Here is a 132,275-nt window from a genome sequence, read left to right on the forward strand (position 1 = left end):
CTGTGCGTAGTGTGCATTCATCTGATTGTGTTTGCATGCATGTATGGTCCTTGCATGTGTGTGTGGGGGGTGCATGTGGTATTTATGGGGTGGTGTGGTATTTGTGGGGTGGTGTTTGTGTTGTGTGTGTATAGAGTGGTCTGGTGTTTGTGTGGTGTTGTATTTGTGGATTGGTGTATGTGTGCTGTCTGTGTGATGTTTATATGGTGTTTGTGAGATGTTTGTGTGTTGTGGTGTGAGCTCTTTAGCAGCAACTCTTTAGCGCCGTCACTTTAATCTGTGCCTGTCAGTCACAACTGTTGTTTTTCCCTCAGCATTTTCACTTTTCCTCATTATATGTATAGTGCCTAACTTTGGAGGCCCCAATCTCATGACCGGGGAATGCTAGCGAGATGTAATGTGCGCAGTATTCTGCTCCTGTGCGTGGAGAAAGGGCGTGCCAAATTTCAACCAAATCAGGCAAGAACTGTGGATTTGTATAGAGCAGACTACTACAGATTTTGAGTTATATATATATATATATATATATATATATATATATATATGTATTTATAGGCTAGTATATTATATGCGTATGTATAGGCTAGTATATTATATCCGTATGTATAGCCTATGTGGGGAATCGCTCAAGCAGATGCTTGTAGCAGTGCAGGAAACAGGGACACAGACACTGGATTGCACACAAGTTCAGGCTTTATTCACTTGTAGTGCATACACTGCCTTTTTAAAGGCACAGAATAAATAAAACAAAACCCTTCTCGGCTGAGAACTCACTAAACATAGGAAAACTTTTCCCTGTCTATACAGAAGCCTGGCTACCAGCTGACCTCCCTGGTGTGGGTCTTTACCAAACACCCTTTAGGTGCCTGGCTGGAATATTTGTCCTCCCAGACCACACCCTTCACTCTGTCACAGCTAGTATATTTTATACGTATGTATAGGCTAGTATATTATATATGTATGTACTAGCATCTGCCCACAACTTCGTCTGCGGGTTTGCAGTTGCGCTGAGTCGGTAATATTTAGGCATGTGCCGTTGGCTTGGACCTGCCGTGCGCCACCACATCCACCCCTGCCACATATGCTCCTCGCCTGGCCCTGCAGCCTCTCTATCTACCAGCTGACAGCTTTGCAAGGCTCCCGGCTGTCCTAGCAACATGACGGCAGCCCCGGAGCTTAGTCCGGGTGGTGGCGATGAGAAGGAACATGGCGGCGTTGGGACACCTAAGATGTATGTGTTTCACAGTATTTAATCCGTTTTCTATGTGTTCTAGGGAAAGGGGTGGTGATTAGAATTTTTTTTTGTTGATGTTTTTATTTCTGGTAATTTTTTTGTAAATTTTGTTTGTGCATTTCTTACACCCTCTAGGGTTTTGAACCCCAGGGTGTGTGATGAGTAATTCAATGCATAACAATGCTAATACATTGTATGCATTGCATAATACCGGCGCTTCTATTGCAGGCTAAATAGCATAGGCTGCAATCGAAGCGAAAGACTGACAGGCCGGGGATGCCTGCGCAAGGCTCCTGGCTGTTATAGCAACGTGACGCCGGCCCCGGAGCTTACTCCGAGTACCGGTGATTAGAAGAAACATGCCAGCGCCCACGCGCCGCCGTTGGAAATGGCGCCTCGGTCAGCTTTGACTGAGGCGCCGGAAGGGTTAATATCGACAATCGGTGTGGCCAACGACCGGGGACATTACCGTGGGTTGGCTACTGTGTAAAACAGTAGACACCCGCCGGCTATGGCAGCCGGACGGCTTCTGGGCGGCTACCATAGTCAAACACTTGTGCTGTTCTACTATGGCGGATGTCGGGAAGGGGTTAACTGAGCATGAAGTGAGGTGATGTTTTGTCATGTGTGGAGGAGTAATTGAGGGACAGGCGAGTAAGGTACAGTAGGCAGACAGTAGCGAGCGTAAAGTGGCAGGTGTGTGTGGAAAGCATAGAGCAGAGGAGAGAGCACAGAAGTAGGAAGCTTGGATGTGGAGGCGGTGTCCCCATGCAAGTCTGGGTTGTGAACTTACCAGTGTCCTTGGTTGCGTCGAGAGCTCTGGAAGCTGGAGGGTCAGGAGGGCGGCAGAGTAGTAAGTTGACTGCGGCGTCGGGGACTCTGGCGGGTTGGTGAGTAGTTCAGGCGCTGCGGCCTAGGCTACAGCCGCAAACCCGTGGCGTTCTGGAAGACGTTGTGTACGTGGGCAATGTGCGCATGCTCCTGCAAATACAGTATATTTGCTGTGGGTGGCCGGGCGGAGTCGCAGATCCTGATTGCGCTGGTGTTCGGCAAAGATGCCGGGTCCAGACTGTGGAAGAGGTAGGCCTGGAGTAACGTTAACGCGAGCAGGCAAGTGTGAAAGTATATGTAAATGTTATTGCCTGGGTTTAGGGGCTAGTCCCGAGGCAGCAATAGTGAGTTTGTGGCTTGTGCTAAGAAGTGTGTAGGATTGCAGAGCTGCAAGCTGCTGTACATAAGACAAGACAGCGGGTAGTTGTCTTTTTAACCTTGTAATGTAAATTGTCTTGAGGGCCAACTATACAATAATCTGTGTACAATATGGTTATTTTTTTTCTGGTATATTTTATAATTTTGTCCGAATGAACACGCAAGCATTTGACCGGATGCTCCAGATATTGGTTGCACACCTTCTTCATCAGGACACCACCATGAGGGAGGCCATCAGTCCCACGGAAAGGCTGCTCATCACGTTGCGGTAAGTTATCAAATGTGTACTTTTATTTAAATTCCCTTTTTGTTTTTAATGTATGGCCAAATTAAATAAAATGTGTCACTACAGTTTTTATTGTAGTATAGAGGGAATCTGTATAGAGTAGGATAGAGGGATTCTGATGTGTAGACGTAGGGTCCCAACCCATAGCAATCATGCAGAAAGTCACTAGCTGTCACACTAGGATGTGCTAGTGAATAGCAGTAGAGTGTAGAGTACAGTTTTTATTGTGTGCTAATTTCCTTTTTTTCTCGCAACAGGGGAGAGTTTCGCATCCCTGTACCTCCAATTCCGGGTTGGAAAATCCAGCATATCCGGACGGTGAGGAGCACATGCCATCTGATCTGGCAGAACTTTCAACCCATAATGATGCCCAGTCCGACCCAGGAGATGTGGTTGCAGGCAGCAGCAGGCTTTCAGTCTGTGGCCAATTTCCCCAACTGCATAGGCTCCGTCGAAGGGAAGCATATACATGTGCAGAAGCCACCGCACTCAGGATCACTGTACTTCAACTAAAGAAGTACTTTTCAGTGGTCCTGATTGCGGTCGCTGATGCTATGTACCGTTTTATTGCCATCGAAGTCGGTGCCTATGGTAGTACTGGGGACTCCCGGGCGCTACTGACATCACTTTTGGGTCGCAGAGTACCGGGAGATCAGGTGACCCTACCTCCACCAAGACCGCTTCCGGGTACCACGCATCCAGTCCCCTTCGTCATAGTAGGGGATGAGGCATTTCCACTAAAAGAAAACCTGCTGCGCCCATACCCACGGAGGAGACTGGATGCCCGGAAGAGGGTCTTCAACATGAGGCTGAGCGAGGCATGACGCTTCGTGGAGTGCACCTTCGTGATCATGACTAGTAAGTGGAGAGTCCTCACCTCTGCAATGCAGTTGGCTCCCAACACCGTGGATGTGGTCGTCAAAGCTGTCTGCGTGCTTCATGACTTTGTTCAGGAGTATGAAAGCACGAACATTGGAGTGGAACCACAGGCAGCTTTGAATGACCCAATTTTGTCCACCAGTAGCCACGGTCGGGCAGCCGACGCAGCTGTACGAGTGAGAGATTCCTTCACGGACTATTTTATGAGTCCCAAAGATGCCTGCCTTGGCAGTTTTCTCGCCTCAGTGATGAGCAGCCTGACCAGGACTGAAGACCTTCCTCATCGTGGTGTACCTTTTATCCCCCTTTTGTTTTTTCCTCTTATTTTTTTTTTGTTTTTTTTAAACTTAAAAATTTATTTAAAAAAAGAAAACCGTAAAAATTTTCAAATTTAAATTTTTTTTCTTTAAAAAAATGTTTCAAAACTTTTCCTAAAAATGTTCAAAAATTAAAATGTGTTAAATTTATATCTGTGTCAGTGTCTTTTTTTTTTTTTTACTAAGGTATTGGTAGGGTTGTATATAAAGAAGACCTTTGCCCCTCTGGGGCACATGCGGTTAATACACCACTAGGAAGGAGACAGTGCGCTGAATTCAGCACACGGTCGGCTTCCTAGCAGTAAACCGCATGTGCCCCAAAGGGTCAGAGGTCCTCTTTATAAAGCGGACCTTTTCACACTGGGGGCACATCCTTCTGCAGAAAACCTTTGACCCTCTGGGACACATGCAGTTAATACACCACTAGGAAGGAGACAGTGCGTTGAATTCAGCACACGGTCGGCTTCCTAGCGGTAAACCGCATGTGCCCCAAGGGTCAAAGGTCCTCTTTAAAGTGAAATACCACCCCTTTTTAAAATAAATAAATAAATACAAACACATTTTTTCTTTTTCTAAAAAAATAGCTTTATTTAAAACCCTATAACTCTACATTTCAATCCTCGGGTGGCTCATAGTATGGGTCAAGGATACACCTTATCAGTCGGCCACCCGAGGATTGGGGGCCTTGGGCGGGCCCATATTGTGGTTAGCTTGTTGAAGGTTGTGGCCCATATTGGGCTCAGGTGGGTGTGAATTGTGGCCCATATTGGGCTTGGGTGAGTGGTTGGATTTGTGGGGGGCTGCCAAAGGGACATCAGGAAGCCCGATATCCTGCCGGAATTGGGTTATCAGATAACTGAATCCCGGCAGGCTAGGAGCAAACCGGAAGGCTGCCGCCACAGCATGGATTTAAAATTCTCTTGACGTTCGAGGGGCATCTGGTGGCAGGAATTTGCCACCTCTTGACCAAAATGGTCACAGTCATCTATGCTGTCCACCCTCTGGATAAGGGACAGAGCTAGATTCCAGCTGCCTGTCCATTACTCAGGGGTCCCTCCGGTCTGCTCCTGGGTGAAAGGTGTGGGGACAGAAGGGTCCTGACGTCTCCTTCTCTTCTGGGGGGGGCGCACCGGCTGGGTTACCTCTTCTTCCTCTGTCGACTTGTGAGCGGTGACCAAAGCTGGTGGATCCCCCGCCAAAAGAGTAGAACCAGGCAAGACATTGGGTCCCCTCTCCGGTTCGGAACAGGAAGGCAGGCTCAGTGGGGCTCTCTTCTTGATGTCTTTTTCTGGAATAGAAAAAACATAAAGATAAACGTGAAAAACAATTCATAATAAAAACTTTCACAACCTGAAGTTCCTAGCTAAATAAATTTATTTACTCGCCGATCCGATCTTTCACCTCTTGGGACAGAGTTGCCCAGTCTGGAAACAGTTCCTGGCAAGCTGTAATCCAGGAGGCGTCCCTGGCGTGGCAATCCAAGTAAAGGGGGTTGGATTTTTCATATAGGTTGGGATGATCCTGAACCTGCATAGGAAAAGGAAACCATAAAAAAATTACATTTTAAAAAAAAAGAAATTTAAAAAAAAATAAATTATTTTTTTTTAAAGTGAAAAAAAGAAAAAAGAGGAAAAAAATAAAAATTAAAAAAATATTTTTTTTTAAATGTTATTTTATTTTTTTTAAAGTGAAAAAAAAAAAAATTAAAAAAAAAATGGGGAAAAAAATCTAGCGGTCTCCATAGACCACCATTCTATGGAGGCGGATTTTGAGGTGAAATCCACTGTCCAAATCCGCCTCCTTGTCTCCATGTGAACTAGCCCTAAGTATTTCATGTCACTATTACACAGCTGAAAATTTGATTATTAGTAACCGATTCTTGGAGAGAAAGATTGACCTCAAACTCCTGACAGACGTGACAGGTTCTCTTTCAAGGAGTATTCCCATCTGAAGGATCATATCTAAAGTGATATTTTATGTAAATCAAGAGTTTTGCCTAAATGCAATGCCTTAGAAATTATGCGTGGTTTACCTGCTGTGTGACATTATTCCTCCCTATTGATTACATAAGATTGCTTAGGTCCCTTGCATGGTGTCTCTTCTAACATTGCATCTTATGCTGTGTTCACACATCAGTATGCCATGCGTCCGTTTGGATTCAGTTTGACACTTCAAAACGGACTGATGCACATAATGATTGCATACTGACACCTTTTTATGCTGATAGAAAACGTTCTAGTCCCCTAGAGGACAGATAAGGGGATTAAAAGTAGCAATTGTAAACAAAGTAAAGATAAGGAGATATAATAAATGTACTTATGTCCTCCTTATCTCTACTCTGTTTACAATTGCTACTTTTAATCCTCTTATCTCTCCTCTAGGGGACAGAGAACGTTTGCTATCAAAAGGTGTCAGTATGCAATCAGTATGTGTATCAGTCCGTTTTGAAGTGTCAAACTGAATTCAAACGGACAGATGGCATACTGATGTGTGAACCCCTTAGAAGGGGTGACTAACTGCTCTCTGGGTCCTCCACCTCCAATGGGTGAGAGAGATGTCCGGCCGTGAGCGGCGGTGAGCGTTTTAGGCTCTCCGCCGCGAAACTGGGTTTTATAATCCGGACACAGAGTCGGACATGCAGTACTCTGTGTCCGGATAAAAAAAAATCCGGTTTCGCGGCGGAGAGCATAAAACGCTCACCGCCGCTCATGGCCGGAACCGGTCTGAGCTTTCCGACTTCTGGCATGCAGGAGACGGAAAGCTCAAAACGGACAGATGAACGCAGGTGTGAACCTAGCGTAATAGAGTTGAGATTAGTGCAAACCTGCTGTCTGTTCTTGTAACATGTACGTTTTTTTCTCTCCAAACCTGTGTAATGGAATATACATTTACTGTGTACATTAATTGATCTAAATTTCTATTAGATTTCTAGTAATCATAATAAATAATCTTTGATGATAGTGATCATAGTGTCATGTCCAACAAACAGTGAAAGCCCGCCTACCAGCTTGTTAAAGGATACAGGAAGTCAGAAAAAGAAAGAGTAGACAAGATGGTAAGCAAGGAAGTTGGGGAAAACCCCTTTAAATATTTAATATTACTTAAATATTTGCAAATGTGTATAGAGCCTGAGCAGTTTTTTATAATGCATTCATTCCTTGCTCAATGATGGAAAGACGTATCAAGGGACATAACCTGAAGCTCCTAGGCTCCAATGTAAAATTGGTAATACTCTTTCTCCCCCCCCGGCCCCATCCCACCAAAGCCATCAACAATAAGCCTGGTTTACATGGCACGTTACCACTTAATTGGTCACCAATTTGTCAAATAACTTTCATAGAACATGCAACTCTGGATTAACATGTAATGCACTTTAAGGGCCAATTCACACGGAGTTAACACGCTCGCATTCTGGCACGTATACATGTGTCAGAATGTGAGTGCTCAAAACAGATCCCATTAATTTCAATGGGTCGTTACGGTCGTATGACGTGCGCACTTTTGCGCGCACAAAATTATGCGTGTTATACGCCCATAACGACCCATTGAAATGAATGGGATCTGTTTTGAGCGCTCACATTCTGACACGTGTATACGTGCCAGAATGCGAGCGCGTTAACTCCGCGTGAACTGGCCCTATTTGAAAATGTTGATGCTTTTTGCCTGAAAAACCTACCTAAAGTTCCTGCCACTAGGTGTCTCCCTTCTAGCCAATTAACAGTTGACTTCTTTGTTACTAGAGAAGTACGTCCCTAGCATCAAGACAAAAAAAAAAAAAAAAAAAAGCAGTGAGGTGAGGGGGGGGGGGGGGGAGAGGTATTTCTGTCTTCACACAGACCATGCAGATGGAGGGGCTGATTCTATTCACAGCCTCACATATACAGTCCTATGAAAAAGTTTGGGCACCCCCTATTAATCTTAATAATTTTTTGTTCTAAATATTTTGGTGTTTGCAACAGCCATTTCAGTTTGATATATCTAATAACAGATGGACACAGTAATATTTCAGGATTGAAATGAGGTTTATTGTACTAACAGAAAATGTGCAATATGCATTAAACCAAAATTTGACCGGTGCAAAAGTATGGGCACCCTTATCATTTTATTGATTTGAATTCCCCTAACTACTTTTTACTGACTTACTGAAGCACAAAATTGGTTTTGTAACCTCAGTGAGCTTTGAACTTCATAGCCAGATGTATCCAATCATAAGAAAAGGTATTTAAGGTGGCCAATTGCAAGTTGATCTCCTATTTGAATCTCCTCTGAAGAGTGGCATCATCAAAACAACTCTCAAATGATCTGAAAACAAAGATTGTTCAACATAGTTGTTCAGGGGAAGGATACAAAAAGTTGTCTCAGAGATTTAACCTGTCAGTTTCCACTGTGAGGAACATAGTAAGGAAATGGAAGACCACATGGACAGTTCTTGTTAAGCCCAGAAGTGGCAGGCCAAGAAAAATATCAGAAAGGCAGAGAAGAAGAATGGTGAGAACAGTCAAGGACAATCCACAGACCACCTCCAAAGAGCTGCAGCATCATCTTGCTGCAGATGGTGTCACTGTGCATCGGTCAACTATACAGCGCACTTTGCACAAATAGAAGCTGTATGGGAGAGTGATGAGAAAGAAGCCGTTTCTGCACGTACGCCACAAATAGAGTTGCCTGAGGTATGAAAAAGCACATTTGGACAAGGCAGCTTCATTTTGGAAACAAAAATTGAGTTGTTTGGTTATAAAAAAAGGCGTTATGCATGGCGTCCAAAAAGAAACAGCATTCCAAGAAAAACACATGCTACCCACTGTAAAATTTGGTGGAGGTTCCATCATGCTTTGGGGCTGTGTGGCCAATGCCGGCATCGGGACTCTTGTTAAAGTTGAGAGTCGCATGGATTCCACTCAGTATCAGCAGATTCTTGAGAATAATGTTCAAGAATCAGTGACGAAGTTGAAGTTACGCCGGGGATGGATATTTCAGCAAGACAATGATCCAAAACACCGCTCCAAATCCTCAGGCATTCATGCAGAGGAACAATTACAATGTTCTGGAATGGCCATCCCAGTCCCCAGACCTGAATATCATTGAACATCTGTGGGATGATTTGAAGCGGGCTGTCCATGCTCGGCGACCATCTAACTTAACTGAACTTGAATTGTTTGTCCAAAATGCCTTTATCCAGGATCCAGGAACTGATTAAAAGCTACAGGAAGCGACTAGAGGCTGTTATCTTTGCAAAAGGAGGATCTACTAAATATTAATGTCACTTTTCTGTTGAGGTGCCCATACTTTTGCACCGGTCAAATTTTGGTTTAATGCATATTGCACATTTTCTGTTAGTACAATAAACCTCATTTCAATCCTGAAATATTACTGTGTCCATCAGTTATTAGATATATCAAACTGAAATGGCTGTTATAAACACCAAAATATTTAGAACTAAAAATGATTAAGATTAATAGGGGTGCCCAAACTTTTTCATAGGACTGTACCTGCAAACCGCTATGACTGAAGATACATTGTAAGCTATGCAGAAATAAAAAGAAAAAATCTTCTACGTATGTGCTGCTGGATGCTTGTGTGGTTACAGGTGGGATATTATTCTCACACAGCAAGCAGCTTTACTGACTGCACTCATAGATTGCTCTTTTTCTGTGTCATGGTAGATGCTAAAATGTAGTGGGTTTATGCTCTATAGTTGATAGATTAGGATCAAATCAACCATCTCTTGGGTCAAAATGTCAAAATGCTCACTAGACCCCTTAAAAAAAATTCTGTGAGGGGTGAAGTTTCTGAAATGTCACTATTGGAGGTTTCCCTTGTATTGGTACTTTATGGTTCTGCAAATGCGACATAACACTAGAAAACTATTCTAGCAAAATCAGTGCCAAATAACTTTTAATCTTAAACCCTGCCATGTTATTATACAGCAGTTTATGTCCACATATGGGGTATTGCTGTGTTCATGAGAAATTGTGTAGCAAACTGTAAGGTACCTTCTCTTCTTTAACCACTGTAACAAAAAAAAAAAAATGTGATAAAAACTACATTTTAGTAATTTTTCAATTTCATGTCCCAATGTTAATAAAATCTGTTATGAAATCAGCTAAAAAATGCTCAATAAATTTGTTGAGGGATGTAGTTTCCAAATGGAATCACTTTTGGAGGTTTTCCATTGTACTGGTACATTAGGGGCTCTGCAAATGAGACTTGAAAATGTCACCAAAAAACTATTGCAGCAAAATCTGCTTTTCATACACCCAGTGGAGTTCCTTCCATTTAGCACACTGCCATGTTCCCAAACAGCAGTTTACATCCACATATGGGATATTTGTATGCTCAGAAAAAAATTAAGATTCATTTCTCCCTTTAACCCCTTGAGAATGTGAATTTTTAGGCTAAATGAATGTATTACTGATTATAAAATTACTTATTTAGGGGTGTTTACTACACGCCCACATAATGGCCACTTTTTTTTTACGGTTTCCAGCCTAATATTAAAAAAAAATTAAAAATATATATATATATATAATATATATATATATATATATATATATATATATATATATATATATATATATATATATTATATATATATATAAAAACACATATTCCAGTCCTGCTGCCACAGTGTTTTTTCACATGCCAATTTTGCCTCATGTTCATTGCACCTTTTTCATGCAAGTGTGTGCAGCAGAATTGTCTTGCAAACAGTGTTTTAATCTGGCGGAAGTCCTCCGACATGTGACCTCTGAGACCAATCAGCGGCCTCAGCAAAAGATACTGGTTAGGCCGCTGACTGGCAATAGCTGGCTGCATTAGTTACGTGACAACCAGCGGACTAAGCGGACGTCACAGTGCAGTGGAAACAGCCGGACCAGACCACACTGGAAGACATTGCTACAGAGGTTGCTACAGAGGGAGGCGAAGTGGATGTTTCTTTTAAAAATAGTGAAACCCAATGGTCTAAATGGTAACATCACCTATGGATGTTTTATTTAATAGGTGATTTGCCATCTTTCATATCCCCTTAATATTGTGCCATACGTTTGGGTTTAGTCCATACTGGATTGTGGCGAACCCACAGCATATAGTCGACTTAATTCGCATTATAGGCGGATCGGCTTGTAGTGTTCCTTCATATTGGGCGGTTTTTATGCGTTCAATTAATCTGGCTGACAATCAGTCTGCCTATCTATGTCAGGAGTGTATAATACGGGGGACGCTTCTTTGTGAGGGTCTCCTGATAGTGAAGAAACCATGGTATCTAGGCTACAGGATATGTATACAGACCTGCTTAGGATCGCTGTGGAATGATGTTTTGGTTCCGGAGAAGAGGCGGGACTGTAGGGAGAGAGTTTGCTCTCCATTGGTCTTTGTACACGCAGCAAGGACAGACATAGATAAACAAAATAAACAAAGGAGCGGTTTCCGATGGGCGGAGTGTGCGGGGGATCGTGCGACATCTGTCCCCCATTCGCTCCAACTTACGCATGCGCAGTGCAGTACCCACCTGCCTACAGATGGGATGATCACGAGTGGAGTCCTGTGATTGGCCATGCCCTAAGGATGGGGGCGTATCTTGTACTCTAAATAGACCGTATCCACAGCACGAACTCACGGGCGCTGGGGGTTGAAACTAAGAATAACGAAGTCTGCTCCTAAGGATACTGATGGGGAAATTTAGACAGAGGAAACTATGAGATAGACCCAGCCTTACCCTAGTTGATTCACTGATACTTATCTAAGGAGAGCTAAATGCAGTCATTGACCTACTGATACCTACCTAAGGAGAGCTAGATGAAGTGAAAGATGAGACAGCTCTAGCTGATTTTTCACCCACCTCCGATGAGATATCCCCTGACATCTGAATGGGGATGTCGAAACAGGTTAGGTAGTTTTTCATGTTTTAGGTAGTCTGTTAGTCATAGTAGGCAGTAGCTGATAAAGGTCTTTTGACAATCTATTGACCCTTGCCTTTTCAATACTCACCAAATAGAGCGGTATTTATATCTCAGGACTGCCGTTGGTGATAGTGGCCATAACTGACCCCTGTTTTTGGTCCTCTGAATATAAACGACATCTTGAGGCTACAGTTGAATATTGGCCACTTGAGGTGTTTATAGCCATTGACCTATTTCACACAAGCAATTCCCCAAAGCCATAGTCTATGGGGGACGTGTGTTGTTTTGTTTTTTTAAAGGATATTTATGGGGTTAATATATTTTTGTGTTGCTATGGGGTTTTAAACTATCCTTAATATAGATTTGTTTTTTATAAGTCAAACATCCTTTTCGGGTAGGTACATTCTCCTATCTGTTAGTTATTTATTCAATTTTGTGGCACGTTATATTAGATACAAGAGTGTTTATTCAATCACACTGGGAGACATTGAAGCACCAGGGACAGGCGAGTATGTTTTTTTTTTTTTTTAACCTTCCGGCCTATGAAAAACAAAAGTTTATCCTGGTCAACCTCTTTATGCCAGGGCCCCACATGGCGTAAACGCCACGGTTTATTCATGGCAGAAAAACTGCAGTGTTTTACAATCACTTTGTAGTGGATGGAATTCTAGAAAACCCCATGCACTAAAATACATGCAGCAGACATGCTACGAATCGCAGCATGTCAATTATACCTAGAGAAACGCCAGCAGTTTCCCTATAGGTATAATGAAAGCAGAAAGTCTGCAGACTTTGTGTGAAAAGCACTGCAGGAAAAACTATGATGCGCTGCTGCCACATTTTTTCTTGCATCGCTTTTTTGCTGCAGGACACTACTAGCTTCCAAGTCATTGTCAGTGAATGGGGGTTATTCACATAAACGTTATTTTGACGGTTAGTTTTCACAGAGCATTAAAACAATAGGTTATGACCTATATTTGTCTGTTTTCACAGATCCCCCTCGGGTGCAAGATGGTTGTTAAAAATGGACGTTTTCATGACTATTTTGCACCTCGACCGTTTGAATGTAGCCTTACACAGATTTCTGGCTTTCATCTCTGGCTTAGTGTCATAAGTACACATATGAATCGGAGACTCTGTTGTTGACTCTGGCACAGCGTCTGCCAAAATCAGCTTTCGGTTTAAAAACATCAAACCCCCAGTAATTGATTTATGCTCACTGTTTTGATTTGACTATGTGGCTCTGCTGCGTCAGAGCCTTTGTTTCCCTCTTTTCCCCATGTTTCCCTTCCGTTCTCCCCCCCCCCCCCTCACACACACACGCCGTTACTTGTTTTTCCCTTCGACTGCCCCATATCCTCCTTCATTGTGTATGCCCGTTAATGTTTTTCACTTGACTTATATCTTTCGTCTCGCATTTTAGGTGTAGTCAAATTTTATTGAAAGATTTTTTTTAACAAGAAATAAGAAACAAACAAATAAATCAAGCAAACAATGAGGATAGGAGAACCCCAAAAGGAAACGGGACCACACAGGGCCTCAGGGTAAAGTATACGTAAGGGGGACGTCCTATCAGGGAGGACACAGTCCTCCTAAAAATAACAAACCAAACAAAAACACGGGAAGAAGATGGAAAGAAGAAGCGTAGTAGAGAAAAAAGGAAAGAAGGAAGGAAACAAGAGAATGGCAAAGCTAAGTCCACGCACTAGGGACCAGCAGAGGGGGGGGGGGGGGGGGGGGGAATACCAGACAGCAAAGGGATGGGGAATGACAAAGACCAGGAACCACTACAGGAAGACAGACAGCAAAGACCGGAGAAGAGACACAGTAGGGAGAGTAGGCAAATAGGGCAGAGAAGTCTGAGGATTCCTGGAACACCACCCACGGCTGCCAGGGGGCATCAAACTTTGAGGAATCGGGTAGATCCATCGCCACTAAGTACTCCATTCAACGAATAAGGACAAATTCCTGCAACCATTCCAACAGAGAGGGAGGAGTGCCGCTACGCCAATGGCATGGGATAACCGTCCTGGCGGCCGTAAGGAAGTGGCGCAGGAGATCACCTTTAACACTGGAAAGTTTGCCTGGGATAAGTGAAAGGAGAGCCACCTGCGGGGAGGGTGTTAAAGAATGGCCAGAGACTTTCTCGTACAGGGAAAACACAGACATCCAAAAGGGTTGAATCTCCCCACATTCCCACCAAATATGTAAGAGAGAACCCTCCACAGTACCACAGCGCCAACACCGGTCAGAGAGCGTGGGGTAAATTTTATGGAGGAGGGTGGGGCACCTATACCATCCGGTCAGCAGTTTAAATTTTTTCTCTTAAGCGCTACAGGGTAAAGGCAGCTTGTGTGAGAATAGGAAACAGCGATCCCAATCAGCGGCAGATAGTCCCGCCCCTAAGTCAGAATCCCAAGCCCTAACATAAGGGGGTGGGCCCGGGGCAGCGGCAGTCAGCAGAATATCATAGAGGAGGGAGAGGGCCCGGGGAGGGGGAGTGGGTCCCTTTAACATCGTCTCGCATTTTATTTAAAAATTTTCAATAAAACTTTTAATGTTAAAAAAAAATTATAAACCCCGTTATAGTCACTGTAACCGTTTTAGTGGTCCAACTCTACGTTGTCCTGATAACCCGACAGACCTGAACAACAGAGAGTCAAAGCTAGTGTTAAATTGGAAGTCAGCTATGAAGCACATACAATCAGGGGTGAACCTACCTTTTTTGCCGCCCGAGGTGGACAACAGAAAGCCGCCCCCTGGGAGGAGGGGGCGGAGCGAAAGGGGGCAGGAAGAGCGAAGGGGGGCGGGGCAGAGCGAAGGGGGGTGGGGCAGAGCGGTGTAAGCAGGCAGAGAGCAGACATGGAGAATACCTGCTCTCTACCTGGGGAGGCCGCTGGAGCAGCGCAGGGTCCACAGAGCCTCCCCAATCCACCGCTCGATTCCCGTGCCGGGCTGCCGAGATGGTGATGCTAAGCCAGTCCAGGACAGCTTGTCCTGGACTGGCTTAGGTAAGCAAAAATGAGAAAAGTGCTGTTTGCAGACTCCCCAAATGCAGATCTGAACCAGGCCTAACTTATGACATACACTCGGAAGTCATCTGAGTTACTAAATCGGCCAAGACACTGCACAACGTAAATGGGATTTGTTTCAGAATTCAGACATGAGTCACGTATCAGCGTTGAAAATTTGTGTGAAACCTCCATTAATCTGATGTTTGACTCTGATACTTGAGGATCTCTTATATGCACATTGTACGTGTGAACCTAGCCTAATATGTATGACTGTGATGAAATTACTGAGGCCTGGTTCACATCTGCATCACTAATCTGTTCAGGGAGTCCGCATGGGGACCCCCCCTCCAACGGACTACCGAACGCAAAGTAGATCTACTTTTCTGTCTACATGACTCGTGCGGGAAGCACACGGACCCTATTAGGGTCAGTGCACACAGAGGTTTTTGGCGCTGTTTTTGATGCTGAATCCGCCTCAAAAAAAAAAAAAAAAAGCCTCCCAGTAGAGGCTGACCCTTAGGGCCAGTTCACACGGAGTTAACACGCTCGCATTCTGTCACGTATACATGTGTCAGAATGTGAGCGCTCAAAAAAGATCCCATTCATTTCAATGGGTTGCAATTTTGCGCACACAAAATTACGCGCGTTATACGCCCGTAACGACCCATTGAAATGAATGGGATCTGTTTTGAGCGCTCACATTCTGACACGTGTATACCTGCCAGAATGTGAGCGGGTTAACTCCGTGAGAACTGGCCCTATATTCTCTGAGGTCGGCCTGCTTTCACTGCACACTGCTTGCCTATTTGTTCGGTAGTCCATTGGGGGAGTCCACATCACCGACAGAGAAGTGAACCAGGCCTGATAAAGACATTTAGAGCTGGGAACCAACCTCACCACAGCTTTGTGTCAGTATAAACATCTAAGGATATAAAATAGCGTTCCTGCTTCGTAGGTGACAACAGACACAACCCTGTCTCAAATACCATGACCGCTAAAAGGATTACTCTCACCTGTTTATCAAGCCTTCATATCCCCGTACAACCTGTGTCGTCACTTCTGGTATGTGACGTCATAGAGACAACAGCGGCGACAGCTGCTTGGTCAGTGCGCTGGCGCAGTAGAGCGGTGAGTCGGTAAAACCTGCTATGGATCGAAGAGAGCTGAAGGAGGACTCAATGCAGCATGATGTGGCGCTCACCTCTACAGACGTGACCTAAACTGAAGACTTAACTATTGCTTCTTCTAGCGCGGACATGTTTCTAAGTGCACACTGCGGTTCTAGCTTTCTACTAGTTTACCTACGTACACTCAATGCCACTAGTTCCCATGCAGGCAGTTCTGCTGGGATTCTTAAGACCAGAAAGCACAGCTAGTTTTATATTATCAGTCCACGACTTATTCATGTTGCTTTCTGCAGAATTTCAGTTTTCCTTGGGAACTACGTTGGTTTTACAGATTGCTTGTACGGTGTGGAAGCGGCGCACCTGCTATGTGATTGGAAACTGCGCTGACCTGCAAGTCTGTGAGGATTTTACCCCGGAACTAAAGATCCCCATGTCACACTGTCTCATTCACTAATATTAGTTGAATGGAATTACTCTGCGTCCCTGAGAGTGCCGTGACTTCAAGTAGCAAAAAGCTCGGACTTTGCTCCTTTTTATAGGACTAGAAGTAACATCACTTGGGTCATAATAACATTAATGAATGAGCCACAGGGTAACATGGCGATCTTTGGTTGCGCAACAGGAATCGCAGCCAATATTGCTGTGTGGCAATCCCTAGCCTGCATCTAGAAGCAACTTTATTTTTTTTTTAGTTTTGTTCTCACCACTTTAACTTTCAAAGTTATAACTGTTTATATATTTCTGATTACATAGCTTATAAGACCTGTTTTCTGTGACAAGCTGTTTTTCCGCAACATGAGGCCTCAGCCTAAAAATGGTCCTGTGAATAGCCCCATTCACATGTATTGAATTTATTGCAGCCTTGTAATTTAAAAAAAAAACAACAAACCCTACCACATGACCATCAACATTGGTCGCATGATTTGGGCTTAATGCTTTAAAATACACTCAATGGGGAACATTCATTAAACCAATTGTGCTTTTTTTGGCATAAATTGCATCTTTTTGAGGTCTTTTTGTGCCCTACTATTTATTGATTAAGCATTTGCAACTTTTCTTCACGCTGCTATGCTCCTCTTGCCACTTTTACTTTTTAGTGAGAAATGGTGGTGTGGCTTAAAGAGGACCTTTCACCTCCTGGGGCACAGATTGTCAGAAATGCCCTTCTGACAGTAAAGAGCTACGGTACCAGCACCGATAGCTCTTCACCGGGGGCACAGAACGTGAAAGCTGAACTCAGTGCACTGTTGGCTTTCTAGTGGTATATTAAAACCGTATGTGCCCCAGGAGGTGAAAGGTCCTCTTTAAATACAGATCCCCTTTATGCTGCATTTATGACTTGCACCTTAAAGGGTCTCTATCATTGGGAAAAGTCATTTTTAACTAATCACATCCTTGCATAGCCTTTAGAAAGTCTATTCCAAACCTAACTTTAGTATGTAAATTGCCTCAGTATTTTTTGAATAAGTCCGTTTTTATTCATATGCTAATGACCTTCCAGCCAGCACAGGAAGTTAACAGCAGAGACGAGTGCTGCTGGGATCTCCTATGTGTGTGTGCAAACAGGAAGCTGAATCAGCAGCAGCAGTCTGTGCTGTATACACTCATAGGAAACAATAGCAAAGAGGGTGCACAATGGTGCACCGAGTCTAATTAGCATGTGAATAAAAACGGACTTATTCAAAAGCCACTGAGGCAATTTACATACTAAAGGTAGGTGTGGAATAGCATTTCTAAAGCCTATGCAAGGATGTTATTAGTTAAAAATGACTTTTCCCAATGATGGAGCCCCTTTAAATCAGCACAAATGCACTCTAGTCCATGGGCAGCGTAAAAGAGCCCGTCAGATTATAAACCATTAAAAAGGGGCAATTGCACCTTTTTGAACAAAAAAACCCCAAAAAACAATAAAGTGCACATAGCCTAAAAAGAAGCATCTACACTAACACGTGCACAACCTTTAACAAGAAGATGTGCCGAGATCGTAAATAAGTACCACAGTAAAACTAGTCTTTTAAAAAAGAAAAAAGTGCAGTCTAAAAGTATGACCAAAACAAAAAATCAGATAAATAATCCCCATTGACACAAAATAACATACCCACATAGAAATGCTGGATTGTTGCAAAACTGGGCATGCAGTTATGTTTCAGGCAGGTGTGGCCAAATTAGACACCTGCTCATGCACACCATTGTGTGTGAGCCATCGGCTATGATTGGCCACAAAACTGAACAGGACCTGTACTAAATTTTGCAGCATGGACTGTCAGCCCACAATCAGATCCATGGACATTACGGTCATGTGCATATGGCAATGAAATTTAATGGGTCAGTATACTACACAGGAAAAACTTTTATTTTTTTTTGCAAAAGAACTGCGTTTGTTTTTTAATTGAAGCAATGCCTTGCACAAGTAACTATCTATTTCACCTCTATGATAACAGCTATTGAATAGTATGTGCTACAAATTGCTGTGTGAACCCACCCTCAAGGTCTGTTAACACAGAGTTTTTTGCAGGCAGATTTTGACGCGGAAACCGCCTCCAAATTCCGTCTGCAAAAAAGGCTCCCATTCATTTGAATGCGAGCCACTCACTTTTTTTTCCTGCTAGCAGGAAAAAGAAGCAACATGCCCCTTCTTTCTGCGGATTCCGTGACTGAAACAACCACGGCTTCTGCGGCGCAAGACTCCCTCTTGATTAGGCCCATTCATTCAGGCCTAATCCGGAGCAGGATTCCGCCATATGAACATACCCTAACGTTAGCATTTTTATTTATTTTTTTTCCCTTTACCGTAGCTCTTTATAGTCAGAAGGGCGTTCCTGATAGTCTGATGCTTTAAAATGCATTTTAAAGAAGATAATCTCATCTTTAAAATGATACCAGGAATTTGATGATTGAACTTACAGTTTTGGAGCAATTCACTGTTGAAAACGCTATTTGGCAGATCTGAATTCCCGACAGCGTTTCAACAGTGAATCGCTCCAAAACTGTAAGTTCAATCATCAATTTTGTGGTATCATTTTAAAGATGAGATTCTCCTCTTTAAAATGCAATAGAAAGCATCAAGATATGTTGATGCAGTCAAGATATAGAGCTCTAAAGTGTCCCCCCCACCTCCTGTCTAAGTAAACAATTTGGGAACTGTAGCAGGAAAGGGAGAGGGGCACGAGCAGCCCAGCAGACAGAGAGAGACAGAGAAACAATCTGACTCTGTATATAACTTGTATGTGACACCAGGAGGGGGGTGGCAGGGACTCTTCTGTCCCTATTAACCCTTCTCCTGCCAATCAGAGCGTATACTATACATTTGTCTCTGATTGTCACATACGGGTATAATGTAATTTCCCCCCTGAGCTTTACTAGTGGGGTATTCTTATGTTATACCCCCTGAACATAACCAGGAAGTTTATTGGCGCTGTGACCCAGACGTTTACCATTGTCCAGGTCGCAGCGCCAAAAAAAAAAAAGTCGCACCAAACACTTACACAACATATACACAAAGTCGCAAATAAAGTTTACATTTCACCCAATCCCTGTCCTGTCTATACTTGAGCTTTCTACAGTAAAATACGCCTTTAGTGATATCCGTTACACACTAAAATAATAGTAATAACGATTATTACTAGAGATGAACGTATAGATTGCTAAAATTTTTATAGGGGGATGGAAAATAACATTTCCATGTAAAGTCCTATATAATTTGCATGCACAAAATGGGATGGCGCATTTCTGTGATTTTTGGCGATTCTTTAACACCCGCCCCTGTAAATATTTACATCTGTGGTATTTATGAACTCCTCACATATTGCAGTTTTATGTACAGTACATTGTTTGCAGAAAGGGATTGCTTGAGCCGCACTTTAGTGGCAAATTTGAATTTTTGTGCAATTTTTGCTAGCAATTTCTGTTTGCCGCAAGGTTGAATGGGGGTGGTTGTATATATAAACTATTAAACTGTGTTTTTATATACGGAATGCTGTGTACTCTGAAAAAAAGTTAGATTTTGGTATCACAGTCACTGTTAGGTAGGTGCAGTATTACTTTTTAACATATTAGTGAATAACAGCTAAATCCTGCTTGTCTTCTGTATTTGTGTTTTTGGGAGTCCGAGCTCTTGTTGTAGTTTATGTTTGCAGTACATATAGTATATATACACATTGTATACGCCTTAAGCTATTATTTTAAATGTATTTTGTATATTAATCTGAGATTGAACATGAGTTTTAGGTGCAAATATATGTTTTAGCGTATTTTTTCAAAAAATTATTTGTGTTGGTGGCAAAGTTGCATGAAGGTGGATGTGGCTATCGATGACCCATTAAGACATTTGTAATCTTCAGGTTGTCTACTTTCAAAAAAAAAAAAAAAAAATATATATATATATATATATATATATATATATATATATATATATAGGGGTTCACTCACTTTTCGTGGTGTGTAATCACTACATTTTATAGGATGATACTTTAACATTTCCAGCTTCAAAGCAGATTTTTGTTCCTTCCAATTCTAGCGATTTTCTGAAGACACGTGCATGCGGGTGCAGGCTATAGTGATATGTATGAACTCTGCACATATTGAACTCTTATTTTTAGGAGGTTTGGTGCATTTAAAGAGGACCTTTCACCACTTTTGGGCACATGCAGTGTTATATACTGCCAGAAAGCCGACAGTGCGCTGAGTTCAGCGCACTGTCGGCTTTCCCGATCTGTGCCCGGTGTAAAGAGCTTACGGTGTCGGTACCGTAGTGCTCTATGGTCAGAAGGGCGTTTCTGACCATTAGCCAGAGACGTCCTTCTGCCTCGCGGCGCCAATCGCGCTGTGCTGTGGAGCGGGGAGGAACGCCCCCTCCCTCTCCTCACAGCGCTCGTCCATAGACGAGCACTATCAGGAGCGGGAGGGGGGTGTCGGCTTTCTGGCAGTATATAACACTGCATGTGCCCAAAAGTGGTGAAAGGTCCTCTTTAATTTTTTGTTTGGTTTCCGCTTTTAACAACTAATATACATTTATTTGCATTTTTTCATAAAACATTCAATTTAAATCAAAATTGCATGAAGGTGCCTGTTCGTATACAGTACCAAGTGGCATTCTGACAATGCTGCAGGTGTCTACTTTAAGAAAATATATAGGTATGGGGGGGGGGGGTTGGATGATTTTTTTAATGTTGCAATTTAGGTTTGTTTTGCCCATCTCAAAACTGTGAAAATTGCTCTGGCTACTGGAGGTGCAAAATTTCCAGAGACCCTTGGCAGCGAAAAGGTTAATCTATCATTGTACTCCAGTCCACCCATTCGCCTAATCATTTTGGTTGTCTGTCTTTGCACTTTTTCATGTTCACTTATGTCTTTCTTGTATATCGGGGCCCAAAATTGCGCACAATATTCTAAGTGTGGCCGTACCAGTGATTTGTATAGAGGCGTAACTATGTCCTTGCCATGAGAATCTAGACCTCTTTTGATGTATTCCATAATTTTATTTGCCTTGGCAGCAGCTGCCTGACATTGGTCATTGAAGGTAAGTTTGCTGTCCACCAAAATCCCTAAGTCTTTTTCACTGGCAGTCTTACGCAGTAATTTACTATTAAGTACATAGTCATACATTTTATTACGTCAACCAAAGTGCATTACCTTACATTTTTTAACATTAAACTTCATTTGCCACGTCTCCGCCCATGCTTCCAGTTTCCTTAGATCCTCTTGTAATATTCTACTATCCTCCTCATTATTAATTACCCTACAAAGTTTAGTATCGTCTGCAAATATGGACACCATGCTTTGTAAACCCTCTACCAGGTCATTAATAAAGATATTAAACAAGAGAGGACTTAATACTGACCCTTGTGGCACCCCACTGGTGAATATGGCCCAGTCTGAATATTTACCAATAACAAGTACCCTCTGTTTCCTATCAGTGAGCCAGTTGCTAACCCAAATGCATATGTTTTTCCCCAGTCCCAACATTCCCATTTTGCATACCAACCATTTATGTGGAACTGTATCAAAAGCCTTTGAAAAGTCTAGGTACACCACGTCTACTGCATTACCCATGTCCAGTCTTGAACTGACCTCCTCATAGAAGCTGATCAGATTAGTCTGACAAGACCGATTCCTCATAAACCCATGCTGATTTGGTGTTATAAGATTTACATTGCGATACTCCAGGATAGCATCTCTTAGAAAGCCCTCAAATATCTTTCCCACCACAGAAGTTAAACTTACTGGCCTATAGTTTCCAGGTTCACTTTAATACCCCTTTTGAAAATTGGCACCACATTTGCTATTCGTCAATCCTGTGGAACAGACCCAGTCATTACTGAATCCTTAAATATTAGATACAAGGCTCTATCTATGACCATGCTTAATTCCCTCAGAACTCGGGGGTGTATTCCATCTGGACCGGGCGATTTCTCTATTTTAGTGTTTTGCAGGTGGCGCCATACTTCTTCCTGGGTTAAGCAGGTGACATTTAATTGAGAGTTAACATTACCCCTAATCATGTTACTGGCCAATGGATTTTCTTGTGTAAACACTGTAGAGAAGAAGGCATTTAATACTTGTGCTTTTTCCTCATCCTCCTCCACCATTTCACCCAGATTATTTTTAAGAGTGCCCACATTGTCAGTTGTTATTCTCTTATTATTTATGTAATTGAAGAATAATTTTTGATTACTTTTACTTTCCTTGGCAATTTTTCTCTCAGCCTCAATCATTGCCTCCTTTATTTGTGTTTTGCACAATTTATATATCTCCTTATAGTTTTTTTTAATGCTGTGTCGCTACTCTCTTGTTTTAGTATTTTAAATACTTCCTTTTTATCCCTCATTGCATTCTGTAGCGTTTTAGTTAGCCATATTGGTTTTCTATGATTTCTTATTTAGTCTATGAGGTCTTATTTAGTATATTTTTGAAGATGTCCCATTTAGTTTGTGTTCCCGTCACGTTGAGGACATTGTCCCAGTTTATGCTGCTAAGCTCCTCTCTCTCAGCTGGTTAAAATTGGCCTTCCTGAAGTTTAGTGTTTTTGTACCCCCTCTAATGAACATCTTAATGTGTACAAGAAAACTTATTATGTTATGGTAACTATTACCCAGATGTCCCCCAACCTCCACTTTTGACAGTGTGTCAGGCTCATCTGTTAAAATTAGGTCTAAAAGTGCCTCGCCTCTTGTTGGGTCCTGCACTAGTTGCGATAGGTAATTGTCTTTTATTGCTGACAAGATCCTGTTCCCCTTTGTTGGATCTGCAGGTTTCTGCCTCCCAGTTGATATCAGGGTAGTTGAAATCCCCATAATAATGACTTTGTTATGCTTTGCGGCCTCATCTATTTGTTTTATTAGTATATTTTCAGCTTCTTCCGTTATATTTGGAGATTTATAACAAACCCCTATCAGAATTTTATTATTTTTTTTGTTCCTCCTGTAATCTCCTCCCATATTCATTTTCCTCCCAGATGTCCTCAGGCAGTACTGGCTTAAGGCCGGATTTTACGTATAAGCGAACCCCTCCCCCTTTCTTATTTGTACGCTCCTTTCTAAACATGCTGTACCCTTGTATATTTACAGCCCAGTCATAGCTAGAGTCCAGCCATGTCTCACTTACCCCCACCATTTTCTTCTAACATCATCACTTCTAGATCTTTTGTAAGGTGAGATGGTGAAAAATCATTACTTTCGGCGGGTTTTTTCCGCCTTTCACTGTGTACATTAAATATTGTTTCAGTTTTGTTGTACAGATTGTTACGGACGTAACGATACCAAATATGTATTTTTATAATTCATTTCTATAGAAAAAGGGAATTTTGGGGGCTTTATAACTTAATTTTTTTTTAAAACACTAATTTTTTTTTTCACTTTTTCATGTGTCCATTTAGGACACTTCAATCAGCAATGCTTTGATTGCTGATAGTATTATGCAATGTGAGACACAGCCTGCACGTGTCTCACATTGCATTGCAGGATGTCAGGCTGTGCAGACGCACAGCCTGACGTCTCAAGGTCCTAGCAGGATCACCAGGTATGTGGGGGCTCCAGGCAGTCTGGGGTCACTGGCCAGCCCCAGGCTGCATGATAAAGATACTGGCACCCCCTGATCTCGATGCTGGGGGGGGGGAGGAAAGTTCACGGAACCCTATGGATGCGATGGTCATCTTTGACCATCACATTCAAAGGATTAAAACCTGGGGAGTGCAGCTCCGACTGGAGGTAAGTGGAACCGGGTGATAGCTGACTGTAAGAGCTAACACCTGGTTCCGATGCCGCCTGCCCGCCCGCTGATCGGGCGGGCTTTACATTATGTAGTATTACTTCATGGAGCGCTAAGTACCTAGCGCCCATGAAGTAATAGTATGTTATGGGTTGTTAAGGGGTTAAAATCCCGTTTTTCGCTGGTATGCAAATGAGCTCTCTCGCAGCACTGGAGGCGGGCTCAAGCACTCAAACAGCACTGGGGGCGTCTCCAATGCTGCGAGACAACTCTCCAGCACTGCCTCCATCTTCTTCAGGAACACTGTCTTGATGCGTCTTCTTCCGGGGGTTGGCTTCAAACTTCTAGGCCTATTATTATTATTATTATTATTGTTTATTTATATAGCACCATTAATTCCATGGTGCTTTACATTTGGGGGTTACATACAGTACACAAAATATACAGGCAGATATAAAACTGTGACCGACTGGCACAGTGGGGTAGATGGCCCTGCCGCAAGGGCTTGCAATCTATGAGGGAAGGGAGGAAGGGGGGGTAGAGACAGAAGGAGAGGCGGAGACTGTTCAGATGGTGGTGTGGTGATCGTGTTATTGGAGGTTTTAGACCTTCCTGAATAGGTGAGTCTTCAGGCCCTTCTTGAAGCCTGTGATTGTGGGGGTCAGTCTTATGTGTTTTGGTAAGGAGTTCCAGAGTATGGGGAGAAATGCACGGGAGAAATCTTGGAGACAGTTGTATGAGGAGCGGATGAGAGAAGAGCGGAGTAGGAGGTCATTGGAGAATCTGAGGTTACGTGTGGGCAGGTAGTGGGAGATTAGGTTGGAGATATATGGAGGGGACAGGTTGTGGATTGCTTTGTATGTTAATGTTAGTAGCTTGAACTTAATTCGCTGGATTATGGGTAGCAGAGTGACTGGCAGAGGGGAGCAGCTGATGAAGATCGTGGGGAAAGGTGAATTAAGCGAGCAGCACAGTTTAGGTTGGACTGGAGGGGGGACGAGGGCCTGGACGAGCGTCTTAGTAGTTTCAGGGGTGAGGAAGGAGCAGATTCAATGGATGTTCTTGAGTTGGAAGCGGCAGGAAGTGTTGAGGGTTTGAACGTGTGACTTGAAGGATAGGTTGGGGTGTTACCCCAAGGCATCGGGCCCATGGGACAGGAGTAAGTGTGGTTCCGTTGACTGTGATAGATGGGTCGCGTGGAGGGGCCATACGGGGGGGGGGCAAAGATGAACTCCGTTTTCTCCATATTGAATTTGAGAAACCAGGAGGAGAGGAAGGAGGCTACAGCCGTTAAACAATCTGGAACTCTGGCCAGCAGAGAGGTAATGTCTGGTCCAGAGATGTATATTTGGGTGTCATCAGCATAGCAATGGTACTGGAAACCATTCTTTGAGTTGGCCCAGGCCAAGGGTGTAGATGAAGAAAAGGAGGGGTCCTAGGACAGAGCCTTGGGGGACATCTACAGAGAGAGGGCGTGGTGTGCAAGTGGGAGGCGCTGAATGTGAGGTATGAGGAGATCCAGGATGGGCTAGGTCTGAGATACCAAGGGATGAGAGAATTTCTAACAGGAGGGAGTGGTCGACTGTGTCAAAGGCAGAGGAGAGGTCAAGGAGGAGGAGGATAGAGTAATGGCGTTTGGCTTTGGCAGTTAGCAGGTCATTAGTGACTTTGGTTAGGGCTATTTCAGTGGAGTGCCTAGGGAAAAGCCGACTGCACATGCCCACTGGCCACAAGAAAATAGCCACTTACACAGTAATTTGTATAGAGGCATCCCATAATTTTAGTTGCCTTTGGCAGCAGCTACCTGCCACTGTTCACTAAAGGTAAGCTTCCTGTTCACCAAAATTCCCAAGTTTATTTCATTGGCAGTCTTAGGGTGCATTCACACTGAGTAAACGCTAGCTTATTCTGAACGTAAAACACGTTCAGAATAAGCGGCGTCTAAAGCAGCTCCATTCATTTCTATGGGAGCGGGGATACGAGCGCTCCCCATAGAAATGAATGGGCTGCTTCTTTCACTCCGTGCAGTCCCATTGAAGTGAATGGGGAGTGCCGGCGTATACGGCAAGCTCTGCTCATGCCGGAGCGTACACGCCGGCACTCCCCATTCACTTCAATGGGACTGCACGGAGTGAAAGAAGCAGCCCATTCATTTCTATGGGGAGCGCTCGTATCCCCGCTCCCATAGAAATGAATGGAGCTGCTTTAGACGCCGCTTATTCTGAACGTGTTTTACGTTCAGAATAAGCTAGCGTTTACTCAGTGTGAATTCACCCTTACTCAGTAATTTATTATTAAGTACACAATCATACATTTTATTTCATCAACCAAATTGCATAACCTTACATTTGTCATCATTAAAGGGGTTGTCACATCACAAGGATCCTATCTATACTGCTTGTTAAAGAGGACCTTTCACCATTTTTCACACAGGCAGTTCTATATACTGCCGGAAAGCTGACAGTGCGCTGCGTTCAGCACACTGTCGGCTTTCCCGATCTGTGGCCGGTGTGAGGAGCTTACGGTCCGGTACCGTAGCTCTTCTATGGTAAGAAGGGCGTTTCTGACCATTAGCCAGGAACGTCCTTCTGCCTCGCGGCGCCAATCGCGCTGTGCTGTGGAGCGTTTTTGACTCCCCTCCTTCTAAACCCCATAACTTTTTTATTTCTCCGCTCTCAGAGCCATATGAGGTCTTAATTTTTGCGGGACAAATTTTTCTTCATGATGCCACCATTAATTATTCTATATAATGTACTGGGAAGCAGGAAAAAAATTCAGAATGGGGTGGATTTGAAGAAAAAATGCTTTTCTGCGACTTTCTTACAGGCTTTGGTTTTACGGCGTTCACTGTGCAGCCACAATGACATGTCCCCTATATTCTGTGTTTCGGTACGGTTCCAGGGATACCAAATTTATATGGTTTTATTTACATTTTGACCTCTTAAAAAAAAATTCCAAAACTGTGTTAAAAAAAATTTTTTTTCTAAAAGTCGCCATATTCCGACGCCCGTAACCTTTTTATACGTAAGTGTACGGGGATGCATAGGGCGTCTTTTTTTGCGGGGCCGGGTGTACTTTTTAGTTCTACCATTTTCGGGAAATGTTATTGCTTTGATCACTTTTTATTCAAATTTTTATCAGAATCAAAACAGTGAAAAAACGGAGGTTTGGCACTTTCAACTATTTTTCCCGCTACGGCGTTTACCGAACAGGAAAAATATTTTTATAGATTTGTAGAGCGGGCGATTTCGGACGCGGGGATACCTAACACGTATATGTTTCACAGTTTTTAACTACTTTTATATGTGTTCTAGGGAAAGGGGGGTGATTTGAACTTTTAATACTTTTTATACTTTTTTTATATTTTTTTTTACTTTTTTTTTTTTTAATTTTCTTTTTGCATTTATTAGACCCCCTAGGGGTGTTGAACCCCAGGGGGTCTGATCACTAATGCAATGCATTACAATGCTAATGCATTGCAAAAAATCATCCTCTCTTTTGCAGGCTGCATAGACCAGCCTGCAAAAGAGACAATTTGCAGACAAGCCTGGGAGCCTTGTACAGGCTCCCGGCTGTCATGGCAACATGACGTCGGCCCTGGAGCATGCTCCAGGAGCCGGCGATCCCGGGAAAAATGGTGGCGCCCGTGCGCCGCCGGGAAAATGGCGCCAGAGGGGTTAATGCCTCAGATTGGTCCGATCGGAGACTTTAGAGCCGGTTGTCTACTGCTTAAAGCAGTAGACACCCGGCGGGTATGGCGGCCGCCCGGCTCCCGGGCGGTCGCCATAGTTACAGACCCGACATGCGCCGTACTATTACGGCGCATGTCGGGAAGGGGTTGAAGAAGAATCCCTTAACTTAAAGAAGTTATAGGAAATAGGGGGTTTGGATAATAGAATGGGAATGGGGTCAGTATATCAGGGACAAGGGTAAGGTGCTAAGAATTTAAAAAAGGGGTATGTACATGTATAAATGTTATTCTGATAGTGTAAGTGAATGTGGTGGAAGTGCTTAGTGAGCTTAGTGCTTCCAGAGCTCCTCACTTTAGACAGGTAAGGACAGTTTCTATGCAGATAGGAATAATCTGGTGGTCACCAGATGTTACCTTACTCTGAAGCTCAGACGTTTAGCTTCCAAATGAGATGAAAATTGTGTCACAATTTTCATCTCGCAGTAGCACTTTATATGATCGCTGCCCATTCTTCAGCACCACAGATAAGAGAGGGATAGAGATAGTAGTACCGCCGTCTTTTTTATGTGATCGCTGTGATCAGTGACCTTTTGGTCAGCTTATCACTGGCTTATCTGAAAGCTAGGAACATGGGCTATAAAATAAGCCAGTGACAAGCTGACCAAAAGGTCACTGATCACAGTTATCAGATAAAAAAAGACGGCAGTATGCTCCCTCTGTCCCTCTTATCTAGCTCACATAAAGCTTTACAGTGAGATGAAATTTGTGAGCAGATTCACAATTTTCATCTCATATTATAGCCCATGTTCCAAGCTTTCAGATGAGATGAAAATTGTGAATTTTCATCTCTCTGTAAAGCTTTATATGTGCTCTCTCTCATCCCCTTCAATAGTGCCGACACTGTGCGGTACCGCTGTCTTCTTTAGTTGACAGCTGCGATCAACAACCTCTTATCGCTGGCTTATTTTATAGCCCATGTTCATAGCTTCCAAATGAGATGAAAATTGTGACACTAGTCACACTTTTCATCTCGCAGTAGCACTTTATACGATTGCTGCCTGTTCTTCAGCACCACAGATAAGAGAGGGACAGACGGAGCAGTACCGCCGTCTTTTTTATTTGATAGCTGCCATCAGCGACCTTTTAGTCAGCTGATCGCTGGCTTATTTTATAGCCCATGTTCCTAGCTTTCCAATGAGATGAAAATTGTGATGCTGCTTGCAATTTTCATCTCACTGTAAAGCTTTATGTGAGTGCTCCCCTTCTACTGTCGCGTCACATAGTGGTACCACCGTCTTTTTTTTTTTTTTTTTTTTTTTTTTAGTTGACAGCTGCGATCAGCGACCACCTGGTCAGCTGATCGCTAGCTTATTTTAAAATGCAGACTCTTGGCTTTCATATAAGCTGAAAATGGCATTTTAAGCTCACTATACTACTTTTTATAGCGCCTCCCCCTACATTTCTGTAGAAAAAAACAGGCAGCAGAATCTGCCTATATTAACAGTTTAGGGAGCGATCGGTGACCTCTAGATCATCAGATCGCTTTGCCATTTTAAAGTCAAGATCCTTGGCTTTAAAATGACACCAAAACTATCGAGATAAACGAAGTTTTGACAGAGTTATGAGCTTCAGTAGCAAGGATGTAGTAGCTATGTCCTCCGCTACTGAAGTGCCACCTTGAGAGCATGTATAGGTACGTGCTTGTCAAGAAAAAGGTTAAACAGGAGAGGACCCAATACTGACCCCTGTGGCACTCCACTGCTGACTGTGACCCGGTTTGAATATTTACCATTAGCAAGTACCCTCTGTTTCCTATCATTGAGCCAGTTGCAAACCCAAATGCATATCTTTTCCCCCAGTCCCAGCATTCTCATTTTGCATACCAATCTTTTATGTGGAACCGTATCAAAAGCCTTTGAAAAGTCCAGATACACCATGTCCACTGCATTATCAATGTCCAGTCTTGAACTGACCTCCTCATAGAAGCTGATCAGATTGGTCTGACAGGATCAATTCCTCATGAACCCAAGCTGATTGGGTGTTATAAGATTATTTACATTGAGATACTCCAGGATAGCATCTCTTAGAAAGCCCTCAAATATCTTTCCCACCACAGAAGTCAAACTTACTGGCCTATAGTTTCCAGGTTCACTTTTAGACACCTTTTTGAAAATTGGCACCACATTTGCTGTGCGCCAATCCTGTGGAGCAGAAATCCTGGAACTGAATCCTTAACCTTTTCGCTGCCAAGGGTCTCTGGAAATTTTGCACCTCCAGTAGCCAGAGCAATTTTCACAGTTTTGAGATGGACAAATCAAACCTAAATTGCAACATTAAAAAAGCATCCAACCCCCCCCCCCCATACCTATATATTTTCTTAAAGTAGACACCTGCAGCATTGTCAGAATGCCACTTGGTACTGTATACGAACAGGCACCTTCATGCAATTTTGATTTAAAGTGAATGTTTTATGAAAAAATGCAAATAAATGTATATTAGTTGTTAAAAGCGGAAACCAAACAAAAAATTAAATGCACCAAACCTCCTAAAAATAAGAGTTCAACATGTGCAGAGTTCATACATATCACTATGGCCTGAACCCGCATGCACGTGTCTTCAGAAAATCGCTAGAACTGGAAGGAACAAAAATCTGCTTTGAAGCTGGAAATGTTAAAAAAGTATCATCCTATAAAATGTAGGGATTACATACCATGAAAAGTAAGTGAACCCCTAAATCCTATATATTTTTTGAAAGTAGACAACCTGAAGATTACAAATGTCTTAATGGGTCATCGATAGCCACATCCACCTTCATGCAACTTTGCGACCAACACAAATAATTTTTTTAAAAAATACACAAACACATATTTGCACCTAAAACTCATGTTCAATCTCACATTCATATACAAAATACTTTTAAAATAATAGCTTATGGTGTATACAATGTGTAAATATACTATATCTACCGCAAACATCAACTACAACAAGAGCTCGGACTCCCAAAAACACGAATACAGAAGACAAGCAGGATTTTGCTGTTGTTCACTATTATGTTAAAAAGCTATACTGCACCTACCAAACTGTGACTGTGATACCAAAATCTAACTTTTTTCAGAGTACACAGCATACCGTATATAAAAACACAATTTAATAGTTTATATATACAACCACCTTCATTCAACTTTGCCGCAAACAGAGATTGCTAGCAAAAATTGCGCAAAAATTCAAATTTGCCACTAAAGTGAGGCTCAAGAAATCCCTTTCTGCAAACATAATGTACTGTCCATAAAACTGCAATATGTGAGGAGTTCATACATACCACACATGTATATATTTACAGGGGCGGGTGTTAAAGAATGGCCAAAATCGCAGAACTGCGCCATCCCATTTTGTGCATGCAAATTAAATAGGACTTTACATAAAAATGTTATTTTCCATCCCCCTATAAAAATTTTAGCAACCTATATGTTCATCTCTAGTGATAATCGTTATTACTATTATTTTAGTGTGTAACGGACATCACTAGAGATGTATTTTACTGTAGAAAGCTCAGGTATAGACAGACAGGACAGGGATTGGGTGAAATGTAAACTTTATTTGTGACTTTATGTATATGTTGTCTAAGTGTTTGGTGTGACTTTTTTTGGGAGGGGGGGCTGCGACCTGGACAATGGTAAATGTCTGGGTCACAGCGCCAATAAACTTCCTGGTTATGTTCAGGAGGTATAACATAAGAATACCCCACTAGTAAAGCTCAGGGGGGAATTACATTATAACTGTATGTGACAATCAGAGACAAATGTATAGTATACGCTCTGATTGGCAGGAGAAGGGTTAATAGGGACAATAGAATCCCTGCCACCCCCTCCTGCTGTCACATACAAGTTATGCAGAGAGTCTGATCGTTTCTCTGTCTCTCTCTCTCTCCTCTGAACTGCTCCGTGTCCCTCTCCCTTTCCTGTTATAGATCGCAAATTGCTTGCTTAGACAGGAGGGGGGGACACTTTGGAGCTCTATATCTTTGGACTGCATCAACATATCTTGATGCTTTAAAATGATATCAAGAACTCGATGATTGGATGTACAGTTTTGGAGCAATTCACTGTTGAAACGCTGTCGGGAATTGAGATCTGCAGTTGGATCTCAATGCCAAATAGTGTTTTCAGCAGTGAATCTTTCCAAGACTGTAAGTAAAATCATCAAGTCCCTGGTATCATTTTAAAGATGAGTCTCTTCTTTAAAATGCATTTTAAAGCATCAAGATATGTTGATGCAGTCCAGAGATATGGGCATTAGTAGGGAGGACGTAGTAACTACGTCCTCCGCTACTGAAGTGCCACCTTGGGAGCACGTATAGCATACGTGCTTGGCAGCGAAAGGGTTAAATATTAGATATAAGGGTCTAGCTATCACCAGACTTAAAGGGGTATTCCCATGTCGCATACTCACCAGTCTTCGTTGCTGTAAATTCTTCTTTCTTCCGGCTTTGTTGCGTCATTGGTGGGCTGGGTTACATATGCAAAGCCAGCGGCGAGATGCTGCTGGCCCTGCGTGCACGCTCATAGACCAGTCTAGCCTTCACAATGCGAATACAGACCCGGCATCCGCCTCTCTATATTCAAAATTTTCAAGAAATTTCCAAAACCCATTTTTTAAGGGACTAATCCAGTTATGAAGGGGTTTTGAAAGACCCTTGTATTAAAACCCCCCATAAATCACCCAATTTTCAAAACTGCACCCCTTAAATAAACCAAAACAACATATATTTAGTATTTTAACCCTATAAGTGCTTAACAGGAATTAATTCAAAATGGAGGTGAGATTTTCAAATTTGATTTTATTTTACTAATATTTTCGTTTAGCCCTAGAATTTGCACTTTCCCAAAGGATTAAAGGAGAAAATGCATCCCACAATTTATGCAAGTTCTCCGGACTATCATAGTATCCCACTTAGTAATCTCTCTGGCACCGGAGCGCATGACAGCAGTGTGCCGAATTCTGTGCACTGTCAGCTATCTAGCAGTTTACTAATCTACGAGGGCATGAAAGATCTACTTCTGGACCGCCCATAGACTATATACGTCCAGATAGTGGCTTCCTTGTTCTGCAAGGACGTCCCGGCAGTTTTCAGCAGCTGGGCAAAATCGTGCTGCTGAAACAAGGAACTGGCTGTAACTTCAGCTGGAGGTCCCAGAGAGAAAGCAGAGAAGGTTTATTACTGTTAGGGTAAGTTCACACTGAGTAAACGCTAGCTTATTTTGTAGAGTAAAATTACACTTGTAAATTTTGCTATCCCATTGACTTCAATGATATTTTTTACACGTGTAAAAATACGCCTGTATGCGCAGTATCGGCTTCCCCGATCTGAGCCCTGGGTAAAGCGCTATCGGTCCCGGTACCGTAGCGCTTTACAGTCAGAAGGGCATTTCTGACAGTCTGGTAGGAATGTCCTTCTCCACAGCAGCGCCTATAGCGCTGTAGCGTGTGAGTGGGGAGGAACGCCCCCTCCCTCTGCTCACAGTGCTCGTCCATAGACAAGTATTATCAGTAGGGGAGGGAGGCGTTTCTCCCCGCTCACACAGTACAGCGCTATAGACGCTGCTGTGGAGAAGGACGTTCCTGCCAGACTGTCAGAAACGCCCTTCTGACTGTAAAGTGCTACGGTACCGAGACCGATAGCGCTTTACCCAGGGCACAGATCGGGAAAGCCGCACTGTTGGCTTTCCAGCAGTATATGGAACTGCCTGTGCCCAATCTGATGAAAGGTCCTCTTTACGGGAGAGAGTACCACCGATCAATGGAGTTCAGTCTATATGGGGTTCAGAGCGACTCTACGTAGCTGAGGAAGTAGCTTTCCAAGATGTTATCCATGGGGACCAGACTGGGCTTTAAAGGGATCCTATCATTCATACGCATTTTTTTTTTCAACACAGCGGAATAGCCTTAAGAAAAGCTATTCTTCTCCTACCTTTCGTTGTCTTCTCCACACCGCCGTTCGCCTGAAATCCCGTTTTTTGTCGGTATGCAAATGAGTTCTCTCGCAGCACTGGGGTGTGTGTTTTTTTTTTTTTTTTTTTGTATTAGAGACTGAGTTCCCCTGCAGCTGGTGCTGGTACATTTAGCCCCAGTTGCAAGAGGAATACAGCCTCCTGCACGCTGTTCTTACAGAGCTGATCTGGGTCCTGTAGGACCCAGCAGCTCTTGCAAGACACTGACACCCGCGGATCACGTGACAGCCAGGTCAGATGGCGGCACCCATAGCTGTGTATACAGGGCTCAATGAATTATACTTCATGTTAGTAGTAAATTTTGGTTGATATGTTTTGTGTTTTAATTATGAAAAAATAGGAAATTTGTGTAAATTTTGAAAAATATGCATTTTATAAAGTTTGAAATGATGTCCATTGCATACAGATAGTCAGACCGCCAAAATTAAATCTCATGTCCCAGATCTCTGCTTTATGTCGGCATCAAACTTTAGTCACCCTTTTATTTTTTACAGACATTATAAGGTTTACAAGTGAAACACCAATATTCAAAATTTTCAAGAAATTTCCAAAACCCATTTTTTAAGGGACTAATCCAGTTTTGAAAGACCCTTGTATTAACCCCCCATAAATCACCCCATTTTCAAAACTGTGCCCCTTAAATAAGCCAAAACAACATATACCTAGTATTTTAACCCTATAAGTGCTTAACAGGAATTAATACAAAATGGAGGTGAAATTTTCAAATTTGATTTTATTTTACTAATATTTTCGTTTAGCCCTAGAATTTGCACATTCACAAGGAGTTAAAGGAGAAAATGCATCCCACAATTTGTTATGCAAGTTCTCCGGACTACCATAGTACCCCACTTGTGGGTGTAAACTAATATATGGACGCAGAGCAAGACGCAGAAGGGAAGGCGCACCAAGGAGCTTTTAGAGGGCAGATCTGGCTGTGATCAGTTTCAGGAACCATGTCGCATTTAAGAAAACAAAAAAATAGGGTTCAAAAGGTATATGTATCTATAAGTCACAGCATGGAGAATAATGAATAAGATACGTTAAAATTTAACTTTTATTTGTCTGATTAAAAGTATAGATGCAATAAACGAATTTGCTCTGAATATTGACTCATTGACTTTGTGTGTGGTGTCTACAGAAGTCAAGAAAGCCAGATAGCCTCTCCGTACACGTTGATAGGTAAGTATTAAATTGTAATGGGTTGACTAATCTGGATCTTGCCAGTATATTTGCCAACCTAACCTCTCACCTTAATCGTACCCTAATAAATAGGTTTGTGATAGATTTAATAGTTAACCTCCTGTGAGCTGGTAGAGCGCTAAGGGATCAATGGTATAAGTAATGGGAGTAACATACTAAAAGGACTGATTCATAGTTTTAGAATTCAGCCCCACTAAAAAAACTTCCCTATTACCAACTTACCAATATATTCCCTACCAATTACCATATTTGCATGCCCGGTCAGCCGTGATGTATGGCCGCCGGTACGATTACGGTGATAGCTCATTTATATTATTTTTTAATGCTTTGCTATTTGTGCAGAATAAAATTCAATTTAGGGAAAAAAATCAATTATTTTTGCATCACCATCTTCTGAAAGGCATAACATTTTTATTTTTCAGTAGACAGAGCTGGTTGAGGACATTTTTTTTTGCGGGATGACCTCTGCTTTTTATTGGTATCATTTTGGTTTTCATCTGACCATTTGATTACTTTATATTGAATATTTTGTAAGGGAAAGGTAGTGAATAATCATTATTTTGTGCGGTTTTCTACGTCTTTTCTTTATGATGTTCACCGTTCGGGTTAAATAATGTTTTAATTTTATTATTCAGATTATTACGGATGCGGTGATACCAAATATGTAATGTTTTTTTCATGTTTGACCGCCGGCATCTCAGGGGTTAACACCTTCGATCGGACCTGTTTCCGACCGCGGGTGATACAGGGCATTGTCAGCCGTATGTTACGGCTGACACTCGCAGGGCATGATATGCACACAGCTTCTGTGTGCGCACCATGCAGCCGCCGTAGTACTATGGCAGTTTGCGGGAAGTCCTTCCCGGCAGCGCCGTACTATTACGGTGGATGTTGGGAAGGAGTTAAAGAGGATCTTTCAGGTCCTCATGCACATGCGGTTTTATATACTGCTAGAAAGCCAACAGTGCGCTGAATTCAGCACATTGTTAGATTTTTCATTATGTGCCCTGGGGCTGGAGATAGCAGTGCCGTTAGTTTTGGCACCAATATCTTCCCACTGTTAGAAGAGAGTTCCTGACAGTCTAGCTTGGTTGTGAGGAGCATCCTACCCCGCCCCAACAGTATATGTCCATGGCCCTGTACGCCCCCCAGTACTAGTCTATGAGTACTTCCATGGGGGAGGCTTTACTCACAGCCCTGCGATGATGTTAGAGTAAGTTCACATGGGGTTTTTTGGTCCAGACCAAAAATCGGGTAGCCGTGACTGAATGACGGTGCCCTTAGACTGTCAGGAACGCCCAGCCCTGGGGCACATAATGGGAAAATGCTGAATTCAGCACACTGTCAGCTTTCTAGTGCTATATAAAACCGCTTATGTAGTTTTACTAGAAAGCTGACTGCTTTCCTGGTATGTGACCCAGAGAAAGAGATCCAAGTGCCATTACTTATGGCACCAATATCTCCCAACTGTTAAGTGTGTTCCTCATAGCTCAGCGTCATCACTGAGTGACAGGATCGCCCCCTCTGACAGTTCAAAGCTATGTTAGAGTACAGTCAGGGGAGACGTTCCTTACCGCCCAGCGATGATGCTGAGCTATGAGGAACGCCCTTGTAGATAACTGTGCCGATACTAACGACACCAATTTCTCCACCACCGGGACACAGGGAAAGCCGACTGAATTCAGTGCACTGTTGGCTTTCTAGTGGTATATAAAACAGCACTTTCATTAGGACATGAAAGGTATTCTTTAAGCCAGTCACCCAACCAGTATTTGCATTGTGTTCATTGAGTTTAGTGTTGGATAAAAGGATCAGGTTCTGAAGGGGACAGTGTAGAAAAGAGCTAAATAAAAGACATGTATCTACAAAAGCAAGCCCATTTTGATAATTAGTGAAATGTTTTTTATAAAGTTATAGCCCTTTAAATGCATGCAAACATTGAAAATGATCAGTCCTCAGAGATTTTTTTCATAGCATGTTTTGGACCAAATATCATTTTTGTATATATGTATTCTCTGCATTTAATGTTTATAAATTTGAATTTAATGTTTGGAATACATAAAAAAAATAAAGTTCCTTTCATTGTAACTCTATCACTAATTTAAACAAGAAGAATATAATTTAGGGTGCTAAGGTCATGAGGATACCAAGTTGTTTTTTTTTTCCCCCCTGTGATATGGATTCTACTAAATATGTTTTTATTTTTTAAACCCTGCTGAGCTCCCAAGGCATTGGCAGGAACAGGTTAAGAGTAGAGATGAGTGAGTAGTGTTCGATCGAATACTATGGTATTCGAAATACTCGTACTCGATCGAACACTACTAGCTGTTCGAAGTTTAAGGTTCGATGCAGAACCAGCGTTGATTGGCAGAATGCTATCCATTCTGCCAATCAACACTGGTTCTTCTCTTACCTTTAGATGTCCTCTCCGTGCAGCGTCCCCGCGGTGTCATCTGGCTGGAATTCACTCTGCCTAGGCATCCGGCCTAGGCAGAGCCGACTGCGCATGTGCGGGCATGCCCTAGCATGCGCAGTCGGCTCTGCTCAGGCGTCGGGCCGGGCAGAGCCGACTGCGCATGCACAGTCGGCTCTGCCTAGGCCCCGCTGCCTAGGCAGAATGAATTTCAGCTGGAAGAAGATGCGGGGACGCTGCACTGAGAGAAGACTTCAAGGAGAATCCAGCCCGACCGTCACTCGTGGACTTGGTAAGTATAATTTTATCGTATTTTGCGTACCCCTGAAATGAGCATTTCCCTCCCCATAGACTATAATGGGGTTCGAAATCCGTTCGAACAGTCAACAGTGTGCGGCTGTTCGAATCGGATTTCGAACCTTGGACATTTTAGTGTTCACTCATCTCTAGTTAAGACTGAGTTGACTGTAAATCTCAATGTAAAATAGGAAAAACGTGTGTACTTTTTTTTTTTTTTTTTTTTAATCTAAATAAAAAAAAAAAAGCTAAAAAGCTGATATAGCAGCTAGTTAGTTAAAAATGGAAGCGTTGGGGGGGGGCATCGTTTTGCACAGTTTTTCCATAGCATTTTTTGGCTAACACCCGATGTACCAGGCCGCAGCCAAAAAGCGCCTCAGGGAGAAAAACGCAGCTGAAACACATCATGTTTTTTTTCCACAGCACTTTTCACAGAAAGTTCACGTCAGTTTTGGAAATCGCAGCATTTCTGCAGTGTGTTCAGTGCTGAATTCAGCACACTGTCGGCTTTCCCGATCTGTGCCCGGTGTGAAGAGCTTACGGCCCGGTGACCGTTAGCCAGAGACGTCCTTCTGCCTCGCGGCGCCTATCGCGCTGTGCTGTGGAGTGGGGAGGAACACCCCCTCCCTCTGCTCACAGCGCTCGTCCATAGACCAGTAGTATCAGGGAGGGAGGGGGCGTTCCTCCCCGCTCCACAGTACAGCAGGATTGGCGCCGCGAGGCAGAAGGACGTCTCTGGCTAATGGTCAGAAACGCCCTTCTGACCATAGAAGAGCTACGGTACCGGGCCGTAAGCTCTTCACACCGGGCACAGATCGGGAAAGCCGACATTGTGCTGAATTCAGCACTGAACACACTGCAGAAATGTTGCGATTTCCAAAATTGACGTGAACTTTCTGTGAAAAGTGCTGTGGAAAAAAAACATGATGTGTTTCAGCTGCGTTTTTCTCCCTGAGGCGCTTTTTGGTTGCGGCCTGGTACATCGGGCGTTAGCCAAAAAATGCTATGGAAAAACTGTGCAAAACAATGCCCCCCCCCAACGCTTCCATTTTTAACTTCTTCCTCTGTCTTGCCTCTTCCCAGATTTAGGAAAATGCATTTTCAATTAAAATTAAAATACTGCATATTGAAAAGGTGTGTGTGTGTATGTATATATATATATATATATATATATATATATATATATATTTAAATGCGGTATTTTCCTCAACCTTTTATTTGCAGCAATTTGTGGATAGTGGTGAATAAATTGATGTTTTTTTTGTTTTTTTTTAAACTTCTGCACGTGTCCTCAGCCTTTAGGAGATGTAGCAATGTACAGATGCCTTCCTGGTGGCTATTCCCTAATATAGTTATCCAAATCATTCCAGTTACAGTTATTGGAGGATTTGGGCTTTACTGCAGCTTTTCCTCTTTGTGGAGGCTATTTCTGGCAATGGGAGTCACAGTCCACCACAAGAACCACTCTGTAGACTGCTGGCAGATTAGGTTACATGGTTTGCCTACTGTAGCATCTGGCAGTGATATCAGGGATTGTATAGTGCATATGTTCTGCACTGTATCCTAGACATGAGATCTCTAAGAACACTTAAGGGAAGCGAGAGATGTATGAGTGCACCTTCCACAGAAGAGCCCAGACTCACTTTCTCACTTCTCTACACTCAGCAGTACCAAGTCCCCTCCAGCTTATCCAGTCCAGCTCTTCCACTGTACAGCCTGCAGCTGGCAGCATTGGGAGGAAGGCCTTTTATATGCACTCAGGTTGAAGAGCCTCAAATGGCAGGGAAATTATCTGGCTCTGGAGGAAGGGCTGAGCTCGTCCTTTGTTCTGATCAGGCGCAGCCATAACAAAGCCACATTGAGCCAGGCGCAAATTGTACGAGGGCGACCAGAACTAAGGGTGAGCAGCCCCTGTGGCCGGAACGTCTCCCTTCTGGGGGCAGCTGAGGCTTTTTGTCCGGGCAAAGCTTAGGCAGTCTGCTCCTAGCCAGGTGCTCGCCGGGCCGTGGAGGAAGAGCTCAGGCCAGTCCCGATGCTTGGTAGGATTAACACCCTGTGAATATTCATCGCTACTGTTTTCTAATGAATTGTTTATAGCCCCTGTCACTTCCCTCCACCCTTTCCCGGGCATTCTCCTCCCACTCTCACCTCCTTTTTTTTTTTTTTTTTTTTTTTTTTTTCTGGCATTGCACCCCTCCTCCCTTATTTATCCCATCCCCGTCTATTGATTCATATGCATGTGACTGAAGCTTTCAAGAAGTGCCGGCTATAGGACGCAATTGGCGCGCTCCTTCCTGGCAATGGCACACGTATGTGGAAAGTGACATGTGTGACAGGGTCATGGGCTGTCTCCTACTTTGTCACCACATGTGCGTTGGCATTTTTTTTTTTTTTTTAATATAGAAGTCCTGGGTGTTTTCAGTTGCTGTGGTTCCTATGGTGACATCATGTCTTTCCACTTCTAGCATTTGAATGGGCTGACATGTCCCCTAGGGTATGTCAAAAATCCGCCACATTTATTAGAGGAACCATCAGATGACGCCTGTTAATGTGCCATTAATGTGCACAAAGATTACCCCCATTCAGTTGTGACCAACAGCTGTGTATAAATGCATGATGTCATCCTCAATTAAAAATAAATAAATAAGCGGGCATTTTTTGATTCGTTTTTGACAACCCCCCCCCCCCCTTCCAAACCCCATAACCTTGTTATTTCTCTGCTCTCAGAGCCATATGACAGCTTAATGTTTATGGGACAAATTTTTCTTCATGATGCTACCATTAATTATTCTGTATAATGTACTGGGAAGCTGGAAAAAAATTCAGAATGGGATAGATTTGAAGAAGAAGTGCATTTGTGCAACTGTCTTGCGGGCGTCGTTTTTACGGCGTTCGCTGTGCTGCCAAAATGACATGTCTGTATTCTATGTTTCGGTACGATTGCGAGGATACCAAATATGCTGTGTGGGTTACATATATATATATATATATATATATATATATATATATATATATATATATATAACCCCCCGAAGGGGAACTGTGGCCGGCTGCCGGCAGGAGCTCTGAAGGGAATCCCCGGCAGGAGCGCTGACTGGATTCCCCGACTTCCAGGGATTCCCCTCAGCGCTTCTGTTGGTGGCCGGCCGCAGTTCCCCTTCAGGTCCAGCGGCCGAGGTCTTCCTTCAGGTGCGGCCTCAGCGCTCCTGGCAGGGGATCTCCCTCAGTGCTTCAGGGCTGCCCTCGTGAGAGCGGTTGCGCTCGCTCCCTCCTCTCTCCAGAGGCATGGCGGCGCCTGCCGCTTCCCTGCAGCGGTTCCCCTCGGAGGCTACAAGTACTACCTGCAGAGGGTATCTCCGCTGTAACTCTTACAGCAGAGATGCTGGAGCTCATGAACTCTGGCATTACCGCTGTAAGAGTTACAAAGTAGGTGCCGGTTGCCATGGTGACCGCTCGGGAGCAGAACGGTGCCATTATAGCTACAGACCTGGCATACAGACACCTGGCAGGAGCGTGGCGATGCTGTTCATTTCAAAATGCAGAAGTACTTACGATACACGGGTGCAGGCCTGAGGTTATGTGCCCACGTCACCCCCTCGTGTGATACAGTAGGGGGGGGCGGGGTCTGCGTTCCAGGCCTGCTAGCAGAAGTACCGTAAGTACTTATGCAGTTTGAAATGAACAGCATCGCCATGCTTCTGCCAGGTGTCTGTATGCCGGGTCTGTAGCTATAATGGCACTGCTCTGCTGCAGGCCCGGCATGCGCCCCGGTGTCTGTATGCCGGGTCTGTAGCTATAATGGCACTGCTCTGCTGCAGGCCCGGCACGCGCCCCGGTGTCTGGATGCCGGGTCTGTAACCTTAATGACTCGAGTATAAGCTGAGGCGGACTTTTTCAGCGCAAAAAACTGTACTGAAAAACTCGGCTTATTCTCGAGTATACTAAAAGTCGCTATATTCACCTGTAACTTTTTTTTTTTTTATACTAACTTTTTTTTTTAAATACTTCTGTGTACGAGGCTATATAAGGGCTTGTTCACACGGGGGGGGGGGGGGGGGGGTTGGATTTTGGCACCGAGAGTGACACGGGGAGCCACGTTACTCTCGGGTCAAAGCCTGCCTGCCATGACCGTCGCGGCTTTCCCCTCCGGAGTCAGCTCAAATAAAAAATATGTCGCCTGAAGAAAGGGCAGCTCTCTTCTTTTTTTCTGCTAGCAGCAACATGCCGCTAGCGGAGAAAGGAACGCTAGTGGTCTCTATAGACCACCATTGTATGGAGGCGGATTTTGAGCCGAAATCCGCAGTCAAAATCCGCCTCCTTGCCCCCGTGTGAACTAACCCTAAGGAGTCTTTTTTGTTTTGATCACTTTTTGTTCAAATTTTTATCAAAGGCGAAACAGTGAAAAAACTGTGGTTTGGCCCTTTTATTTATTTATTTTTGTTAACCCGGTACAGTGTTTACCTAAGGGCTAGTTCACACGTGAGTATAAGGGGAGGTTTTTGACAGCGGATTTCGCGTCCAAAACCTCCCCTTATAATGATGGTCTATGGAGACCGCCGGGCTTCTGTTCTCCGCTAGCGGCGAGCTGCTGCTAGCGGAGAAAAGAAAGGACCAGTCCTTTCTTCAGGCGGAAGCCGCGCAGGTTCAGCCGCGCGGCTTCCGCCCCCGGCAGCTCCCTCCTATGTCGGCTCATTCATTTGAGCCGACAGCAGTGGGTTAAGCCGCGACAGCGATGGTCGCGGCGGGCGGGTTTTGACAAGAGAGAGACGCGGCTCGCCGCGTCTCTCTCTGTGTCAAAACCCGCGCGGGCAGTTCACGTGTGAACTAGCCCTTACAGGAAAAATATTTTTACGGATTTGCAGAGCAGGCATTTTTGGACATAGTGATATAATGTGTATATATTTCACAGTATTTAAGTACTTTCATATGTGTTCTGGGAGGGGGGGGTTATTTTGAACTTTAATTTATATATATGTGTGTATATATATATATATATATATATATATATATTATTTTTTTCTTTTTTTTTTCTTTAACTTAAAAATAAAAAATATGCATTTGTTAGACCCCCTAGGGGTCTTGAATCCCAGAGAGTCTGATCATTAATACAATGCTAATGTATTGCAAAAAAATGGCTCTTCTAATGCAGGCTACAGGAAAATGGCGCCTCGGTCAGCTTTGAGCATTGACCGTGGGCATTAGCGCTGGGTGTACCTAGTGTCCGCCATAGTTAAACATCTGGCATACGCTGTACTAGTACAGGGAAGGGGTTAAGGAACGAGCCAGTTTTCATTTTTGCATACCGGAGTTTTTTCCTCCCCACCTTCCAAGAGCCATAACTTTTTTTTTTTTATTTTGGTCCAGAGAGTCCCATGATGGATTATTGTTTAAAGGACAAATTGCACATTGTAAGGCTGGGTTCACATGGGGGTTTATCCGGCCTCAGAATCCGGTCCAAAAAACAGCTAGCCACGAGTGGATGCCAGTGCAGTTCATACAGTGCATCGGCATTCTGCTCCGGATTAGGCCCAAATGAATGGGACTGGTCGGGAGGAAGTGTCGCACCGCGTACGAATCCGCCTCAAGAAAGGGTGTGTCACTCCTTTTTCCACTCTCGGAAAAAGGAACCCATTGAATTCAATGGGAGACGCTTTTTTGAGCCGGATTTTGACGCATTGTGTGAACCCAGCCAAATGGCACCATTCAATATCTTGAACAATGTACTGATAAACTGGAAAAAAATTTAGAATGAGTTGGGATTGGAGAAAAATGCATCTGTGCCAATGTCATATGGGTTTAATTTGTACAGCGTTCATGGTGTTGTAAAACATATTACCTGGGTCAGTACAAACACAGCAATAAATAATTATAAAGTATTTGTAGTGTTTTGATACTTTGATTAAAAAAAAAAATTATTGAAAAAAACTGCAAAAGAGAAAAAATAGTTTTGACATCTGTAAATTTTTCATATTTAAAGTATGGTGTCTTTTTTTATGCAGGACAAGATGATGTTTTTATTGTTAACCTTTGGGGAAAGATCTGATGGTTTGATTGCTTTTTATTCAGGGGTTTTTTTTTTTGTTTTTTTTTTTAAGATTCAAAGTGTTAAAAAAAAATTGGCTTTTTAAAAAATTTTCCACCTACCCTGTTCAACATATGGGATTAATATTTTCAAAGTTCATGCATTTTTGAGCACAGGGATACCTAAAATGTTTGTTTACATTTGTTTATTTTATATGTGATCTAGGAAAAGAGGGTTGATTTTGAACTTTTGTGTTTTGTTTTGTTTTTCAATACTTATAAAAACATATTTAATTAACCTTCTTTTCTTTTACTTTTATGTTAAGGCCCCCTAGGGACCTTGAACTCTAGGGGGTCTGATCACTCATGCTATTCACTGCAATACTAATGTATTGCAATCAATAGTAAAATGTGTTTGACTTCTGCTATACACTGCCTATGGCAACGACAAGCCTGGGGGTCCTCAATAAGCTCCAGGCTGTCATGGCAACCGATCACTGTCCTCCGATGACATTTAGGAGGATGGTGATTGGTAAAAGATGGCGGCACCCAAGGCGTCTGCGCACTTTAGAAGCCACGGACACATTTAACTGTCGGCACCGATTGCAGCTGTTAGTAGCAGGTGCCAGCTGTATTATAAAGCCAGTGTCCTCCGTTTATGGAGAGAGCTGAGCTCATGAGCCTTCTCCATACAGCCCTATATGACCTAGGTCATACGTCCTTGGTCTTTAACAGGCTAATGGATATTTTTCAGATGATATTCTGGTGCAGGTGAGCACTGCTGCAGCGATATTGGAGGCAGGTTTTAATCTGTTGACACAGATTTTGGCTTCGAATCTCAGATTCAGATCCACACATGGCAAAACGCTGCTAGAAAATAAATAAAAAAAACTAAACACTGTCCCAAAAACAACTCCATATTTTTTAACTAATTGCTGCATTTTTGCCTTCTTATGTATATAGAATAAATTCTGTGCTTTCAATGGTAAAATTAACGTGCTGCATTTAAAATAAAAAAAAAAAACACACAATTTTCCTAGTGTCAGGATCCCATTTTTGTGGCTATTCCCTAATATACAGTTATCCAAATCACTGCAGTTAAAGTTAATGGAGAACTTAGGTTTTACTGCATCATTTCCTCTTTTTTTCTGAGGCTCTTTCTCGCAACTTTGTAGATTGCTTTCGGATTAGGCTACAGACAGACCTTATGTGGTTTGACCACATGTAAAATAAGTCCAAGATCGTATTTACACAGTGGAAAATTCACAGTATATTACAGTGGCAGCAATGTAGATGAGAATTTCACAAATTTTAGACTCTTGTTAGGGGGCGTTCACACTACCGTCGGTGTCCGACATGTAGTGTCCGCTCCTAGTGTCCGCTCAAAATCTGTCACGGACACTAGGAGCGGACACTAGCTGTGTCCGTGACACCTGTCATTCACTTGAATGGGCTAGTGTCCGCTCCTAGTGTCCGTGACAGATTTTGAGCGGACACTACATGTCGGACACCGACGGTAGTGTGAACGCTCCCTTACAGAAGAAAAAAATAGTGCCAAAATTGACCATTATTGTGGGTTTTAAATGAAGTGTTTTTTACAGAAAATTTGCAATTCATAGGGTGAAATGCTAATAATTATGTTTCCTATTACATTTTCCTTAAATATGATTATAGCATTTTTTTTTAATGTGTTTGATACTTTTGATAGACAGCCATAGTGTGTGGTCTGACAGGAAAAAAGAAACCTGATAAATATTCTTTAATTGTTGACAGGTCAGCCATTATATGTAGGTGTTTGTATATATATCTGAATAACGGTCATTTCATCTCACTTACTCCCTTCTGAGTACTCAGGGCACCCCTGCAAAAAATATTTTTCATTAGGGCACCTCTATCAAATAATTTTTACCAAAAGACAAAAAAAAACTACAGTTTTAACATTAAAAGTTTTATTGAAATTTTGCAATAAAAGTCAGAACAACATGGATCGCAATTGAAAATTGGAGGGGGAGGAGAGAGAGGGAGTTATAGACGAACATTGGGGATTAACAACATCAGGGAGGCTGAGAGGAGGCAAAGGGGTGAGGGGCAAGTAAATACACTGGCATAGCAGAGTCACGTAAAAGTAAAAGTATAAATATCGCAAAGACGAAACATAAAGTCAATAACTAACAAAAAAAAATAGGGATGAGGTGGCACAGATTGCGAGGTGGGTGGAATCCTCCCCCTTAATAAACAACGGAGACCACTGAGAAGTGGAGAACAGTTAAAATTGAGAAATGTGAGGTAATATTGGCAGAGGGTAGTGAAGGGAATAAGGACAGATCAGAGTTTGAGGAGACAGAACTTGGGTGGTGGGTAAGTGAATGCAGATTAGTTATCGGCGGAGTAGTAAAAAGTGTTCCATAGGAGCCACTGGACTCTATCATCCTGCTTTAATTCAGCAAGCAGGTTTTCCATATTGCGGATGCAGTGCAGCTCTTGCAGCCAAGTCATCAGGGAAGGGGGAGCAGGAGACTTCCATGGCCTGGGTATGACAATTTAGGCAGCATCTAGCCTAAATTCGAGTAATCTATGGGTGTGCTTTTGGAATTTCCTGGAAAGGAGGAAGGGCGCAGGGTCATCCTCCAATGCAATACCAGTCACCATCCAGATGATGCGTCGGACTTTGGTCCAGAATGGTCTCAGAAGCAAGCATCCCCACCAAATGTGCACCATTGTGCCTCGGTCAGTGTGCCATCTCCAGCATTGAGGTTCATGAAGGACACAGTGAACTCTGTACCATCGTGAGAGAATTAATTGGTTTCCTGTGCCTTACAAGAAATGGAAAATTTATGTCACGCCTGGAAGGCAGAGGACCACATATCCAGTGGGAATAAAGATCCCACTCCCAACCCCCTGAATATGTTGGTGTTTGATCTGTGGAGTCCTCCAGCAATATGCCATAGCCAAGGGAAGTGGTATGAGAGGGGGGCTAAAGAGGATAGACAGAGGCGTTGAAATGGCAGAAATTACCTGTGCAGATCATGCGATTTCTTAATTGAGAAGTAAAAGTGGACTATTGGGCAGCAAGAGGTGGTATTAGAGGAGCCCAACAGAACCAACTCCGGGAGGGACGAGACCGAGAGTACCCGATGAAAGTGAAGAGGCAGCAGGCCCAGGAAGTTGGAGAGTAAATTTGAGCGCAAGGCAGCAGGGAAGTCTGGATTGCCTGAGATGAGATGGCATGTGGTCATTTTTTAACTGGATTGTCGTGGCACCCTGGTTGGGTTGGAGCTTTGAACAAAATCTTCTTTTATAATACTTGTTTTACACTATAAAAAACAAAAAATTTGAGAGTCTTCAGTAGTTGATACCTTTTTTAATGGCTAACTAATAATTATGACAGATTACAACTTGTCGAAGCTCTCGGCTTCTTCTTCAGGTATATCTAAAAACTATTTCTGAAGGATGCATATTTATGTACAAAAAGGACACTCAGGAATAGAATTCTCGGAGGGAGGGTGGAAGAAGGTTATTGGGACATACAAGTAAACAATTCATCAGTTTGCAATGTACTTATCATTTCAGAGCGTGCCTTTTATAGCTGTCTCAGTTCAGTGATTTCTGTAGGATGCCATGAACCCATGTGACAGATTAATTCCTTTCTACAATGTTTGAAGCAGGGTCATAAACTTGTACTCATAAATCTGGCTCTCTTTCCTTCATTTAAAATTCCCTTTTAACCCCTTAAAGACCCATGACGTACTATTACATCATGGGCGCTAGGTACTTCGTGCACCATGAAGTAATAGTACGTCATGGTAATTCCGCCTGCTCACTAGCTGAGTGGGCAGAAGCGGGTGAGAACTGTTACCGACAGCTCTCACCCTTTTCTATAACCTGCGGTCGGTGCTTTTACTGATCGGAGGTTTTAACTCTTTGATTGCGATGGTCAAACATGACCACCGCAAACAAAGGGTTTTGTGCTTTTCGGCAACCCCCGCGGCGAGATCGGGGGGGTGTCGGTATGTCTACTATGAAGCCTGGGGTCTGGCTAGTAACCCCAGGCTGCACTGAGCCCCACTTACCTCTTTCATCCTTCTTCTGGAAGTGAGTCTGTGCCATACTGTTTTGCCCTGTGAGACACGTGTATGCTGTGTCTCACATTGCATAATACAGGATCAGCGATGAAATCATCACTGATCCAAGTGTCCCATAGGGACACATGATAAAGTTAAAAAAAAAAAAAAAAAAAAAGTGGGAAAAAAAGTGTTTTAAAACAATTAATTAATAAAGTTATAAAGCCCCCAAAATTCCCTTCTTTCTATAGAAAATGAATTATATAAAAAAAAAAACAACCCGAAAAATGAATAAAAACAATGCATATTTTGTATCGCCGCGTCCGTAACAATCTGTACAATAAAACAGATACAATATTTAATGTACACGATGAATGACGGAAAAAAAAAACCCGAAAAAAACCTGCCGGGAGTAGTGATTTTTCACCATCTCACCTTACATAATATGCTATAAAAAGTGATCAAAAAGTCATATGCACCCCACAACAGTATCAATAAAAAGCATAAGTTGTCCTGCAATAAATAGGCCCCCAACCAACACTGTCAAACGAAAAATAAAAATGTTACGCCTCTCAGAAAATGGCGATGCAAAAAACATTGATTTATGTCCCCAAATGTGTTTTTGTTCTGCAGAACTAGTAACACATAAAAAAATAATATAAATGAGGTATCGCCGTAACCGTACCGACCCACAGAATAAAGGTCACATGTTAATTATACTGTACGCTGCATGGTGAAAAATTTAAAAGGTAAAACACAATGGCAGAATTTTTTTTTTTTTAATCCAGCAAAAAAAGAGTTAATAAAATGTATTCAATAAGTTGTAGGTACCCAAAAATGGTGTCATTACAAAATGCATGTCATCCCACAAATAACAAGCCCTTATATGGCCACGTCACCAGAAAAATAAAGAAAATATAGCATGTAGTAATGCGAGGACAAAAACCCGCAAAAATCGCCAAATTATTAGAATACAACTGGCTGCGGCAGGAAGGCAATGTATAAGCTGTGTGAGCGGATATCAGGGGACACCCCAGATTTACAGCTTATGAGCGAAAAGACACCAGAAGTGACTCCCCCAAATATAGGACCTACTGGGACCTGTGGGAATGTGGTGTTCCCAATGTACTCCACACCGCTTGTATATTCCCTCTTCGCCATACGATGTGCAGTCACGTCTGGGATACGAATACTCACTACACCCCCTGATAAATTCTTTGAGGGGTGCAGTTTTCAAAATAGGGTCACTCCTTTGGGGAATCCACTTTTCTGGTACCTTACAGGCTCTACAAACATGACATGGCATCCAGATACCAAACCTCTGAATCTGTACTCCAAAAGCCGAATAGCGCTCTTCCCTTCTGCGCCCTGCTGTGTGCCCAAACTGTAGTTTATGCCACATGCCATAAACTGTAGTTTATGCCACATGTATGACACTGGTGTACCCTGGAACGGACATAATGTCATATCTGGTATAAACTGATATTAAGGAACATTTATGACACTGGTGTTCCCGGGATACCGTACGTAATGTCATATGTAGGTATAAACTGATATTTGGGTACAGCCGGATAAAGAAGGAAAGAAGGCTTATTTGGTTTATGGAGCACAAACTTAGACGGTTTGGTTTTTGGATGCCATGACCCTTTTTTCCAGAGACCCTAAAATTTCCCTTACAAAATGGGGTCACTTCTTGGGGAATTCCAGTTTACTGGCACCTCCAGAGCTCTGTAAAAACAACATGGCACCCAGAACGTCCCTCTAAAGCCCCAAAAGCTAAAAAGCACAGTGCTCCTTCCCTTCTGAGCCCTGCTGTGTGCCCAAGCAGCAGTTTATACCCACATATATAATTTGTTTATACCCACATATATAATTTTTTGCCCCTCGGGATGGCCCCTTAATAGTTTTAGGAGTGCAGGTCTCTGACAACACAAAGTGGGTGCAACGTATTGGGCACCGAAATGGCAGATTTCTTTCAAAATTTCAATTTTCATTTTGTACATTAATTTTTGCGAAGCATTTTTAGGCTCAAAATGATAATATGCCTTGATACATTCTTTGATGGGTGTAGTTTTTAAAATGGGGTCACATTTAAGGGGTTTCCATTGTATTGATACTTTAGGGGCTCAGCAAATGTGACATGGCACCTGAAAACTATTCCAGCAAAATCTGCTTTCCAAAATCCAAATAGCGCTCTTTCCATTCTGAGTCCCACCATGTACCCATACAGCAGATTATGGCCACATATGGGGTATTGCCGTGTTCAGGAGAGATTGTGTAACAAACTATGGGGGCTTTTAACTCTTTAACGGCTTGCAAAAATTTTAAATATGGCACTAAATGGGCGATTCATTGTAAAAAAAAAAAAAAATCATTATTACGTCCCAATGTTAATAAAATCTGTGAAACATCTGTGAGATCAAAATGCTCACTCTACACCTAGAAAAATTCTATGAGGGGTGTAGTTTCCAAAATGGGGTCACTTTTAGGCGGTTTCCACGGTATTGGTACTCTAGGGGCTCTGCAAATTCAAAATAGCACCTGAAAACTATTCTAGCAAAATCCACCCTCCAAAAGCCAAATGGCGCTCTTTCCATTCTGAGCCCTGCTATGTACCCACACAGCAGATTATGGCCACATATGGGGTATTTCTGTGTTCAGGAGAAATTGTTTAACAAACTGTGGGGGGCTTTTTCTCCTTTAACCCCTTATGAAAATGAAAACTTTGGGGATAAAGTGACATTTTAGTCATTTTTCATTTACGAATGTGTAAAATCTGTAAAATCTGTGAAACGGCTGTAGGGTCAAAATACCCCTTGATGAATTCCGTGAGAGGTGTAGTTTCTAAAATGGGGTCACTTTGGGGGGTTTCCATTGTTTTGGTACTCTAAGGGCTCTGCAAATGAGACATGGCGCATTAAAACTATTCCAGTAAAATCTGCTGTTCAAACACCCAGTGTTGCTCCTTCCATTCCATGCGCTGCCGTCTGCCCAAAAATCAGTTTACACCCACATGTGGGGTATTTCTGTGCACGGGAGAAATTGCATAATAAACTGCCAGATGCATTTTCAACCCTTCTTGAATGTGTTAAATTTGGTCTAAATGAATGTATTAGTGAAAAAAAGTTAAATGTCTAAATTTCACCTCCATATTATTTTAATTCTTAAGGGTTAACAAACATCCCAAATGCTGTTTTGCATTATTTGAGGGATGTTGTTTTGAAAATGGGGTGATTTATGGAGGTTTCTATTATATAGGCCTTTAAAATTCCTTTCAGAACTGAAGTGGTCCCTAAAAAATTAGTTTGGGGAATTTTCTTGTAAATCTGGAAAATTGTTGTTACACTTGTAAGCCTTGTAACGTCCAAAATAAATTAAGACAATCAAAAGATGATACCAATATAAAGCAGAGATATGGCAGATAATATTTATTCATGTATTTGGGTGGTATGACTGTCTGAAAAGCAGAGAATTTCACATTTTGAAAATTGCAATTTTTTCCAAATTTCCATCAAATTTCCTATTTTTTTTTTACAAATAAATACAAAAATATTGATTAGTGTTTACCACTAACATGAAGTATAATGTGTTACGAGAAAACAGTCTCAAAATCACTTGTGTAAGTTAAAGCGTCTCAAAGTTATTGCCATTTAAAGTGACACATGTCAGTTTTGAAAAAAGAGGCCTGATCCTTAATGCACTTTTGGGCTGTGTCTCTAAGGGGTTAAAACCCAAACTTTTCATGCCTTTGGTGATCTTATGATCTTCATTGCTGAAATGTTTTGACACCGGAAGGTCCATTCTTTGCTCTCTAATTGTATGGCGATGTGACTTAATCCACTTTATAAGTTTCTGACCAGTCTCTCCAACATACAGATTTTCAGTGGAACAATTGGTGTATATTATTAAACACACTACCTGTGTTACAGGTGAAGGTACCTGGTATTTTATATTCCGTGTTAGAATTTGGTATCTATATATTGTCGGTGGTCCGTATGTGAGGGTAGGTTTTGCACCTTTTCTGTCCACATGGAAATGTTCCTGTGTTAGTAGGAGGTGACAGTGAGCTGCTAATCACCATATTCCTGAGATTTGGGGGCTGTCTATAGCACAGGAAAGGGGGGTCTGGAAATATGGATTTTACGCTGGGTTCACACCTGCGTCTGGGGTCTCCGTTCTGTGGTTTCCGTCTTCTGCATGCCAGAAGACGGAAACCACAGACCGGGTCCGGCCGTGCGCGGCGGTGAGCGTTTTGCGCTCTCCGCCACGAAACCGGATTTTTTTATCCGGACACAGAGTACTGCATGTCCGACTCTGTGTCCGGATTATAAAACCCGGTTTCGCGGCGGAGAGCGCAAAACGCTCACTGCCGCGCACGGCCGGACAGCTTTCTCACCCATTCAAATGAATGGGTGAGAGTCTCCTGCAGGCTTCCGTCTCCTGCATCTGTTTTATGCAGGAAACGGAAACCTGCAATAAGGACCGACGACGCAGATGTGAACGAGCCCTTAGATGGTCGTCTTTTTGCAGTAGTGGATGTAATTTGTGTGTGATTCCTCTCAGCATTTCCAGGTGTGGGTTATGTGTGATGACCAGGGGCACCCGATTGTTTTCCTGTTTGGTATTGTATTTTAATAACTCTGAACTTTGTATTCTAAGGCCCTGGTGATTTGGTGTTCAATTGTTCTTGGATGGTAACCCTGCCTCAAGAATGTGCAGTTTTAGTCAGAGGATCAAGGCAAAGGCTGAAAAACTTAAAGAATGACTGGTACAAGGGGAGTACTTTGACTTCATGCGCGTTTCTAGTCCTGGAAAGATGGACAGATCCCTGTGCAGACTGTATTTCCCAGACTGACCATGGCTGTATTTGGAAATTTGGTTATTGTGCATTGAGCTGCTTATGGCCAGAGTGTATACAGCCAATAGCCTTGACAAGGCAGATGCAAAAGGCTTTTTTTGTTTGTCAATCCTCTGTCTGTAGTGAAAAAAAAAAAAAAAGTTCTTTTGGCTTTTCATAGTGTGTGCTTTATCTTTTGGATGAAAAACTTGAATGCCAACAGATGAAACCTCTTCGTTCCTATTTTTTTTTTTTTTTTAAAGTTTAACCCTGCAGTTAAAGGGGATGTCTGGGATAAAATACAAATTAACCCCTAAACTAAACCTCCTCCCCCTGCCTAACTTCTAATTTACTTGTGTAAACAAAATATGTATCATTACCCACATCCCTGGAGCGGTAATATGATTGCATCAGGGACACTGGGGATTAGTGGTCTCTCTCTTTACATGCCCTAATCTCCATACATGTAAGTCTGTGCTGCTGGGGAGCAGTGGTTTAAAGGAAATTTATCCAGGGGAAGAAGGCCTCCTCATATTCCAGCCATTTCCTCCAATTACCATAGACTGTGAGCAGTCTGGGATACTCTATGGTGCTCGGGTCATCAGCTAAGCAGATTTGGAATTCTGTCAGGCTGCGTTCACACAGATTTTTTTGGTCAGGAAACTGACTCAAATTCCTCCTCCTAAAAACGCATCACCATATGACTGTATGGTGAGGCATTTTTTTGGAGGAGGAATTTGAGTCCGTTTCCTGACCAAAAAACTGTGTGAATGCAACCTCAGACAACTTGAAAGCAGTGTTGTTACCGAAACATCAAGGGTGTACAAGATATATGCATCTCTAACACTTGTCAAATGTGGTCCTAGACTGGACGGAAAACAATGTACTTTCTCTCACAGCAAGTCCTGTCAAGGGAAAAGGGAATCCATAGACTTGAAACTTAGGCCCAGGAGAATGGAAGGAAGTTATATTTTACAGAAGAGGAGGATGAAGGTGACTTCTGCAATACACACATACACACTAAGATTTGGAAGACCTTCTTCTCATGGTGTTCGGTAAATCCTAATGATCCACTATACTGAAAAGTTACTAGCTTTACTTCAATCCGGATATAATAAGGGCGGTTCACACTACCTTATGTGTTCCTTCCAGAAGGAGTCCGCATGAGGACCTCCCCAGACTGAATACAAGCGCAACTGCAAGCGCTGTTAAAGTCCTGCATGTCCGACTTTGTGTCTGGTTAAAAAAAAACTGTTTTTGCTGCAGAGAGCAGAAGACGCTCACAGGCGCTCACTTTTCAAACCCATTCAAATGACAACATCCTTGAATTCCCTCCCTTACAATGTATGTGTGATGTAACATGTAAAATTAAATTGAGTTGCACTTATTTTGGTGTAGTTAGAAAAACACTGGCATAGGAGAGGATGGAAGGGCCTTTTAACCTCTGTGGTTTTCATCCCATTCTGAATCTTTTTTTCTTGCTTTCAGTACATCCTATTGAAAATTGGCTGTGATGGGAAATGGTTAAAGGAGTTATCCAGGCAACAATGGACAACCCTTTTAACTTTTAAATCAGCCAGGGCCGTAGAAATTTTTTTTTTTTTTTTAATTCATACTTACTGAGGCCAATCACTGAATGACATGCGATATTACTACCTGTTACATCACTGGTCCTCTTCCTGATGCCGCTAATTGGTCTCAGCAGTCACGTGACCACTTAGCCCAATCAGTTACTTCAGCGAAATCCCAGAAGAGACCTGAGAGAAGCTGCAGGAGCAGAAGAGCCAGGACATGCCAGGAGGACACTGGAACATCGGGGACAGGTGAGTATGCATTTTCTACATTTTTTTTTTCACAGCCCCTGGCTGATTTAAAAGTTAAATGGGTTGTCCATTTTTGTATGGACAACCCATTTACATCTTAACCAAAAAGTTATAGGCCACATTCGGACTATAAGACACACCCTTCTTTTCCCCCCAAATTTGGGGGAAAAAGTGCGTCTTATAGTCCGAAAAATACGGTACATACCAAACATTGGTACCAAAAAAAAAAGTACAACTTGTCTTGTCTCGCAAATAAAGAGCCCTGACATATCTCTGCCGGCAGTACAGTAAAAAAGTCCTAGGTATCAGAATACGGTCACCCCAGCAAAATCGATCATTTAAAAAAAAACAACTATGTTTTATTTGTAAAAGTGGTAAGATGTAATAAAACCAATATAAGTAACTGCTGTAACTGTAATGACCCGCCAAACAAAGCTACCATGGTTTTTTAATGCAAAGTGAATTCTGTGTTATTTCACGTGGGCTCCAAAAAAAGTAAAGAAAAGTTAATGAAAGTACAACTTGTCACGCAAAGCTATGTGGACAGAGAAATTAAAAAGTTATGAAGTTTGGAAGACAAGGAGGGAAAATATTAAAAAAAGGCACCGAGCATTAACGTACAAACTACCCTGCATCATTAAGGGGTTATAGAGGACCTTTCATGTCCTCATGTATATGTAGTTTTTTAAAGCGCTAGAAAGACGACTGTGCTGAATTCAGCTCACTGTCGTCTTTCACGGTATGCACCCTAGGGCTGGAGATACCGCTGGACTGTGAGGAACACATCCCCCTTCCCGACAGGACTCATCCATAGACTTGTACTGGAGAACGGGGTGGGGCGTTTCTCACAGCTCAGTGTCATCGCTGGCTCTAATATACAAGGCTAAGTTAGAGTACTGTCGGGGTGGGAGCGGGGACGTTCCTCACAGCACAGCGATGATGCTGAGCTGTGAGGAATGCCCTTCCGACAGTTGGGAGATATCAATGTACAAATTAATGGCACTTATATCTCCAGCCCCAGAGCTCATACTGGGAAAAGCAACAGTGCGCTGAATTCAGCACACTGTTGTCATTCTAGCAGCATATAAAACCGCATATTCACGAGGACATGAAGGTTCTCTTTAACTTACTGAAGTTATTCATGAACAAAGATGGTACACCTAGGATGCTGATAGGCAAAGTAAGAAAGTATTCACACTCTTTTTATATAGATGTATTTGTAGGTAATATCCACCTCCAAAAAACATCTCCCAACTCTCCCATTAATTTCAAAGGGATTTGCACAGATAGGAGAAAAAAAAAACAGTATGTCCTGCCCAGCGCCGAACCTACCATGAGGTGACCTGAAGCGACTGCTTCAGGCGGCGCTATGCCAGGGCCCCGGAGAGGGTGGCATTTTTGCTTACCTAAGCCAGTCCAGGACAAGCTGTCCTGGACTGGCTTAGCGTCACCGTCACCGAGCGGTGGATTGGGGAGGCCCTGTGAAAGCAGCGCTGCTCCAGCGGCCTCCCCTCATACTCAGGCAGAGAGCAGGTCCTCTCCCTGACTGCTAACGCCGCTCCGCCCTCTGCCTTGCAAATCATCAAGTGTGAAAACTTGTAGCAAAAAAACCCAAAAAAAACAAACCTGTGGCAAAAAAAAAAAACTGTATCATCGTATTTATCACATTCTTATTCATTTTAATGGGAATCGAGCACCTTTTCACCTAGCAGTAATTAAAAATAAAATGTGCCTGATTCCCATTGAAATGAATGGGAGAGTTGGGATGTGATTTTGAGGTGGCTTTCCCAGATACCTTTGACATTACAGGACGGCTCCTGTGTGGTGAGTTAGTTAAAAATTAATTTTAACAAACTTAAAAATTCAAATCAACCCCAATTTCCCTAGATTTGAAATTAAAGAAAATAAATGACCATAAACAAATTCTACTTCTACCATGTCCGAAAAAGCCTAGTCTAAAAACTTATGGGGGGGAGGAATCAAAACAGCCAAACCACCATTTTTTTCGCCGTTTCACTTCCCATAAAAATTGGTACATCTGGACCTGCAAAAAAGACACCTTATGCATCCTTTTACACAAAATTATATGGGTGTCAGAATACAGCAACTCCAAAGCTATAGTGTTGGCCAAAAGTATCTGCAATTCTGTCAGATAATACTCCTTTTCTTCCAGAAAATGATTGCAATCACAAATTCTTTGGTATTATTATCTTCATTTAATTTGTCTTCAATGGAAAACCACAAAAAGAATTGTCAAAAATATATATAATGGATATAATTCCACACCAAACATAAAAAAGGGGGTGGATAGAAGTATTGGCACTGTTTGAAAAATCATGTGATGCTTCTCTAATTTGTGTAATTAACATCAATGTTAGCATCAACATAGAGTTTACAGGAAAAAAAAAAAGAGGCCTTCAAAGAAAAGAACACAGTCCCTACAGTCAAACATGGCGGAAGTTCCCTGATGTTTTGGGGTTGCTTTGCTGCCTCTGGCACTGGACTGCTTGACCGTGTGCATGGCATTATGAAGTCTGAAGAATACCAACAAATTTTGCAGCATAATGTAGGGTCCAGTGTGAGAAAGCTGGGTCTCCCTCAGAGGTCATGGGTCTTCCAGCAGGGCAATGACCCAAAACACGCTTCAAAAAGCACTAGAAAATGGTTTGGGAGAAAGCATTGGAGACTTCTAAAGTGGCCAGCAATTAGTCCAGACCTGAATCCCATAGAACACCTGTGGAGAGATCTCAAAATAGCAGTTTGGAGAAGGCACCCTTCAAATCTCAGGGACCTGGAGCAGTTTGCCAAATAAGAATGGTCTAAAATTCCAGCAGAGCATTGTAAGAAACTCATGGATGGTTACCGGAAGCGGTTGTTCGCATTTATTTTGTCTAAAGGTTGTGCTACCAAGTATTAAGCTGATGGTGCCAATACTTTTGTCCGATCCATTTTTGGAGTTTTGTGTAAAATGATCAATGATTTGACTTTTTTTTTTTTCATTCTCTTTTGTGTTTTTTCACTGCAAGCAAAATAAATGAAGATATTAATACCAAATCGTTTGTGTTTGCAATCATTTTCTGAAAGAAAATGAGAATTATCTGACAGAATTGCAAGGGTGCCAATACTTTTGGCCAACACTGTAACAATTCGCTTCACAATGAACGATGTAAAAACAAAGTCGCACAAACAATTTTTCTCCAAATGCTCCTCATTCAGATTTTTTTTTCCAGCTTCCCAGTACATTGTATACATTATTATTATTATTATTATATATATATATATATATATATATATATATATATATATATAAAATTTTATATAAAATAACAATTTTGTCACGCAAACATAAAGTGTTCATATGGCTTTGTGAACCGAAAAATAAATAAGTTATACGGTTAAATTCAAAGGTTCACTTTTTGTCCTTACATTCAGTACCGTATATACTTGAGTATAAGCCAAATTTTTCAGCACAGTTGAGTCAAGCAAAAAAAAAAAAAAAGGGGGGGGGGGGTCTGTGACCATCCGCAATAGTAATGTATAGAATCTCCCATAAAATAGTGAACAAAAAAAAAAAGAAGCTTTAAAAAAAAAAAATGTAATAAAAAAATAAAGTAAATAAGAGTTCTAAATCACTCCTTTACCTAGAATACATGTAAAAGTAGAAAATAATTGTGGATCACATTAGGTATCCCTGTTTCTGAAAGTGCCCGGTCTACTGAATGTAGGGTATCTGCAGTGCTCCTGTTCCGTCGGGAAGGGGTTAATCGAGCACTGCAGATACGCTATATTCAGATAGGCTGAATTCCAAGTGGGGGGGGGGGGAAACAGTCCTCAAGCTCAGGGAAGGGGCAGACAGACTACCAAAACACCTCTCCCCTTTCCCAGCACCCAGCAACTACTGCACCCAAAAACTCCGACCATTTTAATTTTTGAAATTTTCCAGCAGCTGCTGCATTCCCCCGGCCCTTGGGCGACAGAGCCTCAGTGGGGCCCCCTTGTAAAGGAGGCGAGGGAGTCCAGACACTGTGCGTCGCAGATGAAGCGAGTGACATAACGCAGGAGTGTGGCATCACCAACGCCATACTTCCCAATTTTTAAAGAGTAGAAAGAGGGGCAAAATGTGCGGTGCGCGCTGCGGCAAACTTGGCCCCACCCACTTTTATGTTGACTCCGCCCATTCTCATTCATTTATCATGTGCTCCTACAGTCACCCGTAAGTTATATGCCCCCCCTCCATCTCTCCCCCAGTTTCATATACACCCTTCCTCTGCCCCCAGTTTCATGTCCCCCCCCTTCCATCTCTGTCCCCAGTTTCATCACGTTCTCCCCCTTCATCTGCCCAGTTTCATGTCCCCCGTCTCTGCCCCAGTGTCATGCTGTTCCTCCCCCCCATTTGCCCCCCCCCCCCCAGTTTCATTGGGCCCCCTCCATCTCTGTCCCCAGTTTCATGCCACTCTCCCCACCCCCTTCATCTTCCCCAATATCATGCCGTTTCCACCCCCCTCCCCTTCATTTGCCCCCCAGTTTCATGGGCCCCCTTCATTATGTTCCACCTTAATATTTAATACAAAACAAACACTTACACTCACCTTCCATCGCTACCCCGACGCTCCTCTCTCCGCTCTCTCACTCCATTCACATAGGCAATTAAAGCAGGAGCTGTGAGCTCAGCTCCTGCTTTAAAGCTGCGGCCCGGCTTGCGTGCGTAGGCGTGATGTGATGACGTCATCGCGCCTACACACGCAAGCTGGGCCGCAGCGTTAAAGCAGGAGCTGAGCTCACAGCTCCTGCCTTAATCGCCTATGTATTCAGCTCATCGGAAATCGGGACAGGCAAGTGCTGGGGCGGGCAAGTGCCGGGGGGCCCCCAGAGGCTCTGTGGGCCCCCCAGAGGCTCTGTGGGCCCCGGCACTTGCCCGACTATGCCGTGCGCTGACGCCGGCCCTGGTCAAACTTAATATTGTGATTGCAACTTGACCTTAGCTTAAAAAACAGAAAAATATGTGATTATAAATTAGCCAAGACAGTCTAAAGCAGACCTGGGCAAAGCCCGGCCCGCGGGCCATATCCGGCCCTCTGACTGATTCAGACCGGCCCGCACAGCTTGACTAGGGAGGCGTGTCTAGGGGGCGTGTCTTAGTGCCGGCAGAAGATGGACACGTGGTGTGTGTCATAAGGTACTGAGAGATGTAAGGTGAGATGCAGGGTGGAGAGTGTGTGTGTGTGTGTCTATATGTGTCTGTCTGTCTATATGTGTGTGTCTATCTGTGTGTGTGTCAGTAACCTAGGGGCAGAGATGGAAGGGGAATGTTATACTAGGGCAGAGATGGCAGATGGAGCGGGGGACATGAAACTGGGGGAGAGATGGAGGGGAGACATGAAATGGGGCAAATAAAGGGGGATATGAAACTGGGGAAGAGATGGAGGGGGGACATGAAATGGGGCAAATAAAGGGGGATATGAAACTGAGGAAGAAATGGAGGGGGGACATGAAACTGGGGGTAGATGAAGAGGGCACTTAAACTGGGGGAACATTAAACTGGGGACAACTGGTGGGGGCATTAAACTGTGGAGGAAGCTGTAGGGGGACCTGTCTGCCTCTAGTTGCCCCCAGCTTAATGTCACCCTTCAGCTACCCCTACGGTTTAATGTCCGCTTCCAGCTTCCCGATTTTAATGTCCCCCTCTAGTTGCCCCAGTTTCATGTCCCGCTCCAGCTGTCAATTTATTGCCCCCCTCCAACTACCCCCACTGTTTAATGTCCCCCTCCAGCTGTCCCAGCTTCATGTCCCCTCTAGTTTCCACCAGTTTAAACTGGGGCACCAGGAGAGGGACCTAATACCGTGGAGCAGTTGGAAGGGAACATTATAATGTGGGGGCATATAATGTACGGGTGCCTGTAGGAGGATTGTACTTTGTGGGGGCGCATGGAAAGATGATTGGGAATCGGCAGAGTCAACATAGAAGTGGGTGGAGCCTAATTTGCCGTGGCGCGGCCCTCTAGCATAGTTTCAATTTCTTATGCGGCCCCATGGGAAAATTAATTGCCCACCCCTGGTCTAAAGGTTAATCACCCTTAAAGTGTGTTAAATCTTGCACACTAACTATTAGTATATGTGAATCAGTGTGCTAAATAAGAAAAGGGTGCTTGCTCTAGCCCACCTTTTTGAAAAGTAACTCCCTATAGATCAATGCATTGTGTTCCTTAAATCTATTAGTATAATCTGGGACTAAAGCCAAGTCAACATACCTCTTCCTAAAGAGTTTGAGCATTATTCTGGCTTGGCTTTATTCTCAGTGTGTGCTACAAGGTTTCATGAAAACTAAGCATTGATCTATAGGGAGTTACTTACCAAAAAGTGATGCTAGAGAAAGTTCTCCTTTTCCACTAAAGAGGAAATATTTGCATAATCCTTTCCCAGAATTCTTAGCAGGGCATAAGTGGTTTAATAAGTCCTTGTACACTGCAAAGTGGCCTATATAGGGCAACATAATCTTAATATGAGATGGCACCCCTTCTGTCCCAAGTAAAAGATATGAATGAAATTGCTGTTTAGTTAGATCAGTGGTTCTCAACCTGTGGGTCACGACCCCAGCGGGGATCGAACGACCAAAACACAGGGGTCGCCTGAAGCATACCTCCCAACCATCCTGGTCGGTGGGAGGTTTCAACTGATCGGCGCCCGGAGGACACCGATGAGTTGAACATACAAGCGATTAAAGCAGGAGCTGTCACAGCCAGCTCCTGATTTAACGCTGCGCTGTGGCTTCTGCATGTGTAGTCGCAATGTGATGACGTCACATCGTGCCTACAACTATATGAATGAGTGAGACTGCGGAGAGAGCAGCGGGGGAGCGTTGGAAGGTTTTTGGGTTTTTGTTTTAAACATTAAGGTGGAACATAATGAAGGGGCCCATGAAACTGGAGGCAGATGAAGGGGGGGGGACAGCATCACACTGGGGCAGATGAAGGGGTAGGAACGGCATAACACTCGGGACAGAGATGGAGGGACAAGAAACTGTGGGCAGATGAAGGGGGGACGACATGACACTGGGGGCTGAGATGGAGCGACATAAAACTGTGAACAGATGAAGGGGGAACGGCATGACACTGGGGGCTGAGATGGAGGGACATGAAACTCTGGGCATAGATGGGGGAAAATGAAACTGGGGAACAGATGGGGGACATGAAACTGGGGGAAGAGATGAGGGGACATGAAACTGTGGGCAGATGAAGGGGGGATACGGCATGACACTGGGGGCAGAGATGGGGGGAACATGAAACTGCAGAAGAGATGGAGGTGGGGACATGAAACTGGAGGCAGAGATGGAGATGGGGACATGAAACTGGGGGCAGAGATGGAGGGGGGGACATGAAAATGGGGGCAGAGATGGAGGGGGGGACATGAAACTGGGGGCAGATGAAGGGGTTATATGAAACTGGGGGAGAGATGGCGGGGGGACATATAATGTACGGGTGACTGTAGGAGGATTATACTGTGTGGGAGCACATGAAAAATGAATGAGAATGGGCAGAGTCAACATAAAACTGGGCGGAGATAAATTCGCCATGACGCGCTGCTCGCGCCACACATCTTGTCCCTCCTTCTAATCTTCAAAAGTTGGGAGGTATGCCTAAGGCCATCAGAAAATACATATTTCCGATGGCTTTAGCCGCTGAGAAGCCGCGCTATTGTCTGCAGCAGCGCTATTCAGCTGGAACGCACGCCGTTATGGAAGCGCGTTCCAAACTGAATGGGATCCCCGCAACGTGAGGAACTGTATTGGTTGAGAACCACTGAGTTAGATGGTCTATATTTGTGAATTTGGTGACCATAACTAGTCAATAGATATCTATGTAAGAGATCACATCATTTTTATTACAAATATAGTCCTTGCAGTGTATGGCTCCTGGTATGATATTAGAGATTATAGTGCAAAAAAATTGAAAAAAATCAGGGCACTCACCAGCCAGTAGTAAAATTCACCAAACTTTAATAATAATCCATAAAAATAGGTACTTGAACAGCATTTACAGACGGGGGTAGGGCAGATCGAATGTAGAAGAAATGAAGCTCATTTCTTCTACATTCCATCTACCCTACCTCCATCTGTAAATGCTGTTCAAGCACCTATTTTTATGGAAGATTATTAAAGTTTGGTGAATTTTACTACTGGCTGGTGAGTGCCCTGATTTTTTTCAATTTTTTTGCACTATATTGGACTATTTGTTTAACAGTGAGCACCACCTGAATGCCAGATCATCTAGTTTGAGATCCAGTGATTTGGTGTATGTTCACACCCACAGAATGGTGCCGCTGCTTTTGAACTTTTTTACATTATATTAGAGATTATGCTTCTCCTGTGTAATATAGTGACTGATTCAAAAAGAATGGAGCAAATCATATCCTAGGCATTATCTTCAATGAGCCTATGGCTCACAAATCCCCGATATGATGCACTTCTCTTGAAGTAAAACAATAACGCCTTGAAATATATTGAACCAGGCTTTTATTTCGACAGATATCACAAACAGATAATGCGTTTCAGGGTTTATACATGCAGAAATAAAGTATGCACCCATTCTTCAGATCTTTGCTGTTAGAACAGGACTGGTTTTGTTTGTAGCTGCCTCGCAGCCATGTGAGAGAAACAAAACCAGTGCTGTTCTAACAGCAAAGATCTGAAGAATGGGTGCATACTTTATTTCTGCATGTATAAACCCTGAAACGCATTATCTGTTTGTGATATCTGTCAAAATAAAAGCCTGGTTCAATATATTCTGAGGCATTATTGTTTTACTTCAAGTGAAGTGCATCATGGAGGGAATTTGCGAGCAATAGGCTCATAAAAGATTTTGTCCACATGGTCAGTCAGCCAGACGACCGTTTCCCCAGACGGATGCAGCCCTAAAATCAACAAGTTAACCACACAAGTCTTAGCTCCACACCCTATGCTGGCTACCCCAATATTTGAGGAGAATTGTGGGGGATCCTGCTTTACTTCCCAACAAGCAAAAGAAGCGCAGTCTGTCCTGTTGTTTTCCTCTACATCCTAATATATTAGGCATTCATAACCAAAGAGAAAATAACAGTGTGAATAGACACCCGATCTATCAAAGTTTTACATCTACACTACAAATGTATGATGGCAGTAGTCTAGTTCTGTCCAGACGCATGCCAACAACGGATACTCTGGACACCACTGTTTCAGTGATGTGTTATCTCAGGTTGTTCATATTCTGTGGTTTGGAGGCAAATACACAGAGTCCTTGATGTAGCCCCACAGAAATAAGTCACAAGGTCTTAGGTCTGGCGATCGTGGAGGCCAGTGCTCCATTAGTAAATCATTTTTGGTGTGACGTATCCAGCATTCTGGTAAAGTTTTATCCTGGAATCAGCAAACATTCTAATAAAATTGTTGAAGTGCACCATCCTTCTGACAGAGACGACGTTTGTTAGATCTTCTAATCTATGGCATAAGCAAGGGACTGTTTTTGTGCATGATCCTTTAATTAGAACATGTTTATTTTGAGTCTCCCCATGTGCTCAATAAATTGAAGTTTTTTCTGAGTCCCACATTTTAATGTGATGATTAACCTTCTTACTGAGGTAAAAAGTTGTCTCAATGCTGAATACCAGCATGTCACCAAATGGTTAGTAAATTTTTCTCCCACTGGCCTAGAGAGAGTCATTTGGTGGACAGGGAGAAAGCAACATACCAACACATAGGTCAATGGCATTGTTGTATCAGGGCGTGGCACCTCACATGCATTTATTAAGGTACAATGCTGAAGCTCTGCCTGCTTAAAGATGACTGTCCTTGTAGATGGGCAGTATTATATACTGCTAGAAAGCTGACAGTATGCTGAAATCAGCTGTGCCAGTATTCACCCTGGTCTCTGAGATATTAGTGCCAATGTCCCTCCACTGTCAAGGGCGGGTTTTATTGCCTAACATCATTCCCCTAGGCTCTAAGTCCCATCCTTCTCAAAGTGGAGGCACTGATATCTTCGGTATTAGGACGCGTACCAGGAAAGTTCATAGGGATAGCTGATACCACCCATCTCAGAGGACATTATAAGCTGTCTTTAAAAATGTGACTTACATACATGGTAAGGAGATTGTTTTCATATTAGCGAACATGCCTATTAGCTAATTTATTAATATAAAATATATCTTGATATCTTTCCACGTCCCCCTTTCTATATGCTACACAAAATGATGAGCTGTGGAAAAGAGGAGCTTAAAAAGATGTTTTTATCTTCATAGGTGACAGCGGATATGTAGATCAGAACATGAGATGTATACTATACAGCAAATTGGGTTTCATGAGTAATCCTTTAATTATACCTAAAGCTTAAATTCTTTCATATCAGGGTTTTTTTTTTTTGCTTTTTTTTTTTTTTTATTTTAGATGTGTTGGGCAATAAAATTAGATTGAAAACATTCACACATCCTGTAAGTGTCCTAACACTACAATGGCATCTTGTAAAATGACACCTAACATAAGCATTTCACATTTTGAAAAAAAAAAAAATCGTAACACATTTATTTTTGGCTGATTAAAATTGAACATGTGTTCACTATGTATAAAAAAAATGTATATTGTTACTAATTGACATCTAATATTTCAATTATTTTTATTCTCTCTTAAGATGTTTGTAGTACCTTGGAAAATGCAAAACAACGAAGTATTGAAACCAGCAAAGTACTTTTCTGAACTTGAGAAGAATGTCTTGCTAGCCCTGGTAGAAAAATACAAATATGTATTGGAGTGTAAGAAAAGTGATGCTCGGACTATTGCTCTGAAGCAACGCACTTGGCAGGCGTTAGCCCACGAGTATAACTCACAACCTAGTGTATCTCTGAGAGATTTCAAACAACTGAAAAAATGTTGGGAGAATATCAAGGCAAGAACCAGAAAGATAATGGCCCACGAAAGAAGAGAAAAAGTAATGCGATGTGGGCTTGCTTCTAATAGTTTAAAAGAAAAAGTAGCAAGTATGATTCCAGAGCAAATCTATTATGTACAAACTCCTTCTGAAGAGGACTCTCAATACAATCATGACTCTTCCAATCCAGGTAATTATATAACATTTATACTTTTATATTCAAACAACCCCCAGCCACACTAATAAAGAAAATGAAATCTCTACTACATTCTCTGATCGCAATAGCCACAATCACTCACATCTGTACACATCCAGCTCACTGCATTCAAAGGGTAAGTTCAGACAGAGTATTTTGGACCGGAACCTGAGGCGGAGGCTGCCTCAGGTTCCGGATCAAAATCTGGGTAGCCGCGATTGAAAGCCGCTGCACTGCACCGGCATCCAGCGGATACGGCCTCAAAATCCTGAACAAAAAATTCTGTTTGAACTTACCCAAAAGGTAACAAACCTAAGCAGTATTTTCTCTCAGTGGAATTGTGGACATCCTGGAGCCCAGTACAATCTCTTTGTATATATAAATCTTTAAATTCAATAAGTACTGTTCTTAGTTACAAAATAATCAAGATATAATAAAAAGTTATATAAATAAGCAAAACCGTATACAAAATAAAAGGGAATAAGATATAGGAAACAAAACCTTTACCAAGTCTGGCTATGGAGATGAGTGAAATAATTTGAAGCGATTACTAATTTTTGTAGGAACCTTCATCCAGTTCCCTTTTGCAAATTTCCCAAGTTACAGGGCTGGCTACTTACACATACCAAATCAATAGTGATATTCTTTGAAATATAGCATAGCTCTTGTCTGGGCACCTCATATAGGAATGATATGCCTGCACCACCAAACACGAGGACAAAATCATAATGCTTTTAGCCAACACGTAAATTATGGCTGAAGATTATCAGTGCAGGTGCTTGGGCCCAGAGAAGCCTCTGTGTTCCCTGACAGGTTTATAAAACTTGAATAATATACATGACTTTGCAGTTACATTTTTCCTTTGTTTCATACACAAATTTCTCCAGATAATCAGGCTACAATTGTGTGGTCTTGCCTAAAAGCAGACACAAAAGCATTTTGATGCTTTGTATTTACCTGTAAACAAGTTTATCTGAATTGCTATCCTGGCCCTAAGTAGTTACCTGCATCCTGGGATGTGTAATATGAGTAACTTGATTATACATATACAGAAGACCTGCTCGTAACAATGAACATAATTCATCTATACAACCTGATAGAATATGCATAATGCTTTGTTATGGAAAGGGAGGGAGGAAGGCAAAGGAAGGAGTCAAAGACTACGTAAGGCACAATACGTGTCCCATGAGGACCATACAGCCTGAAAGGCGTCTGGTGTATGATTAAGGGAGGTAGTCAGGTATTCCATACTGCATACGTGCTTCATCCGGGCAATAAGGTCAGCGCCAGTGGGGGGAGAACTCCTTTTCCAGTTGAGAGCAATGAGCTTCTTAGCAGACGTGCATAAGTACAGGAACAGTTTAGAGGTCTGTTTGCCTAATAAGTGCCTAGGAGGGAGGTTAAGTAAGTAGATGAGAGGGTCTAGTGGGACACCTTGTACAAAAAGGGCATTGGAGTGGGATTTAACTTCCAGCCAAAAGGGACAAATACTTGGGCAGTCCCAGAAAATATGAGAAAGCGCGCCCACATCTAACTGACAATGCCAACACTGGGACGGGACACTAGGGTTAACAAAGTGGAGCAGGGCAGGGGTATAGTACCAATACATGAGTAATTTGTGCGGCCTATAAGAGAGATGGGGAGGGGACGCCACTTATCCAGAAGGGTCCGCAAGTCACCGAACCGGCGAGGGTAATTGACAGAATAGAGAGTAGAGTAGGAAGGGGATATCTGGATCCCCAAGTAACGAATGGAATGGGTTTGCCACTGGAAGTCAAAATTGGATTCAAGGAGCTGTAAAACCGTGGAAGGATATTAAGGCTTCCATTTTGACGGGGTTATCCTGGTAACCGGAGAGGCCACCATAGGTCTTTAACTCGCAGAAAAGAATAGAAGGGACGTGTGGGGATTAGTGAGGCTCAGAAGGACATCAACTCCAAAAAGACTAATCTTGAAGTCCCTATAACTAACCATAACTCCAGTAATATCCGGATTGGAACGAATCTGGGAAGCTAAAGGTTCGATACACAGAGCAGGGACAAAGGACATCCCTGATGCGTCCCGTTGTGAATAGGGAAAGAGGATGAGACAGAGTTGGGAAGTTTCACCACAGCTGAAGGGGAAGAATACAAGGTCCCCGAGAACCCAAATCTCCGGAGTGTAGCAGCCATAAATGACCAGTCAAGATGGTCAAAAGCCTTTCTCTGCATCCAGGCTCAAAAGGAGGGTAGGGGTAGCAGAATGATTGGCCACATCTATCATGTCCACGGTCCTCCTAGTGTTGTCTCCCCCATGACAACATGGGACGAAACCTACCTGGTCCTTGTGGATGAGAGACGGGAGCCAAACATTAAGCTTGTTAGCCAAAATCTTAGTAAAAAGCTTCAAGTCAGTGTTTAGGAGGGTGATAGGGTGATAGTTGGTCTTTGTGAGGCATGGGGACCAAAGTAATGTGGGATTGGAGCATAGATCGGGAGATAGGGGCACCCTCAAGGAAGGAGTAGAAGAGGTGACATAAGTGGCGGATAAGATCCTGAGAGAACGTTTTGAAGTACATGTAAGTGAAGCCAACCAGGCCCGGAGCCTTGCCATTAGGCAAACCCTTAAGGGTAGTGCTTAGCTCATTTTCCATAATAGGGGGATTCAGAGAGGAAACCGCCGAGGACGGGTGTTTGGGGAGAGGGCAAGCGTCACGGGATACGGGGTCGGATCCTAAACGAGTGGGGAGATTATACAGTTTAGAGTAGTAATCCTGGAAAAGAGGGGCAATAGAGTCATGCTGAAGAACAGCATGAGAATCACGGATAGCATGTGGGACTAAGGAGGCCTGGTGATCGCGTAGGGTCTTAGCCAAAAGGGAGTGGGCCTTGTTGCTTCTTTCATAATAACGCTGGTGGCTATAGAGGAGAAGGCGCTGAACATTTTGAGTGGCTAGGGCTTGGAGATACGTCCGGGCAGCCACTAAGCGATGAAGGGTGGATATCGAAGGAGACTGAGCCAGCCGAGCTGAGAGAGCTTGAATAAGGGACACAAGAGCTGCCTCCTTAGACTTTCTATCCTTCTTTTGGCAGGTGGCTAGAGCTATACAATGGCCTCTCATAACAGCCTTATGGGCCTCCCAGAGAGTGGAAGCAGAGGAAACAGAATGCGTGTTAAGGGAAAAGTACTCTTGGAGATGAGTGCGGAGGGTGCCGCAGCAGGTTGTAGAGTGGAGAATGTACTCATTTAACCGCCAAGGGCAACACTTAGTAGAGGCAGAGGATAGCGATAAACGGACAGGGGCATGAGCTGACCACCAGATGGGGCCAATATCTGCACCTTCCAAGAGCCGGAGGGTTAAAGTATTACCAAAAAAGTTATCTATACTGGTATGGGTCTTATGGGGATCGGAGTAAAAGATATAGGAACGACCAGTAGGATTATGGACACACCAGAAGTCAAAAAGGGAATTAGAACAAATCAAACGGTGAAAGTCTCTGGCTAGGCGAAGCTGTGGGGCGGTAGGAGCAGCACCAGACAAAGTCAGTTTGTCAGAGTGTTCAGAGAAAACCATATTAAATTCACCCCCTAACAGCAAGGCCGAGCCAGAGAAGGCCTGCAAATGCTGCAACACCCGTTTAAGGAAGGGAATTTGGGAAGAATTAGGGGAGTACATGTTACACTTAACTACAGGACGGCCATGGAGGAGGCCCTCCAAAATGATAAATCGTCCATCAGGATCTAGAAAAGAGGTAGTTATTGAAATGGGGCAGGAGCGTGAGTGTTGAAGGCAGAGTATGCATGGGGGAAGTAAGGTCGAGCAAAGTTAAAATTACCTGTGTGGTCAAAGTGGGTCTCCTGCAGAAACACCACATCTGCCCTGAGGGAACGAAGCTTACGGAGCAGTAGGCGCTGCTTAGAATTGGAACCCAGCCCCTTGACATTTAGTGTGACATTCTGCGCCATGAGGAAACAGAAGGAAAGACACCAGCAGATGTGTATAGAGGGATGCAAAGGCAGATCTCACCCAGTCCAGAGGAGAAGAGGTCCGCAGGGAATATAAAGTAGCTGTCCACAGGAGGTATGAGACTCCAGGCCTGAAGAAGGGGGAAGGGAAGGAGGGGAGAGGAAAAACAAGCAGAAAAACATCAAATAAACAATAAAGAACTGTATCATGGACAGGACTAAGTCTCCTGGCCGAGGGCAATAAACAATTATCAAAATAGAATAAAGTATAACAACCAAAAGGGCCCAGATACAGGACCCACAGCTGGAATAAGCCCCTAAAGTGTGGGTGGGGGGGAGGGGCGAGGGGTGACCATCTGTAGACAGACCAAGTGAACACGGGCTAACTGAGATTTACTGCATAATAAAAACATTACAAACAAAGGACCTGTTAAAGGGGGAAAGAAAAGCACACATATGAATAAACAGAAGAATAATCCAGAGGCAGCCACCATCTGATGAAGAGAAACCAAGACAACAACTAGCGTGGTGCAGGTGGAGGATTCACCTGTTGATGCTGGGCAGCCACGCCAAATGGGGGGAGCAGTCTTTTTCTAGACTTCGGCTGGGACCACACCGGAGGCAGGGGTGGAGGAGGAGCAGTCAGTTCCCAGTCTGGCATATCTAGAGGGGGAGCAATATCCAGGGTTGAAAAAAACTGTTGTAGATCCAAGTAGGAGCGCATTGTGGCTGAGCGGCCGTTGAGCCTTGCAGTAAGGGAAAAAGGGAAGTCCCAGTGGTACGGAATTCGGCGCTCTTGTAGCAAACGAAGAAGAGGACGGAGGTGTCCAGGATAGGTCCTGGTAGAGTTGTATTTTCGCCTCGTCAAAGTCAATATCCTTCAGAGCTCTAGCCTTTGAGAGGATCAATTCTTTCAGCGCAGTCATGGACACAGCAAATGACGTCTTGTGGTGAGGGCCCGGTGCCCTTAGGTCGCAGAGCTCTGTGAGCCCAGTCAAGTTTAATCTTGTGAGTGGGGAGCTCTTGAAGGATGGAATTAAAGATTGCCTACAAGGTAGCGGACAAGGTCTCCTCGTGCGTGGCCTCAGGGAGACTCTTAACACGTATGTTATTTCTCCTGCCTCTGTTGTCCAAGTCCTCCACATGGCGCTTCAGGTCAAGTGACAATTGAAACTGAGAGAAGACCGAGTCCTGTAAATGGGAAACATAGGCGCGGGTCTGATCATGGTTGTCCTCTAATGTCTGAACTTGGGAAGCAATGTGATGAAGGTCTTGCCGAAGCACCGAGACTTCAGCCCAAATCTCTGTACGTATTTCTTTGCGGCAAGCCGCAGTAACCTCAGCCACCAAGGATTGAGTGAGAAATTGTGGTGGAGGAGAGGAGGAAGAAGGATCAGCCAATACCACATGTTGAGACTGGGAGACTGGAGGTGGAGAGTGAGGGGAAACGACAGCATAGGGGGACATCAAAGGGGTAGCCCCAATGTCCATCTCAGGGCCCCAGGAATGTGCAGGAGAGAGTGTCCTTTGCTGCAGATGCTGTGCTTGGGAGGGGGAGAGAGGAGGGGTGGTAGCTGCAGTGGAGACATCCACAGCTCTGGGGCTGGTTGCAGGCCCAGGTCCAGGTGAGCCCCCATCCAGGAGTGTAGGGGAGGCTGAAATCACCAGAGGAGGATGGAGGTTAGGAGGCTGTCCAGAGGGACCAGCACCGTGATCCAGCAGCGCTGGGGGAGTTTCAGAGGAAAGCAATGCCAGCGGCGCCATCGTAGGTGTCAGGGCCATTACACGGATGAGCTCACCCGGAGAGATCCCAGGGTCCAGAGACAGGGGACCAGGCAGAGAAGCAGGCTGGTGAGCAGAGGAAGGCACCAAAGCTTCAGGGGAATCTGCAGGAAGCCGCACAGATACCTTCAGGCCAGCGGTGGGCGGCTGGGCTGACGGCGCGGCCTGCAAAGATGGCTGCTGCCGTGTGGAAGGCCATGTGGAGGACGCCGGGGGAGCCAGAAAGGCGGAGATCCCCGGCTGTTTAGAGGGAGCTGCGGAGACTGCGAAGCCCGAAGAGGGAAGGCTGGGCACTTTTTTCCCCATGAGGAGCAGAGTGGAGTGCAGGCAAGTCCGGCAAACACAGGCAGGGCAGGAGCAGAGCCGATCAGATTATAAGCCACGCCCCGCATGCTAGCCAGTTTTAGCCTAGTGTCCATATGAGCAGGGGTGTAACTACCGGAGTAGCAGCGGTAGCAGCTGCCACAGGGCCTGGGACATTGGGGGCCTGGTGACAGCCTGCGGAGGCTGCCGTCAGCAATAACTAGGGGAATCGGTTAGTAAGGCCCCACAAACACTATTATTATACTCGGGGGTCTTTTCAGACCTCTGAGTATAATGATCGGAGGCCCAGGAGAGGTAACAGAACATAAAAAAAAACATTGTTACTTACCTCTCCACGGTCCACGCAGGCTTGGGGTCTATTTGAGTGACGTTCCTGACGTCGCGATGCAGGCCCGTGTCATGTGACGTTCCATATGTCATTGAAGATGGCTGATATTAACAGGGATCGCATGGATACGTAAGTAACAGTGTTTTTAATGTTTGTATCCTCCCCTGGGTTCCCAATTATTATACTCTGGGTTCTGAAAAGACCCCAGAGTCAGTGGCGTAACTACCGCCGTAGCAGCAGAGGCAGCTGCCACATGGCCTGACACGTCAGGGGCAGTGGCGTAACTAGGAATGGCGGGGCCCCGTGGCGAACATTTGACATGGGGCTCCCCCCAACCGAAACCGACAACCGACCCCCTCCTCCGCACTCTATTATGTCCCTTAGTAAGCCCTGCACACGGTATTATGTCCCTTAGTGGCCCCTGTACACAGTATTATGTCCCTTAGTGGCCCCTGCACACAGTATTATCCCCCATAGTGGCTCCTGCACACAGTATTATAGCCCATAGTGGTCCCTGCACACAGTATTATGTCCCTTAGTGGTCCCTGCACAGTATTATGCCCCATAGTGGCACCTGCACACAGTATTATCCCCCATAGTGGCCCCTGCACACAGTATTATCCCCCATAGTGGCCCCTGCACACAGTATTATCCCCCATAGTGGCCCCTGCACACAGTATTATGTCCCTTAGTGGCCCCTGCACACAGTATTATCCCCAATAGTGGCCCCTGCACACAGTATTATCCCCAATAGTGACCCCTGCACACAGTATTATCCCCAATAGTGACCCCTGCACACAGTATTATCCCCCATATTGGCCCCTGCACACAGTATTATCCCCAATAGTGGCCCCTGCACACAGTATTATGCCCCATAGTGGCCCCTGTACACAGTATTATTCCCCATAGTGGCCCCTGCACACAGTATTATGCCCCATAGTGGCCCCTGCACACAGTATTATCCTCCATAATGGCCCCTGCACACAGTATTATAGCCCATAGTGGCTCCTGCACACAGTATTATCCCCCATAGTGGCCCCTGCACACAGTATTATCCCCCATAGTGGCCCCTGCACACAGTGTTATAGCCCATAGTGGACACCCATAAACAATTATTATACTCTGGGGTCTTTTTAGACCCCAGAGTATAATAATCGGAGACCCAGGGGAATAAAAACATAAAAAATCACTGTTTCTTACCTGTCCACGGCTACTACGCTGTCTTCTCCGCTGCCATCCTTGTTCTATGACAACGGACATTACATGACCCGGGAAGCAGGCCGGGTTCATGTGACGTCAAAGACGTCTGACAAGAAGGAAGAAGGCCTGGGAGGATCGTGGAGAGGTAAGTAACAGTGTTTGTTACGTTCCCTTACCTCTCCCGGTCCGCCGATCATTATACTCGGGGGTCTGAAAAGACCCCCGAGTATAATAATAGCAGCGGTAGCGGCTGTCACCGGGCCCCTAATGTCCTAGGCCCTGTGGCAGCTGCCTCTGCTGCTATGCCGGTAGTTATGCCCCTGGTCAGGGGGCCCGGGCCCCCGACGTGTCAATTTAAAAAATATATATATATTTTTTTTTTTTTACTTCTGAAAGCTCGCCCCAGTGGGTGGAGGGGGGGTCCAATCTTACCGGCGGTACCGTGAGTGACCTATTTTGTTAGCTTTTGTGGGGTGTTCGCTCTCCACCCCGCGCAGGCCTGAACAGGACCTTATGCAATGTCTGACACTGGGGGGTGGAGACTTATTTTGCAAGAAGAAGCGGGGGGAGTCCATGTTTAGAAGCGCGGAGCACTTGTGAAGGCACAGGTGAGCGCTGGCAGGCAGGACAGGAGCGCTGAGCGCTTGTAAAAACAGGTGCGCTCAGCGCTGGTGAAGACATCGCTTTGCACTTGCTGTGTGGTGGTGACAGTGTCCATGTTGTCCACCGTGAGTAACAGTGTTTTTTTTATGTTTTTCTCCCCCTGGGTCTCCGATTATTATACCGCAGAAAAAAGACCCCAGAGTATAATAATTGTTTATGGGTGTCCACAGTGGAGCATAAAATTGTGTGCAGGGAACACTATGGGGGATAATACTGTGTGTAGGGGCCACTGAGGGACATAATAGTATGTGCAGGGGCCACTAAGGGACATAATATTGTGTGCAGGGGCCACTAAGGGACATAATACTGTGTGCAGGGGCCACTATGAGACATAATACTGTGTGCAGGGGCCACTATGGGGCATAATAGAGCACGCAGGAATGTGTAGGAGGGGGTTGGTTGAGGTCTTCGGCGTTGGTTATAAATAAAATTTATTATTATTATTATTGGTTGGGGGGGCATGTCAAAAGTTCGCCACGGGGCCCCCGCCATTCCTAGTTACGCCACTGTCCAGAGTATAATAATTGTACATGTGTGTCCACAATGGAGCAATAATAGTGTGTGCAGGGTTCCACTATGGGGCAATAATAGTGTGTGCAGAGGCCACTATGGAGCAATAATAGTGCATGCAGGGACCACTATGGGACAATTATAGCCAGTCCAGCTTGTCCTGGACTGGCTTAGGTAACCAAAAATGCCACCCTCCCTGAGGCCCTGGCATAGCGCCTCCTGAAGCGGTCGCTTCAGGTCGCCTCATGGGAGGTGCGGCGCTGCGTATGCCTGCGAGAGCGGAAGTTGTAATCAAGGCTAACAGCATATTGAATTCCAGCATTACCGATGGAGGGCGCCACAAACCTGTAAGTCATTTTCAGCCAGGTGTCTGGATTCTTTTGAACACATAGTGTATATCATACTGTATATAGTATTTAAGAGGTGACCCTGTGAGATATATGTTATGATACTGTATATAGCATGTAAGAGGTGACCCTGACAGAAATATGTCATATTGTATATAGTATGGAATAGGTGACTATGTGAGATATATGTCATACTGTATATAGTATATAAGAGTTGACCCTGGCAGGTATGTGTCATGATACTGTATATGTTATTTAAGAGGTGACCCTGTTACATCATTGCTGTGTGTGATAGATGAGAGGTGACCCCATGAGATATGTCATTACTGTATGTTATATACAGATATACAGCTGGAATTCAGATACCTGATTACTGCATGTGATGGATGAAAGGTGACCTTATGACACACATCATTACTGTATATCTAGGTGTTATGTGAGAGCTGGCTCCATTAGCCAAATATGTATGAGGTGATCCTATTAAATATATCATTACTATCAGTGGCATAACTACCGGGACAATAGGGGCTCAACGACAGCCGCTACCGCTGTTGTTTTTTTTTTTTAATAGGCCGTTACAGGTTGAAGTTACTCCAGCAGGTAACGGGCCCTATTTACTTACCGATCCTGGCAGGGGCCGGGATCAATAAGTGACGCTGCGGGCCCAACAACCACTATTATTATACTTGGGGGTCTTTTCAGACCCCCAAAAATAATGATCAGAGGCCCGGGAGAGGTAAGGGAACATAAAAAAAACAGTGTTACTTACTTCTCCGAGCTCCAGACAGGCTTCGGGCCCAGTTCTGGGACGTCCCCGACGTCACATAACCGGGGCATGCGTCTTGGGTCATGTGACGTCCCCGACGTCATTGAAGATGGCCGACACCACTGAGGACTTCATTGGAGCTGGGGATAGGTAAGTAACAGTGTTTTTTAATTGTTCATGGGTGTCCACAGTGGGGCATAATAGTGTGTGCAGGGGCCACTATGGGGCATGATAGTGCACGCAGGAATGCGGATGGGAGTCAGTCCGGTTCTTCGGCGTCGGTCGGGGGGAGGGGCCCTATGTCAAAAGTTCTCCACGGGGCCCCGCCATTCCTAGTTACACCACTGCATATGAGGTAGACATTAGAGATGAGCGAGTACTGTTCGGATCAGCCGATCTGAACAGCACGCTCGCATAGAAATGAATGGACGTAGCCGGCACGTGGGGGGTTAAGCAGCCAGCCGCCGTCAAAGCGGAAGTACCAGGTGCATCCATTCATTTTTATGAAGCGTGCTGTTCGGATCGGCTGATCCGAACAGTACTCGCTCATCTCTAGTAGACATGACCTGACTCAGGTCTTCTGTCTTACATCATTTTTATTTTTATTATCTCACTCAAGTGCAGGGGAGGGGGTCTAAAGCATGTATGTCACACCCCTGTGAGAGCTGCACTAATCGAGTCAAGAGCACCTCACAGGTCACCTATTTCCCACTACCACATTGGCAGCTGGAATGCCAGTGACCCCACTATCACGTACGAGGTCCAGTGACCGTGCAGTACCTGAAGACGGTGGATCAGGTAAATATCTGAAGTAACTCCCTCCCCTAGCCTATCGGGGGTGCTTTCAGGGCCAATTCCACTTGGCCTGCCTCCTCCCTGGGTTTCCAGGATTCCTCCTAGCCCTCTGTTTGGCCATGGGGAGGTCCCTTTCTCCTTTTCCAATCCTGTGCACTTGGGAATTCTCTGTGGGAGGTCTCCTCAGAAACCCAGTTTTTTTCTGCTCCTTTTTTCCTGGACCAGAACTGTGCTATTGCTTTCAGCAGCAACCCTACAAGCTCCTGCAGATCTTATGTTTTTCCAGCCTTCTTTTAAGGGAAATAGCAATGGCAATTGCTCTTTCTTTGGTGATATTCCCCCCCTTGACCCCTCCCGATTCTGCCACTGCTCTCACTGCTTTCTGCCTAAGCCTACTCAAGATCTCCAAACCCCTCTCCGACGGACCCTCCAATCGACTAGGCGGCTTCCCTTACATGAACAACACGGAAAAAGCACAAGCCAATAAACCAGATCCTTACATGAAGGATAGGCTTTTCTCTAGCACTACAATTGTTGAGTGGTTTTCTTACATCTTTATACATCTGCTTTTTGGTATGTCTTTCATTGTTATTTATGGTGTACTGATTGAGTATTAATATTTATAGATATTTTTTGTGGAAGGCATATCCTAAGTGTCTTTGCATACTAAAACCCTCTACTATTAGTTTAATAGAGTTCTGATATTCCATATACCTGTATTTAATATTCTAGTGGTATAGCATAGCGCCTTATGTCTTCTATTCTGTGTGTCTATTTTAGTGTGTTTTTGGCTAAATCCATCTGCCCTGCTGTATGACTTGTTTTTAAATGGTAATTATCTACCGAATATTCAATAAATATTTGATAATTTTTATTAATAGTTGGACTGTTGATCTGGTTTATTGGCTTGTGCTTTTTCCGTGTTGTTTGCTAAAAAAACTTTTTTCAAACCAAATTTATATAATGTGAGGTACCTTTATATGAAGGCTTCCCTTACACAAGCCATAGGTGACCTTGCCAGACTTGACCAGTCTGTGGTGGAAACTCTGTAATGACTGCCTTCTCAGACTTCTGTTCAGTCGGTGCCTTCTGGGCACCCTGCTTGGGCACCCTTATTGCTACCATTTCAGCTCTAGGAGCCATCCTCACCAGGAAATCATCCTACATGCCCTTACCTGTGGGCATTCCAGATAGAGCCCCAGCTCACAGATCCACTCTTACAGGCAGTACCTTGTCCCATCCTGCTGCTTGTTTCTCAAATCCTGAAAGATTCCAAGTAACTGTGTGATGCCTGTATGGAAATAGCTCACCATTCTGCCAAGACTCTAAGAAGGCAGAACAGGGCTGGCTTTTTGGCAAAGGCCTAGAGAAGCTAATCTCTGAAGCTTCAGGGTGTACCATCCTCCTCCAGCTATTCTCAGCATTTTTACTCCTTTCATGGCTCCACCTCTCACTTCAGAGGACAGTCTTCCCAGGACTCTCAGTCCAAGGAGCCATCCTACAAGACCACACCTCCCTGGCAGTCCTACACCAAAGCCTCCAGACTTCCTCTTTCAAGCCCTCACCTCCTCTGTATGAAGGTCTTTCTCCACTCAGAGCTCTTCAAGTGGGGAACGGCTGCTCTCCTTCAGGGAGAACTGACTTATCAGCATCAATCACTCCAGGATCCAAGAGTTGGTACCGACTAGCTACTCCATTGAGTTCTATCCCCTTCCTCATGGAAGATTTTTTTCCATCCACTTTGCCTTCTTCTCCCCGTTGAGTGGGGTATTTCTACAGACTATTTCTGCTCTATGATGGCAGGGTCTCATTATCGTGTCCCCGCATCAGAGCGTTTCCAGGGTTTTTATGTATAATCAAATTTTATTAAAGGTTTTATAAACAGGAAAACAAGAAAACAGTAGCAGGGGTGAGAGTGAGAATTTCCTCAGGAAGGACGAAAGATGACTATGCTCCAGCAAGGATAGGTGAAGGTCCGGGTGGGAGAGGTATAATTGGGTGAACGGAAAGAGAGGAGGGTCTCCAGCGACCTGACGGAGGTGAATGCGCCAGCAGAGAAATCTGTCTACTGAACAACCCGGAGGGAAAATGGGATTATCAAAGAGGGGGGTTAGAGGACCTGGGAGCTAGTCTCCCAGTAGAGCACACCAAATCCCAGACTTTGAGAAAATGCAGAGAGAGAAGAGAATGGTTGGGGGAATTCGGCCGGAAATGCGACAGATCCACGGAAAGGAGGGAAGCGAGGGCGAGATCAGGTCGGCCTCAATGGAGACCCACTGTTTATCGCTGGTTCGATAGCGCCAGTCGAAGAGACGAAGCAATACCGAGGAGCGGTAATATAATCTGATATCTGGCAAGCCCACGCCCCCTTTATGTCTACTTCAAGTGAGCGCCCGATAACTGAGTCTACTCCGCGATGCGCCTCACACAAACTTCCCAAACAAGGACTGAACCCGAATAGGGAAGTCGCGCGGGAGTGGAATGGGAAGCATCTGAAATAGAAACAAGAACCGTGGAAGCACGTCCATTTAAGGGTGTGAATGTGCCCAAACCAGGAAAGGGTCCGAGCACTATAAGACCTCTAATCGGAGGTGACCTTTTTGAGGAGCGGGAGGTAGCCGGAACAGATGGGAAGGGTCAGGGGGTTATGTATCACAAGGTATTTAAATGAAGTAGACTGCCAGCAAAACAGGAATTCGCACGCGAGGTGGGCTGCCTCCACAGGAGGGAGCAAGACATTGAGGGCTTCATTCTTGGAGAGGTTGACCTTGAAGGTACTGAGGAGGCCAAAATGGGAGAACTCGCGTAAGATGGCAGGGAATGACACCCACAGCTGGGAAACATACAGGAGGAGATCGTCCGCGTATAGTGCTGCCCTTGACCAGGTGGGTGCCCATCTGCAGGCCATGGATCTCCAGGCAGCACCAAATCGCCACCGCCAGATGCTCCATGACTAGGGCATAAAGCAATGATGACAAGGGGCAGCCCTGGCAGGTGCCGTTCCGAACCGAGAATGAATCCAAGAGAACCCCATTAGCCCTAACATGAGCCACCGTCAACCGAGAGCAGACACAAAGGCGCATCGGTGGATCGAGCCACCGAAACAGCCAAAATGGTCTTTCAAACATTATCCTGGGCCTCACGACCGTGAATAAAGCCGACCTGATAATTGTGGACTAGGGCCGGCATAAGGGGGGATAAGCGATTCGCGAACAGCTTGACGAACACTTTAATGACGAACACTTTAATTAAGGAGATCGGGTGATAACTGGCTGGGCAAAGAGGTTCCTTACTAGGTTTCAAGGCGAAGAGGGACTGCGAGGTGAGTGAGGAAGAGTTATCTACACTATTAAAAACTCACGACATTACAGAGGAGAGGAGATTACTAAAAGATTTATAGAAGCGAGCAGTAAACCCGTCCGGGCCAGGAGACTTACCCAGTGGGGAGGATTGAATGGCAAGAGAGACCTCTTCCAAGGAAAAAGGCACCTCAAGGGCAGCCCTATCAGCACTCAAGAGAGTGTGAAGGGGGGTATCGACGACATACTTCCGGATCTTGTCGCTGAGAGCAGATGGGGCTAAATCAGTGTAGTGACCACAGATGTACAAGTCATTATAAAAGGAGAGGAATTCCGCAGCAATGTCCATGGAGTTATGGAGCATCCAACTCGACCCATTCCACAACCGAGGCATGTATGATAGGGCATCGCGCAGATGGAGACGATGCACCAGGGAGTGACTGCATTTGTTTGCGAATTTGTAGTAGTGTTTTCTAACACGGTTCCTAGTCCGCAGATACATCTCATCAAGAAAGGAGCGAAGCTATGTGTTAATAAGCTCGGTGAGAGTCTCTTGGGATCGGGTGTGCTTGTGGGACAGCACTAAGGAGTGGATAAGCTCAAGGCGATCAGTAACCCAGGCGGCTCGCTCCTTCTTCAGGCATACACCGTGCTGGATCAAGACCCCTCAGAGTAGACACTTCAAGGCCTCCCATTGCAATGGGAGGGAGGAAGGATCATGAGCATGAGTGAGGAGAAAGTCTCCGATGGCAGTAAGGACAGTGCCCACAGTGCGCAGTTCGAGGAATATAAATCTACCCTCAGGATCAATCAGGGTGTCCAGTGAGTGATGAAGGGCAGTGGAGACCCCTTTAGATTTGGAGACCGGGTTGATGCTGTGGAACCAGAGAAGGTAGTAACGACTACGGGTGTCCAGCACGTGGTCCTTCCTGAAGTGAGTCTTCTGTAAAATAAGGACATGAGAGCGTTTCTTATGTAGTTGGTAGAGAATCTGGTTACACTCACGGTAACGAACATTCACGGTACAAAAGTTGAGAGAAGACATGGTCAAGGAAGGGGGAGAGGGAAGCACAAGAGGAGAAAGACAAAGGCTAACGGTAAGAGGGCAAGGACAAACTAGGCACAAGTACCAGAGAGAACAGCAACTGATAAACCAACAAAGTGAGGTGAAGAGACTATCTCCACTCGAAAAAGGTGGGGAAGAGGCAAAAGAGAGTGCCAAAACCCAAACCCAAGTAGCGTGGAGACCCTGGTGGGGAACGGGCTTTCTAACACAGGAGACGTAATCCCGCCCCGGACCTCCAGACCACGCAATGAAAAAAAAATCAAAAGCATCATGAAAAAACTGACCAACATAATAAGCAAAAAAAATCCCAACATTACACTAAGAAAAAAGAATCAGGAGCATGGGGATGCATTCCCGGGGAGAGCATGGGAACCAAAGGCTGGAGCACCGACGAGGCAGCCCACGGATCCCTCCAGGCAGGCAGGGCCCCAGGAGGTATACAACATCAATGAAGAACTCAGCACGATAGAGGTCCCTGGGATCAGGTGGAGACAGCCAAGGCTGCATTCAGGTGGTCCACTGTGGATGGAGTACGGTCACGGCAACGTCTCTTAGGACGTCTCTGGGATTGAGCAGGCGGAGCCAAAGGGAGAGCACCAGACAACGAGGGCCAGAAGAGAGCAGGAACGGAGGGAAGTCCCAGGGCAGCAGCTCAGGCCGGGAGCTCAGGCCTATCATCATGAGATAGGCACACAACATGGCCCCCATGTCGGACCTGGAGGCAGAAGGGGAAACCCTAGGAGTATGGCACTTGGTGTTGAATCAGAACATCCAGGAGCAGTATTAGAGCCTGCCTCTTGGCCAGGGTGAGGCGGGACAAGTCTGGAAGCAGTTGGATTGCAGTGTCCTGAAACATGACTTGAGGAGAGTCCTGAACTTTGCGCATGATAGCCTCCTTTAGAAGGGCTTGACATTTTCCCCTATATCTATCTAAATTTTGGGCACAATGTAACATTGAAGTGAGCTATGCATTGTTGTACTTTGCATTACCAAGGTAGTTTGTTTTTTGTTCTGTGTTATCTACCCCTCTATTATTGTCGCTGTTCCCCCATCCCTTGTATCCTACTGCTGATTTCTTTGGGAGGGGGTGGCCGGCTGTTGGTATCTGATCAGGCCTACCTCCATCGCAGGAGAGTGGTTGATGAGAGTCCTGTATAGGTCCAAGGTGATGTGAGGCTTGAGGAGCCGCAGGTGATGGTGGCAGAGAAGGCCATGCAGTGTCAGATCCCCCTACAGACATAGGGGAAGGAGGAGAGGTGCGGCAGCTTGCAGCTGCCAACAGCCATGGAGCCTGAGGGCTTGGAGCAGAGCAGGATTTGTCATGTGTCACCGGAGGCAGTACCAGAGCCACTGGAGGGCCATACACTGCAACAGGACCCTCTGCAGGCGGGCAGGAAGCAAGGCCACATAGAGAAGGCGCGGTGGTGGCCGCCATCTTAGATTCAGCTCTGGAGGCCACAGCGTCTGCATGCAGGACCCAGAGGAACCGCTCTATAGAGGTGTCTTGGGGTACCCCAGGAGGGGTTGAAAAGGAGCACTGGACATTCCAATGGGACTTGCCCATGGTTAGGTGAGTGTGGAAGTGCCGGTCAGTGCAAAATCCGCGGTAATCCAGGGGCCAGGGACGGAGCTGAGGTAGTGTGCGTCCTCACTCCTCCATAGCCAGGCCATGCCCCCATTTCCAAGATTTTTATTCCAGTCTGTTCATCGTCCCGAAGAAGGACTCTTTGCCCTATCCTGGACCTGAAGAGGCTCAACCAGTTTGTTCATGTCCACAGGTTCTGCATGAAGTCCCTGCGGACAGTGGTGGCATCCAAGGAGACCGGCAAATGCCTGTCATCTATCAACAATCGCAAAACTTACCTCCACATTCCCATTGCGCTATGTCATCAGCACTCTCTTTGTTTTGTAGTGGGTTTGTCATTTTTGATTTGTCATTTTCATTTTGTCAGTTTGTCCTACTCCCCTTCAGGCTGGCCACCGCCTCTCCGGGTATTTAACAAGGTGTTGTCCCTCATGGTGTTGTCCCTCTTCTGCTCCAGAGGAATTGCCGTGATTCCATAGTTCCCTCCAAAATGAACAATCCTGACATGCTTACAGATCATGTTGGACTTCCTTTGCTGGTTCGTCTGGCTCTTCGAGGAAAAGTCCTGTCTTGCGCCTTCTCAACACATGAAATTCCTGGGCATGATCCTCGATATGCATAGGGGAAAGAGTCTTGTCCTCCAATCTAGCATGTCCTGTTGTGGGGAACTCTCCATGTTCACTTTGGTTTTACATGCAGGTCCTGGGCATCAATTCTAATCATGTCCTCTGCAACTGGCGATTCTGGCTCGCTGGGACAATTCTCTGTCCAGCCTCGACAGCTTGATCCTCCTGCCTCCCCAGGTTCACCAAGAGCTTCTTTGGTAGCTCTCCTCACCAAGAATTCCCCAGGGAAGTCCTTTCTCTCACCCACCATTGGCAGTTAATTTCCACCAACTCCAGTCTTTCCATTTGGGGAGCAGTCTTCAGGGCCTGTGGTCCAAACCAGATTCCTCCCTCCAGTTCAACCTACTGGAACTGATGGCCATTTTCCTCGCCCTGTCTCATTGGACCTCTCTCTTCAAATGGTATGTGGTCAAAGTCCAGAGCGACAACTCCTTGGTTGCCTACTTCAACCAACTATCTTCTTTGGTTGGAGCATCATGTCCCGTCTCCGTCGCGGTCCACTTTCCAGTTGTGGACAATTGGGTGGATGACTACTAAGCCAAGAAAATCTGGCTTGGGCAAGTGGTCGATTCTCTAGCAGATGTTTCTCCAGTTGTGATCCCCGTTGGGCACGCTGGATATCGGCTTCTTCATCTCCCTCCTCAACCACAAGCTTCCCTGCTACATGTTCAGGTACCTTGGGCCATTGCCACCAACTCTTGTCAGACTTCTGCCTTCTGTACCTGTGTCTTCTTGCTCTTCGCCCTCAGGTCCACAAGAATTGAAGACCTAGGGTATTCCAGCCTTTCTCATGGCTCCAGATTGGCCCCGCTGAGCCTGGTACACAGATCTCATGTTTCTTCTGGTGGATGCTCTTTAGCCTCTTCCTCTGCAAGTCGACCTTCTGCTTAACAGCATGGATGATGAAATCTTGTTGATGTCCTGAACCTGTTATTCTGACCATGCTCAAGTGCTCAAGGACCGAAAACTCCAGTCTGCTAAGATTTATCATCTCACATGTAAGGCCTACATGTGGTGCTGCGAGAGTAATGGCTTCCATTTCCGTTTCCCTTTTTTGTTGTTGTTGTTGTTTTTTTTAAGACAGGTGTCCATTTTTTTCATTCTTTTTCAGAAAACCCTGGCCATCTGGCCTCAGTTGAAAACATTTCTGCAGGGACACCATCAGGGACACCATCAGTGTCAAGAGCGAATGGGACAGTGAGGGGTGGATCGGGGAGCCCGAAAGATAGAAGTTGAAGAGGTTAAAGAGATGGGTAGAGAGCTCCCCCTGGAAGACTTTGTAATAATAGTAAGTGAATCCATCCGGGCCTGGGGATTTACTATTGGGGAGTTCCTTTAGGACATCCGCCAGTTCCTCGGCCATTATAGGGGCATTGAGGGAGGCCAGGGCAGCGGAGGAAAGATGCAGTAGGTGGCAATCAGTGAGGTAGTCGGCCAGAAGGGATTGACCGTCTGTTTGGGTAAGGGTCCTTGGCAGGGGGAGGTTGTACAGTTTAGAGTAATAGGAATGAAAAGCCAGAGCTACAGCATCCGGGTGTCCCTGTAGGGACATTTCTGCAGGTCCCTGTACTGTACTCCTCCCTACCATCCTCCCATGGGACCTCAATCTGAGGCTTGAGGCATTTCAGATTTCTCTTTGCGAGGCGTGGCCAGGATGTCAATGGAGTGAGTTGTGTGCCGTTTGAGCTCCTGACTCATCTGCTACACATCGGATCCCACCGCTTCACCTACCCTCTCCATGGGCAGAAGAACATCCAGGACTCCTGCCTCTGCCATCTCCGCTCCTGTTGACCAGCCCGGACAGCCCACGCTAGCTGCATTCCTGCATTCTGGGGGTCTGCTCTCCGGCCCTCCATGAGGCAGTGCCGTTCGCCTCCTCCACTCCTACAGCTGCGGCCTCCCTGCCTCTCCTTCTGGGATCAGCGCCTGTTATACAGCCCCTGCCTACGAGACCTTCCCTCCAGGACATCTGCTCCTCCAGTCTGCCACCCTCATGGCTGCAGCAGACTCACAGGTACCGGGCGTGGGGAGCGCGGGCTTTATTCCATCTTCTGCCCCTCCCCCGCTCCCCCAACATGTGTCCTCCATTTCCAGTCCCCTGTCTGCAGCCCTGGAAGCCTCCTCTTCCTCCATGAACTCTGCCAACTCTATACAGCATGTTGCCCTGCCTCCTCCAGCTGCAGGAGACCCCTTGCTTCATTGCCTGATGCCCTCCAATGCTGGTCCCTCCTCAGCCTCACCTATATCTCTTTTGGATAAACACACTGACATAGGGGCGACCCCATCTCTGTCCCCTTTTGCTGCCTGCACTCGGACCTCCCCCGCTGACACAGCCTCCTTCTGTGCCCACTGTGCCTCACTCGTGGTTGGATTATCTTGCTCGCCTGCCTTCTACGGAGGACTTTAAATTCCATGGTTGCTAAAGTTACAGTTGCCTGTCGTGCAGAAATACGCACGGAAATTTACGCTCTGAGGCAAGAATTCCAGCACATTGCACATCGGGTTGATACCCTGGAGGATGATCATGATCAAACCCGTTCCTACGTATCTCAGCTACAGGACACGGTTCTCTCTCAATCCCAGGCTGTTAGTAACATGCAATGGCACGTGATGGACTTGGAAAATCGTGGCAGGCAGAACATCAGAATTAAGGAACTGCCTGAGGCTACACAGGAGGAGGATCTCCGCTACTCTTCAACTCCATCCTACAAGAGCCCCCTTCCCACAAAATTAAGCTGGATAGGGCCCACAGAGCTCTCCGCCCGAAGGGTGTTGGCCCCACCCTGCGTGATATGGTCTGCTGTGTTCACGATTTTGCATTAAAGGAGGCTATTTTGTCTAAGGCTCAAGGACATTGACTTCGATGGGGCTAAGATCCAGCTCTTTCAAGATCTCTCGTTGATTACGCTGCAAAAACGGAGACATCTCCGCCCTCTGCTTCAACTTCTCTGCGATCGCCAGATACCGTATCGCTGGGGCTTCCCCTTTGCTTTGACGGCCAGGCGTGACAGCCATTCTGCTACTCTCCGAGTCTTTGCGGATCTGGACTCTTTCTGTTCTACACTGGATATTCCTCTCCTGGATTTGCTTTCCTGGGAACTGCCGGTTCCACCTCCGCCTCCTCCTCAAGTCTGGACTGTACAGAAGTCCAAGAGGCGCCAGCTGCCTTCTCCTACCGCTCCCCCTGGAGACCGAGATTTGACTCTCCCCCTACCTGAAGAATTGGTGTGACTGTTTTCTCTTTCCTAGAGCCCTTTTCTGGTTCATATGTGATTGCAATGTAGTTGCAAGCTTTTGCTTATGCTCTGTTTTCATTGGTCTCGAACTTCTTGCTTCCCTTTTGTTTGTTTTTTTCTTTTGCAGGTGGGGTAGGCTCGTTCCTACCCTCTCATGCCTTACCTTGGTCCGCCTACTGGTGGCCCCTCCTTGTTCCTCCATGCTTCCTCATCCATGGGGGCACAGTCCTGCTGTGGGTCTCTGATGTGGACCCGTGTAGTGTTCCTGACAACACTTACATGGACTTGTTCATTGCCCCTGGTCGGGGGACTTAGCCCTGACCGGTTACTACAGTTCATTTGCATATTTTGTTTATTTGCTGATGCACTGTTTTGGCCTATGGTTTTCCTCGTCTTGTCCTCCTGTGTCTCCCCTCTATTCCCCCTTTTTTTTTTGTCCTCTTTTTTCTAGGTTGCGAGACTTCTTTGCGTCATATGAGACATCTCCTCAAGGGTCCGGTCCTGATTCTATGTTGTTACTGGTGTCGAGTGGTACTCTCTCTTCCGGGGTCTTATCCTGTTGTCTGATGCGGTGGGTGAGTGTGCCTTTAATCTGCTGCTGTCCCCTATTTTTGGGTCCTAATGGTTAGGTGCGTGACAATTAATGTTAAGGGCCTGGGCTCCGACGCCAAGCAGCATCTTGTCTTGAGGGAGCTTAACTCATTGCGTACTGATGTGGCTTTCCTGCAGGAAACCCACTTTGACCATACATGTACATTCAACTTCGCTAAAGATCACTTTCCCACTGCTTTCTCTGCATTCCACGATCGTCGTAGGGCGGGGGTAGCCATTCTTCTTTCCCGCTCGTGTCCAATTTCGGTTATGACGTCCCATCTTGACCCGGGGGGGGGGTCGATTCATTATTTTAGAAGGTCTCCTGCATGGTGTTCCCATAGTCCTGTGTAATGTCTAGGCCCCTAACTCGGCTCAGATCTCTTTTTTGCATCTGGTCTTTTCTCGCTTGCGCTCTCTCTCATTGGCAGCCTGGTTGATCGGTGACGACTTTAATATGATCTTTTCTGAGCGAGTGGATCGCCTCTCTGTCCCCTGTCCCCAGCTCCCCGTCATCAGATTCAGAACGCCCGGGAATTCTATCGGTTGATCCGCTCTCACTTGCTCATCTTTGGCGTGTAGACAATCCTACGGCCCATTCCTTTTCTTTTTTCTGTCATCCCCATAAGACTCACACGCGTATTGATTATTTCTTCGGTAACGCCCTAGCACTTCGCTTGCTTACGGATGCGGACATTGGCCCCCTCTCATGGTCGGATCATGCCCCAGTGGTGGTGACTCTTTCTTCTGCTCTGCAAGCGCTTCGTCACTGTCATTGGTGTCTTAACGAAACGTTGCTTAAGTCTCCAACCTCGTTGCCTGTCTTGCGCTCCCATCTGACTGATTACTTTCGGGATAACCTCAGGTCGGTAGACTCCCCTGCCATTCTTTGGGAGCCCCACAAGGCCGTGAAGAGGGGTCATTGTATTGTATTGCATTGGTCTCCAAGCTCAAATGAGATAGGCGGGCCCAGGAGTGTTCCTTACGTGCTCAAATCTCCTCTTTGTCGTCTTCCCTAGCAGCTCGCCCTTCTCTGGGGGTCCTCCCGATGCCTTGTTCTTGCCTGTGCAGATCTTCACTCTTTGGAGACCCGCCATGTGCAACAACTGCTGTTGTACTCCCGTCAGCTGTATTTTGAGTGGGGCAATAAGCCTCACACGCTGTTGGCTAGGACCCTCAGAGATCATCATGCTACTTCCACTCCCCACTTTGTCCGTGACTCTGCTGGTGTTCTTCAGCACCACCCGGATGCTGTAGCTCTGGCTTTTCATTCCTATTACTCTAAACTGTACAACCTCCCCCTGCCAAGGACCCTTACCCAAACAGACGGTCAATCCCTTCTGGCCGACTACCTCACTGATTGCCACCTACTGCATCTTTCCTCCGCTGCCCTGGCCTCCCTCAATGCCCCTATAATGGCCGAGGAACTGGCGGATGTCCTAAAGGAACTCCCCAATAGTAAATCCCCAGGCCCGGATGGATTCACTTACTATTATTACAAAGTCTTCCAGGGGGAGCTCTCTACCCATCTCCTTAACCTCTTCAACTTCTATCTTTCGGGCTCCCCGATCCACCCCTCACTGTCCCATTCGCTCTTGACACTGATATCTAAACCGGAACCGGGTAAAGACCATCAAGACTGTGCCAGCTACCGTCCAATTACCTTACTGAACACGGACCTGAAGCTTTTTACTAAGCTCTTGGCCAACAGACTGAATGCTTGGCTCCCTCTACTAGTCTACAAAGACCAGGTTGGTTTTGTTCCCTGTCGTCAGGGTTGTGATAATACTAGGAGGACTGTGGATCTGGTGGAGGTGGCTAATTCTTCTACCCCAGCACTTCTCCTAAGCTTGGATGCCGAAAAAGCCTTTGACCGCCTTAATTGGTCATTTATGCAGGCTACACTTCAGGCCTGTGTGTTTTCTGGGCCCTTTCTGGCGGCTATTCAGGCATTATACTCCCAACCTTCGGAAGCAATTAAGTTTCCCCATGCCTCCTCGCCCTCCCTTCCCCTCCGTAACGGTATGCAGCAAGGATGCCCTCTTTCCCCTCTAATCTTCGCTTTATGCATTGAACTGCTGGCGGCCAAGATACGCCGTGATCCTGATGTAACTGGGATTAAACTTCGGGATAAAGATGTTAAAATTTCTCTTTTCACCGACGACGTCCTCCTGACTCTCTCCTCCCTCCACACCACTCTCCCTAATCTCCTGAATTTACTTTCCACCTATAGTAAACTCTCGGGGTACAAGGTGAATCCCTTTAAAACTGAAGCCCTCCCCCTTAAAGTTTCGTCTCATGACCTCGCGCTTCTTAAAGCGAACTTTGATTTCCAGTGGCGGTCTTCTTCCATTCGCTACTTGAGTATCCAGATTTCCTCCTCGACCCTGTATTCAGTTAATTATCCATGCCTATTTCGTGAACTCCGGTCCCTGCTTGACAAATGGCAGCCCTTGCCCATATCCCTACTGGGAAGAATTGCGGAAGTTAAAATGACTCTCCTTCCAAAGCTTCTGTACTACTTTGAGACACTCCCCGTTGCGATTTCCCTGGGCTGAACTCTGCACTCTTCAGATGGCCATCTTTCAGTTCATTTGGCAAGCCAAGCGTCATCGCATCCGTCGATCGGTTGTCTTGGCTGGTAGGGAATCTGGAGGTTTGGTTGCTCTCAACCTCTTGCATTATTATTGGGCAACCCATTTGCGCTGTATTCCATTTTGGGGTTCTATCCTGGCTTACACCAGATGGGTGTAGATAGAAAAGCTTTGGCTGGCACCCATGCATCCCAATGCCTTTCTGTGGGTTGACTCCCCCCCCCCCCGCCCCACCCTCTCCCCATTTGCTTGGTCCTATTTGTTTCACTTGCTCCATCTGGTCAACTTGCAAGGCCCAGTTTTCCCTAATGTCCCTGCGATCCTCGATGGTGTCCATCCTGTTCAATCCTCTTCTCCCTTCTAGCTTGTCTTCTAGTGTGGTCAGGGTGTGGTCTAGGGCAGGTCTCTTTCGGATAGCAGATATGGTGGATCCTATATCGTTGGAGCTCAGGTCCTTTGATTATTTAGTGGCCAACTCGGGCCTCCCACAGAATGAGTGGTTTCATTACTCCCAAGTGGCCCATTTTATCCGCTCCCTCCATGGTTCCTCCAGAGTCTCCCTCCCTATGGCCTTTGAAAGGATTTGCTTTGCACTCACTTCTACTAGAAGCCTCATCTTCTTTGTATACCAGCTTATAGGAAATAAGGCTGTTGGTTCTACTATTAGGCATCGTTACATGACTAAGTGGGAGGGGGCGGTTGGGAGGGCTATCTCCCCGGGACAGTGGCAGATTATTTGGTCTCGTGCCCCGAAATCCTCGCAGTGTATAACCTACAGGGAGACGCAGTACAAACTCCTGATGCATTGGTACCACACTCCGGCTCTCCTTCATGCTTTGAACCCTGCACTTCCATCGGAGTGTTGGCGCTGTAGGGCCGCAGTGGGTACTTTATATCATATTTTTTGGACTTTTCCTCTTGTCCTGGGTTTCTGGCAGGAGGTCAAAGCCTTGACGAATTCCCTCTTTTTGCAAGGGGTCCCTTTAGATCCTTTTACGTAATGAACCTCCCATCCAGACACCTGGGCAACAAGACTTCCCAACTGTTCCTACATCTCTGTACGGCTGCGAAGACTCTCACTGCCAAACATTGGAGGAGTGTGAACCCTCCTTCGGGTATTGAGCTCTTGGCCCGTATTAAGGACTTGAGGAATCTCGAATACTTGACTGCTAGCCTCAATAACACTTTGGATGCCTTCCACTCTGTTTGGTCCCCCTGGGACGCTCATTGTGTATTGAATGGTCTCTGATCCTAGATCTCTTTTTCCCTCTCCCTTTCCTCCCTTCCTCCCCCCCTTTTGTTTCTGTATGTTTGTCTCCGCCTTATTTTCTTGTTTTAATGTTTATTATTCCATTTCAGGACTTTGTTCGTTATTTACTTCAGGTCTGGCAGTTATGCCTTTCCCGTTTATCATCACTTTTGTTGGCTCTGTTTATTTTTTTCTTTTTCCCTTGTTATGTATAAAAATTTTTCAATAAAAACTACAGTTGAAAAAAAAAAAAAAGATCTCTCTTTGGTATCTGTCATGGAAGGTTGCCTTCCTGCTGGCCGTAACTTTCATCTGCAGGGTCTCCGAACTGGCTGTCCTGTCCCGGAAGCCTCTTCCTTTTCTAGATCTCCACAATGACAAGATTGTCCTTCGTCCACCGTCTTTCCTGCCTAAGGTGATTTCTTCTTTACATCAACGAGGACATCGTCTTACCAGCTTTCTGCCTGGACCACAGGCATCAGCGAGAGTGCTCTCTTTACATTCTGGATGTGGTCCAGGTGATCCAGTTCTATTTGTCTTTCATTGACCCCTTCTATCGTTCAGATGCCGGTGGATTTGGTCTTCTATTAGGGAGGCCTATCTGCTCAAGAGTAGGCTGCTGCTTCTCTGTGTACTACTCATTCCACGAGAGCTGTCAAATCCTCCTGGGCTATTTGGAATCAGGCTTCCACCACCCAGGTCTGCAGGGCTGCCACCTGGTCCTCTGTCTACACTTTTACCAAGTTCTACCAGATTAATTCTGTGACTTCTGCCAATGCCAGCCTGGGTCATACGATTCTGCAAGCAGCTGTAGCTAGGTTACTTGCATGGCTGTGTAATTCCCACCCTCAGGACCTTTAGGACATCCCAAGGTGAAATTTTTTTAATTGCCGTACAAATCCTTTATTCATTGTATTCATTACGGGGGACAGCACTCACCCTTTTTTTCTTTTTTTTTCTGCCCTGGGCTTTTTTGGATTATTTTAGGGTTAATGACATATTGGTGACTCTGGTGCATTGTTCTGCATTCTTTTTTCTTTTTGTGTCTCTCTCCCACTACTACAGTACAGTACTGTATTATTACTACAGTAATAATTGTCTGCTCACTGGAGGTACGACTTCTGAGATCGTCAGTGACCATGAGAATGTGGTCCCTAAATTCCAGGCATAGTTGGACCAATAGATTGCATGCATGCATGCATGCCCACTGCTTCATCTACTTGTGTGGGACTGGTAGTGCACAATACTTGGCTATCGTCATCAGTTGTAAGAAGTGAATATAGCAATGATTATACTTGGGGATTAACGTTTTTTTTCATGCTGGTGACTTTGAGAATCCTCATTCATGTGAGCATTGAGGCTCTCTGTAGTCAAACCCCCAACATTCAAACATCATTCAAATCATGTAGATAGAGATTTAGTATTGTTAATGTTAAAACGTCTTAAAAATAATTTTCCACGGTGACCTAGTGCCAACTGTAATTACTTGCAAGTACTGTCTGAGCTTAATCAGAGTACTCTTGTTTTGACGTTTGACAAACTTCCCACTATACAATATAATGTTGCTGATTGTCCTTGTATTCTTTTTGCATGTGTTTGTTAGTTTATTGCAATGAAATTATAGGTATCATTATTGACACTGGTATTGATTTTTTTTTTCCTTTTTTACCATGCTTTAGACATGGACTGCAAGAAAGTTAATCTTTTAGATCTGGAGCTTCTTATTGATGAACAGGGGAAAATCCAGACCAAACCATATAACAAAGCACCCGAAACTGATTCATTGTGTGGAGAGGGCTCACCTTCCAGCTCGGTAGAAAAAGGTAAAATGACAGCTAAAGGGGTCTTTCTACTGTATTTATGTAATTGTAAGTAAGTGTTTGAATGTTAACCGGAGACATTGGTGGCTTCTCACCAAGTGTATGCCTTCCAAATTTTGTAGATGGATACAGCAACTTTTCAGGAGTTAGAGTGAATACATAATAAACACACCAATTCCAAATTCCCACGCTATTCTGATCTCCATTTTATCACTTTTATTAATAGCTAGTCAGTAGTTCCTGTTGTGTAGCCCCTACCTTCTATGCTATGGGGTTGAGGGGAAAGTCTGGTAAAAGGTTCTGATGGGACAGAAACACGGCCTAGGGACATTATGACTAAATAAATAACATATGTCAGCTCACCCACAAATCTTCTGATTTAAAAAGAAAAAAATGTGTCCATTACCTTATGAAGAAAGGAAGGTGCTCGGAAAATTCGGCCTCTCAGCCCAAGGTGTAAATACAAGCGTCCATGAATTGAAAAAATCCAGCATCTATTCCTTTATATAAAACATAACTTTTATTATGAAAAAGTTGTCCGGAGCATGAGCCGCTCCATAAAATCAAATACAGGTATACATGATGGCAGAGATGAAATGACGTGTGGCTGACGCGTTTCGGGGCGTTATTGTAGCCCCTTAATCATAGCCTGACGCTACCAGGCTCTGGTGGTTTTACACTCCATTACTTCTATACTGTAGTGTATAACACTGAACCAGCGATCAGAAGATTGTTGGTTCATGTTCTCTATAAAAAAGTATAAATATATGAATCTTCCCAATAAAATGCCCCTTTCTCTTAAACAGTATAAAAGCACAAAAACGCAGTATAAGGATGGGGCCCCACGGGATGTAAACGCCGCAATTTGCCCACAGCAGAGACGCTGCGGGAAAAATCACGGCGTTGTACAGTGCAGGCAAAGTGGATGGATTCATGCGAATCCCATCCCCACTTTGCGGAAAAGATCCCAGCGCGGACACGCTGCTATTTGCAAAGCCTTTGCGGCTTTCCAAATCACAGCATGTCAATTATATCTACGGAAACGCCTGCAGCGTTTCTATAGATATAATGTTAAGAGAAAGTCTGAAGAGGAAAATTCTGTGAACTTTCTCTTAAAAGCGCTATGGAAAGAACCGCAATGCGTCCACGCAGCGGTTCTTCCCGCAGTGTTTTATCACTGCGTTTAGGGCCCGTGGGGCCTTAGCCTAAAACACTACATATTTGATATAATCATATCTGTAACAAATCATAAAAGTAAACTATTAGTTGACCCGCACAGTGAACATTGGAAAAAAAAAAAAGCTAGACGTTACTATTTTTGCAATCTCTCACAAAATATGTAATAAAAAGTGATCAAAACGTCATATATGGCACAAAATTATAACAATGAAAAGCACATGTCAGTAGAAAAATAAAAATATTTCACCTATCAAAAGATGATGATCCAATAATGATTGATTTTTTTTTCCCAAAATGGATTTTTATTCTGCAAAATTAGTAACACATTAAAAAAAACATATAAATTAGGTATTGCTGTAATTGTACTGACCTATAGAATAAAGGTTATTTATTATTTATGTTGTATGGCAAAAGGCTACATAATTAAAATGCTAAAAAGCAATGCCACAATTAGCTTTAACATCCATCTAGAAAGAGTTAATGAAGTTTTGTTAATAAGTTATTCCCTGTCATCATACCAGCAGCACAATGTGGGATATTTCTTCCCCTGTGTGCTGGTAGGACAGGCGGAATTTTTAATCAGCAATTAATTAATTTGCTTGACTAGGCCCTATAAGAGACCTCCCCTCCCATGGGTTTTTTTTCTGTCCTGTGTTGTGTTGGTGGGACAGGTGGGGAGGACTTTGTGTCCTCCTTGACCGGGGGTTGGGGTTTTGTTACCTCTCCTCGGCCTGTGTACGAGGTCCCGGTCCTTTTGCTTTCTTTTTTCTTCTTTGATTTTTCTGCCTAGGGCAGAAAGTGAGAAGAAAACTAGTTTTGTGGCGGCTGCCTATCTGGTAAGGTAGCCGCTGTGTGGCCTGGCCGGTTAGGTGGCCCTCTGCTCCGCTCCGCTTAGGCCACACGTTTGCGGCCGGCTGCGCTCCTGGCCGGGGCTTACGTCCGTCCTTCTGGCCATTCGCCCCTTAGGCCAGTAGCGTTCTCCCTGCCAGCTGCACTCTTGGTTGAGTCGGCGGCCTTGTCCAGCCGCGCTTACGGCTTTGTTTGGGCCGCACCACGGTTTTGTTTGGTGGCCTTGTTGGGTCAGGCTGCGCCCTAGTTACGGGTGCTTGTGGCCTTGTTTCGGCCGTGCTGTGGCCTAGTTCCAGCTGCGCTGCTGGTCTGCTGCGCTTGTCGTCCAGACACGCTGCGACCTAGTTTCAGCCATTCTTGAGGCCTTGTTTCGGGTGCGCTTTGGTTTTGCCGCTCTTGCAGTCCGGCCACCCTGCGGCCATGTTCCGACTGCGCTGCGGCCTACTTCCAGCCACGTTTGCAGCCTTGTTTCACCAGTGCTGCGGTTCTGATGTGCTTGCAGTCTGGCTGCGCTGCGGCCTAGTTTCGGCCGCGCTGCGGCCTAATTCCAGCCACGCTTGCAACCTACCTTGGTTGGATTTTGCGGCCTACTTCCGGTCGCTGGCTCCACTTCCGGCCTACTGCTAGGCCATCTGTTTGGATGTGAGGGGCGGGCCTTGGGTAGTGTTTGTTAGGCTCCCGCCCTTGCTGCCAACTCCTTGCTTGTGGGGCAAGATCTTTATGTTTTATCCCTACTTTTCTTGTAAGGTCTCAGGGATCTGAGCCCCCTTTTGATTTTCATTAGTTTGGAGTGTAGGGCTCTGTTGGTGGCCATGCCCCTTCTGGCCCTTCCCTATCAGAGATCCCTCCTCTGGAGGTTCTGGGCCTTACTAGTTACTAGTGGGGCTTGCTGGCACTAGCCTGTATTGTGTAGCTGCTGCTTTATTGCTTTGGAGTTTTTTTTTTTTTGCTAATCAGCTCAACTTTTCAAGTGCTGGGTGGCCTCTCTTCCGTGAGTATGTAGGTCTTGCTGTTATTATTTCCTATGGTCATACACTAACGTGTTTATTCTTTCTGTAGAGAGAGTGGCTTGTAGCCCAGTATCAGGAGGCTTCAGGCCTGTGCTGAATGTGAAATTCCCCTGTCTGATGGTAGGTTTTTTTCTCACCAAAAATTTAAAAAAAAAAAAGTTTTTTTGGGAAGATTTTAAATATTTTTTAAAAAAGGGGGAGATTAAATATTTAATATATTTCTTCTTCCCCTTTGGCCCAGGCTATGAATGGGCCCGCTGCCGTTCCTGCAGAGGCCCTCCTCCTGAGAACATTTCTACTCGAGATGTTTTTGTCTGAGTAAAAGACTTCATGGTGAGTTTTTTCTTTTTTCATGACCGTCCAGCTGTTGGACGGCTTTTTTCTTTCTCTAAGGATCTCTCTGTTTCCATTACAGGAAGATTCCCTTAAGGACATCAGGGATTCTATTTCCCACATCCCCAAGAAACAGCGCACTGATAGGCACTCTTTGTCCTTGCCATTGCTGGAGTGATTGACCATGGACGACCAAACTGTTTCTTCAGATGAAGATGTCAATTCCAGCAGACCCATCTTCCCCATGTATAAGATGGGAAAACTGCTGAAGTCCATCCGGTCAGGCGACCAAGATGTTGATGGGGAAGCCTCCCCGTCCACCTCTGGGGGGTGGTGGGCCTTCCATGTGGATGCAGCCCTGGCCAGGCTGATGGAAACATCCGGAAAGAGCCCACTTGGCCTTCAGAGTGTTTAAAAACCTGTATCCAATCTCCTCATCCCATCTGGATCAATGGGGCCCCCCACCTAAAGTGGATATGGCCGTGGCGAAGCTCTCACGCCGTACAGTGGTACCTCTGGAGGACGGCTCTAACCTGCAAGACCTGCTGGACCGACGAGTGGATGGGACCCTCAGGAAGTGTTATTCGGCCTGCTCTGCGCAAGCTTCAGTGGCCATATCTTCCACCATTGTGGCCAACAGCCTTCGTTCCCAGCTTCAACAACTGGAACGTGATATCGATTCTGGGGTCCCTAGGGATGATATACTCTCATCTATGTACTCCCTGTTTACTGCTGCTGATTATCTGGATGAGGCTTCCCGTCAACAGTTAAAGGTGGCTTCTAAAGGCATGGCATTATCCACTGCTGCCTGAAGACCCCTTTGGCTTAGACCCTGGAGAGCAGACACAGCCTTGAATTTTGCCTTGTGTGCCCTTCCTTTCAAGCCTGGCAGGTTTTTTGGGCTGGATGATTTAATGGAGGGCCTGGCGGATACCAAGGGCAAGTCATTGCCTCAAGCCTCAAGAGGAAGATAGGAACCCTCTGGGAGAGGTTGTGGCTCTTCCCATCCCAGGCCACAACCTAACAGAAGTTCAAGATACCGCCCAAGAGGCTCAGGGCGCGGTCATGGTAGAGGTGACTCCAAGAAAAAAACTAATTTTTGACGGGTGCTCGCTCCCTGTGGCCGACATTCCTGTGGGAGGTTGTTTCTCCCATTTTTTTCCTGCATGGCAGGCATCTATTCAAGACCCCTGGGTACTTCAAGTCATCAAGAGAGGTTTCACCATCGAATTCTCTCAGCCACCTCTAGACCGCCTCGTGTCAACTTGCCCTCTCCCTGTCGCTCGACAGGCCATCTTGGAAAACTCCAATCTGGAGTATATTCAAAAGGGCGCCTTGGAAAAGGTCCCTCCTTCAGAGGAAGGAGTTGGGGTCTACTCCCCAGTCTTTCTGGTGCCAAAAGCATCAGGAGGCTGGCGGATGATCATCGACATGAGATACCTAAATCGTTTTATAAAGAAAAGACGATTCAGGATGGAGTCTGTAGATTTGGTAACCTTGTTTCTCCAGCTTCCCAGTACATTGTACAGAATAAATAATGGTAACATCATGAATAAAAATTTGTCCTGCAAACATTAAAACCTCATATGGCTCTGAGAGCAGAAAAATAAAGAAGTTATGGGGATTGGAAGGGGGAGAGTCATTTCAATGCATAATATGTTGTGCTCAGTTTGTGTCAGAGACGAAAACTCTAATGGATGTTGTGCCTGAGGTACCCACTTAACAGTTTGTGCAGTGTGTGTCTCTGCTGGCACAAGCTGGGTACAACATTTCTGGCACTGAAATGTCATATCTCTGGAAATATTTTCACTTTCATTATTAGCTGCGCATTCATTTCTGGAAAATAAATTAATGCAACACTCAAGCGTTAAAAATGGTTACTACATCACTAAATAAATTCCACTTTACTTGCAAATTCAGGGACTCTGCAAAAGTTGCATGAGATCCAAAAACCAAACTTTGCAAAGCAAATAGTGCTTCTTCTCTTTTGTGCATGGCTGTGCCCAAACAGCAGTTTATACCCACATGATATTCAGTACATTACCATGGGTGCAACAGTGTCATGTGGGCATATGACAAAGAAAGGAAAGTTGCCTATATATTGAGACACTCAACCCAAATTTCACAAAAAAAAATATAGAGAACAAAAATGTTTTAAAAACATTTAACCTTTTTGCTGACAAGGGTCTCTGGCAATTTTGCATCTCCAGTAGCCACAGCAATTTTCACAGTTTTCACATGTCTGAATAAAACATATATTTCTAAATCAAATGTTTGTCAAAGACCCCCATACCAATATATTTTCTGAAAGCAGGGAGCCAGTGGAATATAGCATGAACAGTTCTATCTTGGAATGCTACATTATACTTGTATACATTTGAGTTAAAGTTTTTTTTCAAAAAAAAAATCCAAAATTCCAAATTTCTGACCTAAACTCTACCATATGCAGGGATATACTGGCATAATTTATTTAGTATACTAAAGTCTAAGGTGCCTTTAATTCACCAATACTACATATATGTGACTAAACTCCCTTTAAGACCCTAAAAAAGTGCACCTCAAAATCTTGATTTTGGCCTTAAATGTGAAAAAAATAGTAGCATGAATAAAACATGCCATAGACAATAGAATCAATGACTAAACCCCATAAACCTATATATTTCCAAACAGCAGACACCCTGACGATCATAAAAATACCATCTAGCTTATTATACTCACTGACACCTTCATGCAACTTTTTATCAAACATTGATTTTTTGCAAAAATTACACAAAAAGTTCACCTTTGAGACTATATCTCTGAGACAGTTTGAACTATATTCATCTAATACTTCCTAAAACTAAAATGCCAGGGTGTGAGGAGTTTATACATACCACATGTGTATACACCCGGACACTATTCATGTTCTCAAAACTGCAAAAATCACAAACACCCAAAATCTGCTTTTTGTGTTCAAATTTGAAAGTAGTAGTGACAGGGATAAAACATGTCACACACACCAGAAACAATGACTAAACCGCCAAAAACTATATATTTCCAAACAGCAGACACCCTGGCGATCATAAAAATACCATCTAGCTTATTATACTCACAGCCACCTTTATGCAACTTTTTTTTATCAAACATTGATTTTTTTGCAAAAATTACACAAAAGTTCAGATTTGGGACTAAATCTCTGAGACAGTTGGAACTAAATATACAGAAAACTGTCAAAACTGAGTTCTTTGTGCACTAAGCAATACTAACTTTTAACAGTATATAATTGCTTAAATTTAAAGAAGAATCCCTTAACTTAAAGACGTTATAGGAAATAGGGGGTTTGGATAATAGAAGGGGAGTGGGGTCGATATATCAGGGACAGGGGTAAGGTGCTAAGAATTTAAAAAAGGGGTATGTTCGTGTATAAATTTTATTCTGTTAGTGTAAATGGATGGATATGTACGTGTGTAAATGTTATTCTGTTAGTGTAAGTGAATGTGGTGGAAGTGCTTAGTGACACTGCTTCCTGGGTTTCTGACTTTAGACAGGTAAGGACAGTTTCTATGCAGATAAGAAGGATCTGATGACCTATTGGTCACTAGATGTTACCTTACTCTGAAGCTCAGAGCTTCCAAATGAGATGGAAATTGTGAGTGTCACAATACATCTCAGCACAGTAGCACAGTGCCCATTCTTCAGCACCACAGATAAGAGAGGGACAGAGATAGCAGGACTGGCCATCTTTTTTATGTGATAGCTGTGATTAGTGACCTTTTGGTCAGCTTATCACTGGCTTATCTGAAACCTAGGAACATGGGCTATAAAATAAGCCAGTGACAAGCTGACCAAAAGGTCACTGATCCCAGCTATCAGATAAAAAAGACGGCAGTACGCTCCCTCTGTCTCTCTTATCTATGGTGCTGAGATCGTGCAGCGATCGTATACAGTGCAACTGTAATATGAATCTTGTGAATAGTGTCACAATTTTAATATCATTTGGAAGCTATGAACATGGGTTATAAAATAAGCCAGTGATCAGCTGTCCAAAGGGTTGCTGATCACAGCTGTCAACTAAAGAAATCAGCAGTACCGTAAAGTGTCAGCTGTCATTTTCAGCTCACTATACTACTTTTTATAGTGCCTCCCCTACATTTCTATAGAAAAAAAACAGGCAGCAGAATCTGCCTATACTAACAGTTTTGGGAGCAATTGGTGACCTCTAGGTTATCAGATCGTTTTGCCATTTTAAAGTCAAGATTCTTGGCTTTAAAATGACACCAAAACTGTCAAGATAACCCAATTTTTGACAGAGTTATGGGCTTCAGTAGCAAGGACGTAGTAGCTACGTCCTCCGCTACTGAAGTGCCACCTTGGGAGCACGTATAGCTACGTGCTTGGCAGCGAAAGGGTTAAAATAGGCTGTTGTACCCATGTAGGGAAGTTAGTTCGACAAATATAAATATTCAAATTGTGTATGTTCTTGGATAAGCCACTATGGATACAGAGTACAATAGTGGATATAATAGACATATACAAACAAAAAAATAAATGAATAGAAATGATTTCAGAAGGAAAAAAAATTAAAGAAAATAATAATAATAATAATAATAATGCTAATTTTGCATCACAGTTCTTGTAGTATATCATGTCAATATATATGTGCCTACACTAAATCTCAAAATACTGACCCTATATACACTATCCCTAGTTTCTGTGATCTACAGTACAGACCAAAAGTTTGGACACACCTTCTCATTCAAAGGTTTCTGTATTTTCATGACTATGAACTATGAATTAACACACATGGAATTATAACAAAAAAGTGTGAAATCACTGAAAATATGTCTTATATTCTAGGTTCTTCAAAATAGTCACCTTTTGCTTTGGTTCCTGCTTTGCACACTCTTGGCATTGGCTCTTGAGCTTCAAGAGGTAGTCACCGGAAATGGTTTTCACTTCACAGGGGTGTCCTGTCAGGTTTAATAAGTGGGATTTCTTGCGTTATAAATGGGTTTGGGACCATCAGTTGTGTTGAAAATTGTAAATTCACACTGAAGGCAACAAAACTATGAATTAACATGAATTATATACTTAAAGGGGCTCTATCATTGGGAAAAATCATTGTTAACTAATCACATCCTTGCATAGCCTTTAGAAAGGCAATTCCACACCTACCTTTAGTTTGTAAATTCCCTCAGTGGTTTTTGAATAAATCCTTTTTTATTCATATGCTAATTAGCTTCCAGCCAGCACAGGAAGTTCCCAGCAGCCTCCTCTCTGCTATTCTCTCCTATCAGTGTGTGCAAGCAGGAAGTCAGCGGCAGCCTGTGCTGTATACACCCATAGGAAACAATAGCAAAGAGGGTGCATGGTGGTGCAACAAGAGGTTAATTAGCATATGAATAAAAACGGACTTATTCAAAAACCACTGAGGCAATTCACATACTAAAGGTAGGTGTGAAATAGCCTTTCTAAAGGCTATGCAAGGATGTGCTTAGTTAAAAATGACTTTTCCCAATGATAGAGCCCCTTTAACAAAAAAGTGTGAAACAACTGAAAATATGTCTTATGGCAGGTGTAAGGGCTATTTGACCAAGAAGGAGAGTGATGGGGTGCTACGCCAGATGACCTGGCCACCACAGTCACCAGACCTGAACCCAATCGAGATGGTTTGGGGTGAGCTGGACCACAGAGTGAATGCAAAAGGGCCAACAAGTGCTAAGCATCTCTGGGAACTCCTTCAAGCCTGTTGGAAGACCGTTTCCGGTGACTACCTCTTGAAGCTCATCAAGAGAATGCCAAGAGTGTGCAAAGCAGTAATCAAAGCAAAAGGTGGCTACTTTGAAGAACCTAGAATATAAGACATATTTTCAGTTGTTTCACACTTTTTTGTTAAGTATATAATTCCACATGTGTTAATTCATAGTTTTGATGCCTTCAGTATGAATGTACAATTTTCATAGTCATGAAAATACAGAAAACTCTTTGAATGAGAAGGTATATCCAAACTTTTGGTCTGTACTGTATATCATCAATCCCAAATCCTTTACATGCTGCGTCCATTAGCAACTCTTTGTTATTGGAATTAAATGGAAGCAAGGGGTTACCTTTGCCAGTATGTGGAAAATGCCCAGGACTGTGTGTACAACACTAATATAGAGGTAGCAGTGCTGAATGTGAGGGGAGAAAGGGGATTTAACAGAACTGAGTTAATGGGGGAAGAAATTTGTGTCTAGTAGGGCTGAAGGTGTAGAGGAGACATGAAGTCTACAGAGCTGAGTGTGTAAAGGTTGCAGAGTTGTTTATGCAGAAAGGAAAACATGTGGGCAGCAGTGTTTGTTTATGGAGGTGGAAAACATGGAGCTAGTACAATATATAGATATTTATCTGTGGGTGTTGAGAACTCAGAGACAGCAGAGCTGTGTTTGTAGGGAACATGGAGGTAGTTGACCTATGTCTAAGGGAGAAGGTTGCAGAGTTGTGTGAGTAATAGGCATGTGTGAAGGAAGAATAAGTAAAATAGAGAGTATACATGTTGGGGGAACACCCCAGGGAGTACATGCTGTAGGTTCCAAATTAATCAAAATGGCTGACGAGCTCGGAAGACAAAAATACGCATACTCAGATGCTGTGTATCAAAGTATTCTGAAGTTTATTACATGTTACTTAGCTTTTATAGAGGAATAATGGCTGTATGTAATTTAGGCATGACAAACTACATCACATAGAAATACGAATTATCATTGGTCAGAGTATAGAATGGACATTTGTAAAATGATAAATACGTGCATACATAATCCATGAGTTAACACATGATTGTCCGTGTCCTGGTGAAAGTATTTGCACAGACCTCTAAGATGGATGGTTTGTCCTTGATCAATTAGAACTGGTTTAGACTGACTTCATGGTCATTCTGTATTTGTTATGTGACATGATAAACTTAGGAACATTCAGAACAAAATAACAGAATACCAATTTCTTTCAAGGAGAATAATAGGATACGTGCAAAAAGTCTTCTAATATAATGGAGGATTTAGAACAAAATGGAGTATGCAGACCAAGATGGCGGAAAACTAATGTCTCTCTCTTTACACAGATATTTTTACCCTCACAATACAGCTGAAAAGTATAATAGATGCCAAATATAGCTGACTTTTTTTTATTTTTTTAAATGGGACAAAGTACTTTTTTGGGGGGAGATCCCCAAATGTAACTCTTGACTGAAAGGGAGTCCCACTTTCAGAAAGTTTGGGAACCACTAGCCCTAGTTGGAGGGAAAAAAATGGAAAAAAAAGAAAATGTTAAAATTTTTTAAAAAGTAAAGAAAAACCTGATAAAACCACAAACCAGCACATAATTGGTATCGACACATCCGAAACAACCTACACTTAAAACTAGCATGTTATTTAACCTGTACAATGAGCATAGTAAGGAATTTAAATTAAAAACACAATATATATTTTTGTTAATCTCATCTCCTAAAAGATGGAATAAAACTTGATCAAAAAATTGAGAGTACAGATGAAAACTGAAGCTTATCCCTCAAACACAGCTTGCCTCTACACAGCTCGAACAGTTGAAAAATTAAAAAGTTATGGCTCTATGGAGATACAAAAAAAATGTTTATTATATAAAAGTTTTTTTTTTTATTGGGCAAAAGTAGTAAAAAGTAAAAATAAAAAGCACTTTATTAATCTAGGTTTATGTCTGTGCTAGGCTCTGCAGACTCTGGCAAGTCCTTAGACTATAATAGGGTATGCTGGGTGTTAATTAAGTATCTTCCATTTTATACTGACACCAGCAGAGAGAAAAGTCCTCCATTCAGGACTTTTCTCTCTGTCAATTTGTGGTGGTTTCTGTTCCAACAGAGATTCCAATGTAAGTGTGAATTTGGCCAAAAGTATTGGCACCCCTGCAATTCTGTCAGATAATACTCAGTTTCTTCCAGAAAATGATTGCAAGCACAAACTCTTTGGTATTAATATCTTCATTTATTTTGCTTGCAATGAAAAAACACAAAAGAGAATGAAAAAATGTCAAATCATTGATCATTTTACACAAAACTCCAAAAATGGGCCAGACAAAAGTATTGACACCCTCAGCCTAATACTTGGTAGCACAACCTTTAGACAAAATAACTGCGAACAACCGCTTCCGGTAACCATCAATGAGTTTCTTACAATGCTCTATTGGAATTTTAGACCATTCTTCTTTGGCAAACTGCTCCAGGTCCCTGAGATTTGAAGGGTGCCTTCTCCAAACAGCCATTTTGAGATCTCTCCACAGGTGTTCTATGGGATTCAGGTCTGGACTCATTGCTGGTCACTTTAGAAGTCTCCAGTGCTTTCTCTCAAACCATTCTCTAGTGCTTTTTGAAGTGTGTTTTGGGTCATTGTCCTGCTGGAAGACCCATGACCTCTGAGGGAGACCCAGCTTTCTCACGCAGCACATTATGCTGCAAAATTTGTTGGTAGTCTTCAGACTTCATAATGCCATGCACACAGTCAAGCAGTCCAGTGCCAGAGGCAGCAAAGCAACCCCAAAGCATCAGGGAACCTCCGCCATGTTTGACTGTAGGGACCGTGTTCTTTTCTTTGAAGGCCTCTTTTTTTCCCCCTGTAAACTCTATGTTGATGCCTATTCCCAAAAAGCTCTACTTTTGGCTCATTTGACCAGAGAACATTCTTCCAAAATGTTTTTGGCTTTCTCAGGTAAGTTTTGGCAAACTCCAGCCTGGCTTTTTTTATGTCTCTGGGTAAGAAGTGGGGTGTTCCTGGGTATCCTACCATACAGTCCCTTTTCATTCAAATACCGACAGATAGTACGGGTTGAAACTGTTGTACCCTCGGACTGCAGGGCAGCTTGAACTTGTTTGGATGTTAGTCGAGGTTCTTTATCCACCATCCGCACAATCTTGCGTTGAAATCTCTCGACAATTTTTCTTTTCCATCCACATCTAGGGAGGTTAGCCACAGTGCCATGGGCTTTAAACTTCTTGATGACACTGCGCACGGTAGACACATGAACATTCAGGTCTTTGGAGATGGACTTGTAGCCTTGAGATTGCTCATGTTTCCTCACAATTTTGCTTCTCAAGTCCTCAGACAGTTCTTTGGTCTTCTTTCTTTTCTCCATGCTCAATACGGTACACCCAAGGACACAGGACAGAGGTTGAGCCAACTTTAATCCATTTCAACTGGCTGCAAGTGTGATTTAGTTATTGCCACCACCTGTTAGGTGCCTCAGGTAAGTAACAGGTGCTGTTAATTACACAAATTAGCGAAGCATCACATGATTTTTCAAACAGTGCCAATAGTTTTGTCCACCCCCTTTTTTATGTTTGGTGTGGAATTATATCCAATTTGGCTTTTTGACAATTCTTTTTGTGGTTTTCCATTGAAGACAAATTAAATGAAGATAATAATACCAAAGAATTTGTGATTGCAATCATTTTCTAGAAGAAAATGAGTATTATCTGACAGAATTTCAGGGGTGCCAATACTTTTGGCCAACACTGTAGGCAGGCTACACACAACTGTGTGCTGGTCACCAGCTGTGAACATGTCACATATGCGCAATGAATAGGTACTGTGGAAGCATGACTGAAAAATTGGACAGGAATAGGATCTGGATAACACACTGACCTAACACACAGTCGTATGCAAAGAGCTTTATACTGTGTGTTGAGCATGATAAAAAAACAAAACCCACACAAAAAAATGTGACTTTTTTAATGCATTATATTTAATCTAAAATGGATCTGTTACATCTGGTCTTGGCAAAAACAAGCAGTCATATGGATATGTTAATGGAAAATAAAAAAGTTATGGCTTTCAGAAGACATGGATAAAAAGTACTAAAGGTATGCCTCATCCTAAAGGCCAATATAGGCTCTGTCAATAAGGAGTTAAAAAGAGTTGTCCAGGATGAGAAAAAACTGCCCACAGTTTTTATGTGATATTGTAGCTAAGCTTCATTCATTTTATTGAAGGTAAGCTGCAATACCAGACATGTGCCAAGGATGGTATGTTTTTGAAGAAAATAGCCATGTTTTTCTAATTCTTCTCAACCCCCTTTAACCAAAGTAGTGCACTTTATACTAACATGCTTGCTTAGTACATTTGTACAGGTATGCAATAATCCAAATCTGTTCAGTACCATTCAATGTACATTGTTTACAAATGCATTGTTTAGTATATTTTTAAACTTTTCATGTACTTACTATTCAATAGCTTTCCACAAAGGAGACCTAGAAATCCTCATTGACGAACAGGGAAAGATCCAAACAGAACCATTAAGGAATGTGTCAGTAACCGACTCAGTGTGTGCAGAGGGAGCTTCTCCTAACAGTATAAAGAAGGGTAATAATATCAGAATTATATGTACAGATGTGTTGCAAAACTACTTATGCCCTTTATTTTTAAAAACTCATTCTTTGGAATTGCCATATTTTCATGCACAATTTCTTACTCTTTTACAGTCTAAGGCCCCGTTCCCACAGAGTAACGCGCCGCTTATTTAGACACGTAAACACGTGTCAGAGCGAGGCGCTTCAAAACAGATCCCATTGACTTCCCATTGACAGTGCCGGCTTACGCGCGCTACACATTGAAATCAACGTGAGGCTTTATAACCCATTGATTTCAATGTGTTGCGCGCGTAAGCCGGCACCCATTGAAGTAAATGGGATCTGTTTTGACGCGTCTCACTCTGACACGTGTTTACGTGTCTAAATGAGCGGCGCGTTACTCTGTGGGAACGGAGCCTAAGGGTCAGTGCACACAGAGTTTTTTTGGCTCTGATTTTGACGCTGAATCCACCTCAAAATTAGCCTACAAAAGAAGCCTCCCAAATAGAACTCTCTGGGTGCATTCACACAGAGGAAAATGGTGCTGTATTTGGTGTGGAATCCGCGTCAGATTCAGCGCTGAAAAAAAAGCCTCCCATTGAAGTCAATGCACCCTTAGGCTCCGTTCCCACAGAGTAAAGCGCCGCGCATTCAGACACGTATACACGTGTCAGAGTGTGAGCGCTCAAAACAGATCCCATTCACTTCAATGTGTGCCAGCTTATTGGCACTACACATTGAAATCAATGGGTTAAAAAGCCTCCTATTGATTTCAATGTGTAGCGCCCGTAAGTCGGCACACATTGAAGGGAATGGGACCTGTTTTGAGCACTCACACTCTGACACGTGTATACGTGTCTGAATCCGTGGCATGTTACTCCGTGGGAAAGGAGCCTTAGGGTCAGTGCACATGGAGTTTTTTGGCCTAGGAAAAAATCCACTTCAGGAATTAGGAAATGGTTTATTCCTCCAGCACAGTGTATGGACCTTGAAAAAACCACTAACAGTTTTTCAACATGGTTTTTGCCAATTCCACGTGGATTTTCCTCCTCCCATTGACTGTTTTTTGCAGGTGGAATCCACCTTAAGGGTGCATTCACACTACTGATACGCTGACTGTTTCTGAACGTTAAAACACGTTCAGAATCAGCGTGTATAAAGCACATCCCATTCATTTCAATGGGAGCTGGCATACGAGTGCTCCCCATTGAAATGAATGGGCTGCTTTTTACTCTACGAGCGCTCCCATTGAAGTGAATGGGAAGCGTTCGCGTGTACGCCTCGGGCTCGGCGCTCGGCTCAGTCTGAGCTGTACACGCAAGCGCTTCCCATTCACTTCAATGGGAGCCCTCGTAGAGTAAAAAGCAGCCCATTCATTTCAATGGGGAGCGCTCGTATGCCGGCTCCCATTGAAATGAATGGGATGTGCTTTATACGCGCTGATTCTGAACGTGTTTTAACGATCAGAATCAGTCAGCGTATCAGTAGTGTGAATGCACCCTAAGGAAGCTTTTTTCCGCTAGTGGAAAAAATCCACTAGCGGAACCCTTAGAACTCTATGGGGAGGCGTTTATTGCACATGGATTATGACATGGATTCAGTGCCAAAATTCTCGCCAGAAAACTCTGTGAACGGACCCTAAGGGTCCGTTCACACGGAGTAAATGCGCGTGTATTTTGGCAAAATACACGTGTAAAAAATACACGTGTAAAAATAAGACTCCCATTGAATGACATTTTACACGTGTATTTTGACGTGTTTTTTTGCACGTGTAAAAAATTGTCATTGAAGTTAATGAGAGTCTTATTTTTACAGATGTATTTTTTACACGTGCATTTTGCCAAAATACACAGGCGTTTACTCCGTGTGAACGGGCCTTTATTACTGCTATATGAAATGTGGTGGCTTAATACAGTGCATGCCCTCTTAGTTTCATGCATTTCCCCTCAGTTCACCTCAATGCACTCGTATTATGATTTACCAGTTGTAGTGCCCTATTGCCATACAAAAGACTTATGCAGTAATGGACATTATCTATTTCCATGCCGAAACCATTTGATATGTGTGCTGATAATTCACTTAAATGTATGCAATATCAGTGGTACATAGTTGCTCTGTATCTTCTAGAACAGTAAGGCTGGCCATCCACCTCAAACAGCTGTTGACTGATGGCAATTTCTCCTGATTCTTATGTATGCACTATTGACTGTACCCTGCATGTGTTCTCAGTGTGAAGAGAACCATTCATACCATTTAAACCCTCTCTGCAGACTTCTATGTGGGAAGTAACTCTGCCTGAAAAGTGGAGAAATCCGAATTCTTTAGGAAGTTATATTACTAAGTTTCCTGTACTGTTTATTGTTAACATTGTTAATAGAGATGAGCGAGTAGTGAAATATTCGAGATTTGATATTCATTTCGAGTAGAGCCTCAATATTTGACTACTCGATCGAATATCGAATCCCATTACAGTCTATGGGAAAAAATGCTTGTTTCAGGGGAAACCACTATTCGACTAAAGGAGAGTCTCCAAGTTCACGAGTAGCAGGAGAAGAGTGTTTAGGAGGAGCACGGTGTAGTTAAAGTGCACGGACCCCATAGACTAAAACGGGTCCGTACGCTTTAACTGCACAGCGCTTGCAGTTGCGCTGATATTCAGTTTGGTGTGTGGGGGGGTCCTCCGGACTCCTTCCGGACGAGAGGCAAGCGCTAATGTGAACTTACTCGTCCTGCAGAACCAGCATTGATTGGCCAAATGCTATACAGTGTATAGCATTCAGCAAATCAGCGCTGGTTCTGCAAAAGGTTCTTCTTTTCCAGTTGGGAGAGCTGGCAGCTTGCGGTTATATGGGAGCTGACTTTTTCTCATAGGAATGCATTGACCAGCATTGATTGGCCGAATGCTATACAGTGTACAGCATTCGGCCAATCAATGCTGGTTCTGCCGGAGGCTCGTCTGTGACGAGGCAGAGTCTAAGATCGGACCACAATGGAGACTGCTGTGGTCCGATCTTAGACTCCGCCTCCTCACAGACGAGCCTTCGGTAGAACCAGCATTGATTGGCTGAATGCTGTACACTGTATAGCATTCGGCCAATCAACGCTGGTAAATGCATTCCTAAGAGAAAAAGTCAGTTCCCACATAACGGCAAGCTGTCAGCTCTCCCGACTAGCAAAGAAAAGCCTGCTGCAGAAACAGCGTTGATTTGCCGAATGCTATACACTGTATAGCATTCGGCCAATCAATGCTGGTTCTGAATTGAATCTTTACTGCAAATAGGAGTAGTATTCGAACGAGCGAGTACGAGTATTTTAAATACCCTAGTATTCTATCGAATGCCTACTCGATCGAATACTAATCGCTCATCTCTAATTGTTAACACATCTCATATTGTTAAGCCTATCTACATATCTGGAACAACCTGGCTAAGAAGCTAATTGCTGTCCCACATAATCAGTATGTTACACTCTTCCTCTTCTTATGAGATGCTTTTCCCTCAGTCTTGATGGGATAATGAAAGGTGTTTCCTTTTTTTTTTTTTTCAGTACAAAATATGTTGTCAATTCTTAGCATAGGCCATGTAGGACTGACCCACTGGGAGATCGGTGAATTCTCTAGTAGGTCTTGTGCCTTTAGGGGGCCCTACCAGACCCCACTGCTTTTTTTAATAGGCAGTGGTGGTGCGGTAACGGCTCCTCTTCGCTTATCTCTCCACGTTCTTGGCCAGGAGGCCCCCCTGTAAAACACACATTACATCATCGTGATGTGACGTAATGTGCAGCGCACAGGACCCAGGCTTTTGCGGGAAGAGGACAGCCCGTGAGCAGGAGCAGGGAGAGGTAAGGGAGCAGCCAGGTTCTCCCAGGTTTTGCGATCTGGTTTTAATAACTAAATCTAAAAAACCAGGGAAAAGTGGCACCGCTGACCCGGTTCTGCTAAAAGTAGAGCAGTAAACCACAGGCTTTCCCCAATACTTACCTGACTGCTCCCGACGACCTATGCTGGGCAACCTCTTTAAAGTATGGGACATTAGTGGGGTATATTAAAGGGGTTGTCCAGGTATAATTTTTTTATGCTTTGTCCTCAGGACAGGCCATAAATACCTGATCTGTAGGGGGCCAATATCTGACCACTGGACCGATCAGCTATACAGAGTCACTTCCAGTACCTGTCCTGTACACAATACAGGGCTGGAAACAGAAAGTTCCGTCTACCGTATATTAGCTGGGCACCTTATTGAAGTCAGTGGAAGCTGAGATGCAGTGAAGGCGTCGGGCTACTATACAGCTGACGGAGCTTTCTGCTTCCTGCCTTCTGTTGGGTACAGAATGGGTGCTGGAAATAGCTCCATACAGCTGATAGGGGCACGTGTCAGCCCCCCTACCAATCAGGTATTTATGGTCTTCCTGAGCATAGGCAATAAAAATAATTAACCCTCGACAACCCCTATAATATGCCCCACACAGTTTAATATCCCCCCTATAGGATGCTAGTCCCTGTCACTGCTCCCACACAATATAATGGCCCCATCACTGTTCCCCATACTGTATGGGGGACCAAAGAAGAGGCCACTCTATGGGGGGGACCAATGAAGTGGCCATAAAAATCTTTGGCCCAGACCACCCCTTTAAAGTGCTTGTCCATAAATTGGAGCGACCACTGTGGCTGCCAGGGAGGTGTAAAAAAATTTTTAAAAGCCTACTCACCTGTCCCCGGCACCCATTTGTCCCCTGCGTGTGTCTGTTTGGTCTCATGGTGGTGCCTCATTTCTAGAAATCCTGTACCTAATTGGTTTTAGCGGTCACATGAGGTGCAGGACTGTCAGCAAGAAGATGCCAGCAGGAAACTGAATGGACACTGGTGGCGGACAATTTGGCGTTGAGTATGCTTTTTTTAAATTTAATTTTTACTTTACACCTCCCTCCCCCCCACATGGGTTGCTCCAATTACTGGACAACATCAATATTTCTAATATTGATAGCAAACCTAAGGATAGGCCATCAATATTACATCTGTGGGGGTCCAAAAGCCAGTACCTCTGTAGATCAGCTTTTCCAGTACAGTGTAGCTACAGGTAATGGTGACAATTCTAGGAGCCACACTGTTCACTTGCCATACAGGATATAGCAGTGGGTTTAGGTAGTGCAGTGGTGCACATCGTATGGCAGGCAAGCAGCATGGTTCCTCCTCTGTTATTACCTTTAGCCGCCCTGTCTTGGTACAGCTGATCTGAAGGGGTCCTTTCGGTGGGCTCCTAGAAACAATTCCACTAGTGAGCCCTAGACATCCCAGTCCGACCCTTTGTATATTACTTCATGAATGTTTGATTTGCAGTACCATAGTTGGTCATCTGGTTGAAGGGGCCTCTTAGCTTATCTATGCTGTCATAAGTTAATATGTTCCTTTCACCACATAAATAGTCATATAAAGTACTGTTAGCCTGCGCTAACACAGCCATATTTAATGTCTGTATAGGATCTGATCATTTTTATTGCCAACATTGCAGAAAAGTTCATGCAATATTTGATTAATATGTGTCAAAAAGACAAAAGTGTTGTAAATATGATACCTTTATGCTTGGCATGCAGAAGACGGAAAGCACAAAACGGAAAGAAGAACGCAGGTGTGAACCTAGCGTCAGTCCGTTTTTAGTTTCAAACTGAATTCAAACGGACGGATGGCATACTGATGTGTGAACCAAGCATAAGAGACTGCTTCATGGAATTCTTGTAGTCTGTGGATCTGCTTACGCTAGGTTCACACCTGCGTTCAGCTGTCCGTTCTGTGGTTTCCGTCTTCTGCATGCAAGAAGACGGAAACCACAGACCGGGTCCGGCTGTGAGCGGCGGTGAGCGTTTTATGCTCTCCGCCGCTAAACCGTTTTTTTAATCTGGACACAGAGTACTGCATGTCCGACTCTGTGCCCGGATTAAAAAACACGGTTTCGCGGCAGAGAGCATAAAACGCTCACCGCCAGACATCTTTCTCACCCATTCAAATGAATGGGTGAGAAAGAATCCTGCAGGTTTCCGTCTCCTGCTCTGTTTTATGCAGGAAAAGGAAACCTGCATAACGGAGTGCCGGCGCAGATGTGAACGAGCCTTTAGTATGTGTTTAACTGTATGAACAGATCCAAATGTACCACAGAGCTTGGCTCTTTGGGATTTTTTAATGGCTGATCTGTAGGTTTATGGTAGATTGTAGTTTGTATTGTGTTATGTTGTTATTAATGCACATGGTTGTGTCTAGGAAAGTAGTTGAGATTCAATCTGATTATAGTGTGGAACTTATAGGAGTTTTCATGAAAAGACAGTAGCTCATTTTCTGAGCCTGTCCACATTATTAGAAGAACATTAATGTACCGGAAGGTACACTAGAGGTTCAATTGTACAAGATGTTAAAAACTCCTCCTCTAGTTTCGCCATGAACAGGTTAGCATACTACAGTGACATCGTGCTACACATAGCACTCCATATACACTGTAAAGTATATATTGATGTTAAATGAAAAGTAATTATGGTGGAGTACGAATTTGATGAATTGTAAGACGGGATCTGTCAGCTCAGCTGGTTATTTTTTTAAAGAAAGTATTGGCATGTGGCTAAGCCATCCTTGTGGGAAATGTTGAAGTAAAGAGATTTTACAGTATTCACAACCTATTTTCAGTTAAAGTCCCAACACCAGAAATAATTGGTCTTCCCAAATTGCCTTCTTTATGTATTTTTGGTAACACAAAGCTCAGTGGTTAGCACTGTTGCCTTGCAGTGCTGGTTTCCTGGGTTCAAATCCGACCAAGGGCAACATCTGCATGGAGTTTGTATGTTCTGGAGAAAACCCATTTTTGCAAGGATTTCCTCCAGTTACTCTGGTTTCCTCCCACATGCCAAAAATATATGGTTAAGTAAATTGGTTCCCTGTACAAACAACTGACTTTTGTGGGTGTTGGGGATGAGTCGCTTGTATGGGCACCACTAACTCCTCTACTCCATAATGCTATCTACTCTTTTGAGTCTCTGTGAGAAAAGCACATTACAAATGTTTGCCATTGTCATCATAACATGTAGAAGGTACCCATCTTGGGAAAGTCTGGTATATATTCCAGCAGACTTTTATACACAATGTTGAAACAATTGATGATATTTGTTAATTCTCTTGTCAGACATAAAAGTCCTGATTTTAAAAGGTGTCTTCAAGAATGACAGAGTGAGAAAAATTTGGGAATTCAAGTGGATGATAAAATTCAGATCATTGACAAAAGGACTCAATCTAGCACATGGATTTACCATCTCTTACATGTACACAATTCACCTCTCTCAATCAGACTAACTCCAGATGACCCCAAACCATTTTACCTCAATAACACAATTTTATTACTCTACCTTATCTCACAAATAGATCACCTCATGAGCTAATTGCCTTTGTTCATAATCTTGCCAGTGTTGTGCTCTCTCTGAAAGCCTGGAAAATGATCCTTTGTGCTTAGAAAGCTTACAGATGTAATTTTTCTGGTTTTCTAATAATGGGGTCATACCTACAACACATTTTGACATAAATATTGCATGTTTTTCTCTATATTTAGCATATTTCATAAAAAGACTATTAGAAGTAATAATGTTAATGCATAAAAACAATTTAATTTGTAATATGTTTATTACCTAGAATCCTTTGTCATCCCGGACAGAGATATGTATTCGACAGAAAAATCTAATCTAGTCAACATGCAGAAATGTCAAGGAAATATGGCATCACCCTCCTGCTCCTCTGCAAGAATAACTGGTAACAGGACCTATAGGAGCAAACAACCCCAAAATGGCATTTTGACAAAGATGCATGAAGAAGAGCATCATCAGCAGATGTCTATCCTCCAGTTACAATTAATTCAGATGAATGAGGTGCATGTTGCAAAAGTGCAGCAGATAGAACGAGAATGTGAAATGGCAGAGGTTGAACACCGAATAAAGATGGAGATTCTGAACAAAAAGAAAATGTACTGGGAGAGGAAACTGCAAACAATCACAAAAGAGTGGCCAGTAGCATCATTCAATAGACCGTTTCCAAATTCGCCATGAATCTTAACACTTTCAAGTGTTCAAAAGATACTTGCGGAAAGAACTGTCAGGAGCCCTGAACATGGCTCAGGCATCACTAAGAACAATCAGTAGGCCCACACACTGGCAACAGTTTCTGTGTAGGAAAATAGTTACAGACAAATTTAAAAAAACAAAAACAAATATATAACAAAAAAAAAATGTTATATAAAGAAAAAGTTCCAGGACATGCCGGGGCTGGTTTTGGGAGCAATGTGTTTTTTGCTTTTAGTAGTATTAAAAATATAAGATACATATGACCTAATTGTTGTAACAAAGCTTATAACAACATAAGCTGGAAAGATTTTTTTTTCCGCAGACTATTTTTTAATTTACTGACATTGTTTACTTTTTTTCTTTGTCTGTTTGATGGATTTCTTTAGTACATTATTTGGGATATTTCCTATCCATTTATAAAAATCTGTGGAAATTCTGTGATGATTTGGAACCAAATGACCACAATTCTTCTGGACGAGACCAAACTTTATTGCAAGAGTTTTTGAGTATTGATGGAGGGTGATGTGGCTGTTGCTTCTCCCATCTGCAGTAATATTTACGCAATCCTCCACTGTATTGGGTCTAAGGTTATCCAGGTATCAAAGAGGCCAAAGGTACAAAAAAAAAAACATTGTGTCTTATTTATGTCATATTATCTGACTGATAAATCAGGGTTTGTAGTGAACCTTGGCTGAAGCACTCTGTTTAAAGAGGACCTTTCATGGTTTGGGGCACAGGTAGTTCTATATTCAGCGCACTGTCGGCTTTCCCGATCTGTGCCACGGGTAACGAGCTTTCGGTCCCGGTACCGTAGCTCTTTACAGTCAGAAGGGCGTTCCTGACAGTCAGTCAGGTACGTCTTTCTTCAAAGCAGCACCTATCGCACCGTGCTCTGAGACAGGGGAGGACGAGTATTATCAGGAGGGTAGTGGGCGTTCCTCCCCGGTCTCAAAGCACAGCGCTATTGGCGCTGTTTTGAAGAAGAATGTACCTGACTGACTGTCAGAAACGTCCTTCTGACTGTAAAGAGCTACGGTACCGGGACCGAAAGCTCTTTACCCGGGGCACAGATTGGGAAAGCTGACAGTGCACTGAATTAAGCGCACTGTCGGCTTTCCAGCAGTACATAGAACTGCCTGTGCCCCGGACCATGAAAGGTCCTCTTTAAGCACAAATGAAGATGAGTGCTGTACACCCTTGTGTGTAGGTACACTAAACTTTCCACTGCTACTCATCTACTAGCAACAGTATTTATGTAACGGAAAATAGTAATGTGTTGAATACTCAATGGCAGTCTGACTTGCGTTTTCTACACACTTAATATGCCTATGGTGGTTCATTAAATAACCGCTGCTTCCCCAGTGGAAGTAGTTTTTCCAAAGCACTGAGGGGGAAAAAACTAGATAAAAAAACAAAAAAAAATCAGCTGACACTGGTAAATACAATGTCTTTTGTGTGGGGGAAAAAATACTGATGTATTTAGTGTGTAAAAAGTGTAGTCAGTTCCCAGTCTAGAGTGAAATGTATTGCGCAAATGAAAATAGTCGTTTGTAAGTGAAAATAAACTATGATTTGAGATGGGGTTTTTTTTAGACATGTGTGTTTATCTGTCACTTTTTTTTTTAAACTCGTTTTATTGAAAAAGATGTAACAATGAAACAATACACTCAGGAGTACACATAATCAAAACATACAAAATAAAATACAATGAAAAGGAAAAAAGTCTAAACAAACAAAGATCCACCACACCGCCATCCCGACCCAGGCTAAACCCACCCCGCCTACAAAAGACGGAACAGAGAGTAAAGCAGTCCAGACAAGGGGGAGTACAGCATCATCCGGTGGGTAACCATCTTACTATGTGAAGGCGCCTAGTGCTGAGCGCATCGAGGAGGCAGAGTGTTGGGTATTAGGAGAATCACACCATGCTCCCCACACCTTGGTGAATTTTTGGGGGCAGCCCCTACCTTTATATATAATCTGGTTAAATGGAAGAATAGAATTGACCAGCCTCCGCCATTGAGATACTGATGGGGGGCGCGGGGCCATCCACCGCAGGGCGATGGCCTTCCTGGCATAGAACAGACATTCCCGAAGAAAAATCCGGGTGTGATGCTGCCACAACTCCTCATCCAATACACCAAATAAACAAACTTCAGGGGAAAACGGGACAGGGCGATCGAGGACGTCTATCAGGAGATCAACCACCCCTCTCCAGAAGGTCTGCACAACTGAACAGGTCCACATCATGTGCCAGAAGTCCGCTCGAGGATGCGGACACCGAAGGCAGTTCGGGCCCGGCAATCGACCCATCTTGTAAAGACGGGCAGGGGTCAAGTAGCACTGATGCAAAATGAAAATTTGGATCAGCTTATTGTTGGCTGAGGGCGAAACATACAGGGGAGATTCCAAAATGTCCTGAAACGTCTCATCTGTTAGCTCAGGAATATTGGTGCGCCAGCGGGACAGGGCCGGGGCCTCGGTCAGGGACACTTTCGCGTGAATCAGATGCTCGTAAAGGACCGAAATCAGACCTCCTGGGCCCTGAGAGCGTAGCACACCAATCAGTGGATACACAGAAATGGCACTAGGCTGGGTAGGGAATATAGAGGAAAGGGCATGGCGTATTTGGAGGAATCGGAAGAATTGATGGCGGTGAATCTCATGGGATACCTGCAGAGAATCAAATGTGACGAAGACTCCCTGCACATATAAATCCGACAGAAAGGACACCCCATAACGAGACCAGGATTGAGCATCGGGCAACTTGTAAAGGTCGGGTAAGCTAGGATTATCCCACAGGGGGGTCTCCGCAGGGGCGTCAGAATAGGACGATACTGCCCGGGCCTGTTTCCAGACCCGCGCCGCCAAAGCATGTAAGGGTAAGAGCTTGCCTCTGAACAGCTGAGGGTGGTCCAACACCGGCCATAGGATACGCAAGTCCAGGTGATGAGCCAAATGCGCCTCAGGGGCTCGTAGAGGCTCCGGGGAAAGCCAAGATTTGAGAAATCGAAGTTGGCTAGCTAAATAGTAGAGGAACAGGTCGGGAAGAGATGCACCATCAAGCTGTTTCGGTCTCTGGAGAGCAGACAATTTCAATTTGGATCTGGAATGGCCCCACACAAAGGATATCATTAGGGAGTCTAGCTGCTTAAAGAATCGGAGAGGCACAAGTACAGCTGAGTGGCTCAACACGTATAAGCACTTGGGTAAGACAATCATTTTAATTAAATTGATCCGACCCGCCACCGACAGAGGCAGCGCAGCCCATGTGTGAAACTTAATTCTAAAATGGGGAAGGAGTGGGAATACATTCAGATCTAGGAACCGTTTATGGTCTCTAGAGAGCACTATGCCAAGGTATTTGCAAGAGGAGACTACTGGCAGCCCACACATCACTCCCCCCTCCACTGCCGCTGAGGCACGACCAATACGCATATAAGAAGATTTGGCCCAGTTAGTGCGCAAACCTGAGTAATTGCCAAATATCTCTATTAGCTCCATGGCACGGGGCAATGATATAGAGGGTTGATTCAAAAAAAGGAGGAGGTCGTCGGCATAAAGCGCGACTCTTTCCTCTCGGGGACCAATAATTATTCCCTGATAAACAGGATCCCTCCGAAGAAGTATGGCCAGGGGCTCTATAGCTAAGGCAAACAGCAGCGGCGAAAGTGGACAGCCCTGTCGCGTGCCTCTACCCAATGAAAAATACGAGGACAGCGAACCATTAATGGATAGCGCTGCTCTGGGAGAGTGATACAAAAGGGATACCCAAGTAATGAAGCCATCACCAAATCCAAATCTACGCAAGGAACCCAAGAGGAAGGGCCATTCGACCGAGTCAAAGGCTTTGGTTGCGTCTAAGGAAGCAATCGCCCAATCCTCAGGAGAGACCGAACCAATCTGGGTCACCACCTGGACGCGCCGGAGATTATCAGATTTTCCCGGCATAAATCCAGTTTGGTCCAGATGGATCAAATCAAGGACTACCGTATTAAGCCTATTGGCCAGCATTTTGGCCAAAAGCTTGTAATCAATATTCAACAGGCTAATAGGTCTATATGAGCCGCAATCCAGCGGGTCCTTGTCTGGTTTAAGCAGCAATATAATGGTAGCATCATAAAAGGACGCCGGGAGACTGCGGCCATCAAAGGCGGACTTAAAACATTCCAACAGCACGGGGAGAAGCATATCCCGATACTGGGAATACACCTCTACAGGAATGCCATCTGGGCCCGGAGATTTCCCCGTTGCCATGCCGGACAGCGCCTCCGTCAACTCCTCCAACGTGAAGGGGGAGTCCAAAAAAGCACGCTGTTCAGCAGATAAGGTGGGAAAGGGGATGGAGTCCAGGTAAACAGACAGCTCTTGATCACTAGCCCCAAGTTTGGAGCAATATAGCTCACCATAATACTGGTGAAATCTATCACGGATGCCCTGGCTATTAGAAATAATGTCACCCGTGGCTGAACGCACACGGAGAATGGCAGGGGAGGCCGTATTCTGATGCACCAAATGGGCTAGCAAACTACTCGATTGATTACCCAGTTCAAAGAATCTCTGTTTATTAAAGAACATGGATCTACGTGCTTTGTCATGCAATACATGTAAATACTGTCTACCAGCATTTAGCCACTGGGATCTAGTCTCATCAGTTGGATTGGCAACATAGGCCGCCTCTAAGGAGGTACACTGAGTAGCTAAGCTAGTCTCCAGCTGTGAGGATTCCCTCTTAATGAAAGAAATAGAGGATTTAATACAGCCTCTGAGGTATGCCTTGGTGGTCTCCCAGAGAAGGGGTGGAGGGGCAGCCGGGGAGTTAACCTCCAGGAAAACTTGCAACTGATCGGGTATCCTGTCGTTTGGCAAAAACAATTTGAGCCAGAAGGGGTGTATGCGGCTGCTCTGGTGTGTCCTAACAGTGTCCCCATGATTTAACGTAACTAGTAAAGGAGAGTGGTCTGAAACTGCCCTGGGTAAATAAGATGCCGACTGCAGGATAGAACACGTTTTAACATTCCCAAACGCATAATCAATGCGGGACAGGGCATGTCTATGGGCTGAATGACAGGAGAAGACTCTAGAGTCGGGAGACAGCATCCTCCACAGGTCCCGCCATCCCAACTCCTGGACCAACCTGGCCATGGGAGTGGGACGGGAGGAGGGCGGAGGATCTGAGCCAGTATAAAACTGGTCCAGGGCACCATTCATCACTTTATTAAAGTCACCCAAACAAAGAACCACTGCCCCAGGAAATCTGGACACAAACTGGGCCGCTGTTTGAAGCACAGAAAGATCCGATGCAGGGGGCAAATACACACCCAGTATTACATACAAGGTCGAGTCAATCCATGCTTGAACATACACATATCGCCCCTCAGGATCCCTCTCTACCACACCCGGCTCCCACCTCAGGCTACGGTGCACCAAAACAGACACCCCCCTGGAGAAGGAAGTATGCATGGAGTGAGCCGCCCATTGAACCCATGGTTTCCGCAGCCAACCAGAGTTTTCCGACACCAGGTGGGTCTCCTGGAAACACAAAATATGGGGGTTAATCTGTCGGATTTGGGAAAAGATAGTGGAGCGTTTACGCGGGTTACCCATACCCTTCACATTCCAGGAGAGGATATTAAGGGACGCCATGACAATCTATTACCCAATAAGTACAGGATGGGGACATCAGGACACGAGGACAAGACAGCGTGTGGCAGATCAAAAAGTACATAAGAACATAAACAGAACACAACAGCGCACCCACAGGGGGTGCAACAGATCGAGCAAACAATCTTAGAATACTGGACATACCAGCATTGCGGCTACAAACAACGGGGGAGAAAGTGCACCCAATACCGATGTAGTTCTGGGCACTCTCTCAAGAAAATCAGCGCAGTAAAGCTAGACACAAACATGTAGCAGAGCCGAAAATACAGAGCCATAACAATTGGAGCATCCTAGGCACCTGGACCAAGCAAATCAGCAAAATGGTGAAACGTCCTCCCGTGCAGTGGAATCAAAAGGATACATAACAGATATGTCAAAGAGTTCGATGCAAAATAAGTCCAAAACACAAGGCCATACATACGATCCGGAAGGACCTCTCACCACCAGGACGCAGGGTCAACGTCGCGGAGATCCAAGAAGGAGGGATAACCAGTCCTCAGCATCCTTAGGTGAAGTAAAAAAAAAAGGAGCGTTCACCGTGAACAACACGAAGCCGGGCCGGGTATACCATGGAATATTGGATAGCCTTCTCACGCAATCGTCTCTTGACCGCCACAAAGGATGCCCGGGTCTTCTGAAGAGCAGCCGAGAAATCAGGGAAGATCGCCACCGTGGCTCCATTGAACTTAATTTCCCCGGCCTGGCGTGCAGCTCGCAAAGTAGCATCACGATCCGTACTGTTGATCAGTCGGGCCAGCAGAGGGCGTGGAGGTGCTCCGGGCGGAGGAGGTTTGGCGGGGACCCTATGGGCCCTCTCAACCGCAAAGATCGATGAAAACTGAGCGTCCGGAAAAGTATCACGCAGCCACTTTTCAACAAAGGAACGAGGGTCAGCGCCCTCTGCCCGCTCCGGAAGACCCAGGATACGAAGGTTGTTGCGACGCAGTCTGTTCTCCAAATCGTCCGCTCTTTGCGTCCAGAGGTTTGCCGCCCGCTCCAACTCCTGTATTTTGGCAGGGAGGGGCTGTAAAGAGTCCTCAGCCTGGGAAATGCGATCTTCCACCTCGCCCACTCTGCCCCGTAGAGTTTGAAAATCTTGGCGAAGCAGACCGAGGTCAATCTTAACCTCCTCAATTTTGCCAGTCAGGGAGGAAGTGCCGGCTTGGATCGCTTCCAGCAACTGGGCAGTCACTTGTTTCAGGGTGGGTTCAGTATCCTCCATGGAAGAGCCAGAAGGAGAGGCAGCAGGTGAGACAGGGGCAGGGGGGGTGGCAGATCTAGCAAACCTCTGTAGACGGTCATTGGTAGAGGTGGACTGCGGGCGACTCATCTGGGAGAGTCTACTGCCGCCTTTTTTGCGTGCTGCGGAGGTAGGTATGGTGGCGGTTATACAGTACCAGCTCGCAAGGGCAAGTCACCGCGGGAAGTATAGGCAAACCCAGGCAGTCAATATAAAAAGAAGCGATAGTCCATTATAGGCTACCCAGTGGTCAGGAGGAACACCAGAAATAAAGAAGTAGCAGGATGGCTGGGCGAGCAGGAGATGGATGGGACACCAAGGTACCGCAGGCAGGGGCACAGGCGGGCAGCAGGCAGATCAAGCAGTCAATTAGCAGACCCCAACAGACTGACCGGAGGAGCTAGCTGAGGGTCACAAGGCAAGCAGGCTGGGAGACACCAGTGGAAGGGCAGCGGTACAAGTGCAGGCAGGGGGCAGTGCAGAAGCTGGTTCCCAACACAGGCCGCACTCACCAGCCGACGTCAGGAGGCAGGATCCGACGGGTGAACCGAAGGCAGCCAGGGTCTCAGGGAGAGCAGGAGCCTGTTGTGTCTGTATGCAGGCAGGCTGGAAGACGTGCCGCCGTAGGACCCGGACCGCGGCTGGAGGAATACGCTGCTCCGCCGCACCGGAAGTGGTGAAGATGGCCGACAGCCTCGTGGAGAGGTAGCAGGCCGCAAACCCCACAGATGCGTTGCCGGGAAGGAGCGCTGCCACGGAGGCCCCCGGACGGATGGTCCAGCACAGGAGGGAAGGAGCAGAAGTCAGGAGGTCCAGGGCACCAGGAATGCAGGATGGGAGCAGGATAATTAGGCCGGCTCGGGACGGAGCTCTATCTACTCGCGGCCGTCCAGCTCCATGCGCAAGCCACGCCCCCCTTATCTGTCACTTTTTAAAGATTTTATTTATGCATTTAAAAAAAATTAAACAAGATAACAACAGTAGCAGCATAATAGATGCATACAAAAGCCACAGTAATTGGCATAAGATATACAGGATTCCATTGTGAGAGTCAATACACAAAGGGGTTATATCAAAATATGAGTAAATAACTCTATTCGCTATATCACACACAGCAACAGACAAACAGCCATTCCCTGTCGTCCCACCAGGGGCACAATACAGGGTATCTCGGCCCCTGTATGCTGGTAGGACAGGCGGAATTTTAATCAGCCAAATTAACATACCTGGCTTCAGCCCTATTAGAGGGCACAGGGACACACCCCCCCCCTTGCGTGTTTTTTTCTGTCCTGTGTGACCAAGGACAGGTGGGGAGGACATTGTGTCCTCTTAGGGGGCTCGGGCCAGGGACTTACCTGTTTTCCTGGGTCTCCCAGCTTTTTTCTTTTTTCATCTTCTTTCCTTGCTTCCTGTGCAGTCTGCTGGAAGGTTAAGAATATCAGGTTACCGTTTGATAGCCCCCCCCCCCCCTCTCTTGTCTCCTCTGCTTCTCTCTCTCTACCTTTTGTGTCAGATTAATGCCCTTGCTTCTACACAGCCCTTTTTCTTCCTTGCAGAGCATTCTTGTTGCAGTTGGCAGCTTGTCTCCGCTGTTTCAGTAGGGAGTTACCGCTCACTGTACTGCTGTGGCTTGCGGTCTAGTCACGGCCGGAACCTAGAGTTAGGTTCCGTGTTGCGGAGGGGGACCTTTTCCCTGGCGCACCGCTACTTCCCGTCCACGTGTGCGGCTAGATTTGGGGATTTGTTTCACGTTTGGAGCGCTGTTTCTTTCCTGGATGGGGTCGGAATCCTGGGGGGGGGGGAGAAGTTCTTTTTTGGGGGAGATAAAGTATTTTTTTTGCAGTGCAGCGGCTCGGTCAGGGAGCTGCCTGCTTAGGTCACGGCTGGCCCCGCCCCTTCCTGAGGCGTTGGCTTATAAGCAGGCCTCATTGCCTTTCTAGTTTGTTTGCTAGTGAGGGCTTTCTAATTCTCTAGGTGTTACTGTTAGCCTGTGACCTTTTTGCTCTTTCCTGCTTCGGGCACTCTGCTGCAGTCTGTGGATCTACTGTTGTTGCTGTTCTCACCAGCTGTCTAACATCTCTGCACTTTGCGGCTGCACCTACTACTACTACTGTCACTCCTGCGCTGGGCACAGTTAGTAAGGTTTTTTCATTTTTTTTTTTTAAAAAGAACAAACAAACAAAAAAATTCTCCTTAACCCTTGCCTTATTTTAGGTGTATCTTCACCATGTCATCATCTACCACCCCCGGATGACCGAAGAGGAAGGAAAAGTTCCTCAAAAAGGAGACATTTATCCTGCTTGGGTTGTGAACTTCCACTCCCAGACAGTGTTAGTGGGAAACTTTTAGATACAGTATTATCCTGATGGAATATTAACCTTGTGTTTCCAAGGGTATAATCGGACACGCTGTTGTTCCTGCCGTGGGCCTCTTCCTGAAGGTCCCACTTCAAATGATGTTGTAGCTTGGGTTAATGAGTTTATGGTGAGTTCGTTTCTGGCTGTAAGTGGAAGTAGGTATCTTCCTTCCCGCTGGTAAGCATCCTCTCTTTTTAAAAGTTTTAGGAGGATTTGCTGAAGTATATCCGTAGCTCCCTAGCTCAACTCTCAAAGAAGCAGAGCACCGAAAGACACTCTCTTTCATTGCCCTCCATGTAGAGGATGACCCGATGATTTCGGATGAAGTGGAATCCGTAGTTTCCAGCAGACTTATTTTCCATTGGGATAAAACACCTAGGCTGCTGAAGTCCATCCGGTCAAGAGGGGACCTGGACGTTGAAGGGGAAGCCTCCACGTCTGCCTCTGGGAGTCCGAAGGGCCTTCCATGCAGACGCTGCTCTGACTGCGGTCATGGAGCAGGAATGGAAACAAACTGAAAAGGCTCATTTGGCCACTAGAGTTTTTAAAAATCTCTTCACTATAGTTCCATCACAGTTGGATCGGTGGGGACCTCCCTTGAAGGTGGACCTTGCAGTAGCAAAGATGTCGCGCAAGACTGTTGTTCCCATGGAGGATGGCTCTAATTTGGTGGATCCTCTGGACCGAAGAAGTGATTCCACCTTGAAAAAGATTTATTCTTCCTCTTCAGCTCAAGCATCAATCTCCATCACGTCTGCTGAAGTAGCCGATGACTTGCGGGCACATATTTCCCAGCTGGAAAGGGACATTGACACCGGAGCTCCGATATTTTGGCCTCTTTGGAGCCCATCCAGTTGGCGGCGGACTTCCTGGGAGAATCTTCCAAACAACAGTTGAGACTCGCCTCTAAAGCCATGGCACAGTCTACAGCTGCCAGAAGACCACTCTGGCTCAGACCGTGGAGGGACGATGTTGCCTCTAAGTACGCCTTTTGTGCACTTCACTTTGAACCTCGGAAGGTTTTCAGCCGTGGGCTGGACGTCCTAATAGAAGGACTGACAGAAGGGAGAGGAAGGTCCCTGCCACAAGCTTCCCGGCGTAGGTGTGCTCCCCCTTCTAGAGGTAGAGGTTCCTCCATGTAAGCTAGACCCCAGCCTCAGAGGCGTGCTAGATATCGCTTCAGAGAAGACCCTAAGAAGAGACCTAATTTTTGAAGGCGCGCCGCTCTCTGTGGCCCAAAGCCCTGTGGGAGGACATCTCTCCCACTTTTCCATCATGTGGCACAATCTAATAAGAGATCCTTGGGTGTTACAAGTAATAGAATATGGGTATCTCATAGAATTTATCCATCCTCCCCCAAACAGCTTTATACGTACCTTACCCAGGTGAAGGGGGGATGTCTTATTTTCGGGGAAACAGGGTAGTAGAGGATCAGTTGAGTCAGGGTATTACCGTATCAGGAGAATGGTCTCTCCATCAAGACGTGTGACCAACAGATCGTCCAAAAATGGGGTCTTCAGGAGGTCGATCTTATGGCAACCTGACTCAACGCCAAGGTACAAACCTTCTGCTCACTTTACCAGGAGGACAATCCCTTGGCAGTGGATGCCCTGTCCATCCTGTGGAGGTTCAGGCTGGTATACATCTTCCCTCCAATTCCCATCATACACAGGGTATTGATGAAGATAAGACAGGACCAAGTCTCAAGTATTGCCATAATCCCGTTCTGGCCAAACTCATGAGGATGTGTCGAGGCGTATACTGGAGGCTTTCCCCTCCCAGACCTGGTGACCCTAGGAGAGCTGAGCTGCCAGGATCTGAGGAGACTCAACCTAACAGCCTGGAGGTTGACCAGTCCCTATTGAGGAATAGAGGACTGTCAAGAGCTGTCCTGAGAACTCTTTCCTGTTCAATGTCCTGTAGAATTGGTAACATCTTCAGCTCCTGGAGTCGGGAACATGATGTGGACCACTCCAACCCCCCATTGGTGTCGATCTTGGATTTTCTTCAGCACGGACTCGACAAAGGGCTCACTGTTTCCACCCTCAAGGTTCATGTAGCCGCTTTGTCCGCCTATCTGGGTTAGGCGTCTATCTCAAGAGCCTTTAGTTAGCACCTTTCTAAAAGGGGCAACTCGGTTCAGACCAGCAGTTGCTGCTCCTGTCCACCAGTAGGGCCTCAGTATGGTCCTAACGGCACTCTGTTGTTCACCATTTGAGCCTCTAGAAGAAGCAGATTTAAAATTTCTCACGTACAAGGTCGAATTCATTTTGGCAATCACTTCTGCCAAAAGGGTAGGGGAATTACAGGCACTCTCCTCGGAGGCCCCATACACCGTATTCTTTGAGGACAGAGTCCAGCTCCGATTTTTACCGGTATTTGGGCCTAAGGTGCCATCACTCTCCAACATTAGCCAACTAATTTCATTACCTGTGTTTTATTCCTCTCCCTCCTGTCCGGAGGAATACAGATTACAAACTTTGGATCTGGCCAGATGCCTCAAAATTTATCTGAGGCGTGCAAGCAAGATTAGAAGATCTGAGAATCTTCTGATCAATTTCATTGGTCAACACAAGAGGCTTAAAGTCTCAAAACCATCCATATTCCGGTGGGTGAAGGAAGCTATTAAAATGACTTTCTCAACACAGGACTTACCTCCTCCTGCTTTTCTCACAGCTCACTCCACAAGATCGGTCTCTACCTCCTGGGCAGAGAAGAAGGCCTTGCCGCTTGACCAAATCTGTGCTGCGGCCTCATGGTCCTCAGAGTCCACATTTGTTAGGCACTATCGTATTTGGGGTTTTTTTGTTGTTTTTTTTTTTTTATGTAGATTGTGAGCCCCACATAGAGCTCACAATGTACATTTTTCCCTATCAGTATGTCTTTTGGAATATGGGACGGAAATCCATGCAAACACGGGGAGAACATACAAACTCCTTGCAGATGGTTTTATGCCCTTGGCAGGATTTGAACACCAGGACTCAAGCGCTGCAAGGCTGCAGTGCTAACCACTGAGCCACCGTGTGGCACTATCGTATTTTTACTCGTGCCACAGAGGCCACTGCCATTGGGTGTACCATACTTGCCTCTGCAGAGTAAGTGTCCCTCTCTAGGGGATTGCTTGCTATCTCCTCATACTGTGCAGCTGGTGGGACGACAGGAAATGGTTGATTATGTAGATAATCTGTTTTCCCTTAGTCCCAACAGCGGCACAAGGCTTCCCTCCCTATATTGTTTCTACCGTTGTTGTTAAATATGTTGTTTGTATTACTCTTGTATTTATACGCAAGGGGGAGGTCCCTGTGCCCTCTTATAGGGCTGAAGCCAGGTATGTTTGTAATGTCAGGAGGTATGGCTGCATTGTTAGAACATGGAGGCTTGCTGCAATCATCCCAATCCAGCAGGGGGAGCCAGTTCTCAGCTAGAGACAATAGAGTGACCTGGGAAAGTAGAAGCTGGGGGCACAGGAAGTGGAGGTCACACAGTGTTTCCAGGGGAAGAAGACTACAGTGCTGGAGAGCAGAAGCAGTGTCTGCCAACAAAAAGCAAGAGTGCTGTCATATAGTGACCAGAGCCAAGCAGAACAGCCCAGTGAAGCACAGAAGTGCTGAAGCAAACACTGAAGAAGGAGAGCAATACAGAGCAGTGCAAGTAACTGTAGTGCAGAACACTTGTGATAGAAGTGCAGAAAAGACACAGAAGTGTGCAGCCAGCTTCCCCACTGCAATAAGGAGAAAGGTACTACCTTGGAAAGAGACAGAGCATGAGCCCCAGAGGAATCCAGTGCCCTCCAGCAGGATCAGTAAGCAAAGCCCATTGAGAGACTGTAACAAGTGACACAGTGCCACTAAAGCTGTAGCTATACCCCTCCTTTACATACCCACGTTCTTATAGAGACTATGTCCCTCCAGTATATGATTTACCTGTTGCAATAGTTCAAGAGCCTGTTGCTGTGTTCAAGAATCATAACAAGTAAAGCCATTCCTGTTTTATTCCGTTGTCTGAGTGAGTTTGTTGCCAGTCACCTGCACCTCTTACACGTGGCGTAGTCGGCAGGATGGAAACAAATATGGTGACAGAAGGGGCAACATCCTCAGTGGGGGCGCTACTGAGCCATCTGCCCAAGTTTAATGGATCTAATGTGTTACTAGAGGACTGGAAAGAGAGGCTGGAGGGAGCTGCACGTCTATGTAATATTGCCTCACATCTGAAAGCAGAGCTTGCCTTGAACACATTAGAAGGGGAAGCCAGAAAGACAGTACTGCTGCAGCCGGCGAGGTCAAGACAGACGTTTGAACAGATCTCAAGCATCCTGGAAGATGTATATGGGGATACGACATCTGAAGCTATGCTGAGGAAGAGATTCTTCACCAGATACCAGGGGGAAGATGAAACACTACCCCAATATGCAAATGGCTTGCAAGAGCTTATGGCCACATTACAAAGAAAAGAAGGACAGGCAGTCACATCCATCACTAATACAGAAGTGGTCCTGCGAGAGCAGTTTCTCCTTGGCCTGAGGAGCCAACCATTACGGAGGATCCTACGTGAGAGATTCAAGTCGGAGCCCCACTCAACCTTACACCAGGCGCTAAAGGAAGCCATTGTCTTGGAAAAAGAGGAACTGGGTACTATGAATCCAATAGCCCACCAAGCAGAGGTGACACCATCCAAGGAGAAGGGTATGGAGGCCCGGCTGTCATCATTAGAAGAGGTGATTAGAGAACTGAAACAGGCACTGACTGTGAGAGAGGAGAGAGTGGCACCTCAGACCCATGATAGAGGGCAGTCCTACCCTGTTCCCAAACAGTCCTACAGAGGGGCCCGACCTGCAAGAAGATGCTGGACATGTAACCAAGAGGGACACTTAGCAAGGAACTGCCCCAACCGTGGCCTTAGCCGCAACCAGAGGGATTTAAACTAGCCCCACCTGCGATTGAGGGGCAAATCGCAGGAGGAAGCACAGAATTGCGCCCCTTTCTTGAAGCTATGGACTTAGTGGGAGAGAGCCCAGTCGTTACAGCCAAGTTCAATGGAATAGAACTGTCCTGTCTACTGGACACGGGGTCACAAGTGACAACAATGGCCAGGGAAATCTTTGAGGCTCACTTTCCCTCCTCCCTACACCGGGACAGTGCAGACTGGGTGAATCTGAAAGCTGCCAATAGTCTTCCTATTCCAACAGTTGGAGTCATGCAGGTCGACATTGAGCTTTGGGGCCGGACCATGAAGAAGAAAGGAGTGGTGGTGGTACAGAGAGCAATGGACTCAGAAGTCCCTGTGATACTAGGAATGAATGTATTGCGAGAACTAGATGGACTGATGGCTCGAGAGTTGGGTCCCAAATATTGGAAGAATGTCCCAAACTTGAAACCACCACAAGTGGCCCTACAGAGATCACTCAAACAGTGTCGGATGCAAGCGACCTTATCCAGCTTAGCAGGAAAAGTGGGATGTGTGAGAGTACCCTGTTCAACTACCTTGGAAGTGCCAGCTGGCCATGAGGTGTTGCTGCCCCTGCCAGTGGGCACCAGTCACAGATTGCTTGGGGCTACAGTCATGATAGAGCCTGTGCTACAGAGAGAAGGGATAGCTGTGGGACGAACTTTGTGCACAGTCCAGGATGGCCAAGTACTGATGAGATTAATGAACATTAATAACCACAGTGTTGTTCTGGCACCCAGGGAACTGGTGGCAGATGTGTTTCCCATCCAGGAGGTTCAAGCTCTACAGGAACCTAGCTGGCACATCAAGTCGACTGACATGACTACTACCACTCTCACCTTGTGTCAAGTAATGACTGAATCTGTCGGGACGACAGGAGCACAGCTCCTGAAAGAGGTACATTTGGAAGGTGCCGAGATGTCTAAAGAGGAAAGGGAGCAGTTGGCCAGGGTCCTGGGGTCTCACCTAAGTGCTTTCTCCCGTCATGAAGGAGACTTTGGAATGACACACACAGTGGAACATGAAATTCCTACTGGAGATGCTCGACCAGTGAGGGAACGCTACCGACAAATACCACCAGCACTGTACCAAGAGGTCAAGACCCTGCTAAAGCAAATGCAGGAAAGTTGCATTGTCCAGCCTAGCAAGAGCCCGTGGGCCTCACCCATTGTACTTGTAAAGAAAAAGGATGGGACTCTGCGATTCTGTGTGGACTACAGACGCTTGAATGCATGTACAGTTCGGGATGCATACCCACTCCCTCGTATAGAAGACTCCTTGGCGGCCCTGGGCCGTGCCAAATTCTTCTCTACTCTGGACCTGGCAAGTGGATACTGGCAGGTGCCAGTGGCAGCAAAAGACAGAGAAAAGACAGCGTTTGTTACGCCCATGGGGCTGTATGAGTTTCTCCGGATGCCCTTTGGACTGAACAATGCCCCAGCTACTTTCCAGAGACTAATGGAGTTGTGTTTGGGTGACTTGAACTATGAATGCCTGCTGATCTACCTATATGATATAATCATCTTCTCATCCAGCTTTGCAGAACACTTAGAGCGGCTGGATGTGGTCCTCAGCCGCTTAGAGAAGCATGGGTTGAAGTTGAGACCCAGTAAATGCCATTTGTTCCAGAAGAGCATTGAGTATCTAGGCCATGTAGTGACAAGGGAAGGAGTCCAGCCCATGAATTCAAAGATTCACGCTGTACAACAATGGCCTGTACCCAGTAGCGTCAGTGAACTGCGGGCCTTCCTGGGCCTGGTAGGGTATTACCGGCGATTCATCAAGGATTTTGCCCAGGTAGCAGCACCCTTATACACCCTCCTCCATGGATGCCCAAATGGAGAAGCAAAGAGGAAGCTTTTCAATTGGAATGAGGAGGCAGAACTGGCTTTTAGGGAGCTCAAAAAGTTATTGACCAGTGCTCCCATTCTGGCCTATGCAGATTTCACAAGGCCCTTTGTGTTGCAAACAGATGGAAGCCTGAAGGGACTGGGAGCTGTACTGGCCCAAGAACAAGAAGGCCAAGAGCGAGTGATAGCCTATGCCAGTAGAAGTCTGCGGGAGAGTGAGAAGAACCCTGACAATTACAGCTCATTCAAACTTGAACTGTTGGCAGTGGTGTGGGCAGTGACTGAAAAGTTTGCAGACATCCTGACTGGAGCAGAGTTTGTACTGATGACTGATAATAACCCACTGGTTTACCTGAATACTGCCAAACTAGGAGCCTTAGAGCAGCGGTGGGAAGCTCGCCTCAGTAAATTTAACTTTAAGACGCAATACAGGCCAGGACGGAGTAATGCTAATGCAGACGCCTTGTCTCGTAACCCGTTGGAGAATCCCAGTGGTCCCACAGATGAAGAGCGAGAGGAGGTCGAGACCCCCGATTTCGGTAAAGCGCCTCAACCACTGAAGAGTGCTCCAGTCCAGGAGAGGGAACCTGCAGTTGAGGTCACTGCTGGAGGGTCCATGGAAGAGTGGAAGGACTGTCAGCAGCGAAACTCACAGATTGCCAGAGTAAGAGAATGGCTCCTTAACGATTACCAGCCAGCATACAGTATGCGGGAGACCTTGACACCATTTGAGAGGAAGTTGTGGCAGCAGAGAGACCGTCTGACCTTCCGTGAGGGAGTCCTATGCAGAAGAATACAGCTCCCTACAGAGATTGGTCCCACCTGGCAAGTAGTAGTGCCGGATAGTGAAATAAGGAGAATAACAGAGTGGATGCATGAAAGGAAAGGGCATTTTGGACCGGCCAAGACTTATGCATGGTTGCAGAGATTCTACTATCATCCCAATTTACAAAGAGTGGCCCACGACATTTGCAGAAACTGCCGAAACTGCAACCTAGCAAGAGCTGGGGATCAACAGGCCCCAATTGGCATTATACAGACTGGTTACCCACTACAGCTTCTGATGATGGACTATCTGTCGGTAGGAGAGTCCCTGCGTGGATACAAGTATCTGCTAGTCATGGTGGACCACTTTACTAAGTTTGCAGTAGCAGTCCCGACCCGGGACCAAACTGCAGAATCGGCAGCACAAAGCCTGTGGAAGAATTTCATCCTGCCTTATGGCTGTCCTACGCAACTGCACTCTGACCAAGGGGCTTGCTTTGAAGGCAGAGTGATTGAAGAGCTATGTCGGCTGTACCAGATTCGAAAAACACGCACAACACCCTACCATCCACAGGGAAATGGTGCATGTGAGCGCTTGAACAGAACACTACTACAGCTGTTGCGAACATTGGAGGAACAGAAAAAGGAGAGATGGCCAGACTTTATTGCAGAATTAGTGTGGGTGTACAACAACACAGTGCATTCAGCCACCGGTTATTCACCCTTTTTGCTGATGTTCGGGAGAAATGGAAGGTGCCCTCTGAATATGATGATGTCTGTCAGTGAAGAAGGTGAGGGGTGGACCCCTGAGACTTGGATGGGAGACCATCGGAAGAAGGTACAAGAGATGTATGACCTGGTTGCCCAACGGCTGGGCCCCCGCACATTATCTGCAAACAAGAAATTGAGGGAATTGCCGTTGCAGGTGGGAGATCGGGTAATGGTACGAAATTGGACTGCCAGAAGGGCTGGGAAGTTGCATTGGCGGTGGGAGACCACTCCTTACGAAGTACTCCAGCAACCCAATCCAAGCATTCCAGTGTTCAAGGTGAAACCTGAAGGTGCAAATGGACCTGTGCGCACAGTGCACCGAAATATGCTCAGGCCATGTACTTTTCTGAGAAGGGCTCCTGAGCCCATACCAGAGAGCCCCAACATGACAGCAAGGCCGTCTGGGGAAGAGGAATGGTGGGTACCACCTCTACCAGAACCAATCTCCTTGGAAAGAAGGGAAGAACCAGTTGTTCAACAAGAGGAGAACAATGGTTCACCTGTGGAGCAGCCAGTTGAGCTACGACATTCTCAGCGTTCTAACTTTGGAAGGATGCCTGCCCG

The 132,275-nt window shown here is 44.8% G+C and overlaps 1 protein-coding gene and 1 long non-coding RNA gene across 6 annotated transcripts; one reads left to right on the top strand and one right to left on the bottom strand.

Moving 5' to 3' along the window:
* Positions 1–4,515: 4,515 nt before the first annotated feature.
* Positions 4,516–15,916, bottom strand: LOC142200593 (uncharacterized). Its single transcript, XR_012715465.1, has 3 exons — positions 15,854–15,916; positions 5,307–5,452; positions 4,516–5,213 (listed from the first exon to the last, which is right to left on the bottom strand). It is a non-coding gene; the product is annotated as an uncharacterized LOC142200593 (long non-coding RNA).
* A 23,595-nt stretch (positions 15,917–39,511) lies between these two features.
* MSANTD3 (Myb/SANT DNA binding domain containing 3) lies at positions 39,512–115,697 on the top strand. Of its 5 annotated transcripts, none has more exons than XM_075271027.1 (5): positions 39,512–39,820; positions 65,179–65,605; positions 92,197–92,340; positions 105,920–106,048; positions 113,696–115,697. In XM_075271027.1, the coding sequence occupies exons 2-5, from the start codon at positions 65,179–65,181 to the stop codon at positions 114,103–114,105; spliced, it is 1,110 nt and encodes a 369-aa protein (XP_075127128.1). In that variant the 5' UTR covers positions 39,512–39,820; the 3' UTR covers positions 114,106–115,697. The 5 variants fall into 5 exon arrangements, with proteins under 5 accessions (XP_075127128.1, XP_075127129.1, XP_075127130.1 ...); XM_075271028.1 differs by having other exon boundaries at positions 39,512–39,681; XM_075271029.1 differs by lacking the exon at positions 105,920–106,048.
* Positions 115,698–132,275: the final 16,578 nt, after the last annotated feature.

This window comes from Leptodactylus fuscus, chromosome 4, assembly GCF_031893055.1.
Source record: "Leptodactylus fuscus isolate aLepFus1 chromosome 4, aLepFus1.hap2, whole genome shotgun sequence".
NCBI classification, from domain to species: Eukaryota; Metazoa; Chordata; class Amphibia; order Anura; family Leptodactylidae; genus Leptodactylus; species Leptodactylus fuscus.

What these genes read in the sequence shown, in the direction of transcription:
- MSANTD3 (XM_075271027.1), top strand. Translation starts at nt 65,179, where the DNA reads ATGTTTGTAGTACCTTGGAAAATGCAAAACAACGAAGTATTGAAACCA. An exon ending in TTCCAGCTCGGTAGAAAAAG is followed by an intron (nt 92,341 to 105,919) that starts GTAAAATGACAG and finishes ACTATTCAATAG; the next exon opens with CTTTCCACAAAGGAGACCTA. An exon ending in TCCTAACAGTATAAAGAAGG is followed by an intron (nt 106,049 to 113,695) that starts GTAATAATATCA and finishes TTTATTACCTAG; the next exon opens with AATCCTTTGTCATCCCGGAC.